Source organism: Microtus oregoni, unplaced genomic scaffold (assembly GCF_018167655.1).
Source record: "Microtus oregoni isolate MIOR12 unplaced genomic scaffold, Mior012 000012F_ref0000307, whole genome shotgun sequence".
Lineage (NCBI taxonomy): Eukaryota > Metazoa > Chordata > Mammalia > Rodentia > Cricetidae > Microtus > Microtus oregoni.
The window spans coordinates 45475735-45619913 of NW_024543071.1; the positions used below are offsets into that span (position 1 = coordinate 45475735).

At 39.0% G+C, this 144179-nt stretch overlaps 4 protein-coding genes and 1 non-coding gene across 8 annotated transcripts; 3 read left to right on the top strand and 2 right to left on the bottom strand.

The window, feature by feature from the left end:
• Positions 1–5876: 5876 nt before the first annotated feature.
• Positions 5877–35851, bottom strand: Lpxn (leupaxin). Of its 2 annotated transcripts, XM_041661592.1 has the most exons (9): positions 35774–35851; positions 30124–30281; positions 24985–25031; positions 17200–17299; positions 13921–14088; positions 12995–13168; positions 12795–12876; positions 6936–7084; positions 5877–6617 (listed from the first exon to the last, which is right to left on the bottom strand). In XM_041661592.1, the coding sequence occupies exons 1-9, from the start codon at positions 35784–35786 to the stop codon at positions 6348–6350; spliced, it is 1161 nt and encodes a 386-aa protein (XP_041517526.1). In that variant the 5' UTR covers positions 35787–35851; the 3' UTR covers positions 5877–6347. The 2 variants fall into 2 exon arrangements, with proteins under 2 accessions (XP_041517526.1, XP_041517527.1); XM_041661593.1 differs by lacking the exons at positions 17200–17299; positions 24985–25031.
• Positions 32273–32397, top strand: LOC121454846. The gene has a single exon (XR_005975360.1). It is a non-coding gene; the product is annotated as a small nucleolar RNA SNORA40 (small nucleolar RNA).
• Positions 35852–39039: 3188 nt separating the features above from the next.
• Zfp91 (ZFP91 zinc finger protein, atypical E3 ubiquitin ligase) lies at positions 39040–69386 on the top strand. Of its 3 annotated transcripts, XM_041660712.1 has the most exons (12): positions 39040–39514; positions 43850–43878; positions 53394–53600; positions 53842–53878; positions 54445–54546; positions 56896–57030; positions 57883–57933; positions 58314–58392; positions 59497–59611; positions 65188–65287; positions 65739–66111; positions 69028–69386. In XM_041660712.1, exons 1-12 carry the CDS (start codon positions 39165–39167, stop codon positions 69148–69150), a joined length of 1701 nt encoding a protein of 566 aa, XP_041516646.1. In that variant the 5' UTR covers positions 39040–39164; the 3' UTR covers positions 69151–69386. The 3 variants fall into 3 exon arrangements, with proteins under 3 accessions (XP_041516646.1, XP_041516644.1, XP_041516645.1); XM_041660710.1 differs by lacking the exon at positions 69028–69386 and having other exon boundaries at positions 65739–68714; XM_041660711.1 differs by lacking the exon at positions 69028–69386 and having other exon boundaries at positions 54448–54546; positions 65739–68714.
• A 134-nt stretch (positions 69387–69520) lies between these two features.
• Cntf (ciliary neurotrophic factor) lies at positions 69521–74158 on the top strand. Its single transcript, XM_041660713.1, has 3 exons — positions 69521–70005; positions 71004–71129; positions 71965–74158. Exons 2-3 carry the CDS (start codon positions 71016–71018, stop codon positions 72451–72453), a joined length of 603 nt encoding a protein of 200 aa, XP_041516647.1. The 5' UTR covers positions 69521–70005; positions 71004–71015; the 3' UTR covers positions 72454–74158.
• Positions 74159–108193: 34035 nt separating this feature from the next.
• On the bottom strand, positions 108194–118123 carry LOC121454631 (glycine N-acyltransferase-like protein Keg1). The gene is made up of 5 exons (XM_041662047.1): positions 117965–118123; positions 116581–116688; positions 114701–114827; positions 112521–112692; positions 108194–108596 (listed from the first exon to the last, which is right to left on the bottom strand). The coding sequence occupies exons 1-5, from the start codon at positions 118040–118042 to the stop codon at positions 108194–108196; spliced, it is 888 nt and encodes a 295-aa protein (XP_041517981.1). The 5' UTR covers positions 118043–118123.
• Between the last annotated feature and the right edge of the window lie 26056 nt (positions 118124–144179).

A 144179-nucleotide genomic window follows, 5' to 3' on the forward strand; every position in this document is an offset into this window, starting at 1 on the left:
AACCCACTGCAATTGTTCTTGAATTCTCAGTATTCCTCATTGTCCGCTATGTTCAGCTAGTCCGGATTTATCCCATGCTTTTTCAGACCTAGGCCAGCTGGCCTTGGTGAGATCCCAATAGAACATCCCCATTGTCTTAGTGTGTGGGTGCACCCCTCGTGGTCCTGAGTTCCTTGCTCGTGCTCCGTCTCCTTCTGCTCCTGATTTGGACCTTGAGATTTCTGTCCGGTGCTCCCGTGTGGGTCTCTGTCTCTGTCTCCTTTCATCGCCTGATGAAGGTTAATATTCCTGAGGATGCCTATGTGTTTGTCTTTGGATTCACCTTATTTAGCTTCTCTAGGAACATGAATTATAGGCTCAATGTCCTTTATTTATGGCTAGAAACCAAATATGAGTGAGTACATCCCATGTTCCTCTTTTTGGGTCTGGCTTACCTCACTCAGGATAGTGTTTTCTATTTCCATCCATTTGTATGCAAAATTCAAGAAGTCCTTGTTTTTTACTGCTGAGTAATACTCTAATATGTATATATTCCATACTTTCTTCATCCATTCTTCCGTTGAAGGGCATCTAGATTGTTTCCAGGTTCTGGCTATTACAAACAATGCTGCCATGAACATAGTTGAGCATATACTTTTGTTGTATGATAGGGCCTCTCTTGGGTATATTCCCAAGAGTGGTATTGCTGGGTCCAGGGGTAGGTTGATCCCGAATTTCCTGAGAAACCGAAACACTGACTTCCACAGTGGTTGCACAAGATTGCATTCCCACCAGCAATGGATGAGGGTACCCGTTCCTCCACAGCCTCTCCAGCAAAGGCTATCATTGGTGTTTTTGATTTTAGCCATTCTGACAGGTGTAAGGTGGTATCTTAAAGTTGTCTTGATTTGCATTTCCCTGATCGCTAAGGAAGTTGAGCATGACCTTAAGTGTCTTTTGGCCATTTGAAGTTCTTCTGTTGAGAATTCTCTGTTCAGATCAGTGCCCCATTTTATAATTGGGTTGATTAGCCTTTTACGGTCTAGTTTCTTGAGTTCTTTATATATTTTGGAGATCAAACCTTTGTCAGTTGCAGGGTTGGTGAAGATCTTCTCCCAGTCAGTGGGTTGTCTTTTTGTCTTAGTGACAGTGTCCTTTGCTTTACAGAAGCTTCTCAGCCTCAGGAAGTCCCATTTATTCAATGATGCCCTTAGTGTCTGTGCTGCTGGGGTTATACATAGGAAGTGGTCTCCTGTGCCCATGTGCTGTAGAGTACTTCCCACTTTCTCTTCTATCAGGTTCAGTGTGTTCGGACTGATATTGAGGTCTTTAATCCATTTGGATTTGAGTTTTGTGCATGGTGATAGATATGGATCTATTTTCATTCTTCTACAGATTGAATCCAGTTTTGCCAGCACCATTTGTTGAAGATGCTCTCTTTTTTCCATTGTATACTTTTAGCTCCTTTATCGAAGATCAGGTGTTCATAGGTTTGTGGGTTAATGTCAGGGTCTTCTATTCGATTCCATTGGTCGACTTCTCTGTTTTTATGCCAATACCAAGCTGTTTTCAATACTGTAGCTCTGTAATAGAGTTTGAAGTCAGGGATGGTAATGCCTCCAGACAATCCTTTATTGTATAAGATTGTTTTGGCTATCCTGGGTTTTTTGTTTTTCCATATAAAGTTGATTATTGTCTTCTCCAGATCTGTGAAGAATTTTGATGGGGATTGCATTGAATCTATAGATTGCTTTTGGTAGAATTGCCATTTTTACTATGTTGGTCCTCCCAATCCAAGAGCAAGGGAGGTCTTTCCATTTTCTGGTGTCTTCTTCAATTTCTTTCTTCAAAGACTTATAGTTCTTGTCAAGTAGATCTTTCACTTCCTTGGTCAGGGTTACCCCAAGGTATTTTATGCTATTTGTGGCTATCGTGAAAGGTGATGCTTCTCTGATTTCCCTCTCTGTTTCCTTATCCTTAGTGTATAGGAAGGCAACTGATTTTTTGGAGTTGATCTTGTATCCTGCCACATTACTAAAGCTGTTTATCAGCTGTAGGAGTTCTTTGGTAGAATTTTTGGGGTCACTTATGTACACTATCATATCATCTGCAAATAACGAAAGCTTAACTTCTTCCTTTCCAATACGAATCCCCTTGATCTCCTTATGTTGTCTTATTGCTATTGCTAGAATTTCAAGCACTATATTGAAGAGGTATGGAGAGAGTGGACATCCTTGTCGTGTTCCTGATTTTAGTGGGATGGCTTTGAGTTTTTCTCCGTTTAATTTAATGTTAGCTGTTGGCTTGTTGTAAATAGCTTTTATTATATTTAGGTAGGACCCTTGTATCCCTATTCTCTCCAAGACCTTTATCATAAAGGGGTGTTGAATTTTGTCGAATGCTTTTTCAGCATCTAGTGAAATGATCATGTGGTTTTTTTCTTTCATTTTATTTATATGGTGGATTACATTGATAGATTTGCGTATGTTGAACCAGCCCTGCATCTCTGGGATGAAGCCTACTTGATCATAATGGATAATTTTTCTTATGTGTTCTTGGATTCGGTTTGCCAGTATTTTATTGAAAATTTTTGCGTCGATGTTCATGAGTGAGATCGGTCTGTAATTCTCTTTCTTGGTTGGGTCTTTGTGTGGTTTTGGTATCAGGGTAACTGTAGCTTCATAAAAGGAATTTGGCAATGACTCTTCTGATTCTATATTGTGAAATACATTAAGGAGTATAGGTATTAGTTCTTCTTGGAAGTTCTGGTAGAATTCTGCATTGAAACCATCTGGTCCTGGGCTTTTTTTCGAAGGGAGATTTTTGATAACCATTTCTAATTCTTCGCGAGAGACCGGTCTATTTAGATCATTCACCTGGTCTTGATTTAGCTTTGGTATATGATACTTATTTTAAAAAATGTCCATTTCTTTTCTATTTTCCGGTTTTGTGGCATACAGGCTTTTGTAGTAAGATCTAATGATTCTCTGAATTTCCTCTGTGTCTGTGGTTATGTCCCCCTTTTCATTTCTGATCTTATTTATTTGCGTGTTCTCTCTCTGTCGTTTAATTAGTTTGGATAGGGGTTTGTCGATCTTGTTGATTTTCTCCAAGAACCAGCTTTTTGTTTCATTGATTCTTTGGACTGTTTTCTGTGTTTCTATTTTGTTGATTTCAGCCCTCAGTTTTATTATTTCCAGTCTTCTACTTCTCCTGGGCGCATCTGCTTCTTTTTTTTCTAGAGCTTTCAGGTGTGTTTTTAAGTCCCCAATGTATGCATTCTCCGTTTTCTTTAAGTGGGCACTTAGTGCTATGAACTTTCCTCTTAGCACTGCTTTCATTGTGTCCCATAGGTTTGAGTATGTTGTCTGTTTATTTTCATTAAATTCAAGGAAGACTTTAATTTCTTTCTTGATTTCTTCCTTGACCCAGGTGTGGTTCAGTAGTTGACTGTTCAGTTTCCATGAGTTTGTCGGTTTTTTGGGGGCAGCGTGGTTGTTGCCTTCTAACTTTAATCCGTGATGATCTGATAAGACACAGGTGGACACTGATATTTTTTTGTATCTGTGGAGGTTTCCTTTGTTTCCGAGTATGTGGTCAATTTTTGAGAAGGTTCCATGAGCTGCAGAGAAGAAGGTATATTCTTTCCTATTTGGGTGGAATGTTCTATAGATGTCTGTTAAGTCCATTTGCTTCATTACCTCCAATAATTCTCTTAATTCTCTATTAGGTTTCTGTCTGATTGACCTGTCCCTTGGAGAGAGAGGTGTGTTGAAGTCTCCTACTACTAGTGTGTGTGGTTTGATGTCTGCCTTGAGTTCTAGTAATATTTCTTTTACATAAGTAGGTGCTTTTATATTGGGGGCGTATATATTCAGGATTGAGACGTCCTCCTGATGAATTGTTCCTGTTATGAGTATAAAGTGACCATCTCGGTCTCTTCTGATTGATTTTAGTTTGAAGTCAGTTTTGTTAGAAATTAGTATGGCCACACCTGCTTTTTTCTTAGGACCATTTGCTTGAAACACCTTTTCCCAACCCTTTACTCTGAGTAGGTGCCTGTCTTTGTGGTTGAGATGTGTTTCTTGCAAACAGCAGAATGTTGGATCCTGTTTTCGTATCCAATCTTTTAGCCTGTGCCTTTTTATAGGTGAATTGAGCCCATTAATATTAAGTGATATTAATGACCAGTGGTTGTTTACTCCGGTTATTCTTATTGCTTTTGGTAGTAGAGATTGTGTGTCTCCCTTCTTTGAGATGTGCTCGTGAAGGGTCATTAGATGCCTGGGTTATTGTAGGCAGTGTTGGCAGTGTTGGATTCCTTGGGTTGTGATTTTCCTTCTATTACTTTCTGTAGGGCTGGATTTGTGGCTACGTATTGTTTAAATTTGTTCTTATCCTGGAATGTCTTGTTTTCTCCTTGGAGTTTCTTTTGTGTGGACATTGCGTATGGGGGGGGCGCAGGGGGGCAGGGTATGTATATGTACAGGTTGTATTATGTGCTTATGTATTATTTTTCAAGATGGTCTCTCACCATTTGAGTTACACTAACTACCTTTAGAACCCCAGAAATCTACTGATCTCTGCCATTTCCCAACACTGGGATTACCAGTGTGCATCGGCACACCTGGCTCTTTATGTGGATTCCAGAAAATAACTCAGGTCCTCATGCTTGAGGAGCAAGCAATGAGCCTCTTCCCAGCCTGTGATGCTTCTTACTGCATATAAGCAATCAGTACCTCTGCCATGTACTTCTCGTGACACCATTATACTTCACTTTCCTTTGTTTCCGAACCATTAAGGAATAAACACGTACTTGCTTGCTTTGAAATTCTATGAAACTAAGATTTTTAAAGTGTTCACTTTGTGGTTTTTTTTGTTTTTGTTTTTCGTTTTGTTTTGTTTTTCTAGAATGTGTATTTAATGAAGTGAGAAAAAATTTCTAATAAATCAATTTAACAGTAGGATAATGAAGAGATTAAGAGATTAGATCATATTTCAGGTAGGAATCCTTTTTGAGGAAATTATGTGGTAGATAGATTCCTCTTCAGTCATTTAGAAGTGAGAGTGCTCACCATGAGGAGAACCATCTGAGACTCGGATCCATTGGCATCTGAAAGGAAATGTTCACTTTGAAAATATAAGTTTGAGACTAAGCCATCGCACCCAGGTTTTTGAGTGTTCCCACAACCGTCATAAAGTTTGTGTGCTTTATAACTCTTAATCCACCTGGCCTCTATTCTGTGAATGATTCCAGCTTCTCTCATGCCAAACTGCACAATCCATTCCCCCAACAATTTGGATAAATTCGTTGTCACTAATAGAAATGTGACCTATGCTAGTCTAGTTAGGATGACTCACTGTAGTTTTGTTTATAAGAGCTAGAAAATAAACTTTTCCTCCCCATATAAGTAATAAACACAGGAACACACATTGAACAGGCATCACATACCATGAGAAGAACATGTGACCAAATCTTATAAGGCAAAGCAACTGTGTCTGTCCAAGCATCAGCCTGGAGAACTCAATATTTCACAGAATAGTGGGCCAGGTGGGAACTCCTCAACACATCCTTCATGTTTCATTTTTGAAATGCATTTTTAAGGTATTTAATGGGAAACCAGATCTTTTTAGATAAAAAAAAGTGAAGACAGATTCTAAAAGACTTGTTACCTTGAAATTATTCAAAGATTTCAGTCTGAAAAGTAAAATGGGTAAAGGCCCAAACTAAAGAGAAGAGTTAGAAACAACAGGTCTCATCTTTTAGCTTTTTCTGATTAAAAAAGGGTTTACACTGCTATATGCAAGAAAAGAAGAATGGGGGTACAAATTTAGCTGCAAATAGGACCTGGTGTTCTATAATATAGGAAGCAAAACATTTGTCTATCACATGAATATGCCAGTGAGTCACCAAAACCACAAGCTGCTTTATTCACACAGATGTCAGTTAAAATACACTTCCTCTTAAAATAGCAAACATTGAGGGAAGGCACTATAAGGGCTTAAGAGTAGAATCATGACTCCTGAGAGAAAAGAAAAAGCCAGACTCTGGGGCCCACAGCTGAAGGTCTGAGAGGGGCATCAGTAGAGGTAAAAGGTGAGAAACAGGAAACCAGAGGTGGAATAAACTGTGCACATAAGAAATATACCTTCAGAGGGCCTTGAGAGCATGATCTAGATCTAAATGCAAATACATAATAAGAAATGTCTTCAAAAATAAGATTATAGGCCTACTAACATGCAGAAATTCCCTGATTTGCTCATTTTTTGTACTCTACTAGCCCACTGAGTGAAGGTCAGGGAAACAAAGTGTGCTCTTCCCTGCCCTGGTCTCAGGCAACATGAAGTCAATGGCAGATCAAAGGGAACTACTGTGGAAAGAGCTTAGTGAAGCAGAGTTGACAGTAGGTCTTGTTGTTCTGCTCTCGGAAGATGCCTTTTGACAGCTGTGTCAAGCAGAAAGCACACACAAAGTGCTCAGGATGAAACTTGTGCCCCATGGCACTGATGCAGCGGCCAGTAATGGGCTGCCCGCAGCCATAGCAGAGGGTCCCTCGGCGTTGATGGTAATGGAGTTCACAGAATGGACGGCCATCCAGTTCAAAGAAGGAGCCAGAAGAAAAACTGCTGAAGCAGTCCTGAGGATGGAGTGAACACAGACAAAAGAAATGCACATCAAGAGATAATGCCACCAAATAAGATGTTCATCTTCAAAATTCTTGACAGTTACCTGCCAGTTGTAGGATTTATCTCAGGTCCTTGACAAATAAAGGCTAGATTTACACATTGCAAAACAGACCAGCAAAAGCCCTATATTTCTTTTTAAATAAATAAATAAAACTAACATGGATTCCTTACTTTAGACTAGAAACTATCTCACTTTGTAGCAACTAGTCCACTCGGGGAAGAATACGATTCAATTTTCCCTAAAACTGAAGGTAATTGAGCATACAAACCCCACACACAAAGCACTCTGGGTGCCAGACAGTGTTCATTGCTGAAAGATAGTTTTCCAACACTGGGCGGTTGCAGCCACCACACTTAGGTGAGAACATGGCTAAGAAATCTTTTCGGCAATATGGCTTCTTGTCCTTCTCATGAAAACCTGAAAAGATAAAATCAAAGATTCATAGTTTCAGCCTTTGAGTCCTTTAAAGCTACATTAGAAGCAGAGATAAGGTCATTATTGTAACTTTTCCCAACTTTAGTATCCCCATGTTCAAAAGGAGACAATGCGGGTGCCTTTTAGCATTGAACCTGGATCACAGTCTAAGTACTAGGGGCTATTTCTCCTTAACACCTTGATACCAAGTGTTCCCTTAGCCTGAAGTTTCATTCCTGCCACTGATAAAACTGTAATTCAGCTCAAAAGGTCACCTTTTCATTGGCATCAACCCAGCCCTTCTCTATCAATCCATCTTCATCGCACTTACTTTATCTTAAATTATTGTTATAGGTTATCTTCCCTCACTGAAAAATTAGCTCTGAGAGAATCTAGATACCATTAGTCTTGCTACCATTACCCCCCACACACACAATATTTAAAATACTTTAAAATAAGATAACACTAAATATTAATTAACCTTGATAAGTTATCCATAGTTAACTAGTCAGTGGAGGAGAGAAAACTCACATTCCACCTCTAACTTAAATGCATCTAAAACTTGACCTTTCCATGGAAACTGATAGGTCAACTAAGTGTGAATATCATAACCAAAACTGTATACACATGAGAAGCCACCCTGTGCCTCACCAGCCTAGTGGTATGAAACAAAGTGTGTTTAGTGGGTTGTTCAAGCTGTCTACTCCAGGAAGATTCTAGAAAGGTCCTGTGATCATAGTAGCCAGATCACAAAACTGTAATAGGATATCAGAGTAGGACCGAAATCCCATGGCTGTTCTTTCCATCTTTCGTTCTTGTCACTGTTGGATGGAGCTTGCTTCACTCAATTATGTTTTCTCTAAAACAAAAATGGGTAAGTTGTCAAAATCGTAAGGCCTAGGGATCTAAGAATCCAACCTAGCAATTTTCTATCTGTCCTGTGTTATTCTTTGAACCCCACAGACACAGAAAGCTTACTTTACTTTTCTCTTTTTCTTCTGACCCATTGAGACTCTAGAATTCTGACCATTCTAGAGTCTGTTTCAGGGAAAGTGAATGTCAACCCCACACCACCATCATCACTGCTTAAGGAAAGAAATACACACAGGTATCTTTTGGAGTAAAACAGCATTCTTTTTCACTCCAGCATGTCTCACTCACCTGAAAATTTGTTAAAATGCGGATTGCTAGGTCTTCCCTCCTCTCCCCACCCCACCCCAATTTTTTTATTTATGGCACTAAAGATTTTGCATTCTTTTTTTTAACATTTTTTTTATTGAGAAAAGGAAAAAAAAAACAAGTTTCCGCCTCCTCCCAGCCTCCCATTTCCCTCCCCCTCCTCCCACCCTTCTCCCCCTCCTCCCACCCTTCTTCCCCTCCCCCTACTCCTCTCCCCCTCCCTCTCCAGTCCAAAGAGCAGTCAGGGTTCCCTGCCCTGTGGTAAGTCCAAGGTCCTCCCCCTTCTGTCCATATCTAGGAAGGTGAACATCCAAACTGGCTAGGCTCCCACAAAGCCAGCAAGATTTTGCATTCTTAACATGCCCCAAGTGATATAAGTTGGTATTTCTTAAGAAAGCTGCAAGACATACTACCTAACCTAGGTATGAACCCCATTTAGGAATCTGCAGAGCAGTGGTCTCCAGAGTGAGACAGTAAAATAACACACTCCATTTCTACTTGGGTGAGTCTCAGGAGGGGAATCAAAGCAATCCATCCACCAAAATTGCTATAATGTTTCTGTACATAGTAACCCCCTAAATTGGAAAAGTTTCTGCACTGTCCTGAAGGCTCGCTCAGGGGCCAATTACCTCAAGAGAATGAATGAAAGACACTGACAATTAAAAGTTACCACAGAGACATGGGAGAGTGTTTTCACTCCAGCGTCTTTTAGCCACAGGGGAAATCAAAGAGCACCTGCATGGCCGAGATAATGAACAATTAAAAAGAAAGATGGGACGCACTGAGGACATAGGTCCCTAGGAAAAATGCTAAGGGCCAATGCATTTAAAAACTTTAGCCTTAAAGAGGGATTCTCTGAACTGAAGAAAAATGCAGATGAATTTAATTTCCCAGGAGGTTCCATAATTTAACTGTTATTATCAAAACTCTATATATGTCTGTGTCCTGGAATAAAAGTCAGGATGCTATCTAATTAATGAACTGACCATATGACAGTGGACCCATTTATGAGAAAGCCCGGAAAAAGAACATGACTATAACCCAAAAGGAACTTCTAAGTAGTAAATGGCTCCATTGCCATTGCCTCTATTAATATATGTTTTCAGTGTAATTTCATGTTTATTTCATATCATAATGAACCAGTGAACCATCAGATTAGGATGAGCCCAACTCAAGAACAACTAGTTATCCTTAAGGGTTGGGCATTTTTCTTTTGTATGCAACTATGGCTGTTCTTCAAATATTCCCTTTCCTGTTTCCAGGCAATTTCTACAACATAAATATCATTAGATAGTGCTGTTCACCCTCTCCTTATAGGTCATCAAAGATAAGCCAAAGTATGATTTCACAAACGTCCAATTTAGGGAATCATTGAGTTCATTGTGTTTATAGAGTATGGGTAATCCCAAAGCAGCCACACCACAAGATAGCCTCCCTGAACATGGATAACAACATTAGTACAGCAGCACAGACAGAGTTTCCTCTTCCACTAACGTTAAATATGCTGTATGCTCTAGCACCTCTTGAGAACATGAGACCATGTACCACACTAGAGCAGAATCACAATCAGTTGGCCAGTTAGCCCCTTATTCTATGAAGGAATATCTATAGTCAATAAGCCCAATGAAGGTCTCATGTAGATAGCCACCCCTGCTCAGATGAAGAGGATGGCTGTTAAGCTTAGAGCAAAGAATTCTGCATCAGACAGTATTCATTTAATGGCTATTTATTTAGTCTAATTAATTTTCATATTTCTATTGCTACTGATACAGGAAATATGTATCATTTTGATGTATTAAGTGTTTTGAACAAGCTCCAATGGACAAGCAAATCACTACAAAGAATTTTGCTAGTGCCTTATGTCAGTACTATCATGTCTGACTCTATTGCCCAGTAAAGTATAAGTTGGTACTGAGGAGGTAAGGAGACTTAGCAACAGGAGAATTAAATCTCAGTCAAAGAGTACTTAGAATATGTTAACAAAAGTGTGATGTGGCACTTACGGAAATGAGACCTGAGTTCAAATTCTTTCCATCCCTTCAATGATAGCTCAGTCAATGAAGTGCTTGCCTTGTAAACACAAGGCAAGGAACTGTGTTAGGTCCCCAGACAGAACCCACCAAATAAGTAAATAGGCAAGCAAACAACAAACAAATAAATAAAAACTGGGCATAGTGACACACATTTGTAATCCACAACTGGGGAGACTGTTGGTATCTTGGGGCTCCAAAAAGAGTCAATCCTACTCGGCAAGCTTCAGGCCTTTTCTCACTCACTCACACACACGTAGTTATGGCCCTGAGGAATAATACCTAAGGTTTCCCTCTAGCATTCACATGCATGTGTGTTCCTGGGAGGTGTAGAGAAGAGACTGGGAGACACCAACACCTAAACAGTAAACCTCAAACCAGCCTGAGCTACACGGCACTCCATTGCTCCAAAACCAAAATGAACAATAAAAGAGGGACAAAATGTCAGGACAATTCAGAAAATAAATCCTTGCAAACTGTTAAAATGGGTCACATATAGAAGACAAAACAGGGCTGGTGAGACGGTTCAGTGGGTAAAGGAACTTACCACCAAGCCTGAGGGCCTACGTTCAATCATTGGGACCCACGAGGCAGAAGGAGAGAACTGACTCACTCTGTTTGCTAACCTCCATATGTATAAAATGGTACGCTCACATTCACAGGCAAATTAAAAATGCAATAAAAATTTGGGTAGTATACAAAATGAAAATAAAGGCTTAATGGAAACTTCTCAATTATGGAAGCTGAACACAGTCCTAAGAATTAGGAATGCAAACATTTCCTACTGTATATTAATATACAATTCCTATAGAATTCTATGTTGAGGCAACTCAAGGGCAGTGACAGAATAAAAACATGTAAGGAATTATTTAAATTATGAAAGAATCACAAAGAAAATGAGAAAAAGAAAGATGACAGTATGAAATATTAATAAGGATTTTTCTGGTGGTTGCTGCTTTGTTTGTTTGTTTTTATAATATAAAGTACAAGAGTGGCCTCTAACATGACAGATCTAAGGCTGGAAGGGATATCCACTTTCACTGCCGGGGTCGTCAGCATGAGCTCTCTAACATGACAGATCTAAGGCTGGAAGGGATATCCACTTTCACTGCCGGGGTCGTCAGCATGAGCTCTCTAACATGACAGATCTAAGGCTGGAAGGGATATCCACTTTCAATCCCGGGGTCGTCAGCATGAGCTCTCCCAGTATCTGAATTCAAAGTACTTCTCAAGTTTAGACAGGACTGGCTCAAGTCTGAAAAGCTATTGGATGGGCTGATGCCCCATCACGTCACAAAACACAGGGACTATTTGAAACTATCTAGTGGAGACTCTGGGTACTCTAGCATACCTAAGAAATAAGTTGAGCTGGGAGTGGGGAAAGGCAAATTAGGAACGGCTGACAAGTTGACAACTTCTCTACCATTGAAACTCTCCCACCTGGTTAAACACAGTGGGTCTCAACAATCAGACCAAAAATAATAATAATAATAATAATAATAATAATCAACAACAACAAAAAGTGTGGAAAGGGTACTTATCAGGAGGAAGAAGGAGGTAAAATCATGTAGATGGGAGGTTAGAGCGGGAAGTTACAGTAATCAGCATGCCCATTATACATGCAGGAAGTGATCAAAACACACTCAAAGAAAGGAGAAGTGGGGTCCAGGAAATAGAGGATCTAAAGAGAAAGGTAGTAACAGCAGATTCCAGGGATAATTTGGGGGAAAGAACTAAAATGACTGCTTCTTAGCAGGAAGAAAGCATTTCAGGTTAGAGCAAAATCATCAATAAAATAAAATGGAGCAGGCTTATGAGCAGATGCAGCTGACTATTTTGATAAGGATTTTATGGTTCTATCAGGTAAATTAGTGGTAAGTATAGTGTAAACCAAGCTAGAAGAAAGCAACTCAAATTTTAATTCCAAGGGAAAAAATTGGTTCATACTTGTAAGTAACAGTGACACATTGTGTGTGGGAGAGGGGGTATGAATGTGCATTTGCATGTTTGTTACATGTGCCATAATTCATGTGTAGAGAACAACAACTTCTGGTGTCAGTCCTTTCCTTCCATGTTTGAGACAGTCTCTTCTGTCTGCACTGTGTGCATTAGGCTAGCTGGCCTGCAAGTTTATAAGGATTGTCCTTAGAAACCTCACATCTTTGGAAAGAACACACTGGTGTCACAGACTTGTGCTACCAGCCCTAGCTTTTAAGCAGATTCAGGTCTTCTTCATAAATGTGCACCAAGGGCTTCCCCTGCCAAGCCATCTCCAGAGGCACAATCTGTTTTTAAATGATGGATTTCCACTTCTTTAATTTAAAAAAAAAATCAATTTAAACCAAAAGTAGTAATGATAGGGAAAAGTAGAGAGACAACATCTAGGCATGAAATTGACTTCTAAGTGGCAGTGCTGAGAACAGAAACTAAGCAGACAGCAGTCCCAAGAAAGAGTGCTGCTGGCCTTCCCATCTCTCAGCCTGGAGTCATAGCCTCCCACTTACCTTCTGCACCAAACACCTCTCCACAGTGAGAGCAGAAGAAGTGCTCTGGGTGCCATGTCTGGTTCATTGCTGTCAGCACTTTCTGGAAACGGCACACATGGAGAGGTATTAGAAGGCTCCAGAGTTGTAAAGCATGGCCATTGCTCTTAATGAGTAATCAGATACTACATGAAAGCTGACAGGGCTGGCAAGTTACTCACATCCATGATGGGGGCGGCACAGTAGGCACAACGTGGCGAGAACAGATGGTGGTAGTCCTTGGAACAGTAGGCCAAGCCATTCCGTTCAAAGAAGGGACTGGAGCCAATCTCTTCCTTGCAGTGATTGCAAATGAAGTGCTCTGGGTGCCAGGATTGCCCCAGAGCATGGATCACCTAGGGATATCACAGAGCCTGGCATAGCAGTGCAGCAGAATGCACCTCTAGAGGGCACTCTGCATGCTGCATTCCATTAGACAACACCTCCTGGGAAGACCTAGGTTACATTAAAGACATCTGCAACCATGCTTAAAGAATAGTAAAAGGGACCTGCCATGCTGATTAATCAAGAAGCCAAGCAGAATTTACTTCTCAGCTCTGAGTCTCTGCACACCTTGCCTCGCAACCTTCCAGAATCAAATTGGAAAGCCCTGCCCTGTGGATTTGGTAATAATGGTTCAGAGTTAGTATCTCTGTTTAACGAGTCATATCTCAATTTCATTTAGCTGAAATTGCAATAAATAAATGTAAGTCCAGAAATGTCTGAAGAGAGAAAGCAGTGTGAAAGGTCATCTCAGAAATGGCAGTGAATAAAAGTGATTAGGAATTCAAACTCAGAAGGTAGACCATCCTGAACTCAAATATTCCCTTTGCTTCTTTCCTACTAGACTTTGATCTTTCCAAGCAATGTCTCTGAGCACTTGACCTCCTTGTTTTTGCAAAAGATATGATAATAAAATCTCCTTAAAAGATTGATTAAACTATTAAATGTAGGAATACTAATAAATCACTTAACTCAGGATCCAGAATAATATAAGCAGTTAGTAGTTGTTAACAAAAAATTAAAATATCTTAGAATACAAAGAGAAAGCCATTCTTGGACACTCACAGACACAGACTGATTGGACCAACATCCTGGATTACCCTACCTTCCCAGCAATTGGCTTTTCGCAGGAAGCACAGTGGCCCTTGGGCACGGTGGCAATCCCAAGATCTTGCAGTTCCTGTTCCAAACCCCCAAGCATTGAGTCCAACGATGCCTTGTGATCCTGTTTGTCTGGTGAGGGTTTTCTGCTGGCATCTGCTGTCACTGAAACCTTGGACAAGGAAAGAACCATGAATAGAAATCAGTCTATATAGACCTTTATTCTCCTTGGCATTTGCTGTATACAACCTATTCCTATACTTCTAATGTCTGATCTTGTCTTTCCCTAACCTTTCTTCAAGGAACTGGAGACATCCAACATGAACATAAATAAAAATACTTTTATTTCCATATCATTTTAAATTCCTTGAGTGAAATGAAATTTGATCATTTATCATTGATTTGTAAATCTTCTGTCTAATGAAAAAATCGAATATAAAAAGATTATATTTTTGTAGATCTTACAGTGACCTGACCCCAGATGAATATTAGTCATCTCTTTCTTTTATTCATTTATTAATTGTCAAGCACCTAATTTGTCACAGTCTGCATTCTAGAACGTGCTATTAAGAAGTATATAAGCATACCAAGTTTCTAGCCTCATGGAATTTTTATTCTATGAGTAGAGGGAAGCAGATGTGCAATACTTTATAGTGACATTTCATTTGTGTTTTCATAAACAAAGTTCGCCTGAAGATCAGAGTGCAAAGTAGCCACACTGGTCAGCCATACAGTCCAGACAGTGGTGACACACATCTTTATTCCCTGCAGCAGCCACATTAGTTAGCCATAGAGGCCAGGAAGTGGTGGTGCATGCCTTTAATCCCAGCACTAGAGAGGAATATAAGGTGAGATGAGACAGGAACTCGCTCTCTTTCAGTCTGAAGATTTTGTAGAGGTAAGATCTCTCTAGTGGTTGGCTGCTTTACTTCTCTGATCTTTCAGTTTGAACCCCAATATATGTCTCTGGGTTTTTATTAGTTGTGCTATACTACTTTGAAATGATTTGTACAATGTTTAAAGGCAGTGTTAACAGAGAAGGTAATGAGATTACATTTATTAGAAGATAGATCCAAACTTGTTATTATAAATCACTCATCAGTTGTACACAGACACACACACAGACAGACACACACACACACACACACACACACACACACACACACAAAAGCCTACTTTTTTCCTTCATCATTTCATGTCCTTTCCAATGTTTATCTTCTCAAATAAATACAGTGGCTCTAACAGATCCACTGCCTACCCATCAAATTTTTTATAATCAAATGGATAGTCACAGTTTCACACCTACTAATTGATGTCTTCCCAATCTCATTTTCTATTTCACAGTTAAAAGTGTTCTTGTTGAAGCAGGCAGGTTCCCAATATTCTCCTGGATAGTTCTGCTAATATCTGCTTTCTCTAGTTATTCAATCATTACTGTCTATAAAATCTTCACATTATTTTACCACTCATTATGGTAATTTCCCTTAAAAAATTGATCCTCAAACATATTTCTTTCCTTCCCTTTATATAATGGAAGTTAGTGTTTGAGAGGTGATGCGTATGCTATGAATATCATTGGTTAATAAAGAAACTGTCTTGTGCCTGCACAGGGAATAGAGGTAAGTGGGGGAAATTAAACTTAATGCTGGGAGAAAGGAAACAGAGTTTAGGGGGAAGCCATGAAGCTGTTGGCAGAGACAGACAGGACAGAATTTTACCCAGTAAGCCACAGTCACGTGTAGATACACAGATTAAGATTAATGGAGATGGGTTAAAATATATGCAAGAGTTAGTCAATAAGAACCTAGAGCTAATGGGCCAAGCAGTGATTTAAATAAGTTTCTATGTGATTATTTAGGGGCTGGGTAGCCGGGAACAAACAAGTGGCCTTCTCACTACAGAGAGGTATCTATCCAAAAGATCAATGTCCAGAGGTACCAAAAATAATTAATTTTACATTTGAAAAATAACTAAGTAAAAATATATCTGTATATTCTCTACATCTATGTCTCTTTGCTTACATATTCCAAAATATTTCCAGATACATACATAAAATGCAGTGTATATTGATGACCTGCAGGGGGCAATATAGGACTATCTGGGACAAATGATGGCCCTTGTTCACTATGTTTTTGTACTTTTGATTTTGTGCAATGTATATGCATTGTTTAGTTTTAAAACATACATTTTAAGTTAAAATATAAGCACACCAAGACATAATTTAAGAAGAAACAGTATAAATTTCCTAATTTGATTGTTTTTTTAGCATCATCAAGTGTGCAGCACAAGTCATACACTCAACTTTAGTGTAGATGTTAGTTAGCTAACTACAGAGTATTAGCCAATAGAGAACCTTGTTTGTGACATTTATTCATCTGTCCCTCCAACAACTATGTATTACTTACTCACTGTGTGCCAGGCACCATGTGCGACGTGGGGAGTCTCATGCTGATACCGGCCCTGTACTCTTCTAGCATACACATTTTAACAGTCTGCCTTAAATATTTCATACTGATTTCATGAGTATGCACCTTAACATTCAACCAGATTTTAAAAGGTTGGATTCTCTGTGTTAAGTATTCTAGATCTGTGTCCTTGATAAATGCTTAAGACTCCTGATCTGTTTTCTGCTCTCTGTCAGTTTGATATTTTCATTTTACAGACAAGAAAAAAGAGCTAATTTTATCTCAGTATGGTCTCAAAACTCATCTTTCTTCCCTTGGCCTCACTCGCTCTGTCCTCCTCAGGCACACATTTTTACTAGACCTCTGCATCATCATGCCTTCAGGGGAGCCTTTGCTCTAGGGATCTCTCCAACCCTTACCATTCTGTGTCCATCCTAAATCCCGTCACAACTGCTCTGACAAAATCTGATTAACCTTTCAAAATCCCTGGGCTGTGCTCCACTCATTTTGGAAAATCACCAACCTTTTATTCTAAAACCATTGCAGAGTTTTATGACTGGCTATACCATAAATACCCCAATCTCTTCCATATCAAGGCCTATACCATGTCACCATTAATATCCAAATGATTTTCTCTGCTGAATTAAATTTAATCTAGGAAAATGAACACCACCTTAGAATTCCACTACCATGCTAACTTGGTGCCTCTCTGGAGCCCAGACTGTATGCTCCACACTGCACCCACCTTGGAATTCCCAAGCAGGGGATGAGAGACTGACCACTACCATGCTAACTCGGTGCTCTCTGGAGCCCAGACTGTATGCTCCACACTGAGCCCACCTTTGGAGCCCAGACTGCATGCTCCACACTGCACCCACCTTGGACTGCATTTCACTCAGCTGGGCCATGAGCTCATCCAGCTGAGCAGCTGCTGATGTTTTAGGAGGTGGTACTGATTCTTTTGGCTCTTGGACCTCACTACAGACAGAAGAAAAAAAGTTATATTAACATATAAAAACTCAAATAAATATTAAGTCCCATATAAGTATCAGAGGATACAATTTTACCTACTAACCTATTTGACATGAATCTAAAAATCAGAGACAGGGAGGATTTTAAAAATAGCTGCTACTCTAAATGTTTAAATAAAGCCTCTCTGCATTGTATATCTGTTTCTTCTTGACCACCTAAATAAATAAATAACCTATTTGTTCTCAAGTGTATGAAGGAAAGTGCTAGACATGTCTCCAATTTCTAGATTCCAGGCAACCTTAAAACAGAGCTTTAAAGCCATGGCTAGCATTTTAATAGAAAATTTTAAAATTATAAGTCATATGCAATAAAAAGTTTTATAGGTAACCAAAAGATCTGAATAAGCACTCCTCTAAAAATAACTAACAGTCATCCAGTTTACAAAAAGGTGCTCAACCTCATTAATTATCAGGAAAATCCAATCAAATTTACTACAAGATACCACTTTACACTCATCATAGCATGAAGCAAATTCCAGCAAAAGAGTAGAGAAAGGAAAGCAATGTAATCTACCAGTGCTTTGCAGGTCGGTGTAGTCACCCTGAGAAACTATATGAAGACTTTCCAAAACAATGAAAACTACAACTATCATATGACCCAGCAGTCCCTCTTCTATGAAGGAAAAGAAAACAATATACTATAAAGAATTCTGTGATCCTATGTCCCCTATAGTGTTATTTACATAGTCAAGATATGGAAATAACCAAAGTCTCTCTGCATGAATGAATGAATGAATGAATGAATTAGGAAAGTTAAACTGATATGGATGACATAGATACTGGAATTCAATCTTAGAGAAGAAAGAGATCTTGATATTTGATTCAACATAGATAAGCTTAAAGGACATTGTACAAAAGGAAATAAGGTAAAAACATAAAACATCACATGATTGTACTTATAAGCATATATATAGAATAGAAAAAGGTTAAATAATAGAAAAATGGTTTTTAGAAGTGAGAAAGTAGACAAGAAATGAAATATAGGTCAGAGTACAAAGTAGCAAAAATGAGTGTATAAATCTAATGTACAAGTTGGGGTTTATAGGTAATAAAATTGTACATATATGAGATTACTACTAAATTTAAAATTTTGTTCATCTGCTTCATTACATAAGCTTAATCACATTAATAATAACCTCAAAATCACCAATAACTCATCAGTGTTGCATTAAGGACAGAAGTCAAAAAAGCACTTCTCATTGGTGTCATTTGATCAGAGCAAGCCTACGTTTGAATTCTCTACTTTGCTCTTCTTGTGTCTTCTACTAAAGGGCTTCAAGTGTGTATTTCTTGAACAGCACAGAAAGCACTGCATGAATAAAGAATGAGGGATACTTTACAAAATCTTTAACAGAGTTTTACAAAGTATTAAGTTACTAACTCAAACTGACCCCAACTGACCCAGATAATTAATAAACAAACCAATGTCTTCAAGCAATATCCATATGTTTCATTCAATATTTATGGTGGGTATTCATTTTATAAGGCTGCTATTGGCTTTTGTTCTGCTTTTAGCAAATGATTATCATAGCACACATATGCATTTTTCTTGGGTCAGAAGTACATAATTTAATATTACAGCCATGCATTGGCTTGGGTTACCAAAGTTGATTACAGGGGAAATTCAAGACCACTAAGGTTGCTTGGTCTCTTTAAAGTAAAAGTATGCTAAACAAACAGGTTGACTATACAGCAGGATAGTAGTCTTAAGTCTTAAGTGACCCCAAGGTCAACTATTAAATCTCACTGTAAAATCCAGCAAAAGTTCCAATCTCTTAGAAAATAAGTGATATTTTTATTATAATACATTGCCACACTTCATTAAAGAAGTAATCATTCACTATTTGTATCCTATATATTATTGTGTAAACATTGAGTATGTACAATAAATCAAAGAGAAGACACACATAAATGGAGATGTATAATATGTGTCACTTTCCCATTTCAAATTCAATAAAATTCCATAAAGATCCCAGAAGAATTATTTGAGCTATCAACAAGTTTATATAAATTTATAGGCTAGAATACCCAATAAAAACATTTTAAGGCTTAAAATGCTGGGCATGGTAACACACATCTATAATCCTTGGTGCTGTAAGGCAGAAAGGCAGGCAGGTCTCTGTGAGTTCCAAACCAGCCAAAGATACTAGACACAATCTCAAAAGTAACAAAACAAAAACAAATTTCAGAAGAAAAAGTTTTCCCCAATAGACATAACATTTTATAAAATAAAAGTAATTAGGAGAAAGCAATCATCATGCAATGCTTACAAATGACAATAATTAAATGTGTGCAATGGTAACAACAAACAGATCAAAGGAAAGGAGTAGACTAAAAAAATTCAGAAGCAGACTCCTACACCAGTATAGATACAGTATGTTGCATGAGGCATTTCAAAGCGTTGAAAATATATTTAATAAACTCAATGAATGAAAATATATGTAGAACAAAATAAACTTATAGCCCTCAACATATCAAATACATGAACAAGAAAGTAGAACTGAAAATATAAATGTTTAAAAACATTAAAATATTAGAAGGAAATGGATAATTATAAACAGAGACAATAAGGCATTTTAAACAAGGGAATAAAATTAAAAGGATGGGAACTAAAGAGAGCTCAGAGGTCAAGGGCACTCAGTGTTCTTGCAGAGGACCTAGGTGTGGTTCGCAGAAAGCACATGGCAGCTTACAATGCCCTGTAACTTCAGTTTCAAAGGCTCAAATACCTTCTTCTGGCCTCCATGAACATGAGAAGTACAGATGGTATGCATACATAAAAGCATCGAAATATCCATGTACATAAAAATTAATTTAAAAGTAAACAAAAAGGAAATATACTAATAAAATCTAATTTTACAAATTATAGTTAAATCATATTCAAAATGTTTGTAAAACTTCTATAAGTTAAAAAAGCAAACCATGGAAAGATGAGTCACATTTTAAAATTGGGCTTAAGAAAGATGAACTTAAATGTTTATTATTAAAGATATGAATGGGTTTTCAAAAGAAAATTATGCCTTCAATTAAACCTGCAAGGCTTGTTAATTGACTTGAACTTAAATGATTGTGGAGAAGTTGGAATGTTACAGGTCCAGAGCCTGACTGAAATTTGTTTGAGGCTGTATTTCGGCCCATAAACAGTCATTTCTTACCCACAATATATCCTAACAGATAAAATCTAGTGGAATGTTTTAACTTAACAAAATCTCAGTTTCCACCAACCAAAAGAGTACGAATACCTCAAGGAACAGCTGCCTGAGGACTCCAGGATGACAGGAAACCAGATGCTGCTCCAGCCACACGTCTTGCTGAGCGTGAACCCACCAACTCCTAACTCTTTCCTCTCCCACGTTGCCCCTCTCCCACGTTGCCCATGCCCGCAGGAAGTAGCCAGAGTTGAGCCTTGAGCCATTGCCCCTTTGCCAAAAAAAGTCTGGAATGTTAGGTTAAAAGTGTCACCTAGGCCCCTAACATCCTTCTCCAAAAGAGTCTGGAATGTTTGGCTGGGGGCTTCACCCCAGCCCCCTGGCATCCATTCTGAAATGTTTGCTGGAAAGCTCCATGTCAAAGCCCCCTCCCCTGGAAGTTGCCTCAGTCCAAACTACCTCTGAGAAAGCCTGCCAAATGGTGACCACTCCCACAGGCCATTTAAACTGCCCCCCAGAGAATGAACACGTGGTCTCCCCTTTTCCCTCTCAGGTGGTCATTCTGGTTCTCCTTTTGCCTCCTATGTGTTTGTTTTCCCAGGGGCCACCCAGGAGCACTGGCATCCATTAAATCTGGGCATCCTTTAATTCAGTCTGATTTGGTCTGACTGGGATTGTGTTGGCAGAGAGGCTTGCTGGTTGAAAAAAAAAAAAAAAAGCAATACAGGATTCTTGAGCAAATAAGTAAAACAGTCAAATTATGCTTCATCCATTTACAAAATAGCATGCAATTGCTAAAATATGCACCCATTGGTTTAGATAAATGAAGACGTAATTCTAAAATAGGTTGTTAAACTTAGGAAGCAAGGTTTAGAGCAATATGAAAAATCCCCTGGTAGTCTTGTACTTGCATGGCAGGCACTTTACCAGCTAAGCTATCTCCCCTGCTCCAAATGTCGCTTTTTATCTTGGTCTTATTAGTAAAGCCGCCTCACCTTACAGTTGGAGAAAATGTGTCTATGTTCAAAAAAAAAAATGTGCATACTCTATTAACTAGAATCCATGTGCAGCATATAAAGAGAAGGGGGGCACTGTAAAAATTCTCTAACATTAGCTGACTCAGCAGTATACTATTCTACAAAGGAAATGAAAACTTTGAAGAGCTGATGGTTACAAATTGGAGGCCCATTATAGGAAATATTCATTTTTTTTATTGCGAAAAGAAGAAAAAAAAAACAAGTTTCCACCTCCTCCCAGCCTCCCATTTCCCTTCCCCTTCTCCCACCCTTCTCCCCCTCCTCCCACCCTTCTCCCCCTCCTCCCACCCTTCTCCCCCTCCCCCCACTCTTCTCCCCCTCCCTCTCCAGTCCACAGAGCAGTCCGGGTTCCCTGCCCTGTGTTAAGTCCTAGGTCCTCCCCCCTCCGTCCATATCTAGGAAGGTGAACATCCAAACTGGCTAGGCTCCCAGAAACTTCACATTAGACATATTTGATCTGTCCCTGGCCTTTTAAACAAAGCAAAAGTGCTTTGCTATGTCATGAGTCACAAGTTACTTTGTAATTCTGAGATTTTAATAATACAGATCACAACACACACATATTTGAAGGAATATACAGAACGTATACTTCCCAACAAAGGAGCTTCATTATCCTGAGTTCTCCTTTCATGAACGCTTCCTCCTCATTAGCAGACCTGCTATTTTTGCTCATGTAACAGATATAAACCTACTGCCATATCACTATTGATGTGCAGTGCTTAGAAACATGCAGTGCTTAGAAACATCCAGTGCTGCAGTCACCGTCACCGCAAAGCACACTTTCAAGGATTTCTGAGAGCAATGTGCACCTCATCTATGTAAACAAGTGTATATGGTGGGAACAGATGTGGGAATCTAGCTTCTCAGTTTAGCAGTCGGTTCATGGCTTGGAATTACAACTACCTTGGAAATTTATAGAAGTCTCACATAGTTATGGATGGATTTTATATCATCCTCCCCCCCCCCACAGCCATTGTAGGTATGGCTTGGTAATGATAGTATACCAAAGTACTGCAATCCAGAAAATATAAGCACATTTGAGTAAACAAATGGAATTTGTATAGAAAATCAGTTATAAAGATGTGAGAGCTAATACGCAAAACAGAAGACACTGGGATTACCTACAGCTGCAAGTCATTACCACCCCTAAGCTAAAAGAACAAAATACATGACATCATCATCAGAACTCAAGGTCTCTGTTCAGGGCACTAGAACGACAGCAGGCTGTCATGCTCCAGCTGACAGAGATGCAGCTGCTGATAGAAACCCTGGAAAGTCAAGGACCAGGACCAGGGCAAGTACCCTGCATTTTCCTACTATGCATCTGCTATTCTCTCCAGCATTTCTTGTTGGTCTCTGCCCATGACAGCCAACTGTCCTGGAGCCTGGAAAATCCAACCACCAGTGCCAGATCCCTAAAACATGAAAGGTTAGGCACTGGGACTCAAGAGGGATCCTAAGATGAACTGCTTTTTGCATATGAGATTCATTAAGGAATGCATTAATGCCACAGACAGACAGACAGAAGGCAACACAGTGGTGCTCGGAGGAGAGTTCCTTATACATTTCAGGGAATGGGGGAGGTTCTATACCATATAACTGGTGAACAGTCCATGGTTTGTGCTTGCAGCCAGGCTATCTCTGATATCTGACTGGTATGTGTTTGTTGAGAAGTGGTCTGTTAGTGTCAACTTGTATATAAAATAAGCTATAAGCTTGGAGAGAGCAAGAATCAAGAAAAACAAGTTAAATAAAAGACGTTTACAAAAATGTCCTGGCCCTAACTAACAGAGCAGAGACCAAAAAAAAAAAAAAAAAAGTGACGGAGGCGCGCAACGCTATAAGGGGAGATGTCCATAAGATAGTGTCATGATCAAATAACTGATTACAATGCCAGACATACTGGAAAATGGCTGTTGTTTGGACTAATTTTCATGTTACATATTTGAGCACTCACATGTCTATCTATTGATATCTTAATAAAATACACATTTGCTGAGGGCCTCTTTTTACAGGCACTGCTTTTCTTGTTGTTTGTTTTTTAACTGCAACTGTTGAGTAAAGATGATGGAGAAGTATTTACCCACCACCTCCTAGAGCTGTAATAAACAGGTAACGTGTATTATAAACTAGCTTCACTCCCACCACAGTAAAAGGTGACCTCAGTTGGGTGGTGGTGACACACACCTTTAATCCCAACACTCAGGAGGCAGGGGCAGGCAGATCTCTGTGAATTCAAGGCCAACTTGGTCTACAAAATGAGTTCCAGGACAGGCTGCAAAGCATGACAGAGAAACCCTGTCTCGAAAAACAAACCAACACAAAAGAGATCTCAACTGGGAAGTTTTAAATGACTTCATGTACCTCATGTCATTTCCCTGTTTTAGCCTTCCATGTGTGCTCTATGTGCTATGATTATGAAATAATGAAGAGTAGCACTCTGTGCCAAGCACAAATCCTTAAAAGAGAGCCTATTTTTTAAATAGAGAGACACAAAAGAGGTGGCCTTTCTGTCTTTTGTTTGTTATAACTACTGGTTCTGCTTTGACTAGAAAAATGATTTAGCAAATGAATCTATTTCATGTCTAACTTTTATTGTAAATGAAGGTTTTCTGTGCCACCGAGTCCCACAGCCACTTTTAAAACAACCACTCAGAGGTTTAATATTAATTATAAATGTTTGGCCAATAGCTCAGACTTATTACTAACTACCTCTTACATTTAAATTAACCCATTTCTATTAATCTAAATATTGCCACATGGCTGTGGCATTACCAGTCTATTGGAATGTTTTTCCTTGGGCAGCTGGATGGAGTCTCCCAGACTCTGACTTTCTTCTTCTGTATCTCTGCCTAGATTTCCTACCTGGCTCAATTCTGTCTTATCATAGGCCAAAGAAACTTTATTGAAAGCAATGCATATTCACAATGTACAGAAAGATATCTCACAGCATTTTATGAAAGGGATACCCTTCTACCACCTAAATAAATTTCAAGTAGATCTAGAAAGTAGAAGTGTTCGCTCATTTGTCTGTGATGGACAGACCCTTGTTGTCTTCATGTAGCCCTGGTCCTGGCATTGACATTGATGGACCCTTGCTTAAGTTGTTTCAGGTGTATTATCTCTTTTGAGCACTTGTTGCATGATACGTGGAACTGAAGTGTCAAAACATCTGTTCTGACTCTGGAACTTTTTATTCTTTTCAGGTGATAAGGAAAATACAGAGACCCCCCTCCCCCGAGTCTGGAAACCTGTCTGGAGGAAATATACATTGAGAAGCTGCCAAGTCAGCTTAGAAGGGTTCTGACTCTGTGTAAAGGCTCTGGCAAGAGACACACTATGGAGAAAGTCCAATAATAATCTTTACAAACCAAAATATTGTAATTTTTAATAAATTACCTAACAATTTTTAATTCTGAAATTATTTATTAGAAACCAAAGCATACCTGTAGACATTGGGCTCCTGAATATTGGTTGTATACACGAGCTGCACCTAAGCATATATGACAGAAAAAAGCAAAGAATGACATCTTCATTAGAATGTTGTTGCTTATCAAAACAGAGAGGGAGGGAGGTTTTTAGTTTCCAAAGGAGATAACTAGAATGGCATAGTGGTGCACACTTGTAATTCAAGCTACTTGGGAGGCTGAGGAGAAGCATGAGTAGGAGATAGTCTGGAAACAACATCAAGACCTTGTCTCAAAGCTAATAATAATAATAAGCAATAAAAGTAATAACTCATATATTGTTTAAATGTTTCCAAAGGCAGGATTATCTTCTATCATGCAGAGCAAAACTAAATTATAAACAGAAGTTGGCGCCTGAACAAGTACTACCCTCCCTGCCTTAAAAAGAAAGCTATAAAGAGATATATCGTCCTCAGATAGGAAGCATAAAATATGATGGCTCAGGGAAAAGCATTTTAAACACAATGGTGCCTAGGGGAAGGCTGTAACACAAACTTGCCTTATGAAAGGTAATAATGTATCAACCAAAGATGTGGCTAGACAGAAATTCATCTATTTATTCACTGAACAGATACTTACTGAGTAACTGACATATTCCAGGGTTAGGATGTTATCCCCAAAACCACAAAATAAAATAATCACAGTAAAACCACATGATCTGGGGAATGTAGATGTAGCTCAGTTGGAGGAGTATTTCCTAGCATCTACAAGGCCCTGGGTTCTTATCCCAGCACTGTATAAACTTGGTGTTGTGGTGTAATACTGGTATGCCAACACTTGGGAGCTGGACACAGGATCAAGAATTTAAACTCATTTTTCCCTACACAGTGAACTTGAACTCGGCCTAACTTACTTGACATCCAACTTAAGAAAACAAAAATTAACTACTCCAGAGCTTATAGCCTATTAGCAAGAAATAGACATAGAAGTTAATCAAAGAATAGCAAATAAGAAATGTGGATATAGTAGTGGTTATAAATGCAATGATAGAGAAAATTTCACTTAGTAGACAACACTTGAGAAATGACTTACAGGAAGCAAGGAAAGCAATCAGATAATCAGGGTGATGTTATCCATGTGCAAAGAATAAATGGGAACAAGGAAGCCTGTGTAGTCTGTGCAGTAAAGCAGGGAAGGTGGCTAGATCTGCAAGTGGTAATCGCACATATATTCAGCTCAAACTGGGATACTTATAAGGGAAAGGGGGTTTCAGAATTAATTCAATGTATTTAATTTAATACATTTAAATTTTTAGAGAAGGGACAGAAGATGGAGGGAGGGAAGTAGGGAGGGAGTTAGGAAGAGGGAGACTGTAATCTAGTTCAGAACTCAAGCTCATGTCTCATCTTCATTAGTACTGATATTTACTTCATAGTTTCCTAATGAAGTAAAATTCCTAGCAAACGACTTGGTTGTATTGTATTGGTAGACATTGATTAGACATCATTCTAATCAAAGTCAGGGTGTGGTGGCTCATGCTTTTATGCCTTAAATATAGCACTTGAAAAACTGAGGCAAAGAGCAAGCTTGCGGCCAGTCTTTAGTGTATTATTATTATTATTATTATTATTAATACTTAAACATTGTAAACAGCATAAGAAAACAACTACTCTCAACATATAGACACTTACTTTAATTGGTAACTTGGCTATAATTGGCTCTAACATTTTGATTTAGGAATTTTCCTTTAAAATGTTAATTTTTTAAAAAACAAAATATGTAGTGCTGTCACTTTTGAATTCGTAATGTTTTCAAAGCTGCATTATAGGTTTGTGGACTAGAGACTGCTGTTACCTCTACCTTGGGCTTTTCTCTGGGGCATAGTGTAGAGATGTCATCTCTCTAATGCTGATGAAGCTGAACATTCAGGGCCACATTCTGCCCTGTGGAACAAGTTCTAAATTCTGTTTTCTCTACTAAAATGTGTAAAGACATTCAGGAAAATACCTTTTAATTAATTTTATTAGTACATAAAATAATGGAGTTCACTAGGACATTTTCATACATGAATATTAATGTACTATGATTATATTTGCCTTCCCACCACCCTCCTTGTGTCCCCTTCACCCTCCCTCTGGTCAATTCCACTCCACAAATCTGTCTTTTGTCTTTAAATCATGTATAGAAAACATCAGTGATATAAATGATGTAAAATGCAGTATTTGTTTTCTTTCCATCCCATTACCTCTCTTGTATTCTTGCCCACCCTCAGGCTTTCTCCCTTCTCCTTTGTCCAAGACAATATTCCCACGTGTCTTTGCTTAGCTACCTCTATTCACAGCATCTTTCTCCATTAATATTCTAATAATACCATGAAGTTGTCTCTATTTGTGATTCTTTTTAACGTATTTTGTAAGGGATGGGTAAGACCAAAATCATTGTCTTCCATTATACTATTACATGTTGGTTTATAAATTTATCCAAGAATATAAAGCCAATAATCTATCAAAGTCAAGCTGTTTTAGAATCACATTTTCAAATTAAACAATTGAGCCACATGAGCTCTCATCTCTTGGTATAAGCTAGGGGAAAATGGAGCTGCTTCCTTTTCTTAAACTCAATTGAACATGATTGCAGATTGTTAAGAAGCACTTTTTCATTTTATACTGATTGAATAATTTGATTATAGATCTCCTGCTGATTTTGCACACAGTGCACCTTATGCTTTATGAAATAAGGGTGGGATTATTATAAACCCAGAGAACATTTCCAACACATCAAGAAAATTAATATAGTTGTAGTTGGATGTTGCTTTGAATTTCATATCACTCCTAGAAAAAAAAAATGACTGGCATGACATTTGCCAGTCTTGATAATTTTGGTTTTAATAGCAGAATGCTGTTGTTTGTTTTGATGAAGTCAAGAATTCTGTGCACTCCACAACAAGCTCCAAATTCATTTCTGCTCTGTTGGATTTAAACTGGTAAGAACATATTACCATGATGCTGGGTTCTACTAACAGTCTGTTTTCTTATTCTTACCAGAAGATTTTGCTGTCTTCAATACTTTTTCAACTCACTGTACTGACATTAGTAATGTTGCTTGTTTTATTTTTAACAGGAAAATTAACTTCCGGGGTTTTATTTTGATGCTGTATGTTAAGTGGAAAATAAATCAAAGAGCTGAGAATGCTCTAATTTTCTAACCAACACCTCTAATGACAGTGACTCAAAACTGACATTTTTGATGGTTTTCAAAGACAATCGACCCCTTCCACTTTACTTGTAAGCAGATGAAAATTAAAACTGAAAACAAGCAAAAAAAAAATGTTTACAAGAGTGGTTCGCTAGAAGTGGAAATGTGTATTTCACAGTGATCTGCAAATACACTTCCTGCAGCTGTGCATGGACTGTCATCTTCAGAAACGTGCTTCAAAAATTAAGTATTAAATCTAAAGTACATGCTAATTTTTCTTCACCTTTTTTTGTGTCTCCTGATATTTAGAAGAACAGTAACAGCTCTACTCCATTCCCATAGTGACTGGAAAACATCAAAAAATATTTTTTACAAATTACACAGTCCTCATAACTGCTTTGAGAAAATAAAACCTAATGATTTTGTTTCTGCTCTGTTTTAAGCCAAGTGACAAATGAGTAATATTAAGATTTCTTAAGTGCTCACAAAAATAAAACACTGAGGAATTTATAAATACAAAGTGCTTGAATAATGTTTACAATATAGTATTTGTGATGACAGAATACTAAATCCTATTTCCTGAACATCAACTTTATGTCACTAACCATGATACCCAGATGTTCCATGTATACATCACATGGACCACAGTAGGATAGTATTGGCAGCATACCAAGTGGTCAGCGGATTTCTTCTGCTACCACCTAAACCACAGAAGTTAGCATATGTTTGCACTCTCAGACTTCATAGTCATCTCCCTGAATACTGCCATGAAAAGGTGACATTACTGAGGTTTTGTCTGAACAAGATCAGAAAGAGTCATTATTAGTCACCTTTTGGTATTAGTCATAATCATATTAATATGTTAATGCAAATACTAATAATAAAACTTCAAAAACAACTGAAAATGTTACATCAAAGGAAATTAATGAGAAGTCAGGAAAATAAGCAAAAGCTAAGGTCTATTGCAGGCAAACAAAGATGTGGTCATCCACAAAGATCAGTGGCAACATTGTGGCTTTTACTGCAAATGCTAGGAAATCACTGCCATAGTGAGGGTACAAGAATGTCATGGTCTCTCTTAAGACAAGGTTCTATGAGGCTCCTATGAACTAATAAAGTGCAAGTGTCTATGCAGGAGAATATTAGGATGCTATGGCTATAGGTTAAGACTTTCAGCAAACAAACACTCTCTAGTAAAGAGTCAGATAAGCAGTCTCAAGAGAAGTTGGAAAGTACCTATTCCTGCATTCAAATTCCAGTTCTGGGATACTCATTCTATATGAGTACCCAAGAAGGAATATCAGAACATTATAGTTTATAAATACCAGCTATGAAGAACATCCACTCAGTGTCTCTTATACTAATTGCGTTCTCATTAAGTAAGTATTATTTATAATAAAGGTTTGTGCATACTGATCCAACGGAAGAGAATACACACCTTAGCAAATACAAACTTGATAGCTTTAACACTTAATCATAAATTAACACACCAGATTTTTGGGCTTTAAAATAAATCATCTCTGGAGGATTTAGTTTCTTCACGGTGCCTGCTAAGAGCTTCACTATCTAGCTAGATGAAAACAATTTCTGAATCTATTCAGCAGAAAAGAAGATCAATGAATTAACTGCTGTAAGTCACCCCCAAAGATTTGTCTAAACTACCCAGTGATCTTACTGGGTGTGACTCTTGTCACGCTGTAACATGGCAGTTCTGGTAGCCAGGAAACAACATAACAATAACCAGCATGAATGAGGCAATATTATGCTACTGTACCTTTACTAGAAAAAAAAATTCAAAGACATATTCTATGGTTATTTTCTCAATTCTCCTCTTTCCAAAAGCAACTATCTTTAAATTAATACTAAACTGATACTTTCTTCCATCCTGAATATATGTTTCTCCTTTAATATAAGTGGGATACAATTAACTTTCAGAAGTGGAATCAAATATTGTCTACAATACTACAAAAGATGAAATGTTACCTTCAAGGGACTTGTGTGACTCTGAGAAGACAAGGTTTTGGGACTTTCGGGAAGCTTGCTCTCCTGTTTGGATTGCTGATCTGGGTGACAAGAAACAGGCTTTGCATATGCATCACTGTCCTGGAGGGTGGAACGTTCCAATTCCTCCAATAAGGCATCTATATCACAAGAAACAAAGGGAGCATAATGTAGAATTTGTGAGTCTCCAGAATTATTTTCTTCTTAAATACTCTCTTCTTGTTTTGGATGATAACAATTTGTAAATCCCTCCCTCCCTCCATACCTGACTTCAGGAGTGTGACATGTCCAAGGAGATTACATTAGGGTCTGTTTGATATTTCCTAGAACTGCATTCAATTTCATAGACTCTCTACAACTTAACTTCTAGGTATTGGTTTTTAACCAGTTGGGTAGATCACACACACACAAATACGCACACCAAAAAAAAAAAAAAAAAAAAAAGAACAACTATGTATTTCATATTAGAAAAAATAAGGTTTTTCAAAATATACCAAGAGGCAAACATTCTTTTTCTTTTATACACTCATACAATATATCCCAAGTACAGTAGGGAGACAAAACATTAATCCTGATTTTATTTAGTCTAATATCTCAAAGATTAGCCCAAGAATATAACAACAACAACCAAAAACTGTTAAGTATTACTGGGTTTTTGGTGGTGGTTTGTTTGTTTGGATGCAACAGGAGAAAGAGGAAACAAAGAGAAACTAAAGCATTGCATAATCAAGGAAGATGTAGCAATCCAAATAATTGAGACTTCTTTTGCAGTTTTCTTGGGAAAATGCCAATAGACTTCATAAGCATTTTGCTAGTACCTTCCTGCTGCAGTGTCATTAATCATAACAATTAATGAAAATTAGCCAATGCCAATTACAGTGTATGAAAAGTATTATCCTAACACTTTGAGATGGAGGACATTACTGTTCTCATTTCATATCCAGGAAAGAGAGAGTGTAGCTCTCCCAGGCTCTTGAGCACATGAGCAGAACTCCAAGGGGAGCTATGTGAGCGCCCCTCAACAACGTCAATGTTGTAAACTTTTAAGTTGAAGTTGCCATCATCATTAGGTTGTCTGAGTCATCTTAAGCACAGCATGTTCTCTGAAGTTCCTTTCTTCATCTACATAATCACACAATTGGATAGAAGAGTATTTTTCAAGTTGCAAGTCAAGATATTTTAGTGCCTTTTTTAGAACTTTAGGGGATTTTAAAAATACATTAGCTTTTATAAACTTGCAAAGCACTAGATTGTGGGGTTTTTAGGGACCTGTCTAGTTCTGAAATTCTCATATAAAGAAAATGACCTTAACATGCCATTAAAAAAACAAACATGTTCTTCATATTTAGAGAGAACGGGGTTTTAATCTGTCTAGTTTTTAAGAGAGGCTGTCATAAAGCAACTTGGCCTGCAAATCACTCAGTGATCTAGGATGGCCTAAAATTGATGATCTTCCTGCCTCCACTTCCTGGGTGTTGAGATTACATGAGTGTGCCAGCATGAGCCACTCAAAAGCTGCCTTACCCACACTGTCTTCCCTCTTTACAATGCTGAACCAGGAACTTATGTATACTAGACCAAAGTATGCTAATGTGCCACTAAGCCACATCCCCAGATTAAGGATCAGTATTTCTCAATATTATAAGGAAGATGTAATCAGTTTTCACAAAAGAAATATTCTGTAGAACTTTCTCAATCATTTATATCTCAAAATTTTGACCTTTAGTACACTATTTCAGAAATAACCGAACTGAGCTGGGTGGTGGTAGTGAACGCCTTTAATCCCAGCACTTGGGAGACAGAGCAGCAGGTAGATCTCTGTGAGTTTGAGGTCAGCTTGGTGTACAAGAAAAACCCTGTCTTGAAGAACCAAAAAAAAAAAAAAAAAAAAAAAGAAAGAAAGAAGGAAGGAAGGAAGGAAGGAAAGAAAGAAAGAAAGAACGAACGAACTAAACTGGACTAGCTAATCTATTTAGGCCAGACTGTTCTTCAACAAATAAACTAACAAGAGAAAAAAAAAAGACAGCAGAGGTACATATATAATAAAAGAGACCAAGGAGACATGTAACTAATTTTAATTTAGGTCATAACTTTAATTTAAAAATTAGATCAATCAATAATACTGATTGATAGTATTTGTGTGAGATTTTGCCGAACTTATGATCAAAGCTTAAAGGCAAGTGCAAAAATAAATCCTCTTTGGCAATTCAGAATTCAGTACTTAGCATGAGTTTTACATGCATAAGACAGATGATCAAAAAAATGAAATTTAAAAAATATTTAACACTGCATAGCCAATAATATTAAATGCTAGCATTTTAGGAATGTGAAATAACATTAAAGTGACTTCAATTAATTTTAGGTGTGATAATGTTATTTCATGATATTGAGGAACCAACATTAAGATTATTAGCTATTGTGGGTGTGGTACTGTTAATATGGTTGTTTCTATAAATATATATATTTTATGTAGTATATTAAGGCTGAAATATTTGCAGATAATAAATTTAATATTTGAAATTTCTTGAAAATGATGTGAAATAAGATTGTCAAGAGTTAATGATTGTTGAAACTGAGAAGGCTTAGATTTCATTAGAATATTTTCTTTATTTCTGTATATTTTTAAATTCTTTACAATGAAAGGGTTTAAGAAAACAAAACTACAAAGCAAAAGTTTTATCTTAATTTTATTAATTCTGAGCTCTGGATTTCAGAATTCCAATATTTTATTCTCTATCTGTTAAAACAGAATCATTCTCTTTTCTATTTTCTAAGCTTTGATCTAATCAAAATTCAAAGGCCTTCCTGGATTAATGGAATCAATCTATACTAAAGAGTATGAGACAGGAGTATCATTCAGCAAAAATATGAAGTAATCTTTAGAAGCATCTGCTCGCCAAATCTATTAAAACTCTCCTCTCAGCTCCTGAGTTAACAGGAGTCTCACTTCCTATTTCCAATGAGTGCACATTTTACCAATACCCTGAGTCTACTCATTCTGCTTCGTGCAGATTCTACAATTTAAATTGGATGACTAATTTTGGTGTGACTAATATAAGATACTGGGGCGAGTGAAATGGACTGAAAACTGCCGCTCATCTTCCTAGTCCTTGACCTGCGGAGTTAAATATCAACTTTCACCCACAAGTGAAGTCGTCTGTGGGTCTCCACAGGTTATAATGATCTCATCCCTAAATTGCAAAGATTTAGGTAAAACGTAGGTGAAGGCATGCTACTAACATCCAAAGCAATACTGGAGAGAGAGAGGATTTGCCCACCTGAGCAACCTGTCCTTGACACAATTTCTACAGAAGTGGAAAGAAAATTCCACCCCAAATCTTTGGGGGTAGCTAGTTTGTTAAGGCAGGGTCTTGCTCTAGTCGAAGCAAACCTGGAACTAGCTCCAGCCCAGGTTGGTCTCAAACTCTGGGCAGTCCTCCGAACTAACCTCCCCAGTGCTCAGATCACAGGTATAAGCTCTTGTGCCTGGCAGATACTTTCTGCCTTGTGTTTTGTTGGTTTTTTGAGACGGGGCCTCACTATATAGCCCTAGCTGACCCAGAACTTACAATGGAAACCAGTCTAGCCTCAAATTCATAGAAATCTAACTGCTTCTGCTTCCCACGTCTGGCTTTTTGAGATAGGCTCTTACATAGTCTAGGCTGGTCTCAAATTTTCTAATAGCCAAATATAGCATTAAGCTTCGGAGCTTCCTGCTTCCACCTCTGAGCTGGGATTCCAGGGAGGCAGCGCCACACGCCATGCAGATGGTGACATTTTGAAGAGACTGCTGATGTGTGGCCATCAGCAGTCCATTGACTTGTAGCTAACTGAATCACCTACACAGTTGGCTTTCAAAACCGCATACTTTCTACATTTACATTTAGATTTCCCTAAACAACTATCGTCCTCAGAATACAGAAAAGTATACTTTAAAAAAAAATGTTATTACTCCATTGGCTACCAAGGCAAACACACTTCTAACATAGGAGAACAACTCGTAAAATTGTCATTAATTGCTCTCTTAGTGTCAGATGCTCCTGAAGGTGAGCAGGGTATTTTGTTTTTGATGGGCACGGTGGCTGTGTCATTTCACAGTCTTCCTCCTCCCCTCTGTCTTTAAATTCTTCCCATCCCTCTTCCATGATAGTCCCTGAGCCTTGGGGACAGGAGTTGACATAAATGTCCCATTTAGGTCTGAGAAGAAAAATGACATGCTATGTCTCATATTAGTATGGCAGGTGACCCAGGAACCTCATCCAAGCCTCTGGAAATGGGAGTTATGGGTTCATATTTAGTATAAATTAAAACTGAATGGAAACAGAAAAAAAAAGAAAAAAGTAATACTTATATTAACATATTTTGTTTTTGCTGTATTAGTTCTTTTAACTTTTTTAACTAAATTTGAGTAAAATTTAATATCCATAAAACAAAGCAAAATAAGATCCCCTCTGAAAACAAAATGGTAAAACTCCATAGAGAAATGCAAATTCCCTCAATACCCACACAAGATATGCTTGCAGCAAATTCTCAGAGAATAAATAACCAATATTATATAGAAAAAGAATCTGGATTCTACACCAAATATATAGCTTTTACCAGTCTCAAAATACACTTTCTTGCCAAAAAAAATTGGCATTTACTAAACACCCCCTTTTTTTCCATAATTAATTTCTCTCCCCTTCTTCCTTTCTCTGTTTCTCTAGCCTTAAAAGTATAATCTAAATAATTCTTTATAAGCAAAATGTACACGCTATGAATTTTATTACTGGCAGTTTTTGCAAAGCTGCAAACACACAATGTTGAATAAATACAGCTTGAAAAGAGGTGAAAGTTAGTAGCTTGATATTAAGAATGCTGTAAATAAAGATGTGAATGAATGAATATTGCCAAAGTGTATGACCTGAGTCCCAAGGAGGCAGATTTCCAGTTCCAAAGCTTTGAAATCTGTGATTTCTCTGGGCATGGTTAGCTGTTGACCACTTTCACCATTGCTTTCATGACCTAAGAGTTGAAAAACAGCACTGCATTTCTGGCCAAGTAATCTGCTCCTTCAAGATTTCTCTAAACAAAAAGCCAACAAGAGCCACTACAGTGAGGATACCTCTGTAGTCTAAACTAAAAAGAAATGAAAGTGTTCCGGCCTTTCTGCAGCCTCTACAGACCCTTTCCTCTGCACTGTTATCTTATTGCTCTTCCCCTCTACTCTCCCGTTTTCTTCTTTGTCCTTTCCCTCCTTCTCTTCACTTATTCCCTCTCCCTTTCCCAGCTTTGTTTCCTTTTTCTTCCAAAATCGTATTTTCACGATCACCTAGATCTGGAACCACACTATGATCTCCAGTAGCTGCCAAGAGGGGAAGCACTTTCAATTACTTTTCCTTCTAAAAGTGCTTCTCTGGGTGTCTGTTCTGTGGTTAGCTCTCAACTATCTGCCTCTGCAAGCAGAGACCCCATAGTTCCCCCAACAATCAGAGTTCCTCCTGCCTCATGCTTGTTCGAACTGAGGACAGAAGTGAAAACAAATCTTTTAACACTGTCCTCAGTTCAGCTAGAACACACCTCATCACACATGGGGATGGATGAGAATCAAGTCCACACTTCCTTAGAGCATCTTCAAAAGCCCCTCACTCACCCAGCTCTTCCATTGTCTTACACCCACCGCCGGCGCTCTAGCCCTGAAGACTGTGAACTGCTTCAGCGTGTGGTGAAGAAGGGGACCACAACGGAACTGAAGAAGCCAGGGCAAAGCAGCTTCTATGACCCTTTTTGGTTCCTGTATTTGCTTAGCACTTCCTCACTTTTGATTTGTCCAATTTTTTCTTTTCTTTTCTATTAACTCAGTTTTTTAAAATAGTGCTGACAGAGAAAGACAGGTTGTGCAAGACTGAGGTTTTGATGCTACATTGGTCAGGGTGGTTATCGAGACTTTAAGTTGATGTTTCAAAGTTTACAACACATACCACATACAAGGCCTTACTTTTTCCAAGTTCAAGTATCCCACTGCCCACTGCCAACCCCCCCGCCAAAACTAAAGGACCATGGAAGCATGGCTCCTTCCTTAAAATTTTTGATTAGACAGCACCAACTGCATTTCACGTTCTCTATTTTCTTATTCAGAAGTCATGAATTATAAATTGTGACTGCTGTATGTATGTGCTTACAAAAATCTTAAACGCTTACATGTGTTTAACTCTCAAACTGTAATTTAAAAACTTTTTAAAATTACATTTATTTGTGTGTGTGTGTGTGTGTGTGTGTCTGTCTGTCTGTCTGTTGACACTCATGAGTTGTGGGAATCAATTTTCTCCTTCTACCACCTGAGTCCCACAGACCAAACTCATCAGACTTGTCAGCAAAGTGCCTTCATTGGCTGAGCAATCCACCAGCTCAGATTACAAATTCTTTAAAGTTGAACAGAAGCGGGTTCACTTTTGAGTTCTCTAGTACTGGATTATATAGTTATCCAAAATGCAAACATCTACAGGCGAAGGAAGAATCAATCCAGAAGATTTAAGATACTAGATACTAAAATCTGAATTATCCAAAATCCCAGTTCAGTTCACATAGCCTTGTAACAATTTCTTCAAAAAAGGAGCCAGGTCAACTTTTCATTTTATCCCTGTGTCTTAGTTTATCTCAAAAGGAAGAAAGCACTTAAAACAGGCCCACCTTGAGAAGACAGTACATAAAGAACTATAATTATGGTCCTGTGAAGTAGGTTTTGTCCTGGTTTCACCAGTAGTGAAACAGGCACACGGAAAAGTAACTGGCTAAAAGAACAGAATAAAGTGATAGCCTTGCTACTTGTTATATAAACCAGTTTTAACTCAGTATGTTCTCTTTCATCTACAGTACAGTGAGCATTTCTTAAAGGAATGCCAGCCGTTCTCCTACCTCTTTTTAAGAGGCTTGGTTTTTGTATTTTTTTTTTTTGTATAAGCAGCCATTGGATGTCAGTGCTGTTCCAAACGTGCTCATTGCAAATACAGATTGAAAATGCGTTCCTACTAATTACTGTCCATTTTTACAGCAGAAAATGACACTAGTCCTTTGAAAGTGTCAAAGACTCAATACAGACTATAAAACATTTGCTTTATCTATGTGGCAAGTGGGCCAAATGCTGGAAAAGACAATGGATTTTACTTTATGTTTGCCGTTTAATGACTAAAGTAAAAATCGGAATTACATCTCCAAACTTTGTATCTTCATCGTCTTGTGAAGACTTTAACTGGGGATGTTTCCATTTGCAAGGGGTAAAGAGTCCCCTCAAGTTGTTCTCCGATTACAATGTATAAAAAGGAAACTAAGGACTGCAAACAATGTATAAAACGGGAAGAAATGCCGACACAATGTATCAGAGGGAAACCAACACAAGAGGCCGAAGAATCCCCAGCTGCGGCTTAACAAATGGAAACCCCCTCCCCGCCCCCCTTTACCCATCAGGAAGGAACTTAGTTGAACACGCTAGACAAAACCAGCTATTCTGACTCCGCTTCCTGTGCTGCAGAAACATCTACAAACCGCAAAGGCGTGCAGCATTGAGGCGGAGAATACGACAGACCTCAGCTTCTCCGCATAAATCACTGGGAGTCACGCTAACACTCTCTCTCTCTCTCTCTCTCTCTCTCTCTATCTCTCTCTCTCCAGCTCAAGGACCACAGTCAGCGCCAGTCCGTGCTGCCCAGTTCCAGCTAGGAAACAACCTTCCAATTCGTCCCTACGGGGTTTATTGAAATTCAAGTGGCAGAAGCCGAACGTCCCTGACCTCCAGGGTCTCACGGCTGAGAGGGTCAACGCAAGATGGAGGAATGACAGCAGGTCGCAGAGGAGACGAAGTAGGGACTGTGACGAGGGCACTTCGAAGAGCTTACACAGACGCCAGTTTAACAGAGTGAAGGAGACTGCCCTCTCCGGAAACCCTAGCCAGTAATTGACTCAATATTTGTGCCAGTTTTACGCAGGCGTTGAGGCCTGGCCCGGAAGCAGTGCCTCTCTGGGTCGTAAAACGTAAACTCTCCGGAGTGTGACTAGCAAACTACGTTTCCCGTGGTGAATCGGGCAAAAACTCCCAGACTTCCCTTGACCTCTAGTTTCCTATCTTTTCCCTGGAAGCACAGACTAATGAGGACTTCGTCTCCCAGGATGCCGCGGGCTAAGTTAACCCTGCGCATGCGCGGCCCGACTATCCCGCGCTGTTCCCTTAACCCCGCCTCCAGCCTACCGCCGCCATTTTTTCAGAGACTTTCATCCGGCAACGGACGGGGCCTTTTTTTCTTAAAGGAGAAGCGGCAACTCAAATAATTTACCCCTTCTCCCCGCGAGAGCCGGCGGCGCAGGGGACAGAAAGGCCAGAGCAGGAAGGTGGGGGTCCTGGTGGAGGCGGGACTACGTCCCGGCCGCTTGATAGCCTAGCGAGAGCCCCTGAGGAGGCAGGGGCGCCTCTGGGAGGCAGGTGCGCGCGCAGCCGCCGGGGGCGGGGGGGGAGATGCGCGCGAAGCGGGCCGAGGTCCGTTTTGTCCTCTCCGCGCCCCGCGCCCGCCCTGCCCTTCCCACCGCCCCTAGCTGGGGCTGAACGCCCGGGGCGGGGGAAAGGTCACTTTGGGATTGTCGCGAGACGCAGCCGTTTAACGGTGAGAACGGGCGCGCGGGGAAGGAAACCTCGCGCTCTCCCTCGGAGCCGTTTCCTGATTGGTTGAAGGGAGGGGTGGGGGAGGGCACTGAGTGCGCTACACTGAGTCCGAGACCGTGAGGGGCGGGGCCCGGAGGCCGACCCTCCTTCCCGATTGGTCCATTGCTTGCCTCTGCGGGTGCGCGTGTGCGCGCCGCCGGCGGTCGCGGGCTTGAGTGGCAGGGGGCGCGGGTGGGGGGGGGGGAGCGCCCTCGGAGGGGCGGGGGGGAGAGAGGTGCTTGGGAGTGAGAGGGAGCGGGACTCTCCGGGAGCCTAGGGGGGCGGGGGGAGCTGCGCCGCGGGCGCCGCCGCCTCCGCCGCCTGGGACGCAGGGGTGGGGGACGGACGAGCCCCGATGCCGGGGGAGACGGAGGAGCCGCGATCCCCGCAGCAGCAGGACCAGGAAGGGGGCCAGGCAGCGGCGGCCGACGCGGCTTCGGACGAGCCCCGGCCCGGCGTAGCGGCGGCGGCGGCGGCGGCGGCGCCTGCAGGGACCGCGAGCAGCCGCGTTCTGAGGGGAGGTCGGGACCGCGGCCGGGCCGCTGCGGCCGCCGCCGCCGCCGCTGTGTCCCGCCGGAGGAAGGCCGAGTATCCCCGCCGGCGGAGGAGCAGCCCCAGCAACAGGCCTCCCGACGCCCCGGGGCAGCAGCTCGCGGCCGCGAAGCCCCCGTCTCCTGCTCAGGGCAAGAAGAGTCCGCGACTCCAGTGAGTAACTGTCTTTGAGGCTTTGGGGAAGACCCCCCTCTGATCCTCGCTACCCTCCCGGCTCCCGTAGCACCCGCTCCACGTGACACCCCGCTTGCTCTGCCCCCTGCCGGCTCGGCACGCCAGATGTCACGCCGCTGGCGGCCGTCCGCAGCCTGTGGCCGGCAGCCCACGCCCGAAGTCACTCTGCAGGCTGCATGCCCTCTGCCTCCTCAGTCCTCTGGCTTTTGCGCCCCCTTTGTCAGCTTATGGCTTCCAGTCTTCCCACAGCCCCGTGAGGAAATCCAACAGCACCATCCTTAGCCCTCGAGAGTGTTTTTGCCCGACCTTATTAACTAGCTTGCGAACCACTTAAACATGTCCCCTTTCTCGTCCCCCTAAATCGTCACGTTCATTTTTGTCCTCAGGATGAAAACTTGCTGTGCCAATTTTACATAACCAAATTAGATGTGTAGTACTTTTTCTTTATGCCTAGATTCTGACGTAGGTACTTCATTCTTAAAATTTGATTGATCTGAATTACTACTTTGAACTAATAGAGGCCCTTAGCAGATGGCCAGGAGCTTAAATATTTTAAATTGATCATTAGAGTTAAAAATAGTTAAATACATGAGTTCTATAAGTTACACGTTTTAATCAAATTAGCTATTCATTGTTAGCAATTTTATGATTTACAAATGGGAAAGGGGGCAGAGAAAATCAAAGGGCAGGGATTTTTTTTCTGTTTCAGATAACCAGCAACCTTCCAGTAGAGTACAAATCAAGTAGGGCTTGACTTACCTTGGACTGGGGACATTTATAAAGCTTAAAAACAGTCCTGTTTCAAAATTAAATTACAAATTTCTGATTACAAATTTTTAAACTGAACTAAGAGTTGTAACTGCTGTATGTACGTGCTTACAAAAATCTTAAACGCTTATATGTATTTAACTCGCAAACTTGAAAAGATGTAAATCATTAATTCTAATTGAGCATAAATTTCGTAGACAAATTCTTTATGTGTATCTTGGTTTCTTCATCTGTGCGCAGTTATACTGGGGGAGGGGGGATAGCTTTCATGACTTGAGTTTGTGTGTATTAAATACATTGTGGAACCATTTCACACAGTGTCTCACACAGTAAAATACCGAATTCACTCTGCTGTGTTGAAAAGTGGTGCCCTATCAGAGACAGTACTTTGTACTGGTGTTTTTGTGTCTGTTTTGTAAAGTTGCATGCTTTTCTATTATCTTACATAAACAAGTATTTTAGATTTTTTTTAACGTGGCACTTGAGAGTAAAGTAATCTGAATCAAATTAAATTATATGTAGAGTAGTGTCTTACTTTTTCCTATGTGGTAGAAGTACTGATGGACATTTTGAATCCCACAATATAATTAATTGTGGAAGCAGTTGATCTGGGATGAATATGATTGCTTGCTTGGTTGGTTTTTGATCACAGTGTTTGTTGTGGAGGGGAAGAGGCAATCTTAATCTTTCTTCTCATCTAGTACTATACATAGTTAGAATGATCTTTACATTCTTTTGCCTTCAGACTTGTCCCTTGGTCGTGTATTTAAGATTATACAATTTTACATTCTTAAAAATGAATTTTCATTTTTATTGCACATTTTACTTATTCAATAGTGGCTTACACATCAGAGAAATCACAACACAGTTTCAGCTCCACAGTTCTTGTTTGAAAAGTAACTGGGACTAGTATTCTAACTCCTTTAAGCATTAGAAAATTAAATTAGACCTGGCCTTGTCTTCAAGGACCTTGCTGAGGAAGGGAACGTTGATTAGCACTCATTAAACTCATGTGCATGGTTTGCAGATGGTCAGTGACATCATTGTTTTTGAACTCACTTTTCTATTTAATCCTTTGAGACATGCAGTTTTGAGGGTCGGTACTGAACTCTGACCTTAATTAATCTCTTCCAAATGAAATAACATTTAAAAAGGAGATAAGAAATTTAATCTCTCTAATAATTTGTTCTTTTTAGATCTTTCCCTCCCTAGTTACTTTTTCATCCATTTTCCATATTCCTGCTTTTTTGCCTACAAAATCCTATGGAATTGGGTGTTGACCTGTATTTCTTTCTCCCAATTAGAAACAGAAAAATGTACAAAATTGTTTAAAATATCAAAAACATAGATTTGGATCAACTGAAATGTGTATTACTAAATTATATAGTGGAAAAAAAGCTTGGACTTGATGTTCAGACTGTAAATGTGATCTGTCAGCTTTTACTACTCTCTGGCTAAGTGACCCTGAACAAGCCACCACATCTTGAGAGCTGTTCCTCAGGAGCTCTACAGCTGAATAATGGGTTGTACTTTCATAAACTTGAATGTATAACAACTTAATTCACATCGAAGTTTTTGAGAATTAAGATAATACAGTTTCAGTGAGTATGTTCTGGAGAGAGGCATAAAGTTAAATGCTAGTTTCATACACAAATTACCTAAATGGCTAGCAGTTAGTAATTTAAATTCAATTTGTACAAAATTTGTGTTCATGTTAAGAATTAAGCTCATCGTTCTCTCTGTTTTAGCTGTGATTCTTGTTTTAATTGTGGATATGCTTCAAGAAGCATGTGGTGGTACAATAAGTCTAAGAATATGATTTTTATCCTTTGACTTATTTCTTATGTGTTTTATTTTTCCTTTTTGATGTGTTTCGTTGTTTGTGAGGTTTTCTGCTTGTTTAATTGCTTCCTTGAAGATGGGGCACCACTATGTAGCCCTTGCCTGGAACTTTGTATGTATACCATACTGTACCTCCTTGTGACAGATCTGTCGGTAGTCTACTGCTTCTCAAGTGCTTTGATAAAAGTCATGCATCACCCTGCCTGACTTTTCTGTTTTTAATAAAATATCGATGTGCAAACAGTGAAATCAAATTTGCCTCCTAGGATAGGAGGCAAAATATCTTTATTCTATAACATAAAATTGAATATCTGTGTATTTCAAATTTTAAAACTCTTTAACAAATAAGTCTTGAAACTTAAAATGTAGTTGTTGCATAGCCTTTTTAAACAAAGCCTTGAATATTTTTGGAAGTTTTCTTTAGTTTCAGATGAGTGACACATGAAGAGAGTTGTTTTACTCTTTTGGTGTATAGAGTTCAGAGTTCTTTGTGGAGTTATTTTGACAAAAGTAAAATGGTAATCTGTACTTTTTTTTGCTGTGTTTGCTTGAAGGGTTGTGGATAGTGAGGTGAATATTCTGAATAGACAAACACAAGCTTTTTGTTTCTAGAAGCCTTCAGTTGCACAGCACTGGAATCTTGAGTGGTCAGGATCCTAGGGGGAGGTTAGGATGATGGTAGAAACGTTGAACTATTTGAAAAACACCTCAGGCATCCAGCAGGTGTGTTTTTAGTGCTCCATTTCCTAAAGTAAAGGTGGTTCACAATACTTGTCAATTGTGAAGTTTATGACAGCTAAAGTAATACGCTTTTAAAAATGAGGCACAATGACAACTCTTCTTTCACAAAACATGTTTTAATTGCATTGAGTTCATTTGCAGCCTTTATGCTGCTAGAGACTATGTGGTATCTTTATAATACAAATAGGAAGCCAGTTTACTTCTGAGTTTGGAGAAGAGGTATAGAATTCAAAATACTGCATTTCCAGTTACATGTCTTAGAAGCTATCCCAAATTAAAATCGTGGAGGTCACTTTGTATTTTAAGCCAGTAGGCTTATAACTTTTTGAGCTTTTTGCTTGCATTTAATTTGTAATATATAAGTAATATTTGAGATGTGTACATATTGCCGTTTTAGAAATTTTTATTGGATTCAGTGGTCAAGTTTAGGGACTGTTAAAATTACATTTTGTTAGTAGGATTGTTCAGTAAATACAAAGTAGGAAAAGTGCTGTAATAAAACATCAGTATTTATTAGTGGAAGTTACTGGCATCTATCTTACCATCCTTGCTACACCTCCCTACCTACCTTCTGTTTTAGACAGAAGTGTTTTTGAGCACATCTCAGATGTTGTCATTTCAGTACATATATAAAATAAGGACATTCATTTTTTCAGATACCACTTTTAATAAAATTGGCAAAATTTTCCTTGTTTTTTTATGAATAAAGCAATTATTTCAAATGATATTCTGTTTCTGTGCTATTGGTTATATCGATATAAAAAACTTGACTTCCTCAGTTACAGTGCTATAGTATATATGGTATAGATAGGTTATTTCTACCACTGCTGAAAATTAGGCTCTGCTTTAACCACATTGTAGATGCTTTCTGTATTATTCTGGAGATGAATCTAAAATAATACTTGTGTTTTAAAGACATGCACAAAATTACTCATCTAACGTTTGACTCTTGATTTCTTTCAGGTGCATAGAAAAAATAGCAATTGATAAAGGTAAGACTCATTGTGTTGGCATATAGATAGCACTGTCTTATAGTCTATTAGAAAAGACACTACACTTCAACCTAGTTATTCAGTGCTTTCCATTCACAGGTTACTTTAGGCTGTACCTGCTGAAAGAGTTCGATTCTCTTTAGATGACACAGCAAGCAGATTTGGAAAATACGATGTCTTTGAATTTAGAAACTCAATAATGGGTTATAATTTAAAAACCACTCTAATTTTTAAAGCTAGCCATTTATTAAGAAGTAACAAAATTACATGTAGTAATAGTAAAGTATAGGTAATCTTGATAACTGGTAGACTCATAGTTTAAAGAATGTGGAAAGTATGCTAAGATTTTACCTTGGTAAATATTGAAAAAAATCATTAAGTCATTTAAATCTATTTACAGTTTAGCACATGAAATACAGGTGTTGATGTTGAATGTAGATTTCTACTTATCTGGATTATAAAAGGAAGCAAATGTTTCATTTTTAATATGAAACTTCATTCTGAATTTGCAAATTGAGTTATTAAAATGCCTCTGTGTTGTTATGACAATTTTTCCCTTTTTCTAATCTTTAGTTGTGATCTTTGAATTTAAATTCTAAGCTGGACAAAATAACTCCTTAGTTGTATTTCATTTCTTGTTTGTACTTTGTACTTTTGATCTCGTCTAACATAGACAATTTTCAACTCCTAGAATTAACTTAATTTGTAGAATTAACTAGTGAGTTTTTAAGGTCCAATTATACACTGCTATATTTGGTGGAGAGACAACCCAATTATGTTGCCCAAGCTAGCCTAACTCAGAATCTTCTTGATTTAGCTTATTGCTAAAGTGTGTGTGACATTTATTATATCTGTAATTTCTTAAAGTGACCTTTTTTTCTATTTGTAAAGTATGCATTGCAACTTTTTAAGTTACATTCAAACAATGGATGTTTATGCTATTTGAACGTACGACAGTGTGGTTAGGAGCCAGTAACTTGAATTGGTGATTTCTTCATCAAGTTCTTTTCACAAGTTTCTTTCTCTGATTCTTGGAATGTAAAGCTAATATCTGTTATACAGGTAGAAGAAGACATTGTTTTATCTAGCAAGGTTCTTGTTACTATGTGGAAAGTCTGTGTTCCTTACTCAGAAATCACTTTGGAGCTCTTACTCTGAGGGGAAGTGCAGATAAGTAATGGGTACAAGGCTAGTTCTCATTTTTTAAAAAAAGGTTTTAAAGGCAGTTGTTTTTATTAGAGCTGAAAATATAGTTTTCTTGAAGAAAATTTTTGAAGTACTGTGGGAATTATTTTTTCTCGAGTATTTTAATCTGGAAGTTCCAGCATGGTGGGTAGCTGTGCAGGTGGGGGAAGATGAAAACAGGGTTTCTGTAGCTTGTCCTGTCACTAGCTCTTAAACTGACAGAGATCCACCTGCCTCTGCCTCCTGAGTGCTGGGATGAAAGGCCTGCACCCCCGCCTGACAGGTCTGGAAATTTTCATTTCAAACTCCTATCTCTCCTCCATGTCTTCACTAATCTAATGTCAGTTCAGTTTAAAAAAGGAAACTTGTATTTTCTGCTCACCTGCTGGTTTCATTGATCCTAAATGCTCAACTTGTTGCCTAGCTGTTTATTTGTTGATTCTGTTTATAACTTTGCCTCTATAAAACTTTATAAACCTAGTTTTCTTTACTGCGTTATCTTTTCCTTTATAAGTAGTAATAATAACCTTGCTAGACAAAAGTGATCAACACTTGTATATAGTACTTCTGGCTGGTATTTGCAGTATAAGCTTTAAATTCCAAGAATCAGAAAGGAAACTTGGCAAAGAAGTCACCAGTTTATCCCCCAAAATTTGACAAATTAGACTGCAATAATTTATCATTTCTTGGCTGAACTATTTCTGTTTTTAGTTTTTTGAGAAACCTCTTTACCAGTTTTCAGATTAGCTTGTAGTGTGGTATTCTTTTTTCTCGATCATCACTAACACATAACAGTTCTTTTTGATACTAGTTATAAGTTTGAGCTGATAATTTTATTCTGAGTTTATCAATATTTATAACTGTAGGGGTTTTGTTTTTTATGGCTCATACTTGTAAATTCTAGCACTCATATGTATGGCTTAGAAAGATTGCCACAAATTCCAGGCCAACCTGAGCTACAAAGTAAGAACCTTGTCTCCAGCAAATAAGAACAACAAAAAGTAAATGTAAATTACATAATTTAATACATCATATCCTTTAGGAAAAAGGAAACTGTCATTTACAGATAGAAGTAGAGAACATTACATGAAATTAGCCAGACTTAGAAAGAAAAATGCTGCAGTATTTACTTAAATGTTACATAAGTTGTAAATTATTCTGTTATACAAGTAGCAGAGTGGTTACTAGAGACTAAGGTGAAAGGGGGTCTGTTATGATAGGGTACAGGTTTTGCTTAGAATCCAGGAGTACATTTCAGTGTTTTATTGTACTGTACTTTAGCACAATAAGTAATAACGTAATATACATTTCAAGATTGTTAAAGTCATTCTTAGTGTTCATACATAAATGGCAAATTAGTAAACTGGCAATTATGTTAATTTGCTTAATTGAAACTTTATAATATAAACACATTTTGTGCATGCTTTGAGCATAACTTCTAAGTTTCTCCAGCTTAGCTAGCAATCACCAAAGACTGAGACAAAAGAGCAGCAACCACAAGGATTCACCTTCATGTGTTCCTTGTAGAGTGGATTTGCTTCCTCCTAGATCTTACTGCAGAAAGCTACACTTAGAGGAGTTTTTAGTACTCACAGACTCTGGAGAGTAGTGGCATAGGCACAGGTCACATGCAGGTTAGCATAGTAAGGGAGAGGAGAGAAAGCAACAAGCAGGGGCTATTGAAGACTAGGGCAGGCGTGACCCAGACGTTCATGGTACTGCAGGCCTTCAGAGACATCTGGAGATTTTATTCCTGGCTACACTCTTAAGGCATTTGGATGTGGTATTAAAAATTGGAAACTGGCCTGGCAGTGGTAGTGCACTCCTTTAATCCCAGCATTTAGAAGACAAACACTTTCTCTAAAAACAGACAAAAGAAGTTTGATAGTTGAATGAGCCTTGCCTCCTTTATTATAATGCTAAGAATGCATTTGAAGTAGGTGCTGGGACAAGGTTAAATTAGAAGCATTTACTATATCACTAAGTGTAATTACTTGTCAGTTAAAAATTAGTTTTGAGAAACTGAGGATCAACCAGCAAGGTAGAAATCAAGTTGTTGATTTTAGACTTTTTTTTTTAACTTTCTTTTTGTTTTATTGAGAAAAAAACAATTTCTGCCTCCTCCCAGCCTCCCACTCCTCCCCCCCCCACTCCTCTCCCCGTCCCCCCCACTCCTCACCCTCTCCCCCCACTCCTCTCCCCCTCCCTCTCAAATTTGGGGTTTCTGGTACAGTTTTGAGATTGAATTTCTTCCCAAAACCTAAGTCTTAAAGTCTTTCAACTGATGTAGATTGGCGTTCAGGCTGACAGCTAGGCACCACAGAACAAGCATATTAGTATTAAGAGTTAACAACCGTGAAACTTCGGTTCTTTGCTGGATATGGTAAATATTTGTGTTTGTACATTTTGGCCATAATGAATTGTGATAGTTATTTCAGTATAAACATTTGTTTTATTAAATCCCTGTTTTCACGTTTTGACATGTGACTTGGTTTTGCCAGGGTAAAATTCCTGAGAAAACAATTTACAAAAAATGAAAGGTTTATTTGAACTCCTTGCTTCAGAAGTTTCCATTCATTGCCATTTGGCCTGTTTCTGGACCTGTAGTGAGGCACAGTTATTTTTCCCTTTTTATTAAAAATGCATTCTTATACAATATATCCTGATTACAATTTCCCTGCCCTCTACTCTTTATTCCTCCCTGTCTTCCCTCCTATTCATATCCATTCCCTTTCTGTCTCATTAGAAAAGAACAGGTGTCTAAGAGATAACAACCAAATTCAACAAAATAAAACTAAAATCATCACATCAAAGTTGGGCAAGGCAAACCAACAGAAGGAAAAGAGCCCCATGAGAAGTCACAAGAATCAGATACACAATCGTTCACACACCCCATAAAAATACTTACGTTACTAAACTGAAAGCTATAATAATATATATTTTAAGAGACCTGTGCATATCCATGTCAGGCCTGTGCTTGCTGCTTCAGTCCCTGTGAGTTCATAGTTCCTTTGATTTAGGAGGCCCTTGTTCTCTTGGTGTCCTCTTTTCTCTCTGACTCTTAAACTCTTTCTGCCTCTCCTTCCAGAGGTTCTCTGAGCTCTGAGGAGAGGAATTTAATGGAGACATCCCATGTAGATCTGTGTTCCAATGTCTGTCTCTCTATGTAATGTGTGGCTGTGGGTCTCTATATGTGTTCCTGTATGCTGTGGGAGGAGACTTCTCTGCTGATAGCTCAGTAAGGCACTGGTCTGAGTATAGCAGAATATCATTAGGAAGTCATTTTATTGTTACCCTTTTTTTTAAAAGACCAATAGTATTTAGTTTTACCCTAGGTCATTGGGCTATCTAATACCTTGGTCACCCAAGCAGTATTGGGTATGTGTTCCATTTCTCAGAGTGGATCTTAAGTCCAAGCAGACATTGGTTGATTATTTTCACAAGATTTGCGCCACCATTGACCAAGCATAATTTTACAGGCAGGAAACTGTTACAGATCAAAGGTTTTATAGCTAGGTTGATGTTTACATTTTTCTTGGTAGCCTGCAGAATGCCTTCCCAAACAAAGATACTAGAACATAGGGGTAAAGGTTATATGTAAGTACCAGCTCATCTTTTCCATGCTCAGTGAGTTATGTGGAAGTTGTCTTCAGGACAGGGGTGTTACTGTCAGTTTAAGGAGAGCAATCTTTTGTCTTGTCAACAGATTAGATTGTTTGGGGATTTCCATGGGATCCCTTTCTACCACATTCAATTGGATGTAATCCAATCTCAATAGTGGAAACTTCATTTGGTGACAAGAAATGGCTAGTTGGGATTCTATCTACCTCATATTTAGAAACTTCATTTGGATTGCTCACATATATTTTGGGAAGTTTCCCCTGATTTCCATACCACACCTCAAATGCCCCTCAAATCTAGCTGTGTCTCCCCTGCATTCCTTTTCTCAGCACATCTCTCCTGCTCCCCACCTGATCCTCCCATTCCCATCCCCCACTCCCACCACCAATCCACCCATAAGATTTCCTTCTCCCAGGGAGATAGATATATGTGTTCCCCCCTAGACTTAACTTCTGGATCTAATGACTGTAGCTTGGTTATCATTCATTTAATGGCTAATATCCACAGATAAGTGAATATATACAGTATTTATCTTTCTAAGTCTGGGTTACCTCGGGATGTTTTTTTCTAGTTCCATTTGCCTGGAGATTTCATGATGGCATATTTTTTGTTTTTTCAAGACAGGATTTCTCTGTGTAACTTGTGCTGTAGACCAGGCTGACCTCAAACTCACAGAGAGCCACCTGCCTCTGCCTCTTGAGTACTGGAATTAAAAGTATGCACCACTACCACCCAGCAATGGCATACTTTTTAAGAGCTGAGTAATACTCCATCCTGTAAACTTTTTTATCTAGTCCTCTATTGAAGGACATCAACAAACATTGTTTCAAGTTTCTGGCTATTATAAATAGAACAGCAGTGAACATAGTTGAGCAAATGTCCTTACAGTAGGATGCTGTCTCATTTGGGTACTGGATCTTGAGGTAGAACAATTCCCAGTTTTCTGAGAAGTCACCTTATTGATTTCCATAGTGGCTGTACATGTTTGCAATCCCACCAGCAATGTATGAGTATTCTTCTTACTCCACATCCTTGCCAATATGAGCTGTCATTTGCAATATTGATCTTAGCCATAATGATGCTGTAATGTAATCTCAAAATAGTTTTGATTTTCACTTTCCTGATTGGTTAAGGATATTGAATATTGAATATTTCTTTGTTTCTCAACCACTTGAGTTTCTTCTATTGAGAATTCTGTGTTTAGTTCTGTACCCCATTTTTTTTTAGTAGTCATTTGGTTTTTTTAGATCAAGTTTCTTGAGTTCTTTATTATTGGGTATTAGTCCTCTCTTAGATGTGGAGTTGGTAAGAATTTTTTCCTTCTATGGGTTGCCACTATATTACAGTGAAGGAAAAACTGCTTTATAGCAGTCAGAAGGAAAGCCCACTTCCTAACAGTTCACTAAGCCATGAATTCATCTGTGGATTAATCTGATGATAGAGCTCTTGTGATTCAGCACTGAAGCTGTTGAAACTCAGACTTAGTTTTAAGTACCTAAGCTTTGGGGGAGGTCATTATATCCAATCATTACATGAACTAGGAACTGGTTCATGTAATAATTTGGCGTTGTTTTGAGAATCTTCTGTTTTCCTGCCCAGTCTTATGTTTGTTTGCATTATACAACAGTTCTAGTTTCTCTTATAACCATCCTAGTCAGTATGAAATTATGATCTCATCAGGCTTTTGATTTGCCTTTCATTAATGACTGATGTTGAGTATCTTTGCATATGGTTTTTGTTTTGGAGTGGGTTTTTTTAAGCTTGTTTATCTTTAATGAAATGCTTATTCATATCTTTTGCTTATGTTTCTGGTTATATGCCTCTTTAAAATGAAAGATAAGTTTTATATGCTTAAAGTATTGTAGCAAATGTAATTTGTAAATCTCTCCCATTCTATAAACCATCTTCGCTGTGGATTTTTAAAGTGTTAGGTCTTTCACATACATATATATATATATATATATATATATATATATATATATGATCCATTTTGAATTAAATTTTAAGAGCTAAGAATCTAGCTTCCTAATCTTTGTATATACTGTTTTCCCATTAACATTTGTTGAAGAGAATGTCCATTCCCACCGGCTTTTTTGCACATAGATGAATAGATTTGTTGCTAAAGTTTCAATTCAGTTTATTGGCTATTATGTTTAGTCTTTTACCAGTACTGGTTCCTGTAACCTTTAATAGGTTTTGAAGTTCTGAAAAAGTCTTCCAAGTTTGTTCTTGTTTCAATAGTTTTGGCTACTCCTCGGTCTCTAGATTTTTCATATGCATTTTAGGATCAGGTTAACAGAATCTGGATTTTTACAGATATGTTGTTTGTGCATCTGTTTTGGAAAGATTATTTTCTTAGCAATATTTTTTATTCTTTTAAAAGGGGAAGCATTTCCTGAATTTCCTTTGGGGCTTGTTCAGTTGGTGATATATTTTAAGGCAGAATTGTATTTATTGATTTTTCTATTCTACACCTTTCTGAATTTATTACAAGAGGAGATATCGATCAATATGAATATAAGGTCATTTAATCTGCAGATGATAAAGGAATTTTGTCTTCGTCCCCAGTTTGGATGTTACCTTTATTTTTCTTTGTTTTCCTTTCCCTAATTGTTGAGGCTTGAATTTCTAGTAGACTATTAAATAGAAGTAAAGAGGTCATCCATGACTTTCTACTTAGGTAGAAGACTTATTTTTGCAACCGAGTATGCTTAGGGGAGTATGTGTGCTTTTGTTAGTTTATCTATGTTGAAATGATTTTATTCGTTTTACTGATACATATTTTATTTTGAATATCAAAACTATATATTGATTCTTTTAAATATGCCATAGCATTTGGTTTATAGGAAATATCGATTGGTTTGTAGAGGATTTTTTTTGGTTTTTTGTTTGTTTGTTTTTGCTTTGGTGTTAGGGTGATGCTGACATCATAATATTATTGAAGTGATCTATTTAATATTTTTTAAAGTCTGAGAAAGTCTGGAGGTTTGTTTTGTTTTGAACTATTTGTTAGGATTAACTACTAAGTTCTGAGCCTAGATTTTTGTATTTGGGATGGTTGAAGCTAGAACAACATGTGAAGATATTTCAGTAGGAGAATTAATGTTGCAAAAGATGACACTTGTCACCACTGGGCTCAGAATACAAAGCATGATCTATAAAGATTATCCTTGGGCCTTCCACTCTAATAGAATTGCCTTTACTAATAGCCTAACATCTGTGTGTTCAAGTGCCTGTTTTCTTGAAACCTTGCCGTGGTCATACAGTGTGTTGTCATACATTTGTATAAATATCAGAATGTACTGCTCTGTTGATGTCATTATAAATGGGTTGAGATTTTTGTTTGTATGTTTGAAAGCCGTATGCCATATTTTTTCTGTATATGTATGTGTATGTATACACACATCACTGTATTTAATTAAGGTTGCTTGCATGAATATTGGGACAAGGGCAATTTACAGAGGCATTGACAGCTTAGAGAAAGCTGAAATCTTACTTTGAAGACCCCAGTCTTAGGGAAATAACTACAACCACTGGCTTTTTATGAGTGCAGGTGCCATGTCAGATTCAGAATATAGCATTTTACAACACAGTCTCCCATATTTTGATTTTTACATACTTCCCTCCCTTCCCTGAATGGGTAGTGTAGATGTCCTGGACAGTGCTGAGCACTCAACAGTCAATTATTCTCAGAATTTTGATCAGTTAAGAATCTCTATATTAACTTACTACTCAATCAAGTCTGGGAAAGCACTAATCACTAGATGTAAACATAAATGAAAACAATGTGACATTATGTCTGGTTAGGAAAACAACAGTAATAGGTTTTCCCTCCGAGAACATATCCCACCTCCCTACCAACTGGGATTTTTGACGAAGTTATTCCTAACAGACATGAATTTTCTCTGATGGAATGAGCCTCAAATCCAGTTTAGAAAGTAATGGATCACCCCTATAACAGTCATGCCACTTTTATACAAATGGATAGATACATCTTGCCTGGCAGTATTGTAGAATGCAGGACCCACAATTAGATGAGACTGATGACTTTCCCAACAGTGTGCATAACACCTCTCAGCCCTGTAAAGTTGAGTGTCCAATTCAGTTCCAGCTTGATTTTTGTCTTGCAACCAAAGTATATGGTCTCTTCAGCAGTAGGTTCTGACCATTCAGTTCTGGTGAGCATTTTGCCATTGGGTTTGTTTGTCTATCTGTTTTTTATACTCTCACTAGTTTTAATTCATGATCCTTCTTCTATCTCAGTCTGAATGATGGAGTGTAAGAACACTACCTACCACAGTTGTCATATACTATTGCTGTGATGAAGTACCATGACTGGGCAAACTTTTTCAGAGGTTTAGCCCATTGTTGTCATGGCGGAGAGGGTTGTGGCATATAGGCAGACATGGTGCTGGAGAAGTAACTGAGAACTCTACATCCAGATCTGCAGGCAGAGAGCTACTGGACTTGGCTTGAGCATATGCAACCTCAAAGCCTGCCCACCCACCAGTCACACACTTCCTCCTACAAGGCCACACCAACCCCAACAAGGTCACACTCCATGATAATGAAACATTCAAATATATGAACCTGTAGGGGCGAAGTAAAGATCCATTTTATTTCAGTGTTGTCTTGATTTTATTTTAATTAGACGTATAAGCGTGGTTATTTCACTATTTAGCTGAAACTTGAATTATGTTTTCATCTAGATCCCAAGGAAGAGAAAGAAGATGATTCTATCCTCCCTCAGGAAGTTTCCATTTCTGCAACTAGGCCAAGCCGAGGCTGGCGCAGTAGTAGCAGGACATCTATTTCTCGCCTGCGAGACACTGAGAATACTCGGAGCTCTAGGTCCAAGACTAGTTCGTTGCAACTCGTCTGCAAGTCAGAACCAATTACAGATCAACTTGAATATGGTACGATGTAAATATAATATGGTTACTCAAATACCTGATTGGTTCTTTAACCTTAAATGTAATGCTGAATATCTTAATTTCGGGGGACAGGTGGTAATGTAGGTAGGATTTGTTTTGGGTACATTGTAGATACTCTCCATTTACAGAGCTCCTTCATACAGTGATTTCACTTAATCTTTGGGTATGAAGAGAAAATATCTCATGTGTGTGTGTCTCAATAAATTTTGGTTTAATTTTCTAGAAGTTCGAGAAGAACCTCTGTCTCCCGGTGGCATTAGGTATAACGTTTATTTCATACTTATATCTTGAATACTCAATTGTATTAAATGATTGAGACTTTTTATTTGATAGAATGTTGAACTGTTATTTTCATTTTTAATATATCACACTTAATATTCCACATCTGATTTTAAATGGACCATAAAACATTAGGAGACTTAGTTTCCTAATTCCAAAGGCATGTTTTGAGTATCTTCTCTGGTTATTCTCTTTTGGGCACAGAAATAGAAGTGTCTTGCCAGTGTCTTTCATAGTACTTTGGTAGTTTAATGTTGGTTAAGTCTTTTGTGATGCAACACATCAGACAATTACAACTGAATTACAAAGTCAGTTGTCTAATTCTTCATGCTATTGGGCAATAATTTAATTTTTACTTAAAATTTTGTAGTATATCTTATTTATATAGTCTGAGTTTTAAGTATATTGTTTAGGATGAAGTCTAATCAGGTCATAAGGATGAAAATTTTAGATGATGTGAATTTTTGGTGGTATATAAGTATTCTAATTCACTCCTAATTAGATAATCCTTGGAATCAGAATTTATTATTTGTTTGTTAATTTATAGTAGTGATGAGGAAGAGGAGGAGGAAGAGATGTTAATCAGTGAAGAGGAAATACCATTCAAAGATGATCCAAGAGATGAGACCTACAAGCCCCATCTTGAAAGGCATGTTTGAAATTTTACTGTATGTGCTAGTGAAAAACACATAAGAATACACGGTTGGATATGTTTGTTTTATTTTTGTCCCAAGATTAAATAAACATGGAAATAATTTCAGTGATTGTTTTGCAACTCTAGCATTTTACTCTCTCAGAGAACCTTCTTTGATCTATTGAATTTTAATATTAACTATACCATTTAGTAGAAGTGTGCATGTTTTAATAAGGTTTTCTGGAATGTTTAAAGTTGTTTCACTTCTCTTTGCAGCTATAGTGAGATTTGATTTTTGTATGCTTTGACCTGCCTTAGTTTGCATTACTGTTGCTATGATGACCAAAAGCAAATTGGAGGGAAAGGGTTTAGATTTACTCTTCTACACATATTGACCACCACTATAGGAAGTTAGGACAGGAAGGAACTCAAGAAGGGTGAGAACCTGGAGGCAGGGACTGATGCAGAGACTATGGAGGACACTGCTTTCTGGCTTCCTCAGCCTGCCCTCTTATAGACTGCATCCAGTACCACTGGCCCAGGGTTGGTCACATTCACAATGAGCTAGATTCTCCCCACAAGAATCACTAATTAATCCAGGCTTTACCTATAGCTTGATCTTTTTTTTTAAAAAAAATTTTCTTTTGTTGATATTTATTGAGCTCTACATTTTTCTCTTCTCCCCTCCCTACTTAATCCTCCCCCAAGGTCTCCATGCTCCCAATTTACTTAGGAGATCTTGTCTTTTTCTACTTTCTACTTTACATGTACATAATATCTATGAAAGTCTCTCTTAGTGTCTGCAGTGTTGTCTAAATTCTTCGGGATTGTGGTTTGTAGGCTGGCTTTCTTCGCTTTATGTAAATATACCACATTTTCCTTATCCATTCTTCAGTCAAGGGGCATTTAGGTTGTTTCCAGGTTCTGGCTATGTCAAACAAAGCTGCTACGAACATAATTGAGCACATGTCCTTGTGGCACGATTGGGCATCCTTTGGATATATACCCAAAAGTGGTATTACTGGGTCTTGAGGAAGGTTGTTTCCTAATTTTCTGAGAAATCGCCACACTGACATCCAAAAGGGTTATACTAGCTTGCACTCTTACTAGCAATACAGGAGTGTTCCCTTTTCTCCACAACCTCTCCAGCGTAAGTTGTCATCAGTGTTTTTGATCTTGGCCATTCATACAAGTGTTAGATGGAATCTCAGAGGTGTTTCGATTTACATTTCTCTGATGACCTAAGGATGTTGAACATTTTCTTAAATGTCTTTCAGCCATTTTAGATTCCTCTGTTGAGAGTTCTCTGTTTAGGTCTGTACTCCATTTTTTATTGGATTATGTGATCTTTTGGTGTCCAATTTCTTGAGTTTTTTTGTATATTTTGGAGATCAGACCTCTGTCTGATGTGGGGTTAGTGAAGATCTTTTCCCAGTCTGTAGGCTGTCGTTTTGTCTTGTTGGCCATGTCTTTTGCTTTACAGAAGCTTTTCAATTTCAGGAGGTCCATTTATTAATTGTTTCTCTCAGTGTCTGTGCTACTGGGTTTATATTTAGGAATTGGTTCTCTGTGCCAATAATGCATTCAAGTGTGCTTCCCACTTTCTCTTCTATAAGGTCCAGTGTGGCTGGCTTTATGTTGAGGTCTTTGATCCATTTGGACTTGAGTTTTGTGCATGGTGATAGATATGGGTCTATTTTCATTTTTCTACATGTTGATATTCAGTTATGCCAGCACCACTTGTTAAATATGCTTTCTTTTTTCCATTTGATATTTTTTGCTTCTTTATCAAAGATCAGGTGTTTGAAGATGTGTGGATTGATATCCGGGTCTTCTATTCAGGTCCATTGGTCCTGTCCTTATGCCAATACCAGGCTATTTTCAGTACTGTGGCTCTGTAGTAGAGTTCGAAATCAGGGATTGTGATGCCTCCAGAAGTTCTTTTATTGCACAGGATTGTTTTGGGTATCCTGGGTCTTTTGCTTTTCCAACTGAAATTGAGTACCATTATTTCAAGGTCTTTGAAGAATTTTTCTGGGATTTTGGTGGACAGTATGACCTGATCTTACGGAGGCATATTTTCGGTTGAAGTTTCACCCTTGGGATGACTCCAGTTTGTGTCAAATTGACATAAATTAACCAGTATAAAGCAGTATTCTCCCATGGACATCACACACACACACCCTTGCTGTGAGGTTAGGGGTGTGGACAATTGATAACATCTGGTTTTTAACCCAAGAATCACAGCGTTAGAATAATGAGATAATGATAAACCCTAAGCTTCAACCTGGTATCATATACTGCCTTTAATGAAGTCTTTGTTAGAATGTTTGTGTTGAGATTTTTTTTTTCTTCTGTTTTCAGGGAAACCCCAAAACCACGGAGAAAATCAGGGAAGGTGAAAGAAGAAAAAGAAAAGCAAGAAATAAAAGTGGAAGTAGAAGTAGAGGTGAAAGAAGAGGAGAATGAAATTAGGGAAGATGAAGAGCCTCCTAGGAAGTGAGTAGGCAGTTTCTACTAAAAGTGGAAACCGTCCCTTTAAAATCACTAGTAGACAGAATTCAAGTTACATGAGAGTGTGTATGCATGCATGCACGTGTGTGCGCACACATTTGGGCATGAGGCCACATGGATTTAGTCCCAGCACTTGGGAGGCAGAGACAAGCCTTGTGTGTGAGGCCAACCTAATCTACATACCCAATTCCAGCCCAACCAGGGCTACATAATGAGACCCACCCTCAAATAAAAAACCCAAACATATAAAAGGGGTATATAAATGTGTAAAATACTAATGTTAAGCAACTTAGAGTTTCTTTGGAACAACTTTGAAAGGTTGTATTGGTGTTGATTTTGTTTCATTGCAAAGCAATATATCAGTAAGTCCAAATGAGCAAAAGACAGTATCTATGGGGATACAGATGAATGGAGAAAACCAGAAAAATAATCTCAGATGTGTATTCTCAAAAACTAATAAATAGATTAAATGATGCAAAAGACTTGATTCTGTAAAACCTTTCCATGTAGCACACACTTTGTTGCAGAAATAAGAGTATTTTATTGTCCTCTTGTCTTTTTTTTAATTAATTGCATTGAGATGGCAAACTCTTTACTTAGCTAGTCTTCAAGTATTATTGAAATTTAGCCAGATATTTCATAGGAATGCCTTCTAATAAAGAATAATTTATGAGTGGAATTACCTCAGTAAATCTTGCTTGAGACCAAATGCCTTTGTTTTTTGTGTTAGTTATGCTCTGTGTCTGCCACCTGTTCTTGGGCCTCTGGAATCTACTTCAGCCATTCTATTAGCTTTCATCTAGAATATTTAGTCAACTACTCTTTCTTAAATTGTAGGAGAGGGAGAAGGAGAAAAGATGACAAAAGTCCACGGTTACCCAAAAGGAGGTGAGGTATTTCTGCTCTTGTTTTTTATACCTTAAGTCTTTGTTGGTGTTTGATTACTTTAGCTTTTATAAACAGAAGAGGTGTGGCTTATTTAAAATTTCACAAAAGTGGTTTTTTTAATGTCCTTCATGCACAGATGATGTGTTTTTATTTTCACTGCAAATTGTTAATTTGTCTGAAATCTTCAGTACTTTCTAATTTTTGCAGGTTACTAGCTTATTATGCTGTTTATAAACTTGAATATTTGGCAATTTGATTACTTGAGTACAAATTTTGTGAAACCTATGTGTTACTATAGATATTTTAATTTATATTAGACATCACACTATATATAGAATACCATTTCTCCTGCTAACTTTTTTCTAACGTTTTGGTAATAGAAAAAAACCTCCAATCCAATATGTCCGTTGTGAGATGGAAGGATGTGGGACTGTTCTGGCTCACCCTCGCTATTTGCAGGTCAGTGAAGTTGTTAAACAAGACAGTCTTTCTTGCAGTGTCCATTATTTGTCTCCTAAGATGTTGATTTGTATAGCATTTGTAAACATTGACATAAAATATGAAGACAAATATTGCTAAGTATAAAATTACATAAATCATCTTTACTCCACTTGTACTCATTTAACAGATATACCTGAGATTAGTAATTTAAAGAACAAATTTATTAGCTTTTAATTCCAAGTCCCTTAGAAGTACTAAGAATATGGTACCAGCGTCTGGAAAGGGGTCTTCTTCACAGAGTGTAAGACTGAAGGACAAGAAGGCAGCATGAGGAGAAACAGGGATCTGGGTTCACTTTGTTAACAATTTTAATCAATTTCTGAAGACAGAACATGTAAATATACCTCAGCATTATTGCATTGAAGGTTTAAGTTTTCAACACAGGAACCAGTGGGGGGTGGAGAAGTGGATACACTTAAAACTTAGCACATTCTATTCCCTGAGTACATGACTTTACTTGGATTTTTACAGTGTTACATTATGTCCTAAAGTGGTATGAAGAAGTCTCCCGTAACAGATTATTGAAACAATACAGAAAGACACAGGCTAATAGGTTTTAACTTCAATATGTATTGGGATACAAAGAATATAGTGTACAAACTAATGATTTCCTCGAGATAGTATAAAAATTATTTTTTTAAAATTTTTGATCTTTTCAGGTTTTTCTCTAAATGAGTAGATATTTAACTGGCTGGCTTTCAGGGTATGTGCAGTATGGCAGGAAACAGGGAATTGAAATAGTGAAATGTTGCCTGTTAGTCTTTAGCAGTAAGTATGAAACTAAGACCTTACTTTTGGAGTATGGTTTTGGTTTTGGTTTTTGGCATGTATCATTTGGTATACCCATTTTTATTTTGTGTTTTTATTTTGCAAATGAAAACTAGAACTTGAAATGTTTACTTACTTCTAAGGTCACATTGCTAGTGAGTGACAGGAACACATTGGAACCCAGGTCTATTTTATTCCTGTGTTCTTTACCATTTTATTCTGCTAGTTTTCCTTTAGAACTTTTTTTTTTGATTTAGATTGTTTTCCTGTTTCACTTTCCTTTTGCTATTTTAGCACCACATTAAGTACCAGCATTTGCTGAAAAAAAAATATGTATGTCCCCATCCTTCCTGTGGACGACTCTTCAGGCTCCAGAAACAACTTCTGCGGCATGCCAAACATCATACAGGTACATTTCTAAGTAAAATGTTTATCATGTAACCAAGTGAACTGCAATTAAATTGCATTATAGTCTGGTAATGAAGCAAGATATTTCTAATATAAGTCTTTTTAAAAGGACCTAGTTGACAAGCATGGGAGAAAGTGGGAAAATAGCACTGGGAAAACTAAAGCAGGGGTTTGAGTTCCAGGCCAGGCTGGACTACATATATAGAATCTGTTTTAAAAGCTGGAAATAGGGGAGATATAGGGTCTCATTAAGAAGTCTTGGTTGTCCTGAAACTCACTGTGGAGACCAGACTGGCCTCAAACTCCCACCAATCCTACCATTGTTTCCCAGGTATTGGGATTGACCCTCAGTGGTTTTCTTGTCTTAAAATAACCTTATTGATAGGATAAAGCCCTTGCCCACAAGCATAAGGACCAGAGATCAGAGATACTCTAGGACCCATATAAAAGCCAGGCAGCTGGCTTCCTTTAATCCTAACATTTGGGAAATAGCATCTCTAGGGCTATCTGGCTAACTGGCCGGAATCAGTGCTCTCTGGGATCTGTGAGCAATCCTGCCTCAAAGAATAAAGTAGATAGCGATCCCAAAAGACTCTTGAATTTAACTTGAGTCCTTTATATACACCATACACACAAAAAATAATAATTTAAATTTTTAAAAAGTGTGGATATTACAGGTTGTAATCAGCTAATGGTTTAGAACTTTTACTACTTGGCTTCTGAGAATTTTTTTGTACTGGGGCTATTAATCTTTTACTAAGCATATATTCTATGTCAGCTTTGAACTTAACATAGCTGTGCTAATCTCTCCACTCAACACCACTAAGCCATATTTTATACTTAAGAATATAGGATTTTAGAAGATTTAAACAGTTTGCCCATGATCACCTAATTAATTAAATAGCTTTCTATTCTGCTTCAAGCAGTTACTGATCAGCAAAGATAGTTGGCAGTAGCTATTAGGGAATAAAAGTAGGTTGAACATTAGTGAGAAAGCCTAAACAGTAAAGGGAGATTGCTTTCATTTATGTTTTTCTATTAAATAGCTTGAGATGATTATATCTGTGGAGATCATAAAAACTAGTTACTGAACTTGTTGCTAATTCCTATATAAACAGCTCAAAAACAGAAGCTGACTAATGTGTATTATGGAATAGGCTCAAATTCTATTCATTTATAACCACTGACAATCTTGGTGAAATTCTGCTTTAAATATGAATTGAGTTGCCTATTAATAGTATATTGTACAAAATGATATATCTCACATTTGATAATTACATGTGTTCTCTCCTCAGTCTTGGATAGTAAGACTAAAAATTCCCCTTGAAAGAATATGTCCCTCCCCTAGCTAATAATGATGTACATACTCTCACACAGGCAAGTTACTTATAAATTACAGGTACCATTATGACAGGCTAATTATAATAAATATGAAATGAGATAACATTTTTGTATGTCACATAGAACTCGCAACATAGTAGACATTTGCAAGATACCAGGATATGAACTCTTGGACATTAATTTCCCCAAGATCTACAATCATTTCTTCATACTATATAAACTGAAGAAGAAAAAAAGCCTGCTATTTTGCTCCTGAATACGGGCCATATTTTTGTTGTTGTTGTTCTCCCTCTATACTGTTTTTGTCCCACTGAAAGTCTTCCCTACAGCTAGCTTAGACTGTTTTAGCTAAATACCACAAACTACTATGAGAAACTTTAATTTGGTTAATATAATTTCAGAATGTTAGTTTTTCCTTTAAAAATTAGTTTATACAGACCTTCTTTGTAAATGTAACTTATCAAGTGGTTGCCCCACACATTTGCTGTGCTTCATGAGTGCTAAAATGTTCTAATCTGGCAGTCAAGAAGCTTAAGCAGGACTATGAGTGATGCGCTTGCTCCTGGGTTAGAACTGTATTTTCAGACCTTGTGTAGTGTACAACACAGAATAGCCAGCATTGGCATCATTTAGGTTTTTGCTCACCTCTCTCATGTGTGATGAATCAGCATATTCATTAGTATGTCCAAGGTGATTGTTATGTGTTTAAATTTGAAGAAAAACGGCTTGTTCCTTAGCTTCCTGAATGAGCTGCTACACATGTTAAAACTATTTGGAAAGGAGTATTAGATATTGTTAATGACTTAAAATGTTTTTTACTGTGATTGCATCAAGTAGTTTTAAGTGGAATAGAAAATGTATTGTTTCTTAAACAAATTATTCAACATACCTCAGTTCTTTGGCTCCTTAACCAAGTAGTAGAAACATAGTGCAATGATCCTTTATGTCATTGATTCCACATTATGCGAGATTAAGTTTCTGTGAAACTTGAAATGAGGAAGGTAATTACAATAGAATGAGGAAATACTTGAATGGTGCAGAAGATGCAGGGTGGCAAAGAAATAAATGCAAGTGGCATTTGAATTTATTTGAAATATTATGTAGTTATCATTTAACCTGAAATGGAATGTTTACTGTTTAGATATGGATCAGCTTGTTCCAGTAGAAAAATCATATTGTTTGTATCTGGGCTTTTTTTATGTTAGATTGTTTTTATGTGACAATCTGAAAAAATTATTTTAAAAAATAAAACCGACAGAAAGTGCACTAATGTCTGAATAGTTACTGTTCTGTTGCTATGAGAAAACCGCATTACCGATGCACCTCTTTTAATAAAAAGAAAAAATGCTTTCTTTTATTAAAGAACAGCATTTAATTGGGAGCTTGCTTACAAGGTCAGACAGAGTGTTAGTCCATTGTCATGGCAGGAGGTAAGCATGGCACTGGGGAAGTAGCTGAGAGCTCATATGTAGTCCACAAGTTGCAGGCCAAAAGAGAGACTGTGCCTAGTTTGGGCTTTTGAAACCTTAAAGCCAACCCCCAGTGAGTTCTCTCCAGCATGGCCATACCTCCTAATCCTTCCTAAGTAGTTCACCATCTGAGAATCAGACATTCTAATATGTGAGCCCACAGGACTATTCTCATTCAGACCACCACAAAATCCTAACCAGTTTTCTTTATTTATACTTAGATTTTTTTGTGTGAGTGGGTTTTGTTTCTGTTATTTGAAGCAAGGTTAGCTATGTAGCCCTAGCTGGACTGGAACTCTCTATGTAGTCTAATATAGAGATCTGGCTGACTCTGCTTCCTGAGTGCTGGTACTAGCCTAGTTACTCCAGTTTATGTACTGATATCTGAAGATTTGGAGATAGGAACCACAAGTGATAGAGAACTTTTGTCTTTCTGCATCAGGTTACCCAACTCAATATAAATTCTAGTTCCATCCATTTACTTGGAAATTTCATGATTTCATTTTTCTTCACAAGTGAATAGAGCATTGTATATATGTACCACTTTTCATTATTCATTCATCAGTTGAAAGACTTTAAGTTTGGTTCTGTTTTCCTAGCTACTCTAGAGCAGCAGTGAACATGACTGAACAAGCATCTGTAGAGTAGAATGTCAAGTCCTTTGGGCATTGTCAGAGTGGAATAACTGGACCATGTGGTAGAGTTATTTTTAGATTTTTAAGGATTCTCCACACTGATTTCCAAAGTGTCTGCATCAGTTTGCAAATCCCAATAACAGTGGATGAAGGTTCCTTCCTCCACTCAGCATTTGTTGTTAGTTGTTTTGTTAGTCATTCTGGCAGGGATAAGATGGAATTGTTTTCATTTGTATTTCACTAGTTGCTGAAGATGATGAACACTTTTTGTGATGTTTCTTAGCCGCTTTCATTTCTTCTTTTGCAACTCTGTTCAGATCCATAGCCCATTTTTTGAAATGGATTGTTTTCTTGATTCTTTGTTTGTGTTTTTTATATATTCTGTATACTTACCCTCTGTCAAATGTGTAGCAGGCTTAGGTTCTTACCCACTCTGTAGGATTCCTCTTCACTCAGTTGTTTTCTTAGCTGTACAGAAGCTTTGATATTATGACACGCTTATGGTGGTTTGAATGAAAGTGACCCCATAGGCTCATAGGGATTGGCGTTATTGGGAAGTATAGCCTTGTTGGGGTAGATGTGGTATTGTTGAAGTGTGTCACTGGTCTCATCAACTCAAGCCAGAATGAGTCATTGTCTCTTTGTGCTGCCAGATGTAGACCTCTCAGCTACCTCCCCAGCACCACATCTGCCTGCATGCCACCATGTTTTCTGCTGTGGCATTAATGAACTAAATCTGAACTATAAGCTAGCCCCAGTTAAATATCTCCCTTTTTAAGAGTTGCTATGGTTATGGTGTCTCTTCACAGCAGTAAAACTCTAAGAGAACGCCACTTGTCAGTTGTTGGTGTTAATTCCTGGGCAAATAGAGTCATATTCAGAAAGTCTTTTCTACACCTATATCTTAGGTTTTCTTCAAGCAGTGTCAGTGTTTTAGGATTCATACTGAGGTCTTTGATACATTTGGAGTTCATTTTTGTGGAAGGTGGTAAATATGGGCCTGATTTCTATAAGCATCTCATTTTTCCAGTATAATTTCATGAAAATGCTGTCTTGTCTCTACTGTTTGTGTTTGGGATGCTTTTATTAAATTTTATAGCCAAATGTTTGGTTTTTTTGTGAAAAACTTTCATGTGTCTACTGAGATGATCTTATGGTGATTTTTTTTATTTTAAGCCCCTTTATGATTTATTTACTTATATATATATTGACTCAGTCCTCCATCTCTGTGATAAAATCAACTTGATCATTGTGGGTTATCTTTTTGATGTGTCTGTATTCAGTGTGCAAGTATTTTATTTTGCATCTATGTGTATCAGGGATATTGGCCTGTAGTTTTATTTTTTGTGTTTTTGTTTATATGTAACTTGGGTATTAGAGTAATACTGGCTTCTAGGATTGTCTTTTAAGCTGATTTTTTATTCTATTTAAAAAACAAACTATCTTTTATTCATTTTACATACCAGTCCCAGTTCCCACTCCCTCCCCTCCACCTCTCTCCTCCTTCCCCCAACCCCCATCCACTTCCCAGAGAGGGTAAGGCACATGGCTTTGGGGAAGGGCCAAGGCCCTCCCTACTGTATCTAGGCTGAGCAAGGTATCCCTCCAAAGAGAATGGGTTCCGAAAAGCCAGTACAAGCAGTAGGGATAAATCCTGGTGCCACTGCTAGTGGCCCCTCAGTCTGCCCAGCCATACTGTCACCCACATTCCAAGGGCCTAGTTTGGTCCTATGCTGGTTCCTTCCCTGTCGAGCCAGAGTTGGTGACCTCCCATTAGCTTAGGTAAGCTGTTTCAGTGGGTATCCCATCATGGTCATGATCTCTTTGCTCATATTCTCACTCCTCCCACTCTTCGATTGAACTTCAGGAGCTCAGCACAGTGCTCCGCTATGGCTTTCTGCCTCTTCTTCCATTAGTTTAAGCTGAGTTTTACTCTACTAAATGCATGGATGAAAAATACAATCAAAACAATACTTTCAGTTGTTAAATTTAGCTTGCTCAAAGTATTTACTCATTGCAAAGGGTGTTGTGTGCTGTAGACTAACTGCCAGAACACTTGCTCATCTGCAAACTGTAGAAAATACTTAGCAGGTGTCTTAATAGAACATTAACCACATTATTTTTCTTCTTAGACCAGAGGGATTATATCTGTGAATATTGTGCTCGGGCCTTCAAGAGTTCCCACAATCTGGCAGTACACCGAATGATTCACACGGGCGAGAAGCCATTACAGTGAGTATTTACTTACTATTGAATATCTCGGTAGGAAGGAGTACATTTACCTCACTTGGAGGTTTGTAGTCCATTATAAACATTTCAGTTGTCACCGCTATTTGACTTTCTAAGTGAAAGACTAGATAATCTTATTAGTTTGAGAATTTATTCTGCCTTAACCACTTCCCACCCAGCCCAGCCCCCTTTTTTGAAATAAGCCATAGAACCCAGTTTGTACTGCCTATATATTTGAGGATAGGACTGCGCTTTCTTTTCTTTTTCTTTTTTTTTAATTTTCTTTTTTGCTGTTTCTTAAGCAAACAATTTTTTTAGTTAGATTTCCATCTAGTAGTTTCCTATTCATAAAATGTATGTGCTACAGATTAGTATGTATATACATTTTTTCAGTTCTCACTTGGCCCTTGATAGAGTTCTGCTTGATCATTCATTTCCTTTGGATTTTCTTTAGATGTGAGATCTGTGGATTTACTTGTCGACAAAAGGCATCCCTTAATTGGCACATGAAGAAGCATGACGCAGACTCCTTCTACCAATTTTCTTGCAATATCTGTGGCAAAAAATTTGAGAAGAAGGACAGTGTAGTGGCACACAAAGCAAAAAGCCACCCTGAGGTGCTGATTGCAGAAGCTCTGGCAGCCAATGCAGGCGCCCTCATCACCAGCACAGATATCTTGGGCACTAATCCAGAGCCCCTGACACAACCTGCAGATGCACAGGGGCTTCCTCTCCTTCCTGAGCCCTTGGGAAACTCAACATCTGGAGAGTGCCTACTGCTAGAAGCTGAAGGGATGTCAAAGTCATACTGCAGTGGGACAGAACGGGTGAGCCTTATGGCTGACGGGAAGATCTTTGTGGGAAGCGGCAGCAGTGGGGGCACTGAAGGGCTGGTCATGAACTCGGATATACTCGGTGCTACCACAGAGGTTCTGATTGAAGATTCAGACTCTACTGGACCTTAGTGCAAAGGAAGACTTTGGGCACTGGGACAGTGCAGACTTTGTATTTAAAAGACAAAAAAGGACAAAAAAAATTTAAAGCATTTAAAATCTAGTAAAATAACTGAAGGGCCTGCTCTTTGCATTGTGGATCACAGCACACACACACACACACACACACACAACTCACACAGAGAGAGACTTTGTCTCATCCCTTCCTTCCTTTCGCCCCCTCTCCTGAATTTCCCTCCCTTATCCTTAAAATACTGATGTTGCCTTTACCAGAAAGGTCATTGAAAAAGCAGCAGTATACTTGGTTCCAGCCAGCAGCTGACTTCCTGCTCATCAGCAGATCTCCTTTTCCCAACCTATAACTGATGTGCTCTGGATCAGCTTTTAACTCATAGTAGTATCATCTAAATCTTTTCTCCTCTACTGCTGCCCTATGGCTCTGGCTTCTCCCCATTGCAACAACCAACACTTATCCTCAAATATTATATAATTCTATTTTCTGGAGGCTGGCAGCTTGACTTGGCACTTTAGAGCCCCTTAGCAGGATGCTGTTAAAACAGCACACATCTCACCCTCTTCCATTACTCACTGGGTTTGGGGAAGGAAGGATACATGGGGACCACCTCCCTCCCCTTCAGTGGATCCCAGCACCTCAGTCCCCCCTCCTAAACCTCCATATGGCTCTTAATGGTGCTCAATTGCTTGGAAGCAGGCTCCCAAGAAAGAGGGGACTGCCCTATGTACAGTCTTTCTGACTGTAAGACAGGGCTCTATGTCAGTGAGAAAAGTCCCAGGCTAATGGCAGAAATTTGCACTTTGAACATGTGTGTTTTTGTGTTGTGGAACCTGAGATTCCTTATTTATTAATGGAAAGTCTGATTTTTTTTGGGGGGGTGGGTCTTTGTTGCTATGTTTTGTGGGGCTGGGAGAGTAGATTATTCTGACATGGGATCCTTCCTATAAGAGGTACTTTGAAGGCAAGGCTTAGAGTTACAGAAGCACAGCCAGCCTCTAAAATCATAGTTTTCCAGTGGCCTTTACAGAAAGCTGGTCCTCAGCACTAACAGAATCACTACAGTAGCCTAGTGCTTTTTTGGAAGCCTTAGGGAAGGTTGATGGGTTTGTGGTAACTAGAGTGCTCTTGGAGATACACAAGGATTTGAAGGGATGAGGAATGTTATTCAAGGTCTGAATCACAAAAGATTTTTTCTTCTGTGAATTTTTTTTCTTTTTGTCCTCACCATTTCTGTGCATTAATCTCCCTGCTGACCTAATTCCAACCCCTTGTTTTGATTGTGGTTTTGGTTTTGTCATTGGTTATTCCAGCTCTTGATTAGTGGAAGACCAGACCCTGTCATTCATGAAGGACAAAATTAAGAGTTCTAGAGTTTGGGTTTAGAGAAAACTGGTGTGTCATATTTCTTCTGTAGAAGGAACAAAGTTTGAATAGACAAAAGCAAAGGTAAAAAATCTGTGTGATAATATCTTTGGCTGTCCCCAAATTATCTATTTTCCTTGGAGTAGGGATTTTTAGTGCATTGTGGATTATCACTGTCATTGGGAGACGCAGATTGTGTTTTTACATGCTTATACCTCTCAGAAGACTAAAACCCTAATTGAGCATTGAGCTCACTTTTTTGAGAATTAGGAATGCAGTTCCTCCCTGTGTGCTTCAGAATCTGCCATTGAAGACCTGGCCAGTTACCAGAAATACATGATGACTGTTGGGAAAATTAAGAGTCTGGGAACAAAATAAGGAACAGCTTGTTTTTCACAAACACTAAAGCTATGGAGTTTATCAAATTTTCTCTGCTTAATTTTTTTTTCCCCAAAAAATGTCATCTCTGAAAGACGCTTACTGTACACCCACCAAGGTCACTGGTTGGGATGCCGGGGAGGAGGGCGGAAGACACCTACAGGAACAGTCTTAAACACATTATTGTTTCCTCTAAAGTGTTGCAGATTTGCCATCCTTCCCCTATCAGGGGAGAGAAGGCATAAAGATAGGCTTTCCTGCCCCACAGTTTGACTTTGTTGCATTGATTTGAAATGTGCATTGACTTGGGTGCGTTGGTACACAGATTTGGAAATACTGCAAGAGCAATTATAGATGGGACTGCAGCAGAGTTGCTCTACGTGATACTGTTTCTCTACCTAATCTCTGTATCCTACACTTAGCCTTGGCTTTTCACATTAGACTGATTTCATTAGAGTGGTTACTCATCAAATATAGCCACCCACAGAAAAGCAGACTGCATTGTAAACATCTCTTCTTTCTGGGACGGGGAGAAATACGTTCTTTTCTGTACCTCACTCCCCTCCCCACGAAAGCAACTAGTTATAATAATTAGAAACTTCCTGTCCTCTCATTTGGGGGAGGGGGCGAAAAGGGGACTTGGGTCATCTTCATAGCTACCGTTTGCTGACAATAAATTATTGTAGCAGTTTGCAATAAATTTTAAAATATTTTTCATGAACTTTATTTTTTTCTTTTGAGAACAAGTGCTAGCATAGTAAAAGTCTATATGAGCAAACTAAGCACCATTACCAATTCCTTTATTCCCATGCCACTCATTTAATTGTCCTTTAGAGTCCTTTTAATCTTAAAAATTTATAGATATTTCATAATCATATCTTATTATCTTTTAAATAACTAGTCATACCTCCATTTTCAATTGGCAATTCCAAATTTTATGGATATAGTTGTGATAATTATTCGTTATTTCTGGGAGTTGTGCATACTCCTTGCTGGCATATTTTTGCATAATTAGACCCTTACACATTTTACAGGGTTTAGTCGGACACTGGCTGGGAGTCCTGGGAATGAGCACAGAAAACATCGTCATAGAGCACTTGGACCTCCCTCGCACCTGTTCGGAGGAAGATTGTGAACTCTACCACCAACCTAAGTGAGGTCTTACAGCCTTGCTACAGAACAGTTTCGCTCCTGTCTTTCTTCCAATTTTCCATATACTCAAGAAAATCAGAACATTGTAATGGGGCAGTTATATTTCCTAAAAGCTTTTTTTGCCTGTTGAAATATGCAGGACCGACCCTTTTCCTGTGATGAGAGATAGGTGGTTACTTGATCTAGGTTTAAAAGTTATGTAAAAAAAATTATAATAAAAGGGATACTTTGCTTTTAAAAATCTTGTTTCCTCTTAATCTAGGTAATCATATTCAAAATAAGTATGTAAAGAAAAAAATAAAAGTTGTCTTCCTGGAAGCTTGTCTTCCTTGGTTGTACTGAGTTAGTCATCCAAGAGTAAAACAGTTGATGCTGTTAAATGAAGAAAACAGATGCCTCCAGGGTAGGCTTTTGTATGCTGCTATTTGCTCTTTATTGAAAGTTGGGTAGCGGTTCTAATGCTGAGATGCCTCGTAGCTCTGTATTTGGCAGACTCCAAATGGGTGTTTCAGTTGCTTGTTTGAGGTTATTAAAGATACTGTGAAGTACAGTTTACTCTGATAATGACAGAACCTTGGTTGCATTTAACATTAGTGCTTCTTGACAACGCTTTTAATACCCATGTCAAGTTAGAATTTAAAAAAGAAAACGTAGTCTAATTTTGATTAAAAGTTCAGTGGCAGTCATTCCTCATTTATTGTTTGCCTATGTCAATTCGTTCCTGAGATGGTCTATATTTGAACTTCTTGGCAACATCTGATATGAAATAAGGACAGTCACTGACCCATTTGAGGACGAAACTTGGAAACTTCAGGCAATAGCATCACCCAGTGACTACAGTACAATAGAATGAAAGCTCTGTAAGCACCTTTTAACTCTTTTTGTCCTCACTTCAAAACCTTGTTCATTCTCTTGTTAGCATGGAGTATGACTGGGACTGGGAAGAAAAAGAAGCATGTTGTCACTTGAGTAAAACTGCCTGAGAAATGTTACCAAGTAGGGTTGGGTGTTTCCTTTGGGAGAGAACAGGCCTAAACAGTGCCTTTCACATCCTGTAGCTACTAGGAAGGCTCCATGATTGAGATTAGAGATGCTCCTTTAGCTAATTATAAACAAGTTTAACCTTATAAGGGATAGGAATGGAAAGATGCTACAAAAGGCCTGCATCACATAGTCTTTGTCTCTTGCACAAAACAGAAGCTGTACAAAGAAGTCATAAATTTGGAAGGGGGAGAATAAACCCAAAGACCAGTGTAGGAACACAAGTCTAGTTTATTGGATTAACTTCTTTGAGGAAAGTTTTTTATGTCAAATGAGAACACTTTTACCTCCAAAAAATACTAATATTTAGCCCAGAATTAATATAAGAATCATGAAGTTTAAATATTGGAGCATATTATCTGACCCATTTGATAAATGGCACTTAATAATATACTTTGCCATGCTAAAGAAAAATTTAGGCTGTAGAAAGCAGAATAAAATCAACAGATTGTATGTGTAAATAACAGACTATATTAGGCAGGGGTGGGTGTCATGAGGATTAGTGTGATAGTGACCTTGTTGCTAAGTACAAAAGCAAAACAATGACATAAAAACAAGTGCTGAATACTGAGTGGAGGAGAGAGATGGAGGCAGACACTGTGGGGGGAAAAAGACTGATTAAAAGGGCTCTTTGATTCCACAGGCACAAAAATCCACAGCCAGGAATTTGCTGCCACCTCTGAGTCAGGCAGGGGGTGGGGATGGGGGTGCACAATCCCATTAGAGAATGCCCAGTGGAGTTAGTCTGTGGGAGTCACATTTCTTATTTGGCCCTGTGAAGACAGAAGCAAACCAGCTCACTTGTTTCCTGGGACAGTTGATTTAGGGGATGGCTTTTGCAGAGAATTCACCTCTGACCCTGCACCGCCGGGACCTCTGTAGCCGTTCTATCTGGCTAGCAAGGAAGATTCGCTCAGACCTGACTGCTCTTATGGAATCTTACGTAAGTTGTCTATTTTGCTGTTGTCTGTTTTTAACTCTTCTAGTTCAACTCTTAACCATCATGTTCCAACCCCATAACCAGTTATGAAAGCTCTAGTCTTAATGGTCATTCATATATTAAACACCTATAATTTGGCATGGCTTCTCCTTTGAGAAAACTCATGTAACCTTAACTATCTTGAGACAGGTCTTTTGAGTGAGAAGATGGAATATTTGGTTGCCTTTTTTCTGAACCTTATCAGAATAGACAGTAGACTTTAAGTTTTGGTTCTTCATAAGATTTTTGAGCTTTGTAAATAAAAGGGTTGTAGGATTAGGAAGAACCTTATGGGATTTTAGAGAAAGTTTAGTTTCCCTCTGAACAGTATAAGCTACCTATGTACGTTTTAATTTTCTACATCAGAAGTATACCTGTAACTAAAAAGATTCCCTAGGATATTCACTAGAGTTTTGTGAAAATGTTAAATTAACCATGCAGTTCTTGACTTGTTTTATCATGAAAGGCCTCCATCTAAAGGCCTGCTATGATAATATTCCAAGCCTCTGGTACAGTTACAAATTTATGTTCTCTGAGAACTGGTAACTTGAAAAGCCTTGCCATTTATAAGACTAATGGTTACCCTATTAAAGCCAGTTCCTATTGTATTGTAAAGGGTTGATCTCACTGTGAGAGTGGACATTGGGGAGAGTGAAGTTAAGGTAGCGCTGCAAGATCATGGCTCCCCAAATGAAGGGTTTCTATTTACAACTTGGATCATTGGCTACAGAAGTGTTTGTGATTGGAGAATGGGATTGAGATGATAATGGAACATATGTTTTACTCTGTCCTTGGCCAGCTGAAGCATCAGGGCCTGAATAAAAACATCAACCTGGATTCTGTGGATGGCGTGCCAGTGGCAAGCACTGATCGCTGGAGTGAGCTGACTGAGGCAGAGCGACTCCAAGAGAACCTCCAGGCTTACCGTACCTTCCACAGGATGTTGGCCAAGCTTTTAGAAGACCAGAGGGTGCATTTCACCCCAGCTGAAGGTGACTTCCATCAGGCAATACATACTCTTCTGCTCCAGGTTTCTGCCTTTGCCTACCAGCTAGAGGAGTTAATGGTGCTGCTGGAACAGAAGATCCCTGAAAATGAGGTTGATGGGACGCCTGTTGCTGTTGGAGATGGTGGCCTCTTTGAGAAGAAGCTATGGGGCCTGAAGGTCCTTCAAGAGCTTTCACAGTGGACCGTGAGGTCTATCCATGACCTCCGAGTCATTTCTTCTCATCAGATGGGAATCCCAGCACATGAGAGCCATTATGGGGCCAAGGACAAACAAATGTAGCAGTTAGCCCTTCCCTCTCATTTTTTGTTCTGCGGAGATATAGGTAGTTCCCTGTGGCCTTGTTTTCCCAGAACCAATTTTTGAAAACCTTAAACCACAAGCAGTTTCATGAAGTAGGCTTGACCACATTTGAACGGATATACATGGTTATTCTGGGTGTATGCATGTGTAGGAACATTTTTGTTTGGACCGGTGGTATAATAGAGTAGAAACAAGGGAAATATCCTCCCACCTTAGAGCTTTAATGTCCCTGATACTGATACTAAGTGACCTTTCTAGGCATTTTACAGCTTGTCAAGCACAAGAGAAATTGTAACTAGTTGTGATTGACTTCTGAAAAGACTGAATAAACAAATTAGAAGTCCTAGCCTATCACCATTCAAACTACCATAGTAATATTGGTGTGCTGAGGCAATGAGTGCCGTAGCTTTATGTATATTCTATATAACTTTACATCTTTGTCTCAGAAGGTTAGATGTGTCTTGTGATCTATCCCTAGCACTGAAAAGCAAGCAGCCTTTTGTTAAATATCCTCAGAAGTCAGCAGCAGATGTCCAAGTGTTTGTTGGCCATACCTGACAAAGAACAGCAACTACAAATCTTAAGATTTCATTTGGGTGAAAAATGGGGCCCAGTGTACTTCCATACTTGGAAACAGAGGATATGCGATAACAGAGTGGTTAGGGTTGACTGTGTACTTGAGTATTGGGCTAATCATTGTTTATAGGAAATTAACAGATCAGTGATACAGGTACGATATATAGATACTCGATAGTGAGTGGAATGTTGAGGTTAAAGATCACAGAGCTCCATCACCTTACATTCTCTGGGCTTACTCATGAGGGGAGGATGAAGTCTAGTTGGTCCCCACTGAGAATGCCAGGGATTCTTAAACAACACAGGAACGCTCTGCTTTTGATGTTCTTGTGAGAGCCACACAGCGTGGAAGACTAGGAAACAGATGTCCCTGGAAAAGATCTGTGCATTAGTGGTGTACTGTGATTCCAACAGTTTGTATCATTTGGTTTTTACTTATTTTTAGATAAACCTGAGAGATCTTGAGTTGAGGGCCCAAGTCTAATCATGACATCTTGCTTCATAAATGAGTGAACTATGCATGAGTCAGAGAGGGCTAACTTCCATAAGTTGCATGAGGTGGGGATATGTGACTCATCTTGTGTGCTCTCCTATAATGGGTTCCATAAAGGCTAAAACTCTGATTTAAGTACATGACCATACTCAGTCAAGCATTGTAGTAGCTCAGGGGAAGTGAGACTATGTTTTCTACTATGCATTTGTGAAAATACAGTTGTATATGTATAAAATAAAAAGATCAAAACTAGAATGGGATTATAAAGAACTAAAAGAGATCATTTAAAGCGACAAGTAAATGTGCTTCCTGGGTTGGTGGAGTATAATACAGAATAAACTCCAACAGAGCAAAAAATAAAAGAGAGAGAGAGAGAGAGAGAGAGAGAGAGAGAGAGAAAAGAACAAGAAGTTGGCTCATGAGCATGTCTGGACCCGGACCCAGCATCATAAAGGCCTATTTTGTTTAATTCCATTTGTGATTGTGGTATACATATTTTTCATTACGATAAAGTCTTATTTCATTTGTGCTTATTAAGTTCTGTTTGTCAGGAGCATCTTCCATTTAATAAAGTGTATGTTAACAAGACTCATGTTTAAAGAAGAAAAGTGTCTAAAATTTCATTATGAGGAATGACAAGATTACGAACAATCTGCACCACGAGTGACCCCTCTTCTAGGAGTTTTATTTTTAATCTCACAGGTGTAACAGATATTGCAGGATTCTCAGAAATCAGTGAGTCTAGCTTGAGCTCTAATGAGTTACATGTGAAAGAATGTGTATATAGGTTTCAATTGGAAGGCAGCCCAGACAAAGTACAAAAATTGAATGAGAAGAAATAGGAAGATGTCTGAGACTTTAGTGCCCTGCCCTACTGTGTTGTCATATTCATCTTTAAGAAACTTGGTAGTGCATGGCAGCATCCCAGGCACTCAGGAAACTGAAGGATTGGGAGTTTGAGGGTAGCTTGGACTACATAGTAAAAATGTACACACACACACCCCAAGAAGAAAAATAGAAATTTAAAGTATGTCAGCTATGTGTAGAAATCCTTCAGGGAAAAAGGCGGGGGGGGGGGATGAATGGGAGATGTCTCAGTGGGTAAGAGTATTTGTCCTAAAAGCATGAGAATTTGAATATATACCCCAAAACATGTAAAAGCTGCTTGCATGGTTGTGTGTGCCTGTATCGCCAGCATTGGTGAAGAGGCAGAGTGGATCCTGGGAGCTCACTGTGTAAGTGTCCTGTGACATTATTTCAAGACAAAGACAATAATAGATGACTCTTGGTATCCCTCTCTGACCTCAGCATGCATGCAAATTCACATGTACCACACATGCACACACACACACACACACACGAATTTTTATCAAAGGGAGGGGGAACGGGGCATGGTGTGTACCTTTAATCACAGTACTCAAGAAGCAGAGGCAGGAAAGTGCAGAGTTCAAAGCCAGTCTGGTCCTGTCCTTGAGTGTCTCAAGGGGAGGGGGAATAAAAGGTTAAATGAGTTCTTAGCCATATAACAAATCTGAACCTGTGTGAAAAGTTAATGTGTAGACAATGCATCATACCAGAAACGCATAAGATTGAATAAAGGGCTGACAATGCCAATGTCTCAGGTATCTTAATAATACAGACAACAGTACTGCCTACATACCTAGTTCTTGTTTGATTGTTTTCATAGCCTGTATGCCACTAAGGATCTTACTGGGCTTGGGAGGAGCTTGGTTTTAGCATGGGACATGAAACCCAATGCCTCACATAATACGCACTCTACACCGAGCTCCAGTCCCAGCATTTGGAAAGGTATAGTTTTTAGTAATTCACAAGGTAAGTGAGATTTTTCTTTAGATTTTATCCTTATTTCATAGACCTATCTATGGAATCACTTAAAAAATCATAAGATATATAAACTCAGTGCCTCACCTTTACATTGTTTAAAAAGAAATTCTACCCCACAGCACCATTAAAAAAAAAAATCCCTGAGGAGGGAAATTCTGTTTCCCTGAATTGCATTAATAAAGCTTGACAAATTCTCCATAAGATGATGATTTGAAACCCATAAATTTGTCCAAGCATGGAAAAGAATCAGCTTTAAGAAATGGAATTGAGGCAGAGGATAGTCATAGCCCTGGTATTGCTGTTATTTCAGACTGCCCTGAATGAAAGCCCAATGAATGACACTGTTGCGACCTCTGACCAGAGGGGCGAAGGTCTGAAGAAGAGCTTCAAGTGACTTGTGATTGCGCATCCTTGGGTCCTCACTGGGTACCAGAGCAGCAGCTCATTTGTTGCTTGTATTAAGGGTTAGCAACATAGAAAACAGGCCTCCACCAAAATGAGGAACAGTGGTGGTTGAGTTGAGATTTCAATTGATTGTGGTGTGTGTGATATAATGTGGTTTAGGAACAGGGAATTCTTTAAAGAAATGGTTTGGCCTCAACCTCAAGCTTCATGGTCAAAAATGAACCCTCTGAATTCTGGTGCATTCAAAAGTAAAAGGCAGTAAAAATGATCTCATGACAAAAGCTTTTACAGAATTCTATCGCTGATAGAAGAAATGAAATGTTTAAAATAAATAGCCATGTGCTTGAGATTCTTAACAAAAGAATGTTTCTTGGATCAATCTGTTTTGAGCACATAGAAAATAAAAGATGCTAGAATGGCTAACAATAGAGTTCTCTTCTCAGCGAGACCACAAGTTACCTCTTTTATTTCTGTGTCTTTGGATGAACAAGGGGAATTTCAAGTGATTTCAACAGTGGATGAAATGTAATCCTCTCAGCCAGGGCCAGGCTCGATCAAGCATGCTGGGTAATTCTCCATGATGCCAGGATAGTGGGCAAAAATCCCAGGGGCAAGCAGCCTGGAAAAGGCTGAGTGCCCCTACACCACCAGGCCAAATTCAATGACCTAAGCTGTAAATGAAGGTTTAATTTCAAATTGTTTTGTTCCCAGTCTAGCCTTTGGCAGAGACAGATCTCTGAAGAATCTGTTTCTAGTTATTTTAGAGGTAGAAATTAAGTTGTGAAAACCACATAGGTGAAAATAAAGTTGATGAGTCTATTTCTTTCTGCATGATGAGGTAGTAGGAAAGAACAAGGCATTTACTTGGCATATGAGACAACTTGACACTTGTCATGTGTAATCCTTTGAGATATTATCTTCTTTCACAGATTAGGGAAATGACAATGGGCATTAATTTGTTCAAATCTATTCCTCGAGCATATGACAGAGCTAAAGATTTAATTCTTGACTCAAAGCTTTCTTCTACACTTTCTTCATACCATAAGAGATCTGGTGACCAAGATCATCCAATTCTGAAATCCACCCTCCACCTCTGCAGTTCACTTGGACAAAACCAGTATCAACCTGTCTCAAAGGGTAACAAAGCCAATTTAAGCTACCGACCTGGGACAAGTCACTTTCTCTGAGCTCCTCACTTATGAAATGGAAACGATGACAAATACCTGACCTCACAGGTTGTTACACAGTTCAGACAAATTATCTGTATGTACTTGTAAAAGGCATGTGAACTTCAAGTGTCTTGAATAACTCAAGTAGCTTAGATTCAAGTTACACTTTGGACTGAGGAATGTGCTCTAAACATCTCAGAGATTGTCATTTTCTTCCCAGGAAGGACCTGGTGGGGTCATAATTTAGTTTTCAGCTTGTTGACCTTAGGCTACAAAATACCAACCAAACCTCACTCCGAGCCCTTAGGACTCCTACATTTCTGGAGAGTTTGAGGCACAGGTCATTCACTGCCTACAGATCACTTCCCCTGTAGTATTGTCAGACAGGCCTTGGAGACATCTGGCAGGCTCTAGACTGGGGAGCCAAAAAAACATGCAAACCTAGGCACCACCCAAGATGTGTTAAAGCATGCATTTAGACTCATCCCTCTTATACCCACACCCTCTTCTTAATACAGGAAAGAACTCAAACTTCATTTAGTCCTGTCCTTTATTAGGCACCTAGTGTGAGGGAATCAAAGGCATTCTGAACTCTGTCACAGCATCCCAGTTCCAAAGAGACAGAATAAGAACTGTACATCACACACATACACACACACACACACACACACACACACACACACACACACGCATGCACACAGATGCATTCATACACACACACCTCGCAAAGACACTATACTGCACAATTCAGCCTCTCCATTAGACTTTCCGAAGGCATCAGCTGTCTGTTTCATCCTCAGCTCTTCAGCTCCTGTACCTCTAATAATCCTTTGAAGCTCTAAGGCTCTTACTTAACTCCTTTGAAACCCATAGCTTTAGCAACTCCTAACCCAGATACTTTCTACTTCCCAACCACAAGCTCTGTTGTAATATAAAGATCCTATATCCTATTCCTCTCTGACATGATGAGAGATGTAGAATACATTCTAAAGTATTTCCCAGGACTGAAGGCACTCAGAGAAGACTCTAAATACAATTCTAATAAAGGTGCTTTCAGATCAGATGTTGATGTTTATGTCATAGGGATAGGATAAGAGCTAAGACATTTCTATTGCATAACAGCTACCAACCCAGTTCCTATGCCCAAAACTCAGGATAGCAAGAAGGTTGAGGGTTATACAAATAACTTGAAAGGTCACCAGGAAAATAATGCCGATATTTCCATGCTATCTTAAAGCTCTAAAGTTCAACTTTTGGAAGTTGCCTGCCAGAGTTAACCAATTTTAACAGCAATGCATTTTGACAAAATTGTTTTGGGTCCCTGCTGAAACAGCCGTGGATAATAAAGATAAGTGTATGTGGTGTTTATGCCAAGTGTTGTTCTAGCTGCTTTCCGTGCATTAGCTCATGTATTCCTCTTCAGAAGTCTGTAAGATACATAGAGAGATCTTTGTTTTACAAAGGAAAGAGTGAAGACATGTACCTGACCATTGATTGTACTTGAAATACTTGTGGTCCCTTGAGAATACAACTGTGAGGGATTTGGCTGTGCTTAGCAGTTCCTGTGGATAACTCAGAGCAGCAAAAGCATAGAAAACACATTTTAGAAGTTGGACATCCTGGCAGTTGGGCATTGAAAAACAATGAGGACTGTGCCCTTGGGAAAATAATAATAATAAAAGGGAGAGGCCAGCAAGAGCACCGCTGTAAGATTCAGTGGCACTTGTCAGGGCTTGGCTCCTGGAAGGCTTGTGGCCTGTCTGAGACCAATCAGTGTGGCTGAATCTCAAGGCTTTCTGAGAGAAGCAGACGGCAGGAGGGAAATGATGACACCTTGGGAAAAAGAATCCATGAGAGTTTTGGAGATGAGGATTGCTAGCAATAACTCTTTGTTCCAGAAAGTATCTGAGACAGCTGTGTATGCACTGGAGCTACCACAACTGGAGACAGAATTCCCTGGAAATATGCCATTTGATGCTCAAAGTAAAAAATGGGAATATTGGAGTTACCGGGACATAGAGACAAACACAAGATAGTGCCTTACTTCTGAAGTCTGCATTCTAGTGGGTGAAGAGAAGCAATATACATTAGTATAACTTAGATATTGATAAAAAAAATGTGTAGAAAAAGAGTCACTGAGAGTAATGGCCACCAAGGCAAAGAGGAGGAATCCTCAAGGGACAGTCCTCTAGGGCTTCATTCCTTCTACATCTAAGTAAGGATCTATACATGAACTTTCCTAGCCAATGAAGATCTACAGGGAAGTAAAATGGTATTACAGGTGAAAGATTGATTCTTTCTATTGTATTTTGTTGGTAAGACCTCCACAGTAAATAGCAGGTTATGTAAAAATAGCCAGGATCTATTTTCTGGCCATATTAATAATTTGTGTCTAACTTTCTTTACCACCTTCAAGAAGGCTTTGCTATTTTCCTCTATCTTAATTTTCTGGTTCCATTTCCCTGAGATCTGAATTAGCCATGATTCGTTCTGAGTAAAGACACTGTTAAACACAAGTCCCTAAGGCAGATTGTAGTTTCTTGTCTTCAAAGAAATGAAAGGTTGATGGGGCTGAAGCTAACTGAGCAGAAAAGAAGTGCCAAGAACAAAGTCTTTCAGCCAGAGGCTAGAAGAAACACAATGCTGCTAAGCAGCTATGTTGAGGGCAAGATGATCGAGGAGGAACTGTATTTCAGGAAGAACATGTTCAAACCTCTACTGGCATTTTAGGCTGTGATTGACTGATGGAGTAGAGTCTAAGCAGGGCAGAGTTTTGCTCTAATTGGACACTATCAGGAAGTGGGGTAGCTCTCTGTAGCTATAATCTCATGAAAAGGATGGACTTCTCCCACAAGCCACCATCAAAGACAAGAAGAGCCTTAGTGCTATAGACAGGTAGAGTGAATGTCAATACTGTTGACTAGGTCTGTTGATGCATGCATAGAATCCCCAGACATCAAAGGCTAAAGCAGGAGATCACGAGTTTGAGGCCAGATGTTGATGACCACTCTCACTCACCCTGATGACTAGTGCGTAGATTTCCAGAGCTGTCACATTCTTAAACAAGCACTAACCCAATCTTTGTATGCTTGTATCCAACTGTGAAAATCCCATATATCAAGCTGGTGGAAGCCCCTGTGCTAACCACTAAGTAAACCCCAAAGACAAGAAATCAGAGCAATAGCTGAATCTCTGTAAAAGTGCCTACGAGAGAAAAGCCTTTAAAATGGTTGGTTGAGATTGTGCAGTGGTCTTGAGGTACAATCAAAGAAAACATAATATGCAAGAAATGACAAGGCAAAGATAGGGCTCAGGATACACACACACACAAACGTATTTGTGTGTGTGTGTGTGTGTATTCAGTTTTATGAGATGATACCTTATAGATGGTACCATGAGCTTATTTGTGTCTGTGTGTTGACAAAATTATGAAGTGGGTTGTTGTGCTCTGTTATTGTGGTCTCAGTGTAACTTGGTTTAAGGTTGTAATTCTAAGAGGTTGTTCACATTGTCTCTGCTCACTGAGCTGTGCACCTCAGCTCAGCTTGTAATAATCCCAAAGTACTGCGGGGGGGGGGGCACAAGCTCGATTCTAGGCATCAGTTGTTACAATCACTTTTCTCATTAGTGACAAGGTTATGTATGGAAAAGAAACTGGTGAGCAAAGCAAACTTACAAATGATTCTAAAGTCAGTGTGTGATTAATCCTATTTGGTTACTCTTCTTCCTAAATAGCAAAGAGAAAAAAAAATCCTTAACTAAAACAGTATCTAGATACTAATGATGGAATCACCATTGGTTTCTGATGGCACCGAATCTAGAACAAAACCATACTTTATTGGATCCTTCCCCAAAATAACTAACACAAGTCTGAATCCTACATCAAATACCTTTAACATTTTCATCCCAAAGTGTCTCAAGGTCCCCTATGTTTGGCTGCCTCCCTAGCTGCAACATGTCAATAAACCATCTTTAATTCCATGTATTCTACAAGTAATTTTTTTTTCAAGACAGGGTTTCTCTGTGGTTTTGGAGCCTGTCCTGGAACTAGCTCTTGTAGACCAGGCTGGTCTCGAACTCACAGAGATCCGCCTGCCTCTGCCTCCCGAGTGCTGGGATTAAAGGCGTGCGCCACCACCGCCTGGCCTCTACAAGTAATTTTTACAAATATTCATCAGAAGGTTTTAAGTCAGAACGTAATGGAATTTATATTATATTGTTAAAAGGAACTTCAAGTTGCTGTGGGCAGATGGATCTGTGATGGCAAAATCATGAAAAAGCAAAAGCTGAGAGCCTAAATCAGAACAGTGACCATAGGCATGGTGAAAATGAAAATGATTTGGCAGATGGATCTGTGATGGCAAAATCATGAAAAAGCAAAAGCTGAGAGCCTAAATCAGAACAGTGACCATAGGCATGGTGAAAATGAAAATGATTTTGGAAAATGGGACAGAATATTTTTCAAGGGGAACTGGACAGAAGGATAGAGTTTGAAAAAAAAAAGGTAGAAAACAAAAAGCAGCCACTCCCAAGTAGGATGAGAAGGAATAAATCAAGCAGAAAACAAGAATGAGGACTAGGTATTGGATAGCGTATAGGACTTTGCAGTACTGGTTTATGCATGAGCTGAGTTGGATGTGCAAAGTAGCAGAATGGGAAAGGAGTGAAGAATGAGACTGGGGGAAAGGGTGGGGCTAAGCCTGCAAGGGCCTTAAACATATTGCTGAGGAATTTCACTTTTGTTTTACAGACACTGGACTTGGTGCCTTACACTGAGCAGCACTTGTATCCTTCACCACAACCCTTTCCTTACACTTATTAGTTCGTGTCCAGTTTACATAAGAAACAACCGAAGCTCAGAAAGTTAGACTGGTTCACAGCTGCAGAACCAGTGAGTAGTAAACCTCAGTGGCCCCTCTTTGCCCACGGTTTTATCTTTTCACCATCCAGTTCCTTATTGTCAGCTACAGTCTGAATACATTAATATTTATCTTGAGTTCTTCAAGAGGTAGCACATTAATATAACTTTTATATAGAACATTGTTATGGTTGTTCTATTTTATCCTTGATGATGGTGTTTAGTTTCTTACTGCACCTAATTTACAAATTAAAACTCATGGGTATGTATGTATGCATAAGAAACTGCATAATATATGCACAATATATACATACACGTACATATATGTACTTATAGATGATAGATAGCTAATAGGATAAATGATAGATAGATGATAGATAGATAGATAGATAGATAGATAGATAGTTGGGGAACCCATAGACCAGATAAGAGTGCTGTACACAGATCATACTTCTTTTGTACTAGTTGTTTATATACATGTCCTTCTCCTCCAGTGTGGGCTTTTGAAAGGCAGGTCTGTGTCTTCCCTAGTATAAGGAAAGAATTTACTAAATGCTATCTAAGTGAAAGTACAAAGTCAGGAAGAGGGAGTGACAAAGGCAGTGTATGATGGCAAACATGGTTTCATACCAGTGCTTACCAATCTTTTCCACAGAGATAATGACTTCCGTAAAGCACCGTGGAATAAACCGGAGGATCTGGATTCTAGGAGGAAGCTGCTCTAGGCTGGAGGGAACTGGACCATGGTGCATGCAGTGTACCTACTTTACGATTGGGTGACTATGATGATAAAGGGATCAGTACATCTTGGACATGTGCTCTATATCAAGGGTTAGCAAGCAACACTTTTAAGGTGGAGGGTAAATATTTTAGTCCTATGAGCTGTAAGAGTTCTGTTGTGACAGTTGAGTGCTCTCATTGTTGCACAGAAGCAGCTATAAATAATAAACAAATGCAGATGCTATTTCCAACGAAACTTTGCTACAAAAACAGGCCCCCGTCTTGTGAGCCACTGACTGACCCATATTTTTTAAATATTTATTTATTTATTATGTATACAATATTCTGTCTGTGTGTGTGTCTGCAGGCCAGAAGAGGACACCAGACCTCAATACAGATGGTTGTGAGCCACCATGTTGTTGCCGGGAATTGAACTCAGGACCTTTGGAAGAGCAGGCAGTGCTCTTAACCACTGAGCCATCTCTCCAGCCCCCCTGACCCATATTTTATATGGATATTGTGCTTCACAGATTTGGTATCATCTCCTCTTTACCATTTTTAATTTTGATAAAGTCACAATTTCTGGGCCCATTTGGACAAAGTTCTATACTGTTGTTTCGAAGTCAGGATTTATGGGGTATGATGAAACCTATGTTCAAAGAATATTTCAGAACTGAGCTACCTCCCCAAAGATTTCTGATTGGAATTAAAGGAAATTTTCTGTAGCTTGTTTGAGCTAAACAGAATCTCTAAGGGAAATATTTGCAGTGGTGAGCAAAAGGAATAAAGAGGGATGTGAAAGCATACCCTCCCCGAGTGTCATGGAGCATCCACCAAAGATGCTTTCAAATGTTTCACGGCATCCACAGTTCAAAATATATTTTACATTGTCACACACACACACACACACACACACACACACACACACGAGAGAGAGAGAGCGAGAGAGAGAGAGAGAGAGAGAGAGAACACACAGAGAGAACACAGAGAGAGAACACAGAGAGAGAAAAGAGAGAGAGAGAACAGAGAGTGAAGAACAGAGAGAGACAGAGAGAGTTGATATCCACTCACTGGTTGCTGGAACCTTCCTGCTACTTCTGTGACATATACCTGAGCTCACTGCTATGAACAGCTAACCACTAAAGCTGGAATGGGAGGCTTTCCTTTCTAGGGACAGTCTATGTAGAAATGTAGCTGAGTTAGTGGTTCCAAGTGCTTCTCACAGATGTCTAGGGTTCTCCCCCTTGATGTCCCTGTGTACTCATGGTCTGGATATGACACTTGGCATTCTCCATGGTGGAGCACTTCAAGTAATCTTAACGACGAGTTTAACTTTGCACAGACTGTACAACTCTAACATCTGTGAGTTCTGTATTTGCAACTTTGGAAGCCTGGCACCCCAGGATTTCACCATTCTGTGGTGCCCACCAAGGACCAGGAATTACAGAGGAGCAAAGCCTAAGGCTTCCCTTTTGCAGCTGCCTCCCAGCTCCTGCTGTGACTTAGGGCTACAGAAGGGAAGTTTACCACCTGGGACTTGAAATATGCCCAGCCTCAGGGTATTGACTCAGCTGGAAGCAAGCTCCCTCGTGGAGGAGCACTTCCCCCCTCCCGGGACAGGTTGCTCTCCAGTGGAAAGAATATCAAGGACATCTCTTATCAGAAGCATGCAAGAATGAAACCTGGACAGACTCCAGGCTTTGAACCGTAACAGGAAAGGATGATGGAAAGCTTACAGCCCAAGGGCTTCTGAGCTCAGCCCTGTAAGAAGAACAAATGTTCACATTTATCAAGCACCTAGTATTTTAGCTCTTTGACCCTTGTCACATGCTGCAGGTAGCATTCTACTAAACCTGTAAATGTGAGGCTCAGGAATGAACTGAAACTTGTATTCAGCCAGGAACAAGTTTACTTCTGGATTTGGGAAACTGAGTTCCTCTTCTCCCTGTTGGGCCTGCCTTGGAACCTGGGATTCACCCTTACTCTGGATTTTCCTGTGGGCTTTCAGCATATAGTATATAGCAAGGATCCCTCTTCTGAACTAAGTCAGGTACAGGGCAGTGCCAGCAAATATTGGTAACTGTGCCATGCTCTAGAACCCTAGTACATTGGTAGTGAAGATTATCTCAAGCAGGCTCAATAAATCCAAGGACTGAGATTTATTTTGTATCATTAACCCCAGATTCATAACAACATAGCCCAAATCCCAAGATTTTTTTCTTGTACTATTATTCTTCCTGAAGCCTTATAGGGACTTCTATTTTCCCTGAGATATACCACTCCCAAATGAGCCTCACGGGTATAATACCATCATATCTCCTATTGTCCATCTTTTACATCTAGAGAGGCCAAGTAAAATGCCAAGGTCATGGTACATAGCTGTTCTGGCATTTGCAACCAATTTCATTTGATGTCAAAGCCCAGTTTCCACTCTGATCTGTAAGTGGTATTTCTCCCTGCTGCCCAGGGAGCTTGCATTTTAAACAAGATTTGTGGAGAGGGCATGCATTAGTTATGTTTTTCTGTAACTATGACAAAATACCCCAGGAAAAAAATTAATCAGGGAAAGATGGTTTATTCTGGCTCACAGTTTAAGGGAACAGTCCCTCATGGTAGGAAAGTCTCATGATAGTTCTAAAGCAAAGGGGATGGTTTCACTGTATCTGTATCTGTAGTCATCAAACAGAGAGAGATAAGGGCTGGGTGCTTAGCTTGCACTCTTTTTTTTTTTTAATTTAATCTGGGATCCCCAGCTCATGGACTAGTACTCCTAACATGTAGGGTCATTTTTCCCACGTCAGTTAATTCAATTGAAAAATTCCCTCACAGGAATGCCCAAAAGTTTGTCTCCTAGATGATTGTAGGAAAGCAACCTTACCCATCTCTGGGCATATAGCTGCTGCTGGTAAGATATGTTTTTAGCAGAATGCTTGGAGTAGGATGCTTGGGTCAGGAATCTTTCCTCACCACTATGTTGAGGGAGAGGCTCACTATCCAGTTACTATTGTGGCCCTTTCCTTCAAAAGGTGTGAATTGGAATCTGGGCCTTGTCATTGCATCAAGTGAACTCTCCTAATTTTCTGGATGTCTTTCCTAGCTCTACTCCCATTGTCTACTGCATACTAAGAACTATACAATCCTCCTCAGGCTTGAGCTATTGAATGCAAACTGTCATCACAGTGTGTGGTACAGATGCTAACATCTCAAAGAAAAGAGCTAAGTGACTTAGCCAAGACCCGGATTTGGTCTCAGGTTGTCTGAGTCCAGAGTCTAGCTCTCTTGGTTGTTTGCTGCAGAGAAGCTGTTATCCGGGAAATTGACAAAGCTGTTTTTCCTTTTGGAGTTCCTTCCGATGCCAAGAACAAGGAATCATTGTTGCTTTGCCACTTCCTAGTCCATTGAGCCAGGCACAAGGACATCGTATCATTATTAGTTTGTGGAGGCCCAAAAATGTGAGCCTATTCGACCTTGTCTGAAGGTCACAGAGTTTTAGCTTGCTTAAAGTTGTTGACGACTGTAGCTACACACCCTGAACTAGGGTGTGGTTACTTGGTGTTAAGACGACCCCGTACAGGTAGACCCTCTCCACCCTGACCAAAGGTCAGAGAATTCAAGCATACTTCTGCTCCTCCTTTTGAATTAGGTTTGACCTAGGGAGTAACTGCCTTTAGGATACTTTGTCTAAGGTGGGTTCACTGCCTACTATAGAATAAATGCTTTTCTAAAGATGTATGATGTCTTCAGTATTGAAGCAAGTAACTGTTCTGGTTGTCCTTTGTATCACGCTAGAACAGTCTTTTGCCTTCTTCCCCTCTTTGGTATTGGGGTATAAAAGTATAAGGAAAAATAAAACAGGTGAACTCAGAAATCAGGAAAAGAACTCAGAATGCAGGAGGCATTGAGTAGCCCTCCCAATACTTTCTTTTGTCTCTGTGATTCTTTCTCATCTCTGTTCCTTCTACCTAAAACTCCTAATCCTCACACCCCTACCTTGGAATGTACGAACCCACTGTAATTAGGATTGTGGCAGAAGTCACCCCGAAACATGGCAGCCCAATGTGGCGGCGCAGACATTAGTTCATGCAAACTTGTTTTGCTAGTAGCGCTCTCCTTGGACATAGGTCAGTCTCACCCACACCTATGGAAGAAAATAAACATACTTTAAGCTAAATAGCCTGCTGGTTTGGATCAGAAGCCAATAGGAAGGCAAAGAAAACTGTTAGGATGTTTTCTTACCATCCCTGGGCAGTAAGTGCTGAGGCTAAGAGATTATGAGGGGTTCGTTGGAGCCCAGAGCTCACATCCCCACATTGTTCTGATTAGCGTTAAAAATGTTCAGACTGCACAGACTTCAGAATCGGGTGCTGAGGCATGCGTGTCCTTGGGTTAGAACTATGACTTTCTTTTTAAAGGGATCAAACAGGACTTTTCAGCTGTTAACTTTAAAATATGTTGAAAAATGCTTGTTATGGAAAATTAAAAGAGTAAGGGGGTTATATAAAATAGAAAAAAAAAAACCTGTTGAACCTAGTTGTGCTCTCCAGAGAAAACCTGAAGTCAATATATAATCCATGAATGCAGGCATACAGCCAGACTTACATGTGTATGGTCTTTGCCATAGCATTGAACTAGGCCATATAATTTTTACCCACAGAGAAACTAACTTCCAGAGAAAGGAAGGGATACAGATAGGTCATATAAGGATACAGCACAGCAAGACTGGGCTGTCACTGAGTTTCTGAACCTTAACTGTACCTCTGGTTTAGTCGACCTTCCTCATTTCTTCACCCCAAGTCTCCTTTGGCTATGCACACTCTTATTAAAATCTATAAGGAACACAAATACGGATGATTAGTACTGCAGATGAGCATGAGAAATGGTTAAAATATTTAACCCCGTGCAAGTTCTAAGCCCAATCAATCAGGACTAACAAAAGCTGCAAATGGCCTGCCTCAGGTTAGTTACTAGATCTATATTTACCCTGCTTGTGTGGGCTCATTTCATATTCTACATCTCTTTAAATAAGAACAAGTATAGAAATAAGAACAATGTGTCATTGTTTTAAATACTCTCCTAGTTAGCATTAAATGCAAACTTCACACAGTCTGGAATCATTTGGAAAAAAAGTCTCAAATTGGTGATTATCTTCATGAAACTGGCTTGCAGGTATGTGAGTGAGGGATTGTGTGGATGGTTAATTGTTATTGGAGGGCCCAGACCACTGTAGGCAGTACCATTCCCTAGGTTTTTAGTCCTGGGTATATTAGGAAGCTTGCAGAGCATGAGACACACAGAGAGAGCCAACAAGCAGCATTTCCACATGGTTACTGCTTTAAGTTTCTGCTCTGATTTCCCTCGGTGTATGGACTGTGGCCTGGATAAGCCAAATAAATCCTTTCCTTCCCTAAGTTGCTTTTGAAATTACCTGGTACGAGGGAGAAGGAAACACAGAACAAACAACAAAGCTGCATAGGAGTTTATTAGAGGGGGCGTGTAAAGGCTGGGAGAAGTCAGTGTGCAGGGAGAGGAAGATGGTGCGTCTAGCTTTTAAAAGCTTCCTCCTAGGTCATGCTCACAGGGGGTTAACATGACTGCATCATATGCAGATGACGGGGCTCACGCATGCGCGCAAGGGCTTAGCAGAGTCATACGTGGATGATGCAACCACACCACATGTGGGTCACGTGGGGCCTTCAACATCCCCAGGGCCGTTGGGCACTTCTGCCTGAGGCCTTGTCCACACATCCATAGCCCTAGAACCCGGAAGTGTCAGCCTTATTGTGGCTGAAATCATAACATTTCACCGTTTTGTTTATTATAGAAAATTTGGGGAGTTTGGGTCTTTAATGGGTGGGAATGGGGCTTTGTAAGGTCTCATGACTGCTTCCTGCTGATTTTGTGGGCATAGAAGAGTTGAGGTGCTTGACCATGTCCTAGGGTGGCTGATTACTTTTGTGTTTTTTTTTCCAGGCTCTTCGGAACTGGCTGGCTGGCGGTTTGGACCACACAGGATGCTGGAAAGGCAGAAAATTATGTCTGAAAAAATTTTAGATCCTGGTGATTAAGGGAGGAGAGTCCCAAGATGGTAGATAGAGTGTTTTGGGGTTTTTTTTTTTTTTTGTGTGTGTGTGTGTGTGTGTGTGGAGGGAATTTCTCAGGGGTTCCCAAGACCAGGAATGATAAGGGAAGAATTAAATGATACCTATTCTGAGTGAGTCTGGTCCATTTAGATAGGTCTAATTGGCTCCCTGGAGCTTATGAAAAAAATGTTTGAAAAGAAATAAATTTTAGACATATTAAAAGCTTATGATTAGGATGGTATAGTGTTGGAATGGAAGACGGTGGGAATGAGAGAGGAAAAGAAGGGGGAATTATTGAAAAGGGGAATTATTAGACCCCTTAATGTTTTACCCGAAGCAAATTTTAAGGTATTTGTTTTCTTTAGCGTCATGGTATTACCTTAACATCCAGAATACACCGCTGCAGTCAGTGATAAAACTGTTATGGTAAACTCTGTGTTGTGAGTTTTTGGAGTCTGGGGCGGTGAATGTCCCCAAACTTGTTATTGTTTCTTACCACCTGGGCTTTTGACAGTTCTTGTACCTCCAGCTCTAGGTTTAATGATGGTCCCTGTAATAACAGCTGAGTGGTTAATCTGGAAATTTAAGTATGACATTGGAGATATAGAGAAGTTGGTAAAGCAGATAGGAGAAAGAGAAAGAGGGAGAGTATAGGGAGTTTGGGGCACAGGAGTGTTGAGTATGGTGATGAAACTTTTATTTTTCTGGAACTGGAAAAAAAGTAACTGACCTTGGTGTCCTCTGGAACTTAAGGGAACAGGGCCCTGTTTGAGTTACGATATATGAAGGGGTATCTTGAGCTGGAAGAGTAAAAAATTTAAGGTGAGACAGGTGGATCCAATGAGAGATGCCCTCGAGTTTGGCAGCTGTGGGAGTTACAAGAATTACTTTAAAGGGGCCTTGCCATTTAGGGGGAAGGGGTGAGGATCACTGGTCTCGGGGAGAAAATAATACCTACTCTACTATTTTAATAGGTGGTGGGCATGAACTGGCACATGGTTGAGGTAATGAGTAGTCGGTAAAATCCCCTAACAGGGAGCAAAGATGGGATAACAACAGAGAAAGCAGATGATCAGGAAGGGAAGAGGTTTGCGGCGAGAGGCCTGGGTTAAAACTGGCTGCCCATGCATGAGTTCAAAGGGCAAGATGAAAAGGGGGCTTTTGGGGAAGAGCCCTAAGCCCTTTAGAGCCAGAGGCAAAAGTTTTACACAGTTAAGGTGAAGATCCTCTAACAACTTAACAAGAACATTTTTTAAATGAATGGTTATTTCATTCTACTTTCCCTGAAGACTGAGGATGGTATGGGATATGAAACTGCCAGGGAACGTTAAGAGCCTTAGATAAAGTTTAAGAGATCTGGGAGTTAAACTCTGGGCCATTATCTGAATGAAGAGAGGTTGGGATTCCAAACTGGGGGATAATTTCTAGGAGAAGAACATCTGAAACTGTCTGGACCCTCTTGTTAGAGATGGGAAATGCTTCAATCCACCCAGACATGGTGCCCACCAAAGTCAGAAGATATTTAACTCATCTGAATGTGGGCATATGAGTAAAATCAAGCTGCCAGTTAGTTCCTGGAAGAGAGGCCCTGACCTGGTGGGTGGGAAAAGGGAAAAAATCTTGAAATCTGACATTTGGCAGATTTTGCAAAAGGCAGTGATAACTTTTGAGAACTCTAAGTCCTCAGGGGTGGATTGGAGGTGAGCCTTGACAAAATGAAACAGAGCTTTGCTATTAGGATGAAAGAGCTTATGTAGATAGGACAGAATTTTCTGGGTGTCAGGGGGTGTCTGCAAGAATGTGGGCTGTACTGTATGAACCCCCTGAGGTGATTGAGGTAGGTTTGGGTTCTGGAATACTGCTGTTCTAGCTGCTTGGTCAGCCTGGTGAAGGCAATGATATTTTGAGATTGAGAGTTGAGAGGAATAGAGCAAAAAACATCCTTAAGATCTAGAACTGAGAAGTGGGAGGTTCCTGGGGGTTTGGTGGAAAGAAGTGTTACACTAGTGTTAGGCACTACAGGAGGAAGAGGGACCACTGCAGAGTTTGTGAGCCAAAGGTCTTGGACCAGGCGATAGGCTCCATTAAGATTTTTTTTTTTTAACAGCAAGTATAGAGGTGTTAAGAGAGAAGAGGTGGGGTGAAGTAGCTTTTTTTCTTAGAAGGTCAGAAATAATAGGCTTACGTCTCCTAAGGCTCTAGAGAGAAATGGGGTACTGAGCTTGGGTAATGTAGAGTCTTGTAAACTGGATAACGATGGGGGAATGGTGTTTAGCAAGAGAGGGGTTTTGCGTGTCCCAGACTTGGGGGTCCACCTGAAAGGCTGGTAAAGGAAAAGACGCACTGGAGATGGGAGGTTGGGAGGGTAGAAGGAGGAAGAGGGGACCTACTGGTGAGTCTGAGGTGAGGTGAATGGAAGGAGCAAATGAAAAGAAAGCTCCTACTTTTGCTAAAAAAAAACAATCTCTTCCCATAAGAGGTACTGGGCAGGTCAGCATAACTAAAAACGAATGAGTGAGGTAAATACCCTTAAAAACACAGTTAAGTGGTGGGGTCTGCTGAGGTAGATAAGGCTGTCCCCCTACCCTGACAATAGAGAAACCAGAAGGAGAGGTAGGCCCCCAGAATTCCCTCAGTACCAAGTATGTGGCTCCAGTGTTCAAGAGAAAGGAGATGGGCCGTCCTGATACTGTGATGTTTACCCATGATTCCCTGTTACAGATGACGGTTGTGGTTGGGTCAAACGAGCCCAGAAAGCCTCACTCATCCATGGCCAGAGCTAGAAGGTCAACTTGGGAATTTTCTGGGTTTGATGTCCTCATGACACTATGTGCATGGGAACAATCGACTGCCCAATGTCCTTCCCTATGGCATCTTGGACTAGGTATCATGGGACCAAGATGAGGATTAGGGCATGTTTGGGCCCAGTAACCAGTTCTACCATATTTGAAACATGGGCCTGGTGTTCTTGAGCCTTGCGGTCAGGGGCAAGGGAGCAGTATGGATAGCATGGATCAGGCAATCTGTTTCCTCGGCCAGTAGGAGTGGCTAGCACGTGACAGTGATGATTGCGGGCTTTGTCATTCCTTGCATGGTACACCTTAAAAGCCAACTCTAAGACTTCTGCCTGTGGGATCAAGGGGCCTTTCTCCAAACCTCTAAGTTTAGCTTTAATATCAGGGTAGCACTGAGAAAAAAAAAATGAGTCATGAGTAACTGCCTTCTGTGGTTTTTGGATCTAAGTTAGTATATTGTAATAGGGATTTAGTGAGGCATTCGAAAAATGCAGAAGGATTTTTCTTTGTATCTTGAATGACCTCTGAGAGCTTATTATAGTTTACTGGCTTGAAGGCAGCCTTACAGAGACCTGCCAGGAGGCAAGTCAAAAACTAGTCCCTAGCTAAAATTCCACCTGGAGTGTTATAGTCCCAGTGTGGTTCCTGCTAGGGGACCGCCTCTGCCCCCAGAGGGTGTGTTGCATGTGTTTGGTGAATCTCGTCTGTATGTAGTCTGGCCTGCTTCCAAGCTCACCTGCTCTCTTCAGGAAGTAGGTTATTAGATAGGATCAAATAGGCATTATGAAAGGTGAGATTATAAGACTGGGTAATACATTGGAATTGCTTTATGAACGAGGTAGAATTAGGCATATAAGACCTCACTTTTTGTTCTATATGGGAGAGTTCTGAGAGGTAGAAAGGAATGTGTAGCCTAACCAATCCATCTATGCCAGCCACCTCTTGCAATGGGAGAACTGCAGCAGGCTTGGCTTGGTCAAGGTTGGGTTCCATAGCAGCACGTGAGCATGTGAGAGGAGGGGTAAAGGTGGGTGCCAGAGCTGGGTGGCTGCTGTGGCCAGGCTCTGAGAGGAAGGATGATCCAGCGGAGCTGATGGAGTAGTTAGAGGGGAAAGGGAGAGAGCTGAAGAGGGCAGTGGAGCCTACAAGAGGAGGGAGATGGTGAGGCAGTGGGAGGTAAAGGTGCAGAAGTATCTGTCAGCTGAGGTTGGGAAGGTGTGGATTCCTTAGCTGGGTCCAGAGCAGGAGCCGAAGGAACATGGGTAGGAGCTGAAGGAGTGGGGGTAGGAGCTAAAGGAACAGGTGTTGGAGCTGAAGGAACATGGGTAGAAGCTGAAGGAATGGGGATAGCTGCCTGCTGAGGTAGAAAGACAGGGATCTGTTAGCTGGGTCCAGAGAGGAAGTGGACTGTTCTTCCAGCTCAGATGGCATAAGTAGGAACATGTGAGCAGGCAAACAGCTTGCATGGACAGAGGGCTTAGGCTTAGAGCTTAGATAGCAAAAGGCTTGAATATAAGGAAACTGCTTCCATTTGCTTGTGCGCTGACAATAGTTATAAAGCTCCCGTAGAATACTGGGATCAAAGGTGCCATTAAACAGCCACTTTAAATTGTTATTTACATTGTAATGAGGCCTTTTTTTGAACAAAGATGGACAAGTGTGGGAATCTGTAAGTAGAGCATCAAGGTTTGGGGTTTCAGGGCCTCTAAAAGGCATCCCAGGGGTGAAGCAGAATTGATGGTCTTGGATGGCTTGCTACCTATAACTGAAACCATGAAAATCTGTGAAAACGAAGACACCACAAGGCTTAAAAGGGGACGTCTCCCCTTTATAGGTGGGGTGTGAGGGCGGCTAACATCGCAGGGCTTTAGGACAGCATCCTCTACTTACAGACGGGGTGTTAAAGCCGAACTAGTTCTGGTCGGGGTGACTCAGAAGCCAGAGATGTCATGGCGGAATGAGTATCCCCCCCAAAAAAAAGAAAAAAAGGAAAAAGAAAAATCTGAGGGACCCTAGGCCTCCAGTTTCAGGAGGACTGACCCTGGGTCTTCCAAACACAATTTCAGCTAAGGGAAGCAATCTAGAGACGAATGCCAGTGAAGGACTCAACTGTATCCCTGAAGACCGTGGTCGGGGGCTGTCCTTCCATTTCTAGGAACACCAGAAGATTTCCGGGAGCTCAATGGTCAATTTGTTGGATTTGAAGAAATGGTTAAGGTGACCAGAATGGAGGAAACTCACCAATTGAGGCCAGCAGTGTGCATAGAAATCATGCTCACGCATATGGTACATGTGGTTATTGTGGAAAAATTACCTGGTTCCAGATGCCAACCCCAGGAGTGGGGCTTGGGGCGGGGGGGGGGGGGGGGAAGCCTCCTGCATCTCATGGCACCAGTGAAATTACCTGGCACAAGTGAGAAGAAAACACGGAACACACAACAAACCTGTTTATGAGTTTATTATAGGGGGCGTGTTCGGGCCTGGGGAAGTTGGTGTGCAGAAAGAGAGTGGGGGGAATATGGCGCATCCAGCTTTTAAAAGCTGCCTAGCACATGCGCATAGGGGGCTGACGTGACTATGTCATACACAGATGATGGGACTCACGCATGCACTCAAAGGGCTTAGCTGAGTCATACGTGAATGATGCAGCCACACTACATGGGTCATGCAGGGCCCTTTAACATCCTTGGCACCATTAGGCACTTTTGCTTGAAGGCTTGCTGCACATGCATGGCCCTAGAACCCAGAAGTGTCAGCCTTACTGTGGCTGAAATCATAACAGCTTTTGTTTAGAGTGTTTATTATAACAGCAGAAAGGAAGGTAGACCAAATGCCACAAGAAAGAAAGACATTCCTTTAGCAGAAACACGATGTTATTAACTGACTATATGTTTCTAAAAATATTTGAGTGTTTAGAAAGGGTAAGAGGGGGCATTAAAAGGAGGGGGTTTAAAGGAAGAGTTCTGTGGAATTGGAGATTTGTTTATATAACTCTGAGGTTGGTGACCCTGCAAAAGTGACTTAACCTCCGTGTTGTCTTCCTTTTTCTAGACACTTGTTCATGTGAGGAGGAGGAAGATAATTTAACCTGAGTAGGAAGAAGATAAGAGTAATTTAACCACAATTATACCAGTTAAGAGTCAGATAGATTGAGGTGTTTCAGGGACTTTTAGTCTGGCAACCTAATAGTTCAATGTCAACAGTTACTATTGGACCATGAACCTAAGTTGGGGTTTTGAGATCTTCCTTAGCCTCAATTCCATGTGCAGGAGGCTTTGAGATAGTTTCTTCATGGCCTTTCCTCCTTCTTGATTCACTCCCACCTATAGGATACTATATATAGAAAAACACTACCTAAGCCAAAGAAGCCATTGGCAAAATAAAATAAAATAAAATAAAATAGTGGTTGGCAATAAATAACTGATTTTTTTTAGAATACCTAGAAACAGTGCACAAATAAATGATCTGTATCTGAGGTGATAGATGGATAAATTACTCAGATATGATCAGTACACATTGTATATATGAAAGGAAGTATCACACATTACTGTGGGCATTAAGTATATGTAATATAATATAATATATTATAATTGTTAGGTGTTGATTAAAACATCAGCATTAAAAAAGATTATTAAGCCATTCTTGTCCCTTCTAAAGGCACCAGGGAATCATGTTTTCTGCAGTCTCCTGACATTCATTGTGATAGTTCTCCTTAAAGATGGGTACTTGTGGAGATCAATGAGATAATTTGGTTGGTAAAGTGTTTACCACACATACACAAAAGGCTGCCTATGATGACATACGCTAGTAATCCCAGCATTGAGAAGGCAGAGATCTGAGGATCCATGAGGTACTAGCTAACCAGATGAGTCTACTTTTTTTTTTAGCTCAAAATCAATGATAGACCCTGTATCAAAGTAAGGTATGTGACTCCCAAGGCATGACTTCTAAGGTTGTCCTTGAGGCATTGTTTATGTGTGCATGGCACCCACAGAAATGTGTGCACCTGTACATTCACACACACAAAGTTTAATCATGGATATAACTCACCTGATTACAGACATATATACACATGCATATATATACATATATATACACACACACATACATACACAAATACATACACACACATGCACGTACTGTTTGCTCATGGAACTATCATTCCCATCAGAAAGGAATAAGACTACAATCTTTTGAGCCAAATTTGAATCAAGCTTTTTTAACTGCTGGACAAGTCCATACAGGGGATTCCCAGAGTATGGTGATGAATTACATCAGTCAGGGACTTAGAAAGGCAAAATCCACAAGGCTACATACTTTCTCCCACTTTTGTTCAATCAGTGGCAAGCATACATCCTGACGTACTTCCTGCTTATGTATATCCCACCTGCATGAGATCAAGAACATCCTGTGCAGTTGGGGCAAACAAGTTTGTTTACAAAAGGAAAAACACTTAACTCATTATCTTACATGAACAATAGTCTTCAGCATTCCAGAAACTTATCTGTCCTTGGGCAAGTGGGGCTTACAGGTTAGAGGCATTTTGTTTTGTAGATCTCTTAAGCACAGTAATTTAAATTTAAAACATATTGTTAGTGCCCACAGTACCTCATCTGATTGTGGATACTCATATTCCTGGTGGTTTAGCTTTAAGAAGACCACAAATCATCAAGATGAGAGAGCTGGGAGAGAAAGAATCAGTGGGGGAACCCTGACCAGCATGTCTGAATTAGTCTGTGCCCTGCATGCAAAATCCCATTTCATGGATGTAGAGCAAGGGGAGCATTCCTCCTGTGCTGGTGGTAGTGCAAACTTGTACAGACACTTTGGAAATCAATAGAGTGATGTCTCAGAGAATTGGAAGTCAATCTACTTCAAGACCATGTGATACTACTTTTGGATACATATCCAAGGGATACTCAATCATAACACAAAGACACTTGTTCAACTATGGTCATAGTAGCTTTATTTGTAATATTCAGAACTTGGTTACAACCTAGATGCCCCTCAACTAAAGAATAGACAAATAAAATATGATATGTTTATGCAGTAAAGTATTACTTAGAGGTTAAAAACAATGATATCATAAAATTGTCAGTCAAATAGACAGAACTAGAAAACATTCATCCTGAGGTAACCGAGACCCAGAAAGATAAACAAGACATATCACTTTTAGCTGGATATTAGCTGTAAATAAAAAATAACCAATCTGTAATCTGAAGACCCAGAGAGGCTTAGTAACAAGCAGGGCCCAAGATGGGATGCATGGATCTCCTGGGGAAGGAGAAATAGAAGAGATCTCATGGGTGGTCTGGGGACAGGTGGAGATGGAATCATGAAGGATTAGGTTGGGAAATGGAAGGAAGGGGCGAGTACTGAAGAGAAGACTGGAAATGGGGGTGGCGGTGGTGTATTTTGGGGTCAGGTAAAAACCTGGTTTAAGGAAAACCTGCAACCCCTAGGGATCTACAAGGATGACCTTAGCTTAGACTCTTAGCGATGGTGAATGTGTAGCCTGAACTGACCATCTCCTGTGGCCTAGTGAGACTTTCAGTGGAGGGACTGGGACACCAGCCCAACTACAGTCTGTCTTACCTAAGGAAAATTCAGGGGATTAGTAACTACCCCAGTTATCATCAGGAAGCTTCATCCAGTCAGTGATGGAAACGGATGCAGAGACTCACAACCAGGCATTGGGCTGAGCTCAGGGAATCCTGCTGAAACGAGGGAGGAAAGATTGTAGGGACCAGTGGGGTCAAGGACATCACAAGAACACCCACAGAATTAACTAACTTATGCTCATAGGAACTCACGTAGTCTGGTTCAACAACCAAGGAGCCTTCATGGGGCCAACCTAGACTCTCTACATATATGTGACAGTTATGTATCTTGTTCTACTTGTGGGATCCCTGGTAATGGAGCAAGGTCTATCCCTAACACTTTGGCTGGCTTTTAGGAACCTATTCCTCATAGTGGGTTGCCTTGCCCAGTCTTACAACAAGGGGAGGAAACTAAGTTCCTCTAGTCCTAACTCAACTAGATAATGTCATGCTTTGTTGATACCCATGGGAGGCCTGCCCCTTTCTTAACAGAAACAGAGGAGGAGTGGATTGAGGGGTGGAATGGAGGAGAGGTGGGGGGAGGAAATGGGAGGAGAGGAGGGAGAGAAAACTGAGGTTGGAATGTAAAATAAATGAATAAAGTTAATTAAACAATACATAAATGTGTGAAAAAATTATCGCATTTTATATCAACATTATATAGTCCCTGGAGGATTATTTTTACCTCCCAGCCAGTGATCCAACCTCTTGAAGGACATTTGGAATCTTGACAACCCCAGAATAAAAATTTGTCCCGGGTTCTTGCTAATGGCATTGATCACAAATTAAGTTTGTTCATAACAGTTACTAAGCTTTCCTGAACTACACTTAAAAAAATGAGCTGTGACATCCAAAGTAACCACACCCAAAAGAGCTCAGACCTTTGATGTCACTTTTCCAATGCCATTAATGGTCTTAAGCAGTGTGTTAGCTCCTGAGGCTAAGGGAATCTTGAATTTAAAACTGTTTATTGAGGTATTACAGATATTTTTTGTCAGAGAAGGAAAGGTCTGTGACTACCAGTACCAAGGCTTGTAGGTTACTGAGACTTAGTCCTGTGGATCTAAGAGCCGGAAACACTTTGGGAACTGTAGTGAAAATCATTTACACTGAATCTACATTGGCTGTTGGTCAGAAATAAAGGACAAGAAAGGTCTGAAAAAGCACCAGGGGAGGACAGTTTCCAAGCTGACTTATTACTTCTGAGTTAGTTGATGTTTGTTTCTTCTGAGGTACTTGGTGCTTTCATTTGAAAAACTGTTGTAACAGAGGCTGACTCTGGAGTTTGAGTCAAGATTTCAACACACATTCAGGAATGTGGAGTAGACTTGTTGATTAACATCCCTTATCATTTCCTCTTGGCCTTTCCCCTGTGGCCTGTGTAATTAAATTGATAAAAGAAAATACCTTTTCTTTTATCAAACATAACTTCACTATTGCAAGAGACTCTCACCCAGACCAAAGTCTTGACATTCATCATAGGAAGTTCCCTAAATATCCATCAGGTCTTCAGTGGAAAGCCTCCAGAGACAGTTTTTGTTCTAAGAGTATGTGGATACACTTCCCTTGTTTTACCCTCCAGTCTTAGACTGTGATGATCTATTGCACAGTCACAACAAGGTCTTCCCTTTCTCTCTTGACAGAATTGCCTTAAGGAAAGTTTCTAATTCCCCACAATTTCTCATCCTGTGTGCTGAGACATTATCAAATATTTGTTATGATATGCTGTCTTCAATTTTTATATTCATGATATTTGGGGAAATGGCATTTGGTAGCTCCTAGCCACTGTCTGTACAATTAGTTTTGAGAGGCATTGGATAAAGATAATTCAAGTTGCTGGGCATCTTGGTCAAGGTCCTAGGTGACTGGAGCATGCCCTCACTTTCAGATCAGTATTTCATTTATTTTCTTTTACAAATCTAACACTCGAATCTATCCCAACCGCTTAAATTTTAATCAGCTTTGTGCTTTTATCTATGCTTTATGCTCTATTCTCTTTAAAAATTTATTTACCCATTCGTTGAGAATGTCATATATACACACATTGTATTTTAATCAAATCTACCCCACATCTCACCTTCTAATTTCTCCCAGATCCTCCAATTTTATCCCCCACCTCTTCTTTTTTTTTCTCTCTCTCTCCCTCTTCCACAGAATCCAGTTATTACTGGCTATGGCATGGGTATTACATGGGAATGGTATAGTGAAATGTACTGGGGCATGAGTACCCTTCAAGAAAATTGACTGTCCTTGCCCTAGCAGCCATAAACTATCAATAGCTTTTAGCTGGAAAGGGGAGGTTATGATTCCCCTCCCCCATCTAGACTCTCTTGATATTGTGTTGATCTTATGCAAGCAGCCATCATTATTATGAGTTCATGAGTATAATGGCTCTGTTGTATCTAGATGGCATAATTTTGTGACATTCCTCCCTGAACTTTGACTCTTTTAATCTTTCTGCCACCCCATTCCATGATGTTCCCTGAGCCTAGGGATTATTATGCTCTTTTTTTCCTTCAACAGTTAGACACCTTTATAATTTTAAAATCATTTTTAAATAAATATCTCAATTTTATTTTTAGAGTTAACTCAGAGTCATTTTCCATATAAGTTTTATTTTTTTTACTCAGTTTATGTACTGAAATGTCCATATGAATAAAAATTGAGGAGAATCTTCTTTGCTTATGGAACATTTTTAAAAAACTAGATTATTATCCATGACCATACCTACTTCCAGTTTTAGAAAAAAAAATGGGGCACCTAGGAGAAAAGATTCCTTTGGTGATAAGCAGTTCATTTTATTTTGGAGGCTAGTACCACCCTATTGTTGGCTTCATCCACCAGAAGAGAACAGTGCCAGTGAAAGTTATCATCCTAAGACACTCCTTCTTCATGGAAGAACTTTTTGTTTGATTGGTTAGATGTGTGTGTGTGTGTGTATGTGTGTGTGTGTGTGTGTGTGTGTGTGTGTGTAGAGACCTACCCATTGAGGCCAGAAGAGACCTCCCGTCCCTATACTGCATTGCAATAGGCCCAAAGCAGCTTCTTTATTAACTAATGGTATTCACAGCATACAGAAGGGAAACCTACATCACATATCTCCCAACAAGAGAGAGGTTAATGTGAAAACTGCAGTCAGTGCACAGCCTCCAGCTGCTCCCCAGTCAGCCTCTGTAGGACAGCAAGGAACCTCTCTTGGAGAGACTTCCATGAAAACTCAAAGGATGAACTCTTTGTGGTGCCTCCTGATTGTAATTCCAGCACTTGGGAGGCTGAGACCCGTAGTAGCCCAATGGATAATGAGTATCAGAACACAGGAACAGGGCAGCAAAACATTTCTGAAATAAATTCAGACTCAGAATACTAGGATACTCAGAATACTCAGAATACTCAGAACTAGGCGCAGCATGTTCACCATGGGACTTCTGTTGGACCATGTTGAGATACAGAAAGCCCCATCTTCGGAGAAAATCTAGTTATGATAAGTAGAAGTCATTTTCCACGACCTAGTATCCTGGTAAAATTTTTGGAGCTTGTGGTGGTTTAAATGAGAAATGTCAAAATCTGTTCATGCATTTGAATACTTGGTTGCCCATTTTTTGTGCTTCTGGGGAAGGTTAAGTACCTATTAGGAGATGGAGAATTGCGGGAGGACATATGTCACTAGAGTGAGCTTTGTGGGTGTAGCCTGGCTCAACTTCCTTTTTCTTTTTGCTTCAGGTTTTCAGATAAATGTGATCATCCAGTTTCCCATTTCAGCCATTTGCTTCCATACCATCCCTGCCATGATGGCCTCTAACCCTTTGGAGTAATACACCAAAGTTTTGTTCAGACCACACAAAAGTAATATAAAGCCATTTATATTGGTGAAACATTTACCTCTTTATATCCTCTGACAGGGTTTCAGGTAATTAAAGTGTTGTGGGATTTTGATTAGTCACTGACCTTTGGGGCAACAAGCCCTAGGGTGAAATCTTGTCTACTTATATGACCTCCTAAAAGCAGAGGGGGAAAAGATGCTCTCTTTTTTGTTTTCTTGCTCCAGTGGTTGGACTCCAGCTCTCCTGGGTAGAACTGCAGGACATAACAGCTAGATCATGGCAGTATCTAATCTGTATCCATGAGTGTTTATCCCTATTTTTTTAGATATATTTTATTGATATTTATTGAGCTCTACATTTTTCTCTGCTCCCCTCACAAGGTCCCCATGCTCCCAATTTACTCAGGAGATCTTGTCTTTTCCTACTTTCTATTTCCCATGTAGATTATATCTATGTAAGTCTCTGGCCTAGATGGAGTAGGTATGACCTTGAAGAAGGTATGTCACCGGGGCTTGGCTTTGGGGTTGAAAGGCCCATGACAGGCCCAGTGTCTCTCTGCCCACTGACTGCAGATCAGGATGTCAGCTCATAGCCACATTCCTGTCTGCTTACTACCATGGTATAAACCTCTAAAACTGTGAGAAAGCCACAATTAAATACTTTCTTTTATTAGAATTTCGTTAGTCATAGTATCTCTTCACAGAAATTGAACAATAAGTAAAATAGATGTTTTGAAAAAAGATTAACTAAAAAAGAAACAGCGTGGCAACAACAAGACCAAAGCAATTTATAAAAGGAAGCATTTATTTGGAGATTTGCTTACAGTTTTTGAAGGTATAAGTTGTAGTGTGAATTCTAGTTGGTCTTAATAATAAAAACCCAAGTCAGATATTGGGATAAATGCTGAAAGATCAGAGAAGTAAAGGGGCTAGCCACTAGAGAGACTTTTTACTCTACCAAATCCTCAGATTGAAGGGGGCAAGATTCTGCCTCCACGAATTCTCAGACTGAATGCCTTGAACTCCTGTCTCCTTCTGCTTTATATTTCTCTCTCTGCCCACCTACATCCCTTTCTGACTCCACCACCCTAGTGTTGGGGTTAGGGGCATGTGACTCTCAAGTACTGGGATTAAAAGTGTGAGGCACCACCACAGGCTCTATTTCTCTTTGAGATTGAATCAATCTAGTGTAAACCAGGGTGGCCTTGAACTCACAGAGATCAATCTGTCTCTGCCTTCTTCATGCTGGGATTAAAGATATGTGCCACCACTGCCTGGCCTCTATGGTTAACTAGTGGCTTGACCCACATTCTGATCCTCAGGCAAGCTTTATTTGTTATAGCATAACAAAATCAATTATCACCTCCATGAGTCTATGAGCATTGTGGTAGCTTGAGTGTAATTGGCCCCCATAAGTTCCTAGAGAGTGGCACTATTAGGAGGTATGACCTTGAGGGAGGAAGTGTGTCACTGTGGACAGACTTTGAGGTCTCCTATGCCTAGTTCAGACCACTTCCTATTGTCTGCAGGTCAAGCTGTAGGACACTTGGCTCATTCTCAAGCACCATGTCTGCCTGTTAAACCACCATGTCTTACCAAGATAATAATGGACTAAAAGCTCTGAAAAAAATGTGAACCATCCCAATTAAATGTTTTCCTTTATAAGAGTTGCCATGGTCATGGTGTCTCTAGAAACACCTGAGACAAACATCATGATAGAAAGTATAGTAACAGGCAGACATCATACTGGAGCAATATCCAGGAGCACATATCTTTTTTTTTATATTTATTTATTTATTATGTATACATTATTCTGTCTGCTTGTATGCCTGCAGGCCAGAAGAGGGCACCAGACCTCATTACAGATGGTTGTAAGCCACCATGTGGTTGCTGGGAACTGAACTCAGGACCTTTGGAAGAGCAGGCAATGCTCTTAACCACTGAGCCATCTCTCCAGCCCCCAGGAGCACATATCTTATCCACAAGCAAGAGGTGGAAGAGAGAGAGAGTTAGATCTAGAGGGAGAGAGGGTATGCTGTGAGCTTTTGAAACCTCGAAGTCAACCCTCAGTGATGTACCTTCTACATTAGTAACTCCTAATACTTCTTAACAATCCACTGACTGGTAACCAAACATTTAAATATACGCGCCCATAGGGACCATTCCCATTTATACCATCACATGCCACTCCCCATTTCCTGACTCCCATCTGTTTGTGGCTATATCATAATGCAAAATGCATTTAAATCAGTTACATGCTCTGGAGAAAAAGTTATTGTGAATAAACAGTTTTAAAATTATAGTACAAAGATGAATATTGAAACCAGTAAAACATGGATTTAAGTCTAATAAAGTATTTTAAGTATGACAATAAGGTAGAATGAATGGCAAAAAACTAATCTTGTCTCAGCAGATGAAATATAAAAATCAAATTACAATAATAATCCAAAAATTTGTACTTTACTCTCATGGAAGAGATGGGTAAAAGGTTGCAAGAATTATGTTGGGTTTCTGATTTTATGTGTAAGACTGACACTAAGTGCTCATTCAGTTTTTACTTTGATAAAAAAAAACAAAACCTTTATTTTTTAATTTAGTAGTTAATGCTGCGCAATACAGTTATCTAAGTTACAAATGATGATTAACTCTTTAACTAACAAAGATCTAATGGCAAAGTCTAGTAGTGAGTGCAACTATTTATTAAATGAATTTGTTATTACACTAAATATTTAAGAGTAGATGATATTTCAGTTTATTTTCAGCAAAATAAATCAGACATGAAATCATATGGTCACCATTCAGCAGAACTTGTTACACAACCAGCAGAAATGCAAATTTACTGTAATCTTATGTATACATTCATAAATAGAAGGAAATGCTAATGTGTTGCTAATATGTGGCTTGGAGTTAATGAAAACCAATCCCCCCCCCCCTCTCTCTCTCTTCCCTGAATTTAAACGAAACTCTGGAAAATCTACTGACCTAAGCAGAACTTCTTTCTGTCAAAACATAGCCTCTAATGCCAACAAGTAGAAGCCACAGAAATGTACATTCCTTCCAATAATGAAGAGGAAAATTCAATTCATCACCCCTTTGTTCCAATCTAAGTACTAACAAGGCCAACCCTGCTTGGTTTAGAAGATCATATTAGCTATGGAAAATTATATATCAGAGAAGTAAAATAAAATAGAACTAAAAGAGCCTTTATATTACTTTATTTTTATTTGTTCATTATTTAGTGTATTCAGGAATTATCTCCTTTCAGTTCTTACGGAGAATTAGAAAATCTGTTGGGTACAGTGGGAAACAGTGATGCTGAGTTACAGTTTTAGTCATTTCTAGTTAAACTTTCTGCTTGTTTTTTACTCTGAAAACAGTGACTCATGATGAAAAATCTTATTAGCATCCCCTGTGTTGATGATCTCTGAAACACAAGGACGAACCCTTGAAGGTAAGAAAGATAAATTCATTTCTTGCAGACTCCACTTTAAGACCCCTTTTTTGGAGAGGTTGTCTTCCAAAGCATTTGCTCATTTTCATGTGATGTAGCTGCCAATGTCTTGACATAACAGTTTCCCAAAGGTTGAGTTATAACAGAAGATCTGCAGTACTTATTAAGAGCTGTAGGCTAAAGTGGAGTTAATCCCAAGAAGCATCCACTCCTGCTAGAGGACTTGGCTACTGCTGCTGCCCTCTGCTGGCTGAGCAGAGTCTCTGAAGATCAGCCCATTCCTTGAACTATCTTTCATCCTTTTGCAATCTGGTCAACTGAAAAATTCTCACTCTCTGCTGTACTAAGGTAAATGGTCATTCTCTTCTTTAAAAATTCATATTATTTAGTTTATTTATTTTCAAACTGTGTTATACGTGCCTAGTGGCCCAAGACTTTAATCCCAGCACTTGAGAGGCAGAAGAGGTGAATCTTTCAGAGCTCAAGATCAACACAGTGAGACCATATCTCAAAAAAACTAATTTTTAGCTAAAAAAAACCTTGTCATTAAGTGCTTTTGAATTTTTGAAGTTTCAAAACTCTTTCAAAAATGATATTCTAATAAGTCTCTGAATTACATATCTCCTAATTCTCTCATAAACCATTTCTCTGTTTTTATTTTTTGTAGAGCTGGAGTTGGCACTCAAGACCCCATGCATGCTGGACAAGTGACCCCAAACCTGAGTATAGTTGATCAAGTTTTAAAGCGCACATATGTATAGGAACTCATAATACAGTTCACAGGAATCTTTCTATTTTACTAACCAGTTTGAACTGTGCCACCTACATTCTGTGAGACTGATCAAGGCCCTTTTCCCATGTCAGAAAGTTGTGTAGCTAGGTCTATTTGTGGGACTCTGGTTATGGGAGAAGGGGGTATCCCCACTGCTTTGACTGGCTCTTGAGAATCTATGACTCATGCTGGAGTGCCTTGCCCAAACTGAATACAGAGAGTCTTTTTTTTTCATTTTTAATTTTTTTTATTTAAAGTTTTTTCCCATTTTACATACCAACCACAGCTCAGCATCCCTCCCTTTCTCCCACTCCGTCTCACTGTTGCCCCACCGAACTCCCCAACTACTCCTCAGAATGGGTAAGGTTTCCCATGGGGAGTCAACAAGGGTCCGGCATATCAAGGTGAGGTGGGCCCAAGTCCCTCCACCCTGTATCGATGTTCAGCAAGGTATCCCTCCATAGGAAATGGGCTCCCAAATGTCAGTTCATTCACTGGGGATTAATTCTGGTCCTATTGCCAGTGACCCAACAGACTGCTAAGCTGCACAACTGTCACCCACATTCAGAGGACCTAGTTTGGTCCTATACAGGTTCCCCAGCTATCAGGCCAGAGTCCCTGAGCTCCCACTAGCTCGGGTCAGCTATCTCTGTGGGTTTCCCTATCATGATCCTGACCCCTTTGCTCATATAATCCCTCCTCCCTCTCTTCGACTGCACTCTGGGAGTTCAGCTCAGTAGGGAGTCTAATGGTTTTATGGCATCTTGATAGGCCATGCCTTGCTGACATACAGAGAGGCCTGTCCCTTTCTGAGCAAATTCAGAGGAGGATTGAATTAGGGGTGTAAAGGGGAGGAAAGGGGAGAGAGTGAGAAGATAAGATGGAAGAGAGGTTGTGGTCATCATGTAAAATAAATAAATGAATAAACCAGAAATGTCTGGAAGATCTTTTGTATTTGTAAATCCTCTGAATTTATTATGTTTACATTTGAATTGTATTTCTTTAAGCTTCATAGTATGTGTGTGTTCATGCACGTGTGTGTGTGTGTGTGTGTGTGTATGTGTGTGTATGTGTGTGTGTGTCAATGCACATGCAGGTGTCTGCAGAGGCCAGAAGAGGGCATTAGAGCCCATGTAGTTGAAGTTGTAGATGATTGTGAGTCATCATTTGGGTTCTATGAATGAAACAGGAGTCCTCTGAAAGATCAGTCAGTGCTCTTAATGACTGAACTAACTTTCCAGTCCTATATTTGAATTTTAGAATTTGTTATTTGGATGATTCTGTTGCTAAGAGAGATCTTAAAAAATTAAAGTGAAAATAAAATTCAAAAATATAGTTTGGTATATGTTTAAATATTTAAGAAACTAAGATTGTAAATAGATGTAAATACACATACACACATTTAAATATATACATTATATAATTTATAGGTCCCTAAAGACATAGCTGACTTCAAATGGAATAAGAAAGGCATATTAAAGCCTTGTTTTAAAATGAACCCCTGAAAAAAGAACAGTAAATAATAAAGAATACCTGAAAATTGCTAAAAAATAAATAAAATAAACCCCTGTGCAACTTGACTTTAGATTGAAAAAGAATATAAATATTCTGTCATTTCCAGAAAACTTGAGGGGGAAAAGCAAATTAAACAACTGTTTGGAGCCACAGGACTGGCAGCAGAAGGATTTGAGAACTGGAGGGAAGAACTCAGGGGCTGTTTGCTTTTGGAGCTTTAGATGGTTGTCTAAAGTCCTGACTATTTGAACATACTCCGGGAAATTTATTTAAATTCAGCTCATAAAAGTTCAGACACAGCATTTTCCTCTTTACTGAAGAACTGGTTTTTCTACACCCAAGATCTCTCTCTCTCTCTCTCTCTCTCTCTCTCTCTCTCTCTCTGCCCTTAACTTCCTTTAGCCCCCAGTTTTGTTTTTCTTCTCCTTCTTCACCATCCCCTTTTTTTCTCTCTCCTACATAAAGACATCCATTTTTCTGGTTTGAGTACTATTGTTTTCTCCCCTCCCTACAGTGCTCTGCCTTCTAACATTTATGCTTCTATAAATAAGGAATAGTTTTATTAAATATGAACATTAGAGTGAAGTAACAACCTTTAGAACAATGCTAACTTCTCTTTCCTGGTGTGGGAACTAATGGTGAAAAGTTATTGTAAATTACAAAAACTAATCCTTTTTTAAAATTACATTTATTTATTTATTTGTGAGTATACATGTCATGGCACACCCGTGGAGGCCAGAGGACAACTTGATGCAATTGGTTTTCTTCTTCCACAATGTGAGTCCTAGATATTGAACTCAGGTCAAAAGGCATGGCTGTAGGCATCTGTACCTGCTGATCCCTAGTTTATTTCTTAATAATTCTACAATTTCACCACACACGTTGTGCATCTGTGCATGCATGCGTAGTAGTTTTAACATCCTAACAATATAACAGCTAGGAAGTGACCTGGGAGAGAATGATTTTGAATAGGTATTTATAGATGACAAGCTACTCTTCCAGTCAATAAAAGAAAATCAACAGAAAGCCAGAGGCGGTATGAATGTGTGGTGTGGCAGGTCACAAAACAATCCTACTTGTAATGGGCATGGATCAGAAGCTATAAAAGCAAAGTAGAAAAGAAAATGATTTAGTTAAATGCATTAGAGCAGTGTTCTCAATCTTCAGATGACAAAACCTTTGGGGGTTGAACGACCCTTTCACAAGGTTGCCTAAGACCATCAGAAAACTCAGATGTATATTTCATAATTCATAACAGTAGCAAAATTACAGTTATAAAGTAGCAATAAAAATAATTTTATGGTTAGGGTTCACCACAACATGAGGAACTGTATTAAAGGGTATCAGAATTAGGAAGTTTGAGAACCACTGTGTTAGAGGCATCTTGAGAATGTGATGCTTGTGACAGAGTTGGAGCAGGAGACAGTGACCTTCTGCATGACAAGGAAATGGAATTAAGTGCATGAGCAATGTGAGGGCAGAGAAACAGTGTGTGTGGTTCATGATATACCCCTGCTTTCTAGAAACGCACATCTACCTAATGACAATTTATTACTTCTCTCTATACACTCAGCTGTTTCTCCATCTAGAAGGACTGTACCCTCAACACTCTTTGCATATTCATAGAGGCTCATAATTCCACTGGTTCCAAGTACAGGGCATGGGGACTAAAGCCAGCCTGGCAACCACTCTCTGCATGGTGAAATTAGCTTTATCTGCATGTGCATATATAGGGAAGCCAAGATCATTTAGAGTCTGAATCTGGTCGAAGACAACATGGTAAACGAGACCCTGGTTCCGGTACTGAGGCAAGGTGCCTGCCATTCTCATTTCTCCAGTGTGGTCCATCAGGCCCCAGGACACGGGAATCCCCTCAGGCCCCATAATACAGGAGCTGGGGAAGTTGTGGATACAACGCTCAATGAACTTCTGACTTTTCTCATTGCCACCATAATGCCAGATGCTATTCACCAACGCAGCATGTGTAACATCCAAGGAGGTGAGTTTGAACAACTCTTGATTACTATTTGGAACAAGAGGAAAGAGCAGCCCTTAGTCACATAGGTTATGAATAATTTTATTTATTTTCCCATAAATTTCCCCAAGAGCCAGACAGTAGAATCACTAAGACTGTGTGCTCTGTAGCCAGACTGTCTGAGTTCCTACCAGCACTGTGTGCATTAACTGTTGATTAATTGTTCTTCACTTTTTGTGTTTCCCCATCTACTAAGAAGGGCTAATAAGCAACTTGCACTATAGACTAGCACGTTAGTGTGATGGGGGCTCAGATTCAGTGCCTAAGAGCTAGTAAAAATGCTCCAGGCAACATTTGCAGTTTTTGTTTGCCCATGACTCAGCGAGAGAGTTCAAATATGATCTTTTAGTTAGGGAGCTTCAATATGATCAGTCTTGTTTTATGTAAAAGGAAACAGTTTTGTGAACAAGCAAACTTCCCAAAACACATGTAGCAAGCAGAAGCCAAATTTCAGTATCATAGAATTTGGTGTCTTGCAGTCCTTAGGCATTGTGGTGAGCAAAAGATAAAGTCAAGTGCAAAGATTGGCAGCAATGTGATGATAGGAGAGTTTCCATAAGCGACTAAAAAAATTCCACCAAGGAACTTCTACAACTCGTAAATACTTTTAGTAATGTAGCAGGATATAAGATTAACTCAAAAAAAAACAAGTAACCCTCCTGCACACAGATGATAAAAGGGCGGAGAAAGAAATCAGAGACCATCAACCATCACTATACCCACAAATAGCATAAAATATCTCTGAGTACCACTGACAAAGCAAGTGGATTTGTATGACAAGAACTTTAAATCTTTGAAGAAATAAATTGAAGAAGACACCAGAAAATGGAAAGATCTCTCATGCTCTTGGGTAGGTAGTATTAACATAGTAAAAATGGCAATCTTATCAAAAACATTCTACAGATTTGATGCAATGCCCATCAAAATCCCAGCAAAATTCTTCACAGACCTCAAACGAAAGGTACTCAACTTCATGAGGAAAATACAAAAACCCAGGATAGCCAAAACAATCTTGTACAATAAAAACTTCTGGAGACATCACAATCCCTAACTTCAAACTCTACTACAAAGCTACAGTACTGAAAACAGCCTGGTACTGGAAAAAAAAAAACGGACAGGAGGACCAATGGAACTGAATCGAAGACCAAGTTATTAACTCACACACCTTTGAACACCTGATTTTTGACAAAGAGGCAAAAAATATCAAATTGACAAGAGAAAACATATTTGACAAATGGTGCTGGCATAACTGGATATCAACATGTAGAAGAATGAAAATAGATCCATATCTATCACTATGCAAAAAATTCAAGTCCAAATGGACCAAAGACCTCAACATAAAACCAGACACACTGAACCTCATAGAAGGGAAAGTAGGAAGTACATTTGAACACGTTGGCACAGGTGACTACTTCCTAAATATAACTCCAGTAGCACAGACACTGAGAAAAACAATTAATAAATGAGACCTCCTAAAACTGAAAAGCTTCTGTAAAGCAATGGGCATGGTCAACAAGACAAAAGACCAGTCTACAGAATGAAAAAAGTTCTTCACCAACCCCTTTTCAGAAAAAGGTCTGATCTCCAAAATATACAAAGAACTCAAGAAATTGGTCATCAAAAGAACAAAGAATCCAATAAAAAAAAATGAAGGATAGACCTAAACAGAGAACACTCAACAGAGGAATCTAAAATGGCTGAAAGACACTTAAGGAAATGTTCAACATCCTTAGTCATCAGAGAAATGCAAGTTAAAACAACTCTGAGATTCCATCTTACACCTGTAAGAATGGCCAAGATTGAAAACACTGATGACAACTTATACTGGAGAGGTTCTAGGGAAAAGGGAACACTCCTGTATTGCTGGTGGGAAAGCAAGCTGGTACAGAAGCTTTGATGTCAGTGTGGCCTTTTTTTTTTTCCTGAAAATTAGGAAACAACACTCCTCAAGACCCAGTAATACCACTTTTGGGTATATGTCCAAAGGATGCTCAATTGTGCCACAAGGACATGTGCTCAACTATGTTCATAGCAGCATTGTTTGTCATAGCCAGAACGTGGAAACAACCTAAATGCCCCTCGATCGAAGAATTGATAAGGAAATGTGGTACATTTATACAATGAAATACTGCACAGCAGAAAAAGAAAACGACAGCTTGAATTTTGGAGGCAAATGGATGGAGCTAAAAAACATCATTTTGATTGAGGTAACTGATACCCAGAAAAACAATGATCACATGTACACACACCTAAGTGGTTTTTAAACATAAAGCAAAGAAAACCAGCCCACAAATCACAATCCCAGAGAACCTAGACAACAATGAGGATACTAAGAGAGATACACATAAATCTAATCTACATGGGAAGTAGAAAAAGACAAAATTTCCTGAGTAAATTGGGAGCATGGGGACTTTAGGAAAGGGTTAAAAAGGAGGGGAGAGGTAAGAAGGGGAGCAGAGAAAAATGTAGAGCTCAATAGCAATCAATTAAAAAAAAACTGCCAGCAATGTGGAATGAAGAAAGCCCGCATTATGGAGTCTGATGCCTGAAGACGCATGTTATGCTACAGGGAGGCTTCAGAAGTCATTTTGAAATGTGCTCTTGAGGTGGACCTAGACAGTCTTTTTCAATGCTAGTTCAGTCATCCATGTGCTAAACAAACTATTGCATCACTAGATTCTGCTGTCAAGAGATTGGGCTAACTTAAAGCTCACATTAGGACACAAGTTTCCAGTAGCTTCTAGATGGGAGCATTCTCCAGGTTGCCAGGTATTATACGAGAGAACAGAGCTCTTCCAGAAGGAAAATTACACAAAAGGCTGAGGAATTGAGCATTCTCAAGTCACATAATCACTGCTGGATTCTGGTTGTCCCCAGCATTATGTTAAACATAAATGGGGACAACGTAAAATGTGTTCAAAATATTTTTATTAGGATTCAGTTGTTGCATGAAGAGAATTCACTGAACACATATTGGTTTGAAATCCACCGTGTGCCAGCTCCTGATGATCCTAACTCTTGCAGGTTTTCATTATTGGTAGAGGATGAATCAACTATCAAATCTGTAGAATAAATTAACTAGTTTCAAATACTCATGAGTGCTATGAGTAAAATAAATGTGAATCTTGCGCATTGGTGATTTTTATTGAAGTGCTTTACCCAGGACTCTAATGAAGTAACTTGTGAGCTGATCTGGATAACAAAGTAAGTCATTAGTGTAAAGACTGATCTGCATAGGAGAGAAGTTTGAGACAGAGGGGAGCTAATCTTGGAGACCTGAGTTTATGAAGGTCAAGTAGAATTGCATTAAAGCTATGGCATAGCATCATTACCTTTTGCATTTAGCTCCTGCCCTCTCTTAAAACTGGAGGTGGAGGGTGAGTGGGGGAGTAGGAGGGGAATGGGAGCATGGGAGGAAGAGGAAATTTTTGAAAGGAAAAATAAAAATATAAACAAAAATATATAAATAAATAAATATTTTATTAAAAGGATTTTTGAACATCAAGTCTAAGACTTCAGCATAAGCTCATCTCAGTTATTCGTGGGTCCCATATCTACTGATAAGTGTCCTCACAACAAACAAAAAAGGAAAAGACACAGAGGATAAAGTAGATTGTGTGAAAGTAAGTTTAGTGAGTGGAACATTGCAGCCCAAAGCCCAGGTACTCCTGGAATGACAATGTGTGTGGGAAAAGATCATAAGGAATTCTGTCCTGTGGATTCCAATGCAGCACAGCCTTGCTCAGATCTTGATTTCTACCTTCTAGACTCCAAAACAATGATAGATCACATGTGCTTTGATTTATCCCTATCCTTTAAGGTGGCCTTCTAATGATCACTTCAGAAATCTAACACAGGAGGCATGTCATTAGTAAGACAGTGACTGGTACAGAACAGCTTTGAAACACTTACATGGGCTTGCGATTGTCACTGCTGCGTACTAAGTTATTCACGTCCACCAAGGAAGGATCCACTTTCTTTGCTGTTTCACTTTTCATATAGAGAAAGCACTGTGTATGCTTGACCTTGCCCAAATTAATGGCTCCAAGATTTTCTATCACTTTGTCCAGGCTTGACTGTGAACCTTGATGGAGAAACAAGGCAGCGAATGATATACCATTATTCATCTTATCATTTGGAAAAGGCTATTCAGTGGAATCAAAGAGAATATGAGCATAGAATCATCAAGTCTTGTGTTAAATCATGACTAGCTTCATATGATAAAGTTTATGTCCCTCTGTTTTTAAAACTTTTAAAAATTTTAGATGGTATCACAAACCCTAACTACTTGAGACTACAGTTTATATTCAGGAGTTATGAAATTAGAGAGAAACAGGGTGTCAGGGAAACTCCCAGACACCCACAAAAAAGACCCCAGCTAAGACTCCTAGCAATAGTGAAAATGATGCCTGAACTAGTCTTCTCTTGTAATCAGACTGGTGACCTCCCTAATAGTCATCATAGAGATTTCATCAAGTAACTGATGGAAACAGATGTAGAGATCCACAACCAAGCACTGTGCCAAACTCCAATAGTCCAACAGAAGAAGGAGGAGGGATTATATGAGCAAGGAGCTTCAAGACCATGATGAGAAACCCACAGAGACAACTGACCTGAGCTTGTGGGAGCTCAGGACTATGAACAGGCAGTTAGACAGTCTGCCCTGAACTAACCCTGGCCTTCTGCATCTGGGTGAGAGTTGTGTAGCTTCTGTGCGTTGGTCCTCTAGCAGTGGGACCAGGACTTGGCCCTGTTGCATGATCTGGCTCTTTGGAACCTACTCTCTATGGTGGGATGCCTTGCCCAGCTGTGATGCAGTGGGGACAAGCTTGATACTGCCTCAACTTCTTATGCCATGCTTTGTTGACTCCCATGGGAAGATTGGCCCTTTTGAATGGAGGCTGAGGAGTAGTGGATTGGGGGTGTGTGTAGATGGAAAATGGTGGAGAGAATGAGAAGAGAAGAAAGAGGGGAAACTGTGGTTGGCATGTAAAATTTAAAAAGTCTACAGATATAGCTATCAAACAAGATGAGTTAGAAGCATGGTAGCTTAAATTTACAGGATATTTCTATGGACTCAATCTATTGAGTTGTTACTATAAGATTCTCAGTTCCTTTCTATTGCACTAATATGGTTCCCTTAACCATGAATTACTTTGGTTTAGTCATAAAACTTGCTTCTGTTCATGGGAAGAATGTGATTTAGTAAACATGGTTCAAAGAGTGCACTGAGGTTGACTTTCACTTTCTGTTCCTGATCCTGTGACATTTGCATGTCAGTCAATCCACTTCCTTTCCTGAGGTTAAGAGTTGGCACAGTGTTATTATGAAATACCAGACTTGGGATCACGGTGAACTATTTCAATGAACTCATCATTACCCTCCCGAGAACTGAGCTCATATGTATGAATCCAGGTGAGACTAGCAGAGCTGCCTAATGGAGATCGATCCAAATTTCCTACCCATGAAATTGTAAGCTAAAATAATTGTTTTGAATTGATATTGAAAATTTTAAATTCTATATAACTAGATAGGATATTCCTAAGAAGTTTCTATTAAATGTCTCATTTAGTCCTAAAGGAGTCTTTGTTTGGAATAGTATTATAATAATTTTTTTCTCACAAAAACTTTGGTCTTCAAAAGAGAAATTACTTAGTCTTTCCCACACAGCTAACAACTGGTTCAGCCAGGTTTCAATCTTAGATCATACTTCTCTAGAAGGCATAGTCTTATGTACTAAAATATTCCTTTGAAAATGTGACAATATAATAAAACAGAGATGGAATGGGAGGTTACATTGCCCCCATGTTTATGTTCTTTAGTAAAATATGGGCATGCTAAAGAAGAAATCTTAAGTCCTAAGGCAGTAAGAAACTACATTAAAATTTCCTTTGTACACTTTACACCCACAGCTCTTGAGAGTTCCCCTTGCAGGTGGTAGATGCTAAGCCTGTAAACAGATAACAGCATGCTAATTGTCTATAGCTTGCAAAAATGTGTGTGGAATGTAAGGTGTTGTTCAAAAGGAACAGTGACTTTCACCATGTGTACACAGGAGATAACAACAGCTACATATACCCTGGCTCTCTTACTTTGAATCTGTAGATGTTGTTTCCAGTTAATGACTTCTGATGAGCTGAGGAACTTCTGACAATTCTCGGGATCCTTAGAGTAGATTAGGTAAGTGTTACTGTAGTGGTCAAGGTCATCTTCCATGTCCTGTTTTCAAAAAAAGAATAAACCAAAATGTTTATGGATGGGTTGGTGTTCGGTTATATTGGTATTCAGTATTCAGCTACATTGTGAGATAAAAAATTCTTAAAGTAAGGGCTCCTTTGGATTTATGTTAATTATTTACAGTGCAAAAACAAGATAAACAGTTTTGACTCAATTCAAAATAAAATCACCCTGAAAAACATTACCCAAACTCAAGGGAAAGTAGAGTGGTATAAAATTCATTTAGAAGAATCAAAGTAGCAAATTAAAAGAAAAACATTTTGCTAAAAGAATACTCCTTGCTCTGGGCTATGAATACTCTGGTATTAAAGTCAATACTGAAAACAGAATCAGAATATGCACCTATAAATAGGGAGCCAATGCTAAAGCTAGTAAGCTAAGTACTCCTTTAAAAATAGCTTATTATTTTAAGTAAATGACAACCTCATAAAGCAAAGAAATGGGCATATATATATACATATACATATATGTGTACATATATATATATACATGGAACAAGTTTGCAAACCCAAAATGAGACTACTTAAATATCAAAGAACATATCACAGAAATATTACTTCTATTAATATATAATCTAAATGCTTTTCTCCTCTAATTTTGGTGAAATATTAACTAAAATGTTATATACTATATAATGATACTGCAGATAAAAATATTGATTTTCTTGTTCTGTCTTATTAAATATTTAAGTCATCTTCAACATTCATGTTGGCATTTTTGTTCACTTGGCATTGAGAATAAACTCTGATTCTCTTCCTGTAACGTCAACCCCCCTAACCAACCTTTTTAAACCTTATTTTATTGACTCTGCTGTAGATAACAGGTATAGAAAGCAGAGCAGCATCTCAAAGGGAAGCTGATATTACAATGAAAATTCATGATGGAGCGAGAATGAGCTGGATTATTTTAAGTCCAGTTATTTTTAAAGACAAGAAATCTGTTTTACCCTAGGATAATAGTTGACAATGGAACTAAGAACTAACTTGTTACAATATACAAACCTACTCTGGTGATGCCCTTTTCTCTACAGATTTCCTTCTTTTATTGTATGGCTATGAATATTTTGCTTACATGTATGTATTTATATCACATGTAAGTGATGCCTGTTGAGATCAGAAGAGGGTGTCATATTTCATATAACTGGAATTCCTCACAGTTGGAAGCCACCATATGGGTGCCTGGATCCAAACCCTAGTCGTCTGCAAGAACAGCAAGTGCTCTTAACCACTGAGTGATCTCTCCAGCCCTCGGGAAATGTTGTTTTGATGTTTATAATAAAAGATCAAGCCATTTTTTGTGTATCAACATGATCTTATGTTGATAATACTTCCAATAAGTTGCCTCTAAATCCTACAAAAAAGACATAAGAAATAATGAAGTGATAAAGTGTGCTCACAGTTCTAATCAGCCACTGCTGATGGAGGAACTATGCTGCCAAGTAAAACAAAAGCGTGGATAAAAATGAAAGTGTACCATCTGTACCTTTAGTTACCATTCTCCATGGCTTATTACTATACCTTTGTGTATTTCCTTTCTTGGATGTTTTACAACATTCTGTAATTTTTGTGAACTTTTGTGAATTATCCTTCAGGCAGGGTATTGGTTGACATTAGTACAATTCATGTCTATTTTTCATCACGGGATTAGGCAGTGGCATCAACCATCCAGCCAGATACATGCTAGGAATGCAACACATGTGGAGATACAGGCATATTTATTCTATATTGCAACTTACCTCCTCCCGAGGTCGAATAACAACAGTATTAAAATCAGGCCACTTGTCCACCAGAGCCTTCAGCTTGAATGGGTTTCCCTGATTCATGTGGAAGACAGTCCCATAAACCTAAATATTTCAAGCCAGCAGAAATGTCATCATATTACAAAGTGATAGGAAGGTATAGCATATTTGACTAGAACAATGATCATTCCTATGAAATTATGAAATTTTTGTTGGAGAGATATAATATATTATTTTTTCAAATGGTTCCCAGTGTCTAGTTGCTTATTCTAACAACAGTATCTTTTATATATTGAGATAAAATACAAAAAATGATGAGATTTACTAATAAACTCACTAACTGTCTTGCTGTAGAATCTAATAAAATTTTTCATGGATATCAGATTTATTTCTTTTCATGTGCAGACAAAGTTCATGAAGCTTAGACCTTTCAGAAATGGCTTCCATTCATTGCAAGTCTTTTTCTTACTATGCTGTGAAGCATTTTTGTGATTGCTGCTTCAATATTGATACTATATTATTTTTAGACATGCATCATCTGGCTGTTGATATGTGTGGATCATGGTTTCTCATCTAAGTTAAGATTTAGCCAGGGTTAGTGATACATGTCTGTTATGTCAGATAATAGGAAGGCTGAGGCACTCAGGTTGAAAATTCAAGGACTGCCTGGAATAAACAAGGAGTCCCAGGTCAACATATGAAAATAGAATATTTTATGATAGACAATTTACATCATCTCTTCTGCGAACATATTTAGGCCAAAATCCTAGTTCAATGAAAATTTCTATAGTTAGTTATGTCAAACATAAAAAAGAACTGGAAATTCTTGTACATTAAATATTATTTCATTGAAATAATATATGCTATAGAAGGCATCTGATGATAAACATTTTAATTTATTTTATACTTTAAAAAAATCTTCCATGTTGGGCTCACAACTAAAGCAAAATTTCAATGAGATCAGAATGCTTATTACTTATTATCTAATATGATTTCAACTAAATAGTATTTGTCATTTAAGAATCAGGAAAATTATTTTTTCTCTACTGGCAATTAAACCAAGGACCTTGCACAGGTTAGGCAAACACCATTATTGACGTATATCTTCAACTTTCAAGTTTTTATTTTGTGACTGGGTCTCACACAAATTGTGATTATCCTTTGGGAGTAAACAGTGACATTTGTTTTAGGCAATGGGGAGCTGCACTTTGCTTTTTTAATGTTATGCAGGTGACATTATTGAGACTTCTTTCTGCTCTGGTGGCATAAACATAGGAGAGAGGAATATCATGGTGCCAGTGCTCAGTGAGTCTTGACTCTTTCCCTCCTCTGCCTTACCACGGTGTGATCCTCAGTTTCTATAAAAACATTCTACTCTTACCTTTAAGGTCTCAGGCAGGTGCTTCCTCAGGGAGTTCTCCAGAACCTGGAGCATCTGAGAACCCTGTAAGTAGAACATCTCTTCTGATACCTTAGATGAAAAGATTAGCGACAATAGCAAGTCAGGAATGGGAAGACCTTTACACAGTGTGTCCAGACTACCTGTAAAATAAGGAGTCACAGGCATATAAACATCGGGAATTTATTTCTCACAGGGCTGAGAAATCCGTGATCAAGACATTGGCATGTTTCTTGTCCTGTAGAACTCTGTTTTCTGTTAGATACACGCTCTAGCTGTGCCTTCTTGGGACAGAAGGAGTAGGTTTGCTCTCAGGAGCAACCTTTTATTGTCTGTAGTTTCTGTGTAGTATATTTTTCCTCATTCATGGTAGTATTAACACATGCCTTTTATTTATATTTCTTGGTAACATTAGAGCTTCTGCTCTGATACTCAAATTGGACTCTATAATATTCTGGCCAAGATAATTCATTCTTTGTTTTTGAAGATAATCATGTACACAGCTGACTAAATAACAGAATCCACAGGTTTTTAGTAGATGCCAGTAGCAACACTTTATCTCTTGGTAAAAGCAGGAAAAACGTTTCTTAAATTTATTTTAATGTCATGGAGAATAACAAAATAATAGGGTCTAATATCCGTATAGGCAACTGACTTTTTCTCTAGAAACATTTTTCTGAGAGTGTCACAAACACAAAAAGCAAAGCAAATTTCATATTCAATCGTAGGCATTGTTATAATGTCAGCAAACTGGATAGCATGTGAATGTTTGAGAAATGTAGAAGCATATACAAACACAAATAAACAAATAATAATTTGGAATGACAAGAATGGCAAAATTACGATGTCCAGTTGTAGGAGCCGATAGAAGTCTAAAAAGGCTACAGAAATGGGAAATCTTAGCATTGTTAATGGATAAAGTTCATTGTGGTTTTATGGTCTTCAGACAGAGGTTTCACATTACTGAAAAATATATCTAGGTAGAACAAGTCAGAGAGAATAAGTCCAAAGAACAGATTTTATAAAACCTTTAAGGAATAGAACAAAAATGCTGTGATTATATCCAAGCTATGATGAGATTATGTAATCACAAGCTCAGGGTTTGTCACTGCTTTAAATAGCTATTAGCATAAAATATTATTGCATATATGTAGAAATATAAGTACAAAATTAAAAGAATGAAACATAAAATAAAGTAGTACACAGACTTTGATTAATTATGTATAAGTTTAGGTATATTTCACAAGCATTAATCATCAGAATATGGAGGAATACAAAAAATAAATTAAGATAAAAATCAAAATTTTAGAAATAGCTCATCACATGAACAATATAGATAAAATCTTTGAGGTTAGCTTTCTTTCTTAGATAATATCGATTAGCAGTGAAAGCAGTTTATGTTCTTCATATTTCTCATCATATTCCTTCTTAGATTTGTCTGAGACATTTTACTCTCCTGGTAAATATCCAATGAAGAAGAGAAAAGACATTGTCATCTGCCCAGCATCCCTGTGCCATTGGAACTGAATAAAAGTTGTTGAAGCATACATAATACTTCTTTGCAAATATTGCTAACCAAATGTACCGCCTAGCTTTCACAACATCTCCATAGTTCTTATCTATTTGGAATGGAAACCTGCCATACATCTCTTTGACACCAACAAACACATCAAACTTGATGGAGAAAATCTACAAGAACTCAAAACTACACAAAGAACTACAGTCCAGGGAGTAAATCTTGGAGTGGAAGAGGTTGCCTTGGCCAAGGAAGAGCACACCAGTTCATTGTTCAGAGTCAAATAGTCAGTCCTAAAAAATATGTACCGCTAGAGTTTTACAGAAAAGGCTAGTTATATTTAAAATATATATATATATATATATATATATATATATATATGTTTGCATACAATAAAAATTAATTCAAAAAGAGGCCATAAATTTGAAAGAGAGCAGGGAGGTGTATATAAAAAGTTTCGGAAAAGGGAAAAATAGTGTAATCAAATTATAATCTCTAAATAAAAATTAAAGATTTTCCCTATGGTACATACTAGTAGGTATATGCACTTCTCAAGTTGAATAAACTCCCCCTTTTCACTGTATAGGCACCCACAAAACAATCAATATTTTCTTTCTAAAACCAACAAAATTTGACTTTTCCAACCTTGTACCAGAGAGAAGGACATGGAATCACCATTCTTCTATGATAAATTCTTACCTATAAATATTCATCCACACAGAGCCTCCTCAGAACAATAACAAGCAGCAGGTCTTTTCTGAAATGCTAGCATTCACAGTGGTTTGGTAAATGTTTTACAAAAATACTTAGACTGAGGATGTACTCTGGACCTTGATTTTCATTGAAAAGTAGGAAAACAAAATTTTGGCTGTCTTGAGAGTCAGAAGATTCCAGTATCCCCACAGATGTGTGCCCAGGAAGATGACTATGCAAATCTGAGATCCTGATTGTGTATGCCCTCTCAGCTTCTCATACATCATTTTCTTGGCCCACAGGAAAACAAGTGACCAGGACTTGAAAGAATCTGTGATTGTCTAGAAAATATCTTTCCTCATTGCCTATGTGGAATTTCCCTCTGTATGCCATAAACACATTTATTAAGCTCTGTTTACATTTCTTCCCCTTCCCAGTTTCCTGTTGCAGTAACAAGAGGGAAGCCAGAAGTGTTGGGTGAAATTAGTTGTGTAAAATTTAGAGTTTCTTATCTATACACATATGAAGCAGACATATTCATGTATAGAGCAGCTGAAAGTTTCCTCGATATTTCTGTCTCATGCCTGTGTGATACAGCCCACAGGGATACAGGCTTGAAGCATGCTTAATAAAAGCTCAGTGTCAGAAATTGGGGTTCAACCTGAAGATCTGACAAGTAAAACAGCCAGCCACTAGCTCTTACCTTGACCTCCATCTGGAATGGCAATCCTGCCTCCCAGAATCTCAGAATCTCAGTCTGAGAACTGTCTCCTGCCTTATTCTTCTCTAGAGCTGGGATTAAGGGCATGCGCCACCTAATTCCGATAGCAACTATGTGGCTACTGGGATTAAAGGTGTTTTGTCATTGTGACTATTGGGCTTAAAGGTGTGTTTTACCATAACCTGGTCTATAAGGCTGACCAATGGGACTGTTTTACTCTCAAATCTTCAGGTAGTCTTTATTTATTAAAAAGAATCAAAATGTCGCTACACAGACTAAGTAGTCAGCAATAACAGCTTTTTGACAAAGATTTATTTATCTTATTTTGTGTGTATGAATATTTAGCCTGCATGTGTCTGTGTGAACCACATGAGTGTCTGGCACATGTGGAAGCAACAACAGAATATCCAACAAAATTCCTAATGAGGGCCCAGCATTGATAGTGCAGTCGAAACAAAGGCCTCTAACCAGACCAATGTCTCTGCAATAAACACTCGCATGTAAAGACTTATGGACAAACGGGTTTATTGTGTGACTTACTATGTAACACTACAGCTTCCATGATGATATTTTTAAATTTAAAAATTTTTTTCTTTTTCTCTTAAATTTTGTTTTTTTTGGGGGGGGGTAAGAGTGGAGAGCAGATGCAAAGGGATGGGGAAATAAATAGGATCAAGATACATGTTGCAAAAACATATAAAATAAATAAAAAGAAAAAAGTTACAAAATCAATTTTCTTAAAAATCAAAGGTCTTTGTATTGATTGGCTGCTTTGCTTTTTTGATCTTAATCTTGAACCCAATATCTATCTCTGGGTTTTTATTAATTGTAACACATTTGGCACCCAATGTTTGGGGTACAAATTCATGAAAAAGTCATTTGCCTGTTGATGACATAGGCCACAAAACAATCCCATACCAGTTCAGAATTATGAATAATAAAAGGGTTATTTATTTAAGGGGAAAACTTACAGATCACTGTCCTAGACAACAATCCTCTGCATGAACAAAAACAGTCTAGCAGCCGAAAGCAGGAGCCAGAAGCAAGAGAGTGGGCTCACATTTATTGCTGCTTTTATAAGAGACCACACCCAAGTGGGCTGGTATTTAAAGGCTATTGGCTGAAGGAGCAGAATGTGCTCCCACAACAGCCTGTGGCTTTATAGACACCAATGTAGTCTGGAGCTACATACCCTACCAGCTAGGATTTTTCTTTCTTATCTCCCAGAAGAGTCTCCAGGAATCCACTTGTCAGGATGCTGCCAAAGTAGGTAACTGCCTAGAAATCCAGTCAGGATTGTGCTGATCTATGCAGCAGCAGTAAGTCTAACTAACATCTTCATCAACATCTTTGGCACATTTGGTAAGACAATTCAGAATTCTGAAAAGGAGGAATTATTTAAAAGAGAGTTTTTTTTTTCCACATTCAAAAATGGGAAAACCATTACAATGGCGGAATTTGGGTCTCTGTATGATAATATGTTAGACAGTTTAAAAAAGGAACAATTAAATGAGAGTATAACTAATTTGGATGAGATTTATCTAATATAAATTGTGGACATTATCAGCATTATCATTTTGTTTTATCATTAAAAATGTGGTTAATATGAGTGCTAAGATACAGCCCTTGGAAAAACTTAATAAAACATATCCTAAAGATATTCAAATCTAGACACAGGAATTTAATGGAGAGTCAATTTCAGCACTGAATTATAAGAATAGAGAGGAACAGCCTAAGGTTTGTAAACAACCAACCTTAATATATCCAGTAATCTTACAGGAATTGAAAAATGATAGAGACTCTGTAAAATCTGAAGGAACTCCTGTGTCAATGTTAGATTTAAGGGACTTCAAGGAAGCAATAGTCTCATATAGCATACCTTCACTTTTTGTAAAGCAAATGTTAAACTCATGGACAATTTGCAGCAGAATTATTCTTAGATTTTGGATAGAGTTGGCTAAATCTGTTTTAGAACCTGGTCCACAATTACACTGGAGTACCTGGTCCAGAGAAGAGTCAAATACTATTGAACAGTGGAATAAAGCTAGAGGTATGGAAATCTCCCAAGATCAACTTCTTGGAGTAGGAAATTATACTACAGTAGAAAGGCAATCTCTCTATGATGGCCAAATCCTGGCTTTATGTTATGCAGCACCTTTGAATGATTGGGAGAGAATTCAAGAAGAAAAAAAATGAATCATTTTCTAAAGACATGAAGGGCCCAAAAGAAAACTTCATGGATTTCTTACAAAGACTAACATCAGCAGTAAAGAAAATGACACCAAATTCAGAAGCTAGATAAACAATAATTGAATCTCAAGCTTTTGAAAATGCTAATTCTCAATGCAAAAGGATAATTAGGCCATTAAAGGCAAGGTTAAAACCTTTGGAGATTGAATCTCTTGATTATGTTTGGATAGTAGAGGTAGTTTCAGACATTTGAAGAAAAATTGATATGTCAAATATTTCAATTGTGGCAAACAAGGTCACTGTAATAGTGGTTATAAATAGGGCATTTCTAAAAGCAATGCTTTTTTCTAAGTATAATCCATTCACAATGCCCCTCCCTCTGGAATATTCAAAAGGTGTGACAAAGGCAGGCATTGGACTAATGGATGTAAATCAATAAGGACATTCAGAGAAATCTTTTGCCATCAGCAAACTCCATGAGGGGCTCTCACAGGCCCCAGTGCCAAATTTGGTTCAGTCCTTTCCTGTCTTCATACAGAAAACTCCTTCCAAGAGCAATTATTAATTAATGCCTATTGTAAGAAACTATACTGCTCTGAATAACAGCACATCTCTAGAAGGGAGAACAAAAAATTTAGGAGAAACCACAAAGCAAGTACTTTGGGAAATTTGTATAAATTAACAAAGACCAAAATTAAAAGTAATGAATAAATGACATTGTTATTGAAGATTTTGTAGACACATGTTCAGCTGTAACAATAATTTCATCAGAATCATTGGCATCCAAATTGGCCTCTTCAGGATGTAAATGTTCAGATTTAAAGAATTAGAACTTTATCTCAGGTAAATCAGAGCACATGATTGTTCAAATGTATAGGGCTAGAAGGACAGAGAGGAATATTAAAACCATATGTAGCTAACATAGCAACGAATGTGTGGGGATGTGATTTGAAACAGCAATGAATGGTTTACTCAGATTAACATTCCCCCAATCTTAGAAGCAACCCATAAATTAACATATGATTCTGGAAGAGATATTACAAGATTATAATATAAGAACAGTCACTAATCATTCAGGTTGTACAAGAACAGGGCACAAAGAGCTGGCCATATAAAAAAGGCATATAGAGCCGGATGTAGTGGTGCATACCTTTAATCCCAGCACTTGGAAAGCAGAGGCAGGCAGATTTCTATGAGTTGAAGGCCAGCTTGTTTCTATGAGAGCTAGTTTCAGGACAGGCACCAAAGCTACACAGAGAAACCATATCTTGAAAAACTACAAAAAGGCACAAACAGCCATACCTTTAAAATGGTATGGGTTCTGCAATGGCCTTTAACAACAGAGAAACTGATTTAGAACAGTTGGTACAGGAGCAACTAAATACTCAGCATATTGAGAATCAACAAGCCATTGGAATTCTTCTGCATTTGCTGTTAAAAATAAATCTGGAAAATAAAGAATGGTAAAATATTTAAGAACTGTTAATATGGTGATTTAGCCAGTGGACTCTCTATAGTCTGGAATTCCTTTGCCTTCTATGTTGTCTAAAGGATAGCCTCTTATAGTTATTGATTTAAAAGATTGTTTCTTTACTATACCTTTACAAAAAAAAGACAGAGAAAATTTGCCTTTGCAGTGCATGCTTATAATAATTCTTAACCTGTTAAAAGATATCAGTGGAAGTTTCTCCCAAGGAGAACATTAAATAACCCCAACTAAGTACCGATATTTTATGTAGCAGCTGTTGGAAATGATATGTAAGCAGTTTCCTCAATCTATAGCTAACCATTACATGTATGACATTTTACTATCTGATTCAAATGTAGATATTTTAGAAAGAATGTTTGAAGAGGTAAAGAATTTTTTTCTAGTTAGGGATTACAAATTGCCCCTTAAAAATACAAAGGGGAGATTCTATTATTTATTTAAGTTATATAATACATTTACAAAAATTGGATCTCAAAAGGTGAAAATTAGAAGAGATTTATTGCAGCCTGTCATTGACTTCCAAAGATTGTTAGAAGACATTTATCATCTATGATGCACTATTGGGATAATGCAGACTTTTGTTGACTTCCAAAGACTGTTAGAAGACATTTGCCATCTATGATGCACTATTGGAATAAACACAATAAATTGATTAATTTCAAAAGAAAAACCTTAGATAGTAACAAGGATTTAATTAGATCCAAGAAATTATCAGCTGAAGCTGAGAGAGAATTGGCTTTGAATGAAGAGAAATTACAGAATGCACATGCAGTTCATGTGTATCTGGGTCTTAACTTCATTCTGGTCATAATATCCTCCAAATAGTTCCCTATAAGAATTTTAATGCAGAGGGGAGATATCTTAGAATAAATCTTTTTACCACAAAAACTAAGTAAAAAATTAGAAACTTATGTGGAAAATGTCTCTGAGTTAGTTCTGAAAAGAAAATTGGGACATTGTCACTAGCAGGAATAGACCCAGCAGAAATTATAGCACCTTTTAATAATGACGAAATTAATGAACTAATGGCAGAAAGGAAAGAGCTTGCAGTAATTTTTTGGAAGAGAATAGCAACAACTACCCCAAAAGCAAGAGAATTCAAGTTATAAAAAGCAACAACTAAATTCTTCCATATAGAGTATGGGACACACCAATAACTGGAGCTCCTACATTCTACACTGATGCAAATAAATCAAGAATGGCAGGATACAAATCAGAAATTTTAAGTTAAATGGGTCAAAGTCCTTATGATTCTCTCTAAAAGTCAGAATTATATGCTATTCTCTCGATTCTAAGGATTTTAGAGAATCTCTCAACACAGTTACTGATTCACAATATGCAGAAAGAATTATTTTGCATGTTGAAACCACTGAATTTCTTTCAGATAATATAGAATTGACTTTATTATTTATTCAGTTACAATATATAATCATGAATAGGGATCATCCCATATACATAATACACATCTGATCCCATATGGGTCTGCCAGGTCCTCTAGCACAAGGCAATGCAGGAATCAGTTATTGATTGGAATTGTGCTGGAGGCCTCAGAGTTTCACTAAAAAGTCATGTCAATAGCAAAGGTTTAAAAGAAGACTTTTCCATAACATGGCAACAAGCCAAGGAAATTATGAGAAAATGTCCTACTTGTTCTTTATACAACCAAACACCACTACTTGCAGGATGTAAACCAAAGAATACTCAAAGGAATAAATTCCATCAGATAGATGTGTTCCATTTGTAGAATTTGGAAAAATAAAATATGCACACCACAGCATTGATTCCTATTCAGATTTTCAATGGGCAGATACCTTTGACTTCAGAAAACGATGATCTGGTAGTCACACATTTGCTAGAATGGGTATACCTGTACAAATTAAGACAATGTTTTAGCACATGTCTTTAAAAAATAAAACAGTTTTGGTTATTATAATATAAAGCATATTATAGGTATACCACACAATCCTACAGGGCAGGCAGTCATAGAAAGATCAAATCGAACTCCAAAGGATATGTTAAATAAAAAGAATGGATAAATGCCCCCAGAAATGATTGCATAATGCTTTATTGACTTTGAATTTTCTAAAGGTTATTGAGACAGGAGCAACAGCTGTGGAGAGACATGAGATAGTAGAAAAAACTACTGAATTAAGTCAGTCCATATACTTTAAAGATGTATTGACCTCAAAATGGAAACCAGTATATGCGTTATACTGGGGAAGGTATTTTGCTTTTGTTTCCACAGTAGAAGAAAAGCTGTAGATATCATTAAATTTGATAAAGCCGTAAATGGTTATAAATATGGTACAAGGAGACAGCATTCAGTTTTGCATGTTGATAGTTAAAGGGGCTAAGGTGGAATAGAAACAAAAGCAGAGATATTTAGAGTCTGTAAATAACATGTTCTCTCCCCTGCGGTGGCAACATCCGTGCCATCAGCTTCGGGAGGCTCTGGGTCTTGGAGAAGCCAAAGTGAGACCCTGGCTTCTCTTATTGTGCTTTGTTTATCTTCTATCACTGCTGCATGGCGAAGAAGAGTGAAGGAAACAGCATTTCTACTAGCCCTCACCTGGTCATTTGTGCCAGCTGAGATCATGGCAGTCCACGCGCAGGTGCTGGAACCATCTGAGTTTAACTCACCTATGTGGTGGAGCCAAAAAGGCAATCAGGAGTCAAAGAAAGTTTAGAGAGCCAATTTTACCTCCCACAGTCAGCATCCAGAGTTGGTCAATAGAACAGAGGAAAGGATTCGGGAATTCTCCTAATTTTATGATGACAAGTTAAAATATAAAGGCAAAGATCATAAAAATTGGTGCAGCTACACCGGCCAGAGCTTGTGACTACATGCTATGGTCTTTGAGCAGCCACACTGGCAGTCACCAGAGAGCCTGTAAATGTACCAGCCACCCTTAACAGTGATCTCTGATGGGATTTTTAAACTTCGAAAGCATGGCCTGTACCCAGGCCGAACAAAGAATGGAAACAGAACTCCCTGGTCCGAAGAGCAGCAGGAAGGCCAAGCCAAGCAGTGGAAGGAGGAAAAATGTCCCAACCCCTGCCATGTGGCCTAACTTCAGCGAAAAACTACGAGGCAGGTTTGCAAAAAGGGAGCCTCAGAGGACTACAGCTTCAGCACAGTTAAATCCAAAAATAAGCAAGTTAAAAATACTTTCTTTTTCTTTTCACATTTCTTGCTTCTTTGTCAAAAATGTGGTGTTCATAGGCATGTGGATTGATATCCAGTGTCTTCAATTAAGTTTCTTTGGTCCTCATATCCATTTTTATGCCAATATCTGGCTGTTTTCAGTACTGTAGCTATGTAATGGAGTGTGAAGACAGGGATTATGAAGTTCCTTTGTTGTACAGGAATGTTTAGCATTGTGTAGGCCATCCTGAGTTTTTGCTTTCCTTATGAAGTTGAGGATTGTTCTTTCAAGGACTGTGAAGAATTTTGCTGTAATTTTAATGGGCATTTTCATTGAATCTGTAGATTACTTTTGGTAAAAGTACCATTTTTGCTATGTTGGTTCTTTCTTCCCAAAAGAATAGGAAATCTTTCCATTTTCAGGTGTCTTCAGTTTCTTTCTTCAAAGATTTAAAGTTCTTATCATACAGGTTTTTCCACTTGTTTGGTTAAAATTACTCCAAGATATTTTATGTTATTGATAGCTATTATGAAGGGTGATATTTCTCTGATTTCTTTCTCGGCTCATTTATCACCTGTATAAGAGAGGAGCATTTAGGTTGTTTCCAGTTTCTGGCTATGATAAATAATTCTGCTAAAAACATCATTGAACACATGTCCTTGTGGTATGATTAATCAACCTTTGTGTATATACCTAAAAGTAGCATTGCTGAGTTTTAAGGTAGTTTGTTGCCTAATTTTCTGAGAAATTGCCATACAGGTATCCAAAGTGGCTGTGCCAATTTGCACTTTTACCAGCTATGGGGAAGTTTTTTTCCCCCACCACATTCTCTTCAGTATAATTTGGCATCAGTGTTTTTAATCTTGGCAATTCCTTCAGTGATAAGTTGGAATCTCAGAGCTATTTTGGTTTGTATCTCTCTGATCCTTAAGACAGAAGCTTCTTAGTTTTAGGAGATCTAGTGCACTTCTACTTTCTCTTCTCTGAGGTTCAGTATTGTTGGTTTTATGTTCAGGCTTTTCTTTGATCCATTTGGATTTGAGTTTTGTGCGTAGCCATAAATGTGGATCTGTTTTCATTCTTCTACATGTTGATATACAATTATCCAGGCATCATTTGTTAAATATGCTTTATTTTTTTCTACTTTCCTGTCTGCTATACAGCCTTGCAACTTAAAAGGAAGATAGTTTGCAAACTTTTAATAAGACATACAATGGCTAAAACCCTAATTATAATGTTCTTGTGGGAGATCTTCAGCCACTAAGTAAAATTCTTAAAGGAAGCAATGAAAAAATTTTTAGTAGACAGCTTACAGAAGCTACCAGATTCAAGCAGGTAGAGTAGTCTATACAAAAACAGCAAATACAAAACTTATTCTATAGCAGTTTATGGGCAAAAATGGTCCATTTTTTATGGCTGTACTTCCCTGTTTTGCAAGTCAGGATATTAAACTCTTAATTTGAAGAGGTAGCTTGCTTAGTACAGAATAGCCGTATAGAATCTAGGGGATATTTTGGCACAGAATTGACTATGATCTACGTTTCTTATACTAAGCAATAGGTTAATTGATAATTTTAAAACAGTGATTCTTAGACATCTGCATTTGCTCAATTTAATGCCCAGATTCATAATCTTTTCCCATTTGAACAATTATATATTTTCCTTAGGTTATAGCAAAAGATCCCTTAAAGGATGTTATGCTAAATTTTACAGATGGTTCTTCCAATGGAAAAACTGCATATATGGCTAATAGTGAAAAGGAATGGTGGAGCGTGCCATCGCCCTTTAAAAACAACTTAAAAGGATAAAAACAAGAGAATCAAGGATCACCATATAATGCCTTAAGTCATACATACATCTTTGATGGATGGGCAAAGCTGCGGACAGATTCGGCCATGATGATACCAAGGTGACCTTTGCTAAGGCAAGGTGACAGCCCTTGCCCTGGGTTATAAAAAGGCCTGACCCTGTATTTATTTGGGGTTGAGGGTATGCTTGTTCTGCTTTTCACAGGAAGAATGACTGTAATGACCACAACTTGCTTGTAGTGTGAATCCTGCTTGCTTTGGAGCTGAACTAGAAATGCAGACTGAACATTTGACTGTTTTCATCTTTGGGACACAGAACGCATTTTAATTAAAATTTTGGACCTGAGAACTAAGACTCAAACTTTCCCCTCAGGGAAAGAAAGACTCAAAATAAGGAACGACTGAAGCCCCTCTTCACTTTCCAGTGGGGCAGCCCGAGAGTTTAACTGCTGCTGAGACTGGAACTGGTATTTGATAACAGCAATGTCACTGGACTCTCACCCATCAGAAAAAAATTTCTTGTCTGTTGATTAGAATGGATTTAAGAAAATGGTGATATGTCAAATTGTGGATTTATTGCTAATTCCCATTCTAGAATTGTGATATTAACCTGGTAATGTTTGTAACTGCTTATAAGATGTTGAGAAAAGTTTGACACACCCTGTAGATGTTTGGATTTAATGCATGTGTTAAGAGCTCCAGATTCTGATACAAAAATATATTTCTTCAGGGTGGAGGCATGGAAATTTAGAAATATAGTAAAGAATACGAAGACACGAATGAAAATAATAAAATGCAGAAACATATAGGATAGTATCGGGAGGGAATATTTCAGTGAGTACTGAAAATTCACCCGTGTTTAATTTCCAACTGCTTAATATACCCCTAACTCCAAAGATAGGAGTAAAACAAAAGACTGCATTAACATACCAATTGAAAATCACTGGTTACAATCATCACATTCACACACGGCACTAGACTCATACCCTAGACGAAACAATCTGTAGGCAAACCATTCCCTGAGTGGAATCCCAATTTATTTCCATAAAGGGAAATGGAACTGAGTTGGATCCTTAGATTTTTGTGTTAGGCAGGAACCAACTACTCCACTATTCCAGGAGCACAAGACCTGGCAACTAGCTGCACCTGTTGACAACGGCCTTGAGAGAGCAGAACTCTCTGATTTACAAGTAGGTGGGACCTTAGTTTGAGGTAGAAGTACAATAACCTTGAATAAACTAGAAACAAGTCCAAAACTCTCTGACCTTTGGCCTCTTTGGGCCTCCACAGAGGTCGCCTGGGGAAGAGGTGTTTTTCAGTCTATGTGACAAACTAGGCATAGACAAAAACATGACTTAAGTCATTCCTCTGCTACCTTGGAAACAATTGCTAATAAACTTTTTGGTTAAACTTCCCGCTCAGTTTACCTTGACGTACAAGCTGTTTGGAAAATTAATGTGTATGAATTTCAGGATTTGAATGATCTCTGAAACTCCCTCCTGATACTGTTGTATAAATTGTGTCTTCATTTATTCCCACACCTCTACTCTGGTATGATGATGGAGGAAGGTCATTGGCTAATAAAGGAACTGCCCTGGCCCATTTTATTGGTTAGGACATAGGTAGGTGGAGTAAACAGAACAGAACGCTGGGAGGAAGAGGAAGTGAGGTCAGACTCCACAGCTCTGCTCTCCAGAGCAGACACCTCAGCAGAGACGCCATGCCCCGCTCCCGGGATGAAGCTCCGACCCAGGATGGACTAGGCTAGAATCTCCCCGGTAAGCGCACCTTGGGGTGCTACACACAGATGATTAGAAATGGGCTAAATTAATATGTGAGAATTAGCCTAGAAGAGATTGGGCCAAGCAGTGTTTAAAAGAATACAGTGTCCATGTAATTATTTCGGGGCATAAGCTAGCCGGGCAGGCAGCTGGGGTGTTGGGGATGCAGCCCCACCGCTGCCCTTATTACTTCATATGGCGCCCCACGTGATGGACTAAATCCATTTAAAAAACCTGAGAAGACTTAAAAATAAGGGAGAGAGAGTTTAACACAGATTTTTGCTGTTTGTTGGCGGCGTGCTGTAGAGAGATTTCCTGATTCGGCAACAGTAGCAGAAAAAAAAACGCTGTCATTTTAAAGCGCGACTTCCTGGGGCTGTGCCGCCATTGCGATCTCTGTCTGGCTCCTGCGGCAGACAGAGCTTTTGAATAGAGCATTTGGAGTAAAGTGCTACGATTTGTTTGATGGCAACTAGACTCGCTGTGTTCTCGGGTCTGCTCTGCTTGTTGGAGGCAAGCATGCGCTTTCATCTAAGAGAGGCTTCCTGATTCAGCTTTAGCTACAAAGCCTGCAGCTCATTAAGAGGTCCTGCCACGAAACACTTAAACGGTATTGATGAAAAGCTGAATGCATGCTTTTCGGTTTTCAGCCGTAGCAAGAAAAAAGCTGCGCCGTTTAAAAATGCCGGCTTTCTGGGCTGTCCTGCCAGGACAAACTCTGACTCTTTTACGCAGGCGGTTTGTGCGGTTTGCAAGCACAGGCTGCTGAAGCTCGCTTGCTGGCTACAGCCAGTACCTCAGTCATGAGGCTGGAAAGCTAAGGAATGGGCTGGATCCAGCCGGCAAAGCCACGCCTTTAATCCTACTGATATTGCTTGGTAAATTAAAGACTCGTGTGGTCAGAAAAAGAGAGATATACAGTAAAGAGAGATTCAAAGACAAAGAAAATTTCTAAATGGTTTGAAGTGTGTTAAAAATATATGCAGACTAAAATTTAAAGTTCTTAAAGTAAAAAAAAAAAAGGAAGAGAGTTGTTGTGTGTGGTAGCACACGCCTTTAATCCCAGTGCCTAGAAGGCAGGGACAAACAGATCTCTGTGAGTTCAAGGTGTAGTAGTGTACACCTTTGATCCCGAATGCCTGGGAGGCAGAGACAGGCAGATCTCTGAGAGTTCAAAGACAGCCTGGTCTACAGAGTTACTTCAGGTCAAAGATACAGAGAACCTGTCTCAAAAAGCAAAGAGTTAAAAGTAAAAATAAACAAGATAGAGGTTAAAATAAAACGAACAAAGATGGAAAATACACAGAGAATTTTGATACTGTATGCTATTATGCTCTCTTTGAATTGTTTGAATGCTGAGGAAAGAGCAAAAGCTACTAAAAGATATTTATTTATAAATGCTGCTGAGCTAATCCAACATAGATATTTTGATGCCTTGAATTTGAAATTTGGACCTAAGGACATGATGCTTTGGAAAGGAGTTTCTTATTTTGTTTTCACAGAGGATGAGACGCTGTTCATTTCTTCTATTCCGATTTGGTATGATGGACCACGCCCTCCTGAAGGATTGTTGTGAACATCTTCAGAAAATTGCTTTGCTCAACTGCCAACTGAGATGAAACTAGCACACCAGTTATACCATGAAAGACCTAATTAACGACGCCCCCATTCAGCAGGAAGCAGTTTGGAGAGAAATAACTGCGCCCATATTCCCAAATATTGTTTATAAATGTTCTTTTACATTTAAAGGGGGATATGATAGAGATATGAATAATTTACATTGATATGGATTTTGTTTTAGTGATTTAAGGTCAATTTTGTTATATGTATATGTGTTTCTGATCTTGATTAAGGAACTGTGATTGTGTAGTTCATTTAAAAATGTAATGTATAATTAGAAATATAGATTGTTAATAGATAATCATAATAGTCAAGTTTGTAGTCATGTTAGTTAAGATTTTCTAGATGTGTGTAGATATATTTTAGATAGGCATTCTTCATATTTTTCAAAGATTATAGAATATGGCATTTTAAATGTTTTAATAATTTAGGACTTTTCATGACAATGAGACACTCTGCTCCTGGCAGCACCAATCTACTTCAAGAGGAAGATGGGCATCGAAGAGGCTCATTATGGAGTTTGATAGCCATTTGGGCAAGAAACTGCTTTTGCCTGGACTATTGCATAAACTGGACACAGAAAACCCACAGAGAGAGGACTACTGAACTTGCCTAAGGTGAGATGATCTTTCGGGGTTCCTGATTCATGAAAGAGTCTGCGAGACATTCTGCAGGACAAAACAGATAGTGACTGAACTGACTTTGAATTTTCCTGCTTCATGGAAATGTCTGCTGGTTACTATGGGCCTGAAGGCTGAAGATGGATGCCCCAACGGTACAGAGGAACTTTGGGTGACTGTCCAGGCAGCGAGATGTCTCTGTCATTTCTCAAGTTTTAAAAGTTGCTTTTTTCTTGTTTGCTTAGGTAGTATTGTATCTTTCTGGAGTCTTTGATGGAGTTAAGAATAGTTAGTTATAGTTATAGTTTTCCTTAGTTATGATAAAGATTATTGTAACTTTTACTTGATAACTGTTTTGTTATATGTAATTTTGCTATGTTAAAGTTAAAGCCTTTTTTTTTTGTTTAAACCAAAAAAGGGGAAATGATGGAGGAAGGTCATTGGCTAATAAAGGAACTGCCCTGGCCCATTTTATTGGTTAGGACATAGGTAGGTGAAGTAAACAGAACAGAACGCTGGGAGGAAGAGGAAGTGAGGTCAGACTCCACAGCTCTGCTCTCCGGAGCAGACGCCTCAGCAGAGACGCCATAGCCCGCTCCGGGGATGAAGCTCCGACCCAGGATGGACTAGGCTAGAATCTCCCCGGTAAGCGCACCTTGGGGTGCTACACACAGATGATTAGAAATGGGCTAAATTAATATGTGAGAATTAGCCTAGAAGAGATTGGGCCAAGCAGTGTTTAAAAGAATACAGTGTCCATGTAATTATTTTGGGGCATAAGCTAGCCGGGCAGGCGGCTGGGGTGTTGGGGACGCAGCCCCACCGCCACCCTTATTACTTCAGTATGAGAAATGATTTGTGTCTGGGCTGGTCCCTGACAGATACCTCACTTAAGGATGTTTTTTCCCCTAGTTTTTCTAGTTTGAAATTTGCACCAGAATTTATCCCTACTGCTTGTACTGGCTTTTTTGGAATTTATTCTCTTTGGATGGATAACTTGCTCAGCCTAGATATAATAGGAAGGGCCTTGGACCTTCCCCAAAGTAATGTGACTTATCCTCTCTGAGGAGTGGATGGGGGTGTGGTGGGGGGGAAGGTGGAGAGAATGAGAGGAGAGGAGGGAGTGGGAACTGGGATTGGTATGTAAAATTAAAAAAAAATAGCTTGTTTTCTTTTAAATAAATAAATAAATAAATAAGAACTATCTTTTTTTCCCAAAATTGCTATATTAGTTTACATTCTTAGTGTAGTGTGCCAGAGCTTCAACAGTTCAAAATTATATCCCAAACAAGTACAGATGGTGTTTTCTACTCATTAATATTCTGGAATCTTTGATAGTGAAGGCAAAAACCCTTAACAATACCCTTTAAATAAATATACATGAAAATCTACTGAGCTAGTTCTGAAGGAAGCCCAAAATTTATTCTAGTATATGTCAATCTTAAGGGCTGGTGAGGCTCACCTTTGCCAGGCTCTGTGAGTCAGCCAAACAATAATGATTGAAGAAACTTTCATTGCACCCTGTCCTCAGAAATAACTTACTGCAAGAAACTATTCAACTCGCCTGACTTAATGTAGACTGATCCCCAGATCTGTTTACCAAGAACAAGAGGGAGCATGGATCCTCTTTATCTCATGAAGGATGAGCTGACATGCTAATACCCAAAAGAAAATGAGAAGAAAAATACTTATTAAGGAAATGTGGTCACATTTTTCTCCTTTCAGCCTATAACATCTCTTTAAACCCATTCCCAAAACGGGTTGAACTTACAGTAAAAAGTCCTTTGATATAAACACCACCCTGCCATCCTGGTCCTTATAAATGTTTAACTGTACTGTCCAAATTCACTGATCCATTGAAACCAAGTCCCTTTCCACTAACTTGACTAAATTTATGGTCAAGTGACTTTTGACCTGCCCTTAGCCAAGATAACACTGGAAAGAAGAAATTACTTATTTCTACACGAAATACAAATGTACTGAGTGCTTTTCCTTCTTGCTTTTCAAATGTTTGCAGATATTATGTTCTGAGATGTCTTCCTAATAAAAGCCTCCTCCCTCCAAATTGTCATAGTTCCTCATTTCCCTACATTTCAACAACCCTCTTAAGAAGACATATCCTGGCTGGACAGTGGTAGCACATGTCTTTAATCCCAGTACTCAGGAGGCAGAGGCAGGCTGATCTCTGTGAGTTCAAGGAGAGCACAGGCTTCAAAGCTACAGAGAAATCAAGTCTTCAAAAAAAATCTAAATCTAGAAGTTGTTTGAACTTTTTAAAACATTTACTACAGCTTTAATTTAAGCCAAACTCTCACAATTATCCTGTGAACCTCATTACCAATTGACTAATACTCATCCATCCACTCATTCACTGATTAAAATTTTTGTTAAATTTTTTAACTGAAAAAGGAACCTTTATTTCTTACTTTTAAAAACAACTTCATAGTTTAGGGAAGTTAATGGCACTGCTAAACAAAATAATTAGTCAGAACAACATTTTTTTATATTATTTAAATCACCGCTTGGACAATCACTTAAGCATATTTCTAGCTAGCTCTTATATCTTTGGTTAACCATTTTCTATTATTTTATATTTTACCATGAGGTTTGTGGCCTACTGGCAAGGTTCCAGATGGCAGTTCATGTCTTTCCCCTCTGGTGGCTCCATGGTATCTCCTGACTCTGCCTTCTTTCTCCCAGCATTTGGTTTTGTTTTTCCCTGCCTATCTTTACTCTGCCCTATCACAGGCCAGGGCAGCTTCTTTATTCATTAACCAATAAAAGCAACAAATATAAAGAAGGACTTCCCACACCATTTCCGCTTTTCTATTTAAATACAGAGAAAGGTTTTAACTGTAACATGGTAAAATTACATATAACAAATCAGACATCAAACAAGAATTACAGTTACAACATTTATATCTACTTTATCTTCTATAATAACTAAGGAAAACTATAATTATAACTATCTATTCTTCAACTCCATCAGACTCCAGAAGGATGTAGTGTTACCTCAGTTAACAGGAAACACTTTGTAAGCAACATCCAAAACTCTATAATTAACAGAGACATTTCACTTCCTTGATAGTTACCCAATGTTCTTCTGTAACATCGGGGCATCCATCATCAGCCTGTAGGCCCATAGTTTCCGGCAGACATTTTCATGAAGAAGGAATTTCAACGACAGTTCCACCTATATTGGTAAGTTTGTCAGTCACTTTCTTCTGTGTCCTACAGAATGTCTGGCAGACTCTTTCATGATGCAGGAACTCTGAAAAACTTTCTCACCTTCTTTAGGCAGCTTCAGCTATAATTTTGAAAACAATGAAACTTCAAATTAGGTAGAAATACTATTTTTGACCCAAAATGAAAATTAATATTTAATGTCATATTGAAATGAAAACTTTTTAAGAATCAAATAAATCCCAAGTCTGAAACACTGTAAATAAAATTAAAATGTAATGGAGACCATTTACAGTAGAACAGATCAAGCCAAACAAATAGTCTATGCTCTTGAATGTAAGACATTAGAAAATATCAATTTAAAGAACAAAGTGAAAGATAAATAAAATAGATCAAAGTAAGGATTTTTGTTTTGTATGTTTTGCTTAAGAACTGAATTATAAGCTGAAGTGAATTAATTCAGTGGAATTTTCTTGCTCCCACTTTGACTTTAAGATTAATGATTCAGAATAAAGTCCCTCCCCAGACTTTGACTTTTTAATCTTTAACTTCAAAGCCTCCAATTTATAGGACAAGAAATTTCTGTTAATCATAAATTACTATCTTCAGTATTCTGCTATAATGGTGCAATGATGGAGGAAGGTCATTGGTTAAATAAAGAAACTGCTTGGCCCTGATAGGTTAGAACATAGGTGGCTGGAGTAAACAGAACAGAATGCTGGGAGGAAGAGGAAGTGAGCTCAGACTTGATAGCTCTCCTCTCTGGGGAAGACGTGAGGAAGCTCCGACCCAGGATGGACGTAGGCTAGAATCTTCCTGGTAAGTGCACCTAATGGTGCTACACACATTAATAGAAACGGGTCAGTGTTTATATGAATACAGTTTGTGTGTTATTATTTCAGGTATAAAGCTAGCCGGTGGCGGGAGCTGGGTGGCAGGAACGCCAGCCTGCAGATCCTTCAACAGTGCAGACTGAAACATAATGTATTTTCAACAAGCTCTGCTATCAGAGTTGTGTATCCATACACAAATAATATAAATGTCAAATATAAACTGTAACCATATATCCCACAAACCAATCTCCATGCAAACATTTCTAAAAAGCATTGTATTTTTATTTTTGCTCCTTTTCATTGAAAAAATTTCCAGATATTTTGATCATATTTCCCCTACTCCTATTCTTTCCAGATTCTCCACACCTAACAAACTTTATGCTCTTCCTCTTTCTCAGAACAAACACACAAAACAACAGAATACAATAACAGAAATAAAAATACACAATCAAAAGAACAATAAGAAAAACATTCCCAAAACAAAGCAAAATGAGACAAAAAGTCTACAAAAAAACATTGAGTTTGTTTTGTGCTAGGCAACTACTAGCACAGGGTATGAGGAATGCCCTGATATGTGGTTAATATATCCAGTGAGATTCTGTTGATAAACGCAGATGTTTACTTTACCAGTGGCTGTCAATTGAAGATAGCTTATTTGTTAGGGATGGGAGCCCATGTTCATGTCCCCTCTCAGTGCTGGGACCTCATTTCACTTGAACATGTGCATTCCTGTGCATGCCACCAGTATCTGTTGGTTTGTACATATTAATTCAGTCCTGTTGTGTCTGAAAGTCACCCATCACATCCAGCTCTTACAGTCTTTCTGTCCCCTCTACCACATAGATCCCTAGGCCTTGAGGACAGGGTTTTGATGATATTCTGTTTAGGACTAAGCACTTCAAGTTTCTCATATTCTGTGTACTGTCCCATTGTGCATCTCTGTAAATTCCCCTTTACAATAGCAAGAAGTTATTCTGATGAGGACTGGGCAAGATACTAATCTATGGGTGTATCAATAATGCATCATTAGGAATCAATTTATTGCTATGCTCCTTTAGCATACAAATAATGCTTTCCTCCTAGATCCATGACCTATCTAGTTTCAGCTTCTTGGCCACATTAGCAGGGACAGGCAAGGGAAACAAGCAGGCTTGTGTAATTAAAATTGATCAAGCGAATGCACTCACTTTGATTTAGAGTGCAGCTGAGGTGCTGATGAGCACTTTGAAGACAAGGCAGAGTGGAGGGGCAGTGTAAATGGGAAGGAAAGTGACTGTTTTATGAAGGAGTAAGGGAAGGCTCTGAATCTCTTTGTAGAGAGACCTGAATGTAGTCAAGGAAACTTCCATCTAAGAAAGCAACAAATCAAGCATCCTGAAGTGTAGACATTCTCGTAGTTGAAAAGAAATTAAGGAGATCAGTGTGAGTGGAGTGAGGGGACAGATTATACGAGTGACAAGAAATCATACAACTTTATTAAGGATAAATCAGCATCACTAACATTCAGAAGATCTTGCAGAGGGACACCATGAAAAACATAAATGTTCCAGGGCCCTTTTAAGGCCATTTAAGGGGTAATGTGAAAACCTAATGCTTGCAAACTTCATGGAACCTATGAGGGTGACCTTAATAAGATTTCCTCATAATGGAGAGCTTGGAGCCTGAAGTGGCCATCTTTTATAACCAGACTAGGCTCCCTTTGGTGGAACTGGGAGACTAACCAAGACATACATACCATCTACTCACAACACGTTCTTTCTTCTAGATGTGCTGGGGCAATGGTGGCTCAGAGATTGTGAGTGCAGTCAGCATGCCCAAACCTTAAGACTGAGTTCATGCCCAATACAGCCTGCAGGGACAAGATCCAGAGTGGTATGGTTCATAGATTTTCTTAGGGTTTCTGTTGCTGTGAAGAGACACTGTGACTCTAGCAACTCTTTTTTTTTTAACTTTTTTTTATTGAGAAAAGAGAAAAAAAACAAATTTCCTCCTCCTCCCAGCCTCCCATTTCCCTCCCACTTCTCCCACCCTTTTACCCCTCCCCCCACTCCTCTCCCCCTCCCTCTCCAGCCCAAAGAGCACTCAGATTTTCCTGCCCTGTGGTAAGTCCTAGGTCCTCCCCCTCCGTGCATTTCTAGGAAGGTGAACATCCAAACTGGCTAGGCTCCCACAAAGCCAGCACATTACGTATGTTCAAAACCCCATGCCATTGTCCTTGGGTTCTCATCAGCCCTCATTGTTGGCCATGCTCAGAGAGTCCAGTTTTATCCCATGCTTTTTCAGTCACAGTCCAGCTGGCCTTGGTGAGCTCCCAAAAGATCAGCTCCACTGTCTCAGTGGGTGGGTGCTCCCCTCGTGGTCCCGACTTCTTTGCTCATGTTCTCCCTCCTTCTGCTCCTCATCGGAACCTTGGGAGCTCAGTCCAGTGCTCCAGTGTGGGTCTCTGTCTCTGTCTCCATCCATCACCAGATGAAGGTTCTATGATGATATGCAAGATATTCGTCATTATTGCTCTAGGATAGGGTCATTTCAGGTTCCCCATCCTCAGCTGCCCAAGGAACTAACTGGGGACCTCGGCTTGGGTATCTGGGAGCCACTCTAGGTTCAAGTCTCTTGCCAACCCTAAGGTGGCTCCCTTAACTAAGAACCGTGCTTCCGTGCTCCCCCATCCAACCTTCCTTCATCCCAATCCTCCCCCTTTCCCAAGCTCCCCCCCATTCTCTCCCTCTCCCCCTCTCTCCCCATCTCCCCTTACCCCCATCCCACCCCACCCCCAAGATCTCAATTTTCTCCCTGTCATAGCCCAGAGGACAACTATATGCTTTTCCTTTGGTTCACCTTCTTACTTAGCTTCTTTGGGATCACCAAGTGTAGACTCCGTGACCCTTGTTTATGGCTAGAAACCAATTATGAGTGAGTACATCCCATGTTCATCTTTTTGGCTCCGGGATACCTCACTCAGGATAGTGTTTTCTATTTCCATCCATTTGCATGCAAAATTCGAGAAGTCATTGTTTTTTACCGCAGCATAGTACTCTAATGTGTAGATATTCCACACTTTCTTCATCCATTCTTCCATTGAAGGGCATCTAGGTTGTTTCCAGGTTCTGGCTATTACAAATAATACTGCTATGAACATAGTTGAACAAATGCTCTTGTCATGTGATAGGGCATCTCTTGGGTATATTCCCAGGAGTGGTATTGCTGGGTCCAGGGGTAAGTTGATCCCGAATTTCCTGAGAAACTGAAACACCGATTTCCACAGTGGTTGCACAAGATTGCATTCCCACCAGCACTGGATGAGGGTACCCGTTCCTCCACAGCCTCTCCAGCAAAGGCTATCATTGGAGTTTTTTATTTTAGCCATTCTGACAGGTGTAAGATGATATCTCAAAGTTGTTTTGATTTGCATTTCCCAGATTGCTAAGGAGGTTGAGAATGACCTTAAGTGTCTTTTGGCCATTTGAACTTCCTCTGCTGAGAATTCTCTGTTCAGTTCAGTGCCCCAATTTTTAATTGGGTTAATTAGCATTTTAAAGTCTAGTTTCATGAGTTCTCTATATATTTTGGAGATCAGACCTTTGTCTGTTGCGGGGTTGGTGAAGATCTTCTCCCAGTCAGTGGGTTGCCTTTTGTCTTGGTGGCAGTGTCCTTTGCTTTACAGAAGCTTCTCAGTTTTAGTAGGTCCCATTTATTCAATGTTGCCCTTAATGTCTGTGCTGTTGGGGTTACACATAGGAAGCGATCTCCTGTGCCCATCTGTTGTAGGGTACTTCCCACTTTCTTTTCTATCACGTTCAATGTGTTCTGACTGATAGTGAGGTCTTTAATCCATCTGGACTTGAGTTTTGTGCATGGTGATAGATATGGGTCTATTTTCATTCTTCTACAGGTTGACATCCAGTTGTGTCAGCACCATTTGTTGAAGATGCTTTCTTTCTTCCATTGTATACTTTTGGCTCCTTTATCAAAAATGAGGTGTTCATAGGTTTGTGGGTTAAAATTCGGGTCTTCTATACGATTCCATTGGTCAACTTCTCTGTTTTTATGCCAGTACCACACTGTTTTCATCACTGTAGCTCTGTAATAGAGTTTGAAGTCAGGGATGGTAATGCCTCCAGACAATCCTTTATTGTATAGGATTGTTTTGGCTATCCAGGGTTTTTTGTTTTTCCATATAAAGTTGATTATTGTCTTCTCCAGATCTGTGAAGAATTTTGATGGGATCCTGATGGGGATTGCATTGAATCTATAAATTGCCTTTGGTAGAATTGCCATTTTTACTATGTTGATCCTCCCAATCCAAGAGCAAGGAAGGTCCTTCCATTTTCTGGTATACTCCTCAATTTCTTTCTTCAATGCCTTAAAGTTCTTGTCAAATAGGTCTTTCACTTCCTTGGTTAGAGTTACCCCAAGATATTTTATGGTGTTTGTGGCTATTGTGAAAGGTGAAGCTTCTCTGATTTCCCTCTCTGCTTCCATATCCTTTGTGTATAAGAGGGCGACTGATTTTTTGGAGTTTATCTTTTTTTTTTTTTTTTTTTTTTTTTTTAGTTCTCCGGTGTTTATTTATGCCACGACAAACAATAGCTGTCATTATTCTAGAGTAAAGGGTCAGCCCTGAGGATTTTCACAAAAATCCTAGCTTTTTTTTTTAATTTAATTTTTTTTAATTTATTTATTTATTAAGGATTTCTGCCTCGTCCCCACAACCGCTTCCCATTTCCCTCCCCCTCCCCCGATCAAGTCCCCCCCCTCATCTGCTCGAAGAGCAATCAGGGTTCCCTGACCTGTGGGAAGCCCAAGGACTGCCCACCTCTATCCAGGTCTCGTAAGGTGAGCATTCAAACTGCCTAGGCTCCCACAAAGCCAGTACGTGCAGTAGGATCAAAAACTCACTGCAATTGTTCTTGAATTCTCAGTATTCCTCATTGTCCGCTATGTTCAGCTAGTCCGGATTTATCCCATGTTTTTTCAGACCTAGGCCAGCTGGCCTTGGTGAGATCCCAATAGAACATCCCCTTTGTCTTAGTGTGTGGGTGCACCCCTCGTGGTCCTGAGTTCCTGGCTCGTGCTCCGTCTCCTTCTGCTCCTGATTTGGACCTTGAGATTTCTGTCCGGTGCTCCCATGTGGGTCTCTGTCTCTGTCTCCTTTCATCGCCTGATGAAGGTTAATATTCCTGAGGATGCCTATGTGTTTGTCTTTGGATTCACCATATTTAGCTTCTCTAGGAACATGAATTATAGGCTCAATGTCCTTTATTTATGGCCAGAAACCAAATATGAGTGAGTACATCCCATGTTCCTCTTTTTGGGTCTGGCTTACCTCACTCAGGATAGTGTTTTCTATTTCCATCCATTTGTATGCAAAATTCAAGAAGTCCTTGTTTTTTACTGCTGAGTAATACTCTAATATGTATATATTCCATACTTTCTTCATCCATTCTTCCATTGAAGGGCATCTAGGTTTTTTTCAGGTTCTGGCTATTACAAACAATGCTGCCATGAACATAGTTGAGCATATACTTTTGTTGTATGATAGGGCCTCTCTTGGGTATATTCCCAAGAGTGGTATTGCTGGATCCAGGGGTAGGTTGATCCCGAATTTCCTGAGAAACCGAAACACTGCTTTCCAGAGTGGTTGCACAAGTTTGCATTCCCACCAGCAATGGGTGAGTGTACCCCTTTCTCCACAACCTCTCCAGCAAAGGCTATCATTGGTGTTTTTTATTTTAGCCATTCTGACAGGTGTAAGGTGGTATCTTAAAGTTGTCTTGATTTGCATTTCCCTGATCGCTAAGGAAGTTGAGCATGACCTTAAGTGTCTTTTGGCCATTTGAAGTTCTTCTGTTGAGAATTCTCTGTTCAGATCAGTGCCCCATTTTATAATTGGGTTGATTAGCCTTTTACGGTCTAGTTTCTTGAGTTCTTTATATATTTTGGAGATCAAACCTTTGTCAGTTGCAGGGTTGGTGAAGATCTTCTCCCAGTCAGTGGGTTGTCTTTTTGTCTTAGTGACAGTGTCCTTTGCTTTACAGAAGCTTCTCAGCCTCAGGAAGTCCCATTTATTCAATGATGCCCTTAGTGTCTGTGCTGCTGGGGTTATACATAGGAAGTGGTCTCCTGTGCCCATGTGCTGTAGAGTACTTCCCACTTTCTCTTCTATCAGGTTCAGTGTGTTCGGACTGATATTGAGGTCTTTAATCCATTTGGATTTGAGTTTTGTGCATGGTGATAGATATGGATCTATTTTCATTCTTCTACAGATTGACATCCAGTTTTGCCAGCACCGTTTGTTGAAGATGCTCTCTTTTTTCCATTGTATACTTTTAGCTCCTTTATCGAAGATCAGGTGTTCATAGGTTTGTGGGTTAATGTCAGGGTCTTCTATTCGATTCCATTGGTAGACTTCTCTGTTTTTATGCCAATACCAAGCTGTTTTCAATACTGTAGCTCTGTAATAGAGTTTGAAGTCAGGGATGGTAATTCCTCCAGACAAACCATTATTGTATAATATAGTTTTGGCTATCCTGGGTTTTTTGTTTTTCCATATAAAGTTGATTATTGTCTTCTCCAGATCTGTGAAGAATTTTGATG

Coding starts and splice junctions, on each gene's coding strand:
- Cntf (XM_041660713.1), top strand. CDS start 71,016: ATGGCTTTTGCAGAGAATTCACCTCTGACCCTGCACCGCCGGGACCTC. Junction 71,130..71,964: donor CTGCTCTTATGGAATCTTAC/GTAAGTTGTCTA, acceptor GTCCTTGGCCAG/CTGAAGCATCAGGGCCTGAA.
- LOC121454631 (XM_041662047.1), bottom strand. CDS start 118,042: ATGTTCTACTTACAGGGTTCTCAGATGCTCCAGGTTCTGGAGAACTCC. Junction 114,828..116,580: donor TTATTCGACCTCGGGAGGAG/GTAAGTTGCAAT, acceptor TTTTGAAAACAG/GACATGGAAGATGACCTTGA. Junction 112,693..114,700: donor ACAACATCTACAGATTCAAA/GTAAGAGAGCCA, acceptor TTCTCCATCAAG/GTTCACAGTCAAGCCTGGAC.
- Zfp91 (XM_041660710.1), top strand. CDS start 39,165: ATGCCGGGGGAGACGGAGGAGCCGCGATCCCCGCAGCAGCAGGACCAG. Junction 39,515..43,849: donor AAGAAGAGTCCGCGACTCCA/GTGAGTAACTGT, acceptor GATTTCTTTCAG/GTGCATAGAAAAAATAGCAA. Junction 58,393..59,496: donor CTCACCCTCGCTATTTGCAG/GTCAGTGAAGTT, acceptor TTGCTATTTTAG/CACCACATTAAGTACCAGCA.
- Lpxn (XM_041661592.1), bottom strand. Junction 17,300..24,984: donor CAGGAGCCCAATGTCTACAG/GTATGCTTTGGT, acceptor TTCTGTCTGTAG/TGAGGTCCAAGAGCCAAAAG. Junction 7,085..12,794: donor AGAGGTGTTTGGTGCAGAAG/GTAAGTGGGAGG, acceptor TTATCTTTTCAG/GTTTTCATGAGAAGGACAAG.